This window comes from Cervus canadensis, chromosome 1 (assembly GCF_019320065.1).
Source record: "Cervus canadensis isolate Bull #8, Minnesota chromosome 1, ASM1932006v1, whole genome shotgun sequence".
Lineage (NCBI taxonomy): Eukaryota > Metazoa > Chordata > Mammalia > Artiodactyla > Cervidae > Cervus > Cervus canadensis.
In genome coordinates this window covers 17,247,251-17,354,632 of record NC_057386.1, presented here as the reverse complement: position 1 = coordinate 17,354,632, position 107,382 = coordinate 17,247,251, and the positions used below count along the sequence as shown (strand labels likewise).

General features: G+C 43.7%; 4 protein-coding genes and 1 non-coding gene across 8 annotated transcripts; 1 reads left to right on the top strand and 4 right to left on the bottom strand.

The window, feature by feature from the left end:
* Nucleotides 1-488: 488 nt before the first annotated feature.
* Nucleotides 489-46,242, bottom strand: LOC122439765 (leucine-rich repeat-containing protein 37A2-like). Its single transcript, XM_043465558.1, has 18 exons — nt 45,169-46,242; nt 43,552-43,620; nt 42,124-43,344; nt 41,366-42,030; nt 38,923-38,994; nt 31,653-31,724; nt 28,004-28,075; nt 27,315-27,395; nt 18,203-18,274; nt 17,603-17,677; nt 11,768-11,886; nt 9,437-9,566; nt 7,759-8,086; nt 7,240-7,344; nt 2,577-2,620; nt 1,152-1,206; nt 928-1,070; nt 489-818 (listed from the first exon to the last, which is right to left on the bottom strand). The coding sequence occupies exons 1-18, from the start codon at nt 46,162-46,164 to the stop codon at nt 713-715; spliced, it is 4,425 nt and encodes a 1,474-aa protein (XP_043321493.1). The 5' UTR covers nt 46,165-46,242; the 3' UTR covers nt 489-712.
* Nucleotides 46,243-46,324: 82 nt separating this feature from the next.
* Nucleotides 46,325-55,186, bottom strand: RDM1 (RAD52 motif containing 1). Of its 2 annotated transcripts, XM_043466102.1 has the most exons (7): nt 55,058-55,186; nt 54,495-54,674; nt 51,686-51,808; nt 51,145-51,316; nt 50,175-50,270; nt 48,185-48,270; nt 46,325-46,730 (listed from the first exon to the last, which is right to left on the bottom strand). In XM_043466102.1, the coding sequence occupies exons 1-7, from the start codon at nt 55,151-55,153 to the stop codon at nt 46,629-46,631; spliced, it is 855 nt and encodes a 284-aa protein (XP_043322037.1). In that variant the 5' UTR covers nt 55,154-55,186; the 3' UTR covers nt 46,325-46,628. The 2 variants fall into 2 exon arrangements, with proteins under 2 accessions (XP_043322037.1, XP_043322046.1); XM_043466111.1 differs by lacking the exons at nt 46,325-46,730; nt 48,185-48,270; nt 50,175-50,270 and having other exon boundaries at nt 51,209-51,356.
* Nucleotides 55,187-56,314: 1,128 nt separating this feature from the next.
* On the bottom strand, nt 56,315-85,549 carry LYZL6 (lysozyme like 6). 3 transcript variants are annotated; one of them, XM_043466056.1, is made up of 8 exons: nt 85,527-85,549; nt 85,334-85,442; nt 84,730-84,802; nt 73,556-73,752; nt 60,356-60,589; nt 59,255-59,413; nt 58,268-58,346; nt 56,315-56,667 (listed from the first exon to the last, which is right to left on the bottom strand). In XM_043466056.1, the coding sequence occupies exons 5-8, from the start codon at nt 60,492-60,494 to the stop codon at nt 56,598-56,600; spliced, it is 447 nt and encodes a 148-aa protein (XP_043321991.1). In that variant the 5' UTR covers nt 60,495-60,589; nt 73,556-73,752; nt 84,730-84,802; nt 85,334-85,442; nt 85,527-85,549; the 3' UTR covers nt 56,315-56,597. The 3 variants fall into 3 exon arrangements, with proteins under 3 accessions (XP_043321991.1, XP_043322010.1, XP_043322001.1); XM_043466075.1 differs by lacking the exons at nt 73,556-73,752; nt 84,730-84,802; nt 85,334-85,442; nt 85,527-85,549 and adding an exon at nt 65,600-65,635; XM_043466066.1 differs by lacking the exons at nt 73,556-73,752; nt 84,730-84,802; nt 85,334-85,442; nt 85,527-85,549 and adding an exon at nt 63,767-63,899.
* On the bottom strand, nt 69,511-69,583 carry TRNAG-CCC. Its single transcript has one exon. It is a non-coding gene; the product is annotated as a tRNA-Gly (tRNA).
* Nucleotides 85,173-86,805, top strand: RPRML (reprimo like). The gene has a single exon (XM_043466088.1). The coding sequence runs from the start codon at nt 85,932-85,934 to the stop codon at nt 86,295-86,297; it is 366 nt and encodes a 121-aa protein (XP_043322023.1). The 5' UTR covers nt 85,173-85,931; the 3' UTR covers nt 86,298-86,805.
* Nucleotides 86,806-107,382: the final 20,577 nt, after the last annotated feature.

Genomic DNA, 107,382 nt, shown 5'->3' with positions numbered 1-107,382 from the left:
CTAGCTATTCAAAGACTCAGATTTTTTTTTTTTTTTTTTTGCTTTTTAAAGAAAAAATACAACCCAATGTGCATTTTCCACCAGCTTGAAGGGGTGGAGAACCCCCTACCGAGACAGGGAACATGTGTTCCAGTACATGAGTTTGAGAGCTTGGGAGAAAGTCAGGCCTAGGTCCTGTGGTGGAGGGTGGCCCAGTGATCCAAATATTCTGTCAGCCCCAGCGAGTGACGAGAGAGAGGCTGGAAGTGGATGATCCTCCGTGAGCAGGAGGTCAAGTGTGTTGTAAATAACTTGTACTTGATGAACCAGAAGAGAGAGCACCAGAGAAAACTGTTATTTGATTTAATGATCTATGCCCCCTGAGGATGACCTGTTTTCCAGTTCCCAGGGGCTGGTTATACTGGGGAAACAAGGGATGGAAGCCCCGCTCCATCCTTGTATTTATCCTCTTCTGCCCGCGTTTCCTCTGATGGAAGTTCTGGCCGCCCTGAGGGATTCTAGTTTCAAAAAAAAGAGCTCTGCTTTTTTCTTGCAGGCCCTTGATAGTGGTACATAAATACTCAACTATTGACATTTTAATTCCTTACCACATGGTTAGAATTGGTTATGGATTTATACATTTTAATATGAGAAAAATAAGTATTTTACAAGTGATGCTGAGAAGCCAGTACTAGAAAATAAAATCTGCAGGTGGCCTGTGGCGGGACGGGGCTCACTCTGTGGCGGTGTCGGCGGCTGCCTCACTCTCCTCACCCTCTGGCTCTTCAGCAGCCGAATCTGTAGCCGGAGGCTCCTCTGTCGGTGCTTCAGTGGTCCCCCTGGGATGAGAAAAAGAGTGCCAAGGTGTTTAGTCTCGAAAGGGGCAATCACACTTTTCATTATTTCCTCATCTGAGGCGAGAAGTGTAAATCGTCCCCTATTGTTTACCCCGCATCCTTATTGAAAATCTCATCCTCTTCCGAAGATTCCTTGTCATGCAGCTTCTGCGCCATGTTTTTCTTGCGCGTGGCGTTGAGAGGCCTGTACATGTCCCGAAGCCAAAGTGGCCGCCGCCTCCAGAAAAAGCCCTCCTGGGACACAGAGAGCGACGTGTTAGTTCTGCTTCTCCCCTGCTTCCTCTGGCTACAGCACTTCATCCTTCCCAAACCCACCTGACTCTCACTTGTCCCTGAGCTCCTCTTACGCAGCAGAAATCCGAAAAAGCCCCTTGGAGGAAAGCATACACGGTTAGTGTCAGGTGCCACTTTCCATCTCTCACAGTGTATTTGCTCTGGTCTTACCAGGACTAAATGGGACTTCAGTCAGCAATCACAATAAGCAAAGTCACCACAGACCTGGGGTCTTGAGAATCACTCCATGCTGGCCTTCCAGAAGCTCTCCAGGTCTGTCCAAAATGGCCCCTGGCCCGCTCTCTCGGGAGGCCTGTGCATGTGGCCTAGCATGGCCTACAGGCCCGACTGCAGCCCCACTCACGTTTCTCGGCCCTCAGCCAACTGCCCTCGTGCAGTGAAGACACTGCGCAACCGTGCCGGGCAGATGCACACTCCTTCCAGAAGCATTCCACACTACCCACTTTGGACTTAGTCTCATGTGCGGCATTTGCTGGGGTGGGGGTGGGGGAGGGGAGGAGGTGCTTCTGCTTTCTTAGCTGCTCTATCCGATAAACTGCATCACAGCAGGTAAACCCTTAGGTCCAACTAGCAAAGTTACCTAGCACTCTGACTTGCATACGGCAGGTTGTCACTGAGGTGTGAGTGAATTGTGAAATCAGTTTAAAGGTTATGACCAGCAGGAAAACTCAAAAGTATTCTTTTTGAAAACAAACAGAATTGAAAAAGAAAAAGAAAAAAAAACAACGGCGTGCACACTGAGTTTGTATCAGAAACCACTTCTGTCCATAAAGTATGTGTGTGCTAAGCTGTGACATAAAATGCAGCTCGCAGCCCAAGAACAGTGTGATCACAAGGGGCCCTCGGTGGAAAGGCACCACCTTCTTTTTGATAATCACTAGCAGCATGACCATGGGGCCAGATGTTTTCTCTTTCTCCATTTTTTTTTTTTTTTTTTTTATTATAAAAGGAAAAGACAAACTACTGTCTAAAGTTTCTTCCAGTTAAAACTTTATGAGGTTTGGATAAAGGGAATATGGAGTGGGGGCTGAAAACCAGGAGGATGAGAAGGGGAGCTTTCCTGCCCCTTTACAGAAAGAACATATAATTTGTTCTACTTTTCATCAGCTTTGAGTAAGGCTAGCCCCCAAATCTCTAACTTCTTACCCCAGAGCCTCCAAGAACACCTCTGACCTGGCCTGATGCCTACCACTGGCAGGAACAGGTACAACCAAAACCTCTCCCCGCCCACCCTCTTTCCTTAAAGAACAAGTGAAACCAGATGAATCTGTCCCAGTCCTGTGCTAGGCCCAATTTGGTTGGGGAGCTAGTTCTGCTGATAAATAAATTAGTGTAAAGCATTAGGGTAAACAAAGCTTCTTCCTGCCTTTGGTGAGGAGACTAAAATAGATGAGTTCTCAGCTCTCCTCTAGTTCTAAAATTCTGCTTTAAAAGACCAATATTTACCTTCTGCTTCCTTCTTCCTCTGATGCCGTTCTATGAGAATAAATCTATTTTAAAAGAAAACATGATCACGATCATGACAGCCACTTCCAAATCTTTATTCATTACTTTTTATTTTCAGTTTTATCTACCCAGTGAGTTGATAACATTTTTAAGGACAGGAATTCTATCCTGTTTAAGAATCCTTTGACTCTCCCACAGTACCTAACCTTGGGTGTTGCATGCAGCTGGCGATACATTTTATGGACCATTTTAGATCATGTTCAACAGATAATTCCTAACAAAAAACTTTCAGAAGTAGGGAAAGAAAATAAAAGTATTGACCAGAAACCTAAGCACTGTTTAAAATCAAGAACAGGAGGCAGATGCCTGTCATTACTATTACTATTGATCACTGTGGAGGAGGGGGGTCCTAATCAGTACAGTAAGAAGAAGGGAGAATTGGAAAGGAAGAGATAAACATATCTGCATATGAATGATGGACTTTAGAAGACCAAAGGAATCAACCAAAATTTTAAGTACTGTAAGTAATATGAGAATTCAGTAAGACAGCTTACATACAAAGTCAAGAGATCAACATATAAGCTTTAATAGCTTTCTTATATAGCACAAATAACTAGCTAATAGAAAAAAAGATCCCATTTATAATATCAATAAGAATGCATAAAGTAACTAGGAATAAACTCAACCAAAAATGTGTAAGACTTATGTGATGAGAATATTAAAACATTCCTGAAGGACATTGAGAAGAAATACATACATGGCATGGGATTCTATCTTCCGAGAATACTGTAAGGAGGTCAATTCTCCTCAAATTAACCTACAAATTCGATGCAACCCTATTTATATCCAAGGAAGTTTTTAAACAAAACCTGGTGCGCTGACATTTGGTAGAGAATATATGCAAAAACACTTATGAAATGTATGAAAAAGAAGATCAAAGATCAGGGCCTTACCCTAACAGATATAAAATTACATGTTATAGAGTACCTGGAGTTAAGCAGTGTGATACTGAAAAGATAACAGGAAAAGATAACTGGATCAACAGAATAGAATCCAAGTAAAGACAGTATTTTAGACAGGGGAGAAAGAATGAACCATTCAGTGAAAGATTTGAAAACAAGTGGATCTTCACGTACTGGGGAAAAGGTTAGATCCCTTACCTCAACTACACTAAAAATCAAATACAGCAAGTTCTAGACAGATTATAAAAGTACTTGAAGATGATGATTAGAGATGATTTTTATGTCATGAGGTGACAAAGGCTTGGCTAACAAAACCTGCTGCACATGAGCCATGAGGAGATGATGGCCCATTGTGGTGGTAGACTGTCAACGCCTCTCCTACTCTTCTCAGCCCTCACCCCCTTCGCCTCTGGATTGTCTGTCTTCTTCCTGTTGATTTATAAAACCCCTGGGAGTTCCCTAGTGGTCCAGTGGTTAGGACTCTGCTATTTCACTGTGGTGGCCTGGATTTGATCCCTGGTCGGGAACAAAGATCCTGCAAGCACAGCACGGCCAAACAAACAAAAACAACCCCCCACCACAAACCTCTTTATGATAAATAAATATTGGCTTTCTTTGAATTTCAGCATTTCAAAACCTTCCATTGTTTCTGTCTCTAAGGTGACAAGACAAAAGAGCAGAGTAGGGAGCACAGGCTTTGCAGTCGGGTGATACTGGCTCCTGCTTTTGGTTTGACCACTGGAGCCTCATGCTGATTTCCTTCCTCTATGAGAGAGGGACAGTAATACCATCCTCACAGGATTGTGGCGATTCAGTCAGACAATACACAGAAAATTCTTCATCTTCCACTTGGCATGAAGCAGTGCTAAGTTGGTGTCACAGACCAGGTGGTCAGATCCATCAAAGACTCTGCTCGTGGTACCAGGCCCTGAAGCTGCTTTCCTGACACAGGATTATTAAAATACTGCTTTTCTTCTAATACTTTTATGCAGTATTTTTTCACATTTATGGAAACATGTTTATTTAAGGTGAGAAATGGGGATCTGCTATTATTCTTCCCCCTCCCTACAAATAGTCAGGCAGCTTATTTGATTATCATTTATTCATTTTCTTCCACTGATTAGAATATCAAAACATGACAAATATCTTAAGAACACATGGGTCTATTTCTGGACTCTCTACGCTACTTCAAATAAATATTCCTTTGCATTATTCTTCACTGTGGAACTGATAAAATGCCTCATCTCTGTTCTGTCAAACACCATTAGTGTCTATCATGGGAAAAACATTGCACAGTCCCTGTCCTCAAAAACCTTGTAAGTGGGGAGAGGAAACAATGAAACGGTATAGATACAAATGAAGGCTAAACTACATGGAAATTAAAAACAGCATAAAGAGGATGTTATAGGACTTCCCGGATGGCACTAGTGGTAAAGAACCTGCCCGCCAATGCACAAGACATAAGAGATGCGGATTTGATTCCTGGGTTAGGAAGATCTCCTGGAAGAGGGCATGACAACCCACTCCAGTATTCTTGCTTGGAGAATCCCAAGGACAGAGGAGCCTGAAAGAGCTACAGTCCATGGGGTCACAAAGAGTCAGACACGACTGGTGACTTAGCTCGCACATGCAGATATACTAGACAAGCAAAGGCCGTATGCCACCTGGAGATGCAGAGGGTACAGTCTGGGCAATGGCCAACTACTAGCAAGCTGACCCCATGCTAAGTCCCCAGACCCCATGTTAAGTCCCCAACCTCCTAGGCTCAGAAATTACTCTTCCCCTCCAAGAGAGAACTTACATCTTCCTCTTGTGGCAGTTTCACCTTATCAATAATATCACAGGAATGATCAAAAATCAGAATGCCAAATTCTTACTTGACAACGAGAAATACATCTGTTCTACAGACAGGGCACCTGTGTCTACACAACCAGAGAATTAAACTTCTGTAAAGACAGGCCTCCAAGGCACGCCAAAGCACAACCACACACTCAAAAGGCCACTTGGTGAGAAGAGAAAAGGAATCAGCTGAATCCCACATTAAATGGAAAGGCCTGTAGTAGCCAGATGCTCTCAACAGGTGCAGCCTGGCGATGGGCCTGACTCTTCAGTGATGCTGCCTCAGGTGCCATCTCTACTCTTGGACAAGGTGAGGCTGGGCACGGCCCATGCTGCTCCCTCTTCACCGTTTCTGTACTTTCACTACTGACCAGCCCTCCTACAGACCGACACATTTCTCTTTAGCGGACACATCATGTCAGGTTTTATTCAAGTCTGACAGACCAGGAAGCCATTGGTCCTTACACTGCTCTGCTCCCCTTCATGAGGCTCTTAGGGAGCCACCTTCTAAAGAACTGTTTACCACTTTTGTAAGTTCTGAGGTTGAGGGGACTGCTTTGCTGGGGCCCCTAAGAACTGGTGACAGGCCTCACGAGACTAGGGTCAGGAGGGCTGGATGATTCAGGGAAGTCTATTTGAAGACAGATGAACTTGAGTTGGCTTTGGAGAGTCACAGGACTCCCACAGGCAAAGTAAAATAAAGGAATTTATTTTGTCTGCGCAAACGCGCAGGTAAAAGCAGGAATGGGTACGGTGTAACGAGCACATGTTGAGGGGCTGCTTTGGCTGGAATAGAGGGCTGCCAGGACAGGAGAAGAGATAAAGTAGATTGTCTTGGTAGAGTAGAATCAAGATGGTCAGCTCACTAAAATTGCTCTTTTGGACTTCCCTGGTGGTGCTGTGGATAGGAGTCCGCCTGCCAATGCAGGAGACATGGGTTTGATCCTGGTCCAGGAAGACCCCACATGCCACAGAGCAAACTAAGCCTGTATGCTGCAACTACTCAGCTCCCACACATAGAGCCTGCCCTGCAACAAGAGAAGCCACCACAATGAGAAGCCTGTGCACAGTTAGGAAGAGTAGCCCCACCACTTGTCTCGACCAGAGAAAGCCCACACAAAGCAACAAAGACCCAGGGCAGCAAGAATAAATCAATGAGATTATAAAAAATAAAATAAACATGTTAAAAAAAACCCCAAATCTTCCTCTTAATGTTAGCAACTGCCTGTTGGGGAAAGTAATAAACCATTATGTAACTGAATGAAAGGTAAAGAGGCTAGTTCCAGGAAGATGCTGCTCCAGACATGACATACTTCAGGGTGGCCTGATGCGGGATTCTTACTTGTAGCGCTCTAATGGAACCTATTTACACAATGCCTAACACACCGGAGAAGACAGCTGCTGAGGAGATCTAAGGGACTGATAAGATCACGCTTCTATCTATTAGCCGGTCCTTTTAGCCCTCCTAGGGTGACCGATAGCTATGTGAGGGTGGAAATGATGTATCTCTCATCACTGCAGCCAACAAGGAGAGAAATCAAGGTAGCATGAGAGTGGCTGTGAGTACATCAAATCCACATGGTGTTCTGAGTCGAAGAAATGTTACTATCGTGTCAACTCTGGCTTCTTACAAACTTAACTGGTCAGAATAGTCTAATGGCTTATTATCTTGGATTCAGTTCCACAGATATCTCCTGGGAGTGGAGCTCCTGTGAAAACCCTGGGAACACACTCGTCAATAAAAGAACAAAGTATATCTCAGTCCTCGTGACTGAAGAGGAGTATCAAGTACTAGTAGGTGGAAAGGTGGCTTTGATTTTTTGGGTTGGGGGTTCTGAATCTGAATTAATAATCATCCTTACCTCAATGAGACAGAACATTATAATCAAAAACATCACTACTACAGTCACAGATATTGCCAAGATGAGTTTGTTGTTATAGCCGTAACCTGGGACTTCTTTTGTGAGCTAAAAATAAAGAAATAAATAACAAGTTGTTAAAAACAGGGAGCTGGAAAGGATGAAAGCTGAGTATTCTTAAACCTATTCTAAACAATAGCTAGCTATTCTTAAACTACTAGAAGACTCCATCCTTTTCAGGTGGATAGATTTTATAAGAAGAAACCAAATTTAAAGTTATTGATCTCATTGTTAGCATTTTCTTCTACAATGTATTTATCTTGTGTGTTATGTCCTCTTCTCATCTACCCTAGGAATAAGGGCACATTCTCTGAATGAGCAGAGAGGGAGGTCACTGTCTTAGCCAGCTTGATCGAGACAAGATACAGGCCAGGAGCCCCAGGTCTTCCTGCTTGGGCACTTTAATGGCATGTCCTGAACTGAGTGGAAGCCCAGGTCCCATGTTTCAGGCATGATCCTCACCTCACTGGACTCCTGTTCTTTCTGTTCACTCTGGGCTTCTGTGCTCTCATTGATGTAGTTCTCAGTTTTCCACTGGTCTGTATCCCATTCTGCCTTGGACACCTTTATTTCTTGCTGCTCGCTGAGAAGCTTCATCAAGAGGCCTGTTCTGGAGATGAGTTTGGCGCAGGCCAGCTGCACGTGGGTCTCAGAGCAGTCCATTTTCAAAGTCCTGATGACGTGAGCAATGAGCTTTCTCACGTCGTTGTTGGGGATGAGAGATCGTAGCTGCTGGTTAAGCTGACTTTCAAACTGATCTCCTGGGGATGCGAGCACTGGGAAACTGTCACTTGGGGGCTTAGAGCCGAGCTCAGTGCCCACGTTGTGGTACTCCCACTGTGTTTCGTTCGTGTGTTGAACAGGTGGCATCAAGGCTGCAGCAACAGTAGAGTGTGCGCTGGAGACGTTATTACGGGCAGCAATTCCAGGTCTTGTTTCTTTTGGCCGAGTAATGTTTCCCAAAGAGACAACTGCTCCAAAAACATGTGGAGTATTGTTCACTGAACTAGAGTTGTCTTTAGGAGGGTCTGAAAGAGAATATAATTCCGAAAAACGATTTTCCTGAGGATCCAGTAATCCTGAAGATGAAAACCCCTCTCGTGGAGGGGAATTGATGAGACTCCTCACTGCAGAGAACAGAGGCCTTCTGGCCAGCATCATTCTACTGAGTGAGCCTTTCTTTCTCAGCTTTCGGCTTATTTTGGCCTTCGGTGTTCTGTGGGCCACCCGAGAGCGAGTTTTATGGAAGAGGTATTTTTTTCTGGAATGTGAGACTGGTTTGGAAGACTTCATGTTTCTCACTCTAGCATCAGCATCTTCTAAAACAAAAATGGTGTAGGATAAGTCTTTTGATTTGTTTTTAACCTCAGGTTGGGGTTTTGGAGGGAGGGGGTCAGAAGGCCTGCCCCGAGAGTACTGTTTCAGGAAAGAAGAGACTGCTGCCTTGTGTTCCTTTATGAACGAAGGCTCTGTGTTGAAGGAGTTCCCCACTAACTTCCTGGGTCTTTGCACCATGTCCAGTTCGTCCAGCTCCCTTGGGGACGGCCTCCTGAGCCTTCTTTCTTTGGCAGTGTTCTCCACAAATGGCTGGGCAATCTGTTTCTTCTCGCTGCTCTCATCTCCCGCATCTCTGAAGTGCCTTTTCTGTAGGCCCCTTGGGCGCTTGAGGACCCTGTCCACTCTCAGCAGCCTTTGCCCTGGGCTCTCAATCTCAGCTAGGCTGTCTTCCTGTGGTTGGGCTGTTTCCAGTTTCTTCAGAAAGATCTGGCGTTTAAATTTGGGGCCCAAAAGGTTGGCACGGATAAGCATGGCCGTTTTTTCTTTCTTTTTAACCTCATCAATTTTTTCTTGAATTTCTGCATCTAACAAGTTTTCCAGAAAATAGAGTTTCCTCAATTTATTTTTATAAGTCGAATTGTTGTATATAGGCTTAACAGAAGGGTTCTTTGTATTGTTTTTGAAATGGCCCAGGGGCCTAGCTCCCTCATGGGCATTTGTAAAAAGAAGTTGAATGAAGGGCAATAATGTTGATTCAACATCTTCTAGATTTCCCTCTGAGAAATAAGGCAGTATGTAATTCAGCGCGCTGATCACATCGCTTTCGTCATTAAAGTCCAGCTGCTCATTCATGAAGGCTGACAGACTGACAGCACTTAGGTCTGAGGACGCCCTCTCGGGTTCAACAGTCAGTTCCGTGCTGGTGTTCTTCTTCCGGGCTTGCAACACCTTCATGAACGATCCTTCTGCATTCCCTATAGATGTATTTTCATCTGTCAAAAGAGAAGAGACTGTTTTTGATAACTGAAGACTGATGGGAGAGCTTTTTGTCAGTCCACAGTCATGTATCCCAGACAAATAAATTAGGCATCAGCAAATGTTTGACTGCTGCTTGGAGGGGAGAGAAAGAAAGCCAAACATAAGTCAATGATTGACAACAATAAAAGGTGAAAAAAGATAGCTTTTGAAAAAGTGACCATCTGCTCAGAAGATTCTGTGGCATGAAATATAGTAATTATATTTAGGATCACTCGACTGGCTCCCAAGGGACTGGCAGTTAGACAAAGATTCCTCTACCCAGATCTACTGTGACTCCTCACGGTCACATACCCCATCCTGTCCTGCCTCAGAGGCAGAGGAGCGTGAGGTCTCCTCTCTCCACCTCTTCAGTGCACTTGCATTCTTACTATTATCACAGATGACCATGACCACAACTGCTGCCAGCAGGTCATCATCCGAACGTGTCCTCCACCCAACCATTGAGTCCTTTGCTCAGTCCCTGCCTCCATATATTCCAGCCCCTAGAACAGAGGGCTCTATGTCCAAAACTCTTATGTCACCCTGGTTTTTTGCTGAAATTTAGGCAGGGATCCATTAGCTAACAGATTTGTCAGCCTATATGCCAGTGTGGAATGTTCAACAGATCAATAGAATAATACTTGAAGTATTATAATGCAGAAGGGAAAAGCAACTTCTGTCAGTTGCCTACTTTGCTTTCATTTCTTTTCACTTCTAATATTTCCAGTGTTTTGGGAAACCATCCAAAGCTTCTGACTGTACAAAGGTAATATGTACCATTGTGTAGCTGGGCTTCTCTTCCAAAAGGATTAAAAATTTTAGTGGTGGTGGCAAGGGTCAAAGGAGGACATAAGGGTCATGAGAGAGGAGGGCATGGGTGTGCAGAGAGCCTAAAATTGGAGACAGGACACCTGGGTACTAGGCCATTGCACTTAATACCTCGGATCTTGCTTTTCCTCATCTGCAAAAGGAGATTAAAAATGCCTTTTCTGACCCACTTCTGGGGGAGAAGGGAGTAATAAAATTGGTAAAAACAATTGTTTTGAGGAGTTCCCTAATGGTATAATGGTTAGGATTCACTATTTTCATTGCTATGGCCCAGGTTCTATCCCTGGTCAGGGAACTGAGTGGCCAAAATAAAAAATTTTTTTGAAAATTAAGCAAAAATTGTCTTTATATAAGTAACAAAGTGTCATTATTTATGATGTGTTCTAGACCACTGATAGACACCTGTATTCAAGCTATCTGGGCATCAAAGCACATTTTGGAGGTTATCAAGTTAGTGCCAACAAATCTAATATATAGAAAAATAGTCAGAAGCACCTGAGTGTTTTGTGGATAGAAAAGTTTGAGATTCAGAACAAGTTCAGAGCTGGACAGTCTAAGAATAAAATTGCTCTTCCCCGGTAGCGCTAGTGGTAAAGAACCTACTTGCCAATGCAAGAGACGTAAGAGACTTAGGTTCGATCCCTGGGTTTGGAAGAACCCCTGGAGGAGGTATGATAAAACACTTCAGTATTCTTACCTGGAGAATCTCATGGACAGAGGAGTCTGGTGGGCAACAGTCCATAGAATCTCAAAGAGTCAGACATGACTGAAGCAACTTAGCACACACACAGTGCACCCATCCTTTAGAAGAGCTAGCTAGCAGCTTCTGGTGGTGGAACCAGAAACTCTCAGGCTCCAAGTAGGCCATAAGACAGCATCACTTGTACTCTTTTATAATATTATAAAAATAGACAAAATATCAAAAATATGTTTACATTTATCCTATAAGACAAAGGATACTTGAGACCTAATGTATATAGAATCAGTTTACAAACTGATGCACTGTAGAATAAGTTCTCATTTGCAAAACAGCACAGAATACAGTATGTGGCCATTCGTGTTAATGTCCTTCCTCCTTCCATTCCTTTCTCTTGTTCTTTTATGTATGTATATCAGTTACATTATTAAGTTAACAATGTAACTAAGCTATTATTAGCTTAATAATGTAACCAAGAATCTGATTTTTAGTAAGGGAGTAGTTCTTAGAAATTTAGGGATGTGGAACTCTGAATGAATAAAAAGAATGCAATTACATTTTTAATTTTAAAATTTATCATCACTGGTTAAAAATAAAAATTAAAGAATTAGAAGAAAATTTAAAAATTATCATCAGGCAATTCAGACTCACCACAAAATGTGACGTTTGTCAGGCAATCACTGTCACAATGCAGCTTGACTGTCTTGCAGACAACCTCAATAGTATCTTTAAATTGGCAGAGGCAGCAGGCCATACGGATAGGTAAGATCCTATAAATGGAAACGCAGAGATTCAAATTTGTGGTAAAGCAGTTATTCGAGTAGGTAGAAGAGGCAGGCCGAGGCCACCACAGGCCAGTGCATAAAGGAGTTAGTTCTTGGGGCATATGGACTGGAGAACTGGATACAGATCAGTTGGCCAGTTGCTGCTCTTGACTCTTGAAAATAAATATAGAGGCCAGAGGTGCCCAAAAGAAGGATTAGGGTAGCAGTGGGGATGGTATGCCTAGAAAAAAGGGAATAGGGACTAGAACTGGGTGACATTGATCTGTAGTTTAATTCAGAAATATCTTCTTCCAACCCAAAAACTTCATTTTGGGTTGACAATACACAGAAGTAGGCAGACTTCTAAGAAGGATCTGAATAAGTCCCCAACTTCCGGAGTCTCTTTCTCAATTCCTATTTATGAGTAATTAATACATTAGCAATTACTCTAGGAATAAAAAAACATTGTGTGGTTAAACAATAACAGAGATCTCATTGACCAAATCTGGACAACCTGAACATTCAAAAGAAAAACATTATCATTATAACAAGTTATAATTAAAGAAGAGTACATGAGTTCATAATGATATTCAAAAAGAAAAGTGAGGGAGCTCTACTTTATAGAATAATAACAGGTAGTAAATGCGAAAGGAATGATAAAATTAGAAAAGTGTCATTTTACAACTATCAATGTAATAGTTGATTCAGACAAGGATTATCATTGATGCATAGCTGGATGAAGAGTTGTCTGGAAGTAGGATCTTCACCGATCCCAAAGTTCAGCCCACATATTATTTATCAATTACCAAGGGGGAAAATAACTTTACAATGGAGACATATGTAAGATATCACCTTAATCAAGTGATCAGACTTAGCATTGGGCCACTTGAAGTGATGAAGTAGGAAGGATACATCACTTACATAGTATTCTTCTCCAAAATGTTTACTTTGAATCTAACGAGGAAACAGACAAATCCAGATTGTGGGGCAAATTACAAAACAACTGGCTTAGACTCTTCAGAAATGCCAATGTCATAAGAGACCCCCCCCCCCTCAAAAAATAGCAGGGAAACATTCTACATTAAAGGAAACAAAGACATGCCATGCAGTGCTAGTCTTTGATTGGACTCCACATCAAAACAAAACAGACTGAAAGAATATTATTGGCTTCAAGTCAAGATGAAGTAGCAAGGACCAATTTAAGCTTTTACCTGAAACAATGAAAAAATCAAACAAAACATACGAAAAACAATTTTCAAGAAACTGGACCTCAGGCAATCAAGTTCCGTGATCCCCAAGAGATGGGAGATAAATGAAGTGACCCTTACGATTGCCCTAGCTTACTTCTTTAAGAGAATTTCCAGGTCAGGGTACAGGGTAGAGAAACCCTGGCACAGACTGGCAGACTCCCCAGCTAAAGAAATGGAGCCGAGAATCTGGGAAAACCAAGGTGATGGGAGTTCACAAAGCAGAGGACTAGAGGGTAAAGAAGTACACAGACAAAGAACTCTGGAGATATGCAGAGGGAGCTCTTAAGTATTCAACAAAGTATTGGTCAGTGCATTTGTGTGAGGAATTAACTGATGCCAGGAAAAGAACCACATGAAAGGATTAATAATAAGAATAACTGCAAAATTCTGGAAAGCAATTATCCTTCCATAAAAAATAAATTTAAAAAAATGAATCAGTTTTAAGTAAAAAAAAAAAAAAGAGAGAGAGATTAACTGGATATTACACAGGGTTGGGAATAGCATCTGTTCTTAAAGCCAGAAGGGAAAACCTCATGATACACAGAAAGGACTTGTCTCAGTAGTTGCAAATAATGAATTCTAGACTAAAGGTTACTTGAAGTGCTACCTAATGAATCTTAAAAGTTAGACCTAAAAGAATAAAATTGTTTTGAGTAACTTAACTTTACCCAAAACAAAGCCCAAGCATTTTATAAAAATATATAGCACACAATAAGCTAAAAATTCACAATGTCTAGAATCACATGAAAAATTACCAGGCATGCAAATAAGCAGGAAAATGTGACCTATATTGGGGAAAAAAGCAATCAATCAAAACTAACTCATTATCTATACAGATATTAGAATTAGTAGAAAAGGACATTTAAAAAATTATAATATATGAAAAAGCTGGCTGACTGGTTGACTGCTGGCTGGCTTAAAACTTAACATTCAAAAAACTAAGATCATGGCATGTGGCCCCATTACTTCATGGCAAATAGAAGGGGAATAAGTGGTAGCAGTGACACATGTTCTTTTCTTGGACTCCAAAATCACTGCAGATGGTGACTGCAGCCATGAAATTAAAAGACACTTGCTCTTTGGAAGAAAAACTATGACAAACCTGGACAGCATATTAAAAAGCAGACACACCACTTTGCCAACAAAGGTCTATATAGTCAAAGCTATGATTTTTCCATTAGTCATGTATGGATGTGAGAGGTGGACCATAAGGAAGGCTGAGAATTGAAGGATTGATGCTTTTGAATTGTGGTGCTGGAGAAGACTCTTGAGAGACCCTTGGACAGCAAGGAGATCAAACCAGCCAATCCTAAAGGAAAGCAACCCTGAATAGTCATTGGAAGGACTGATGCTGAAGTTGAAGCTCTAATACTTTGACCACCTAATGTAGACAGCCAACTCATTGGAAAAGAAGGATTGAAGGCAAAAGAAGAGGGTGACAGAGGATGAGATGGTTAGATTGCCTCACTGACTCAATGGGCATGAATTTGGGCAAACTGGGGGGGTTGGTGAAGGACAGGGAAGCCTGGCAGGCTGCAGTCCATGGGGTCACAAAGAGTCAGATACAACTTAGCGACTGAACAACAGCAACAACAACATACATGAAAAAAGTTACAACAACTGTATTTCATTTGTTACAAAACCCAGACTAAAGACTGAAAATGTTAAGTAGAGGCATGGAAGATGTAAAACCAATCCAAATTGAATCTATTTTTTTAAAAGAAAATATTATAGTGTGCTGTTTATTACATAAGTAAAATATATGAAAACAATACCACAAAGGCCAGGAGGGAAGAAATGGAAGTACCCTATTGTAAGATTCCTATACTGTTAATGAAATTGTGTAATACCATTTGAAGATAGACTGTGATAAGTTAAAGATGCATACTGTAAACTATAAAGCAATCATTAAAATAACAAAACCTGAGTTATAATGAATTAGCCAACAAAGGAAATAAAATAATAAAATGTACTCAGGCTGAAAGTAGGAAGAAAAAGGGAAAAGAAAAAAGAAAGTACAGATGGGACAAATAGAAAGCAAATGGCAAGACAGTAGATTTGAATGTACTAATATCAATAATTACATTAAATGTAAATGCTCTAATCACCCTAATTAAAAGAACCACACTAGACAAAAAAGCAAAAGCCAACTATATACAAGAACTATCTTCAATAGAAAATAAAAGATTAAAAGGATAGAAAAAATTATTCTATGCTAACACTAATGAAAAGAAAACTGGAGTGGATGTATCACTTTAAGACAAAGTCAGTGTCAAAGCAAGAATATTATCAGGGATAGAGAATGTTACTTCATCATGATAGAAAGGTCAATTAATGAATAAGAAATTACCTAAAAAAATATCCATTCAGTAACAGCTTCAAAATATATGAATGGAAAATGAGAGTGGCAAGGAGAAACAAAAAAAATCTACAATTACAGTTAGGGATTTCAACATTCCTCTCTCAATAATTAACAGAACAAGTAGATAAAAAATCAGAAAGGACTAGAAGACATGAACAACACTATCAACCTACTTGACCTAATTGACATTTATAGAACACTCCACCCAAATAAAGGAAATCAGTCCTGAATATTCATTGGAAGGACTGACGCTGAAGCTGAAACTCCAGTACTTTGGCCACTTGATACGAAGAACTGACACATTGGAAAAGACCCTGATGCTGGGAAAGATTGAAGGCAGGAGGAGAACGGGACCAGAGGATGAGATGATTGGATGGCATCACCAACTCTACGGACATGAGTTTGAGTAAGCTCTGGGAGTTGCTGATGGACAGGGAAGCCTGGCATACTGCAGTCCATGAGGTTGCAAAGAGTCAGACATGACTGAGCGACTGAACTGAACTGAAGGTGTGTAATAAACTGTCACAATAAGGACCTACAGAAATAGTTTTTTAAACTACAAAAAATTAAAACCTGACCCCTTCCCTCACACTATACATGAAAATTAAATGGATCATAGACCTAAATGTAACTATACAACTTCTGGAAGAAAACACAGGAGAAAATCTTTGTGATTTTGGATTAGGCAATTGGATCTCAGAAGAAGATTTAGGTAAGACACAAAAAAGCACAAACCATACAAGAAAAATTGCTAGAGTTCTTCAAAATTTTAAAACTTCTGGTCTTCAGAGACACTTTAATAGAATGAAGGAAAGTCACAATCTGAGAGAAGATATTTACTAAACACATATCTAAGAGAAAGGACTTATTTTTCAGTGCTCCATAAAGTATTCTTAAAACTCAATATAAATATCCAATTAAAATGGATTTGAACAGACACTTCATTTTAAAAGATACCTGCACATGAGTAGACACTCAACAGCATCAGCTATTAGAGAAATGCAAATTAAAGCACAATGAGATTTAACCATACACCTACTGCTGCTGCTGCTGCTAAGTCGCTTCAGTTGTGTCCGACTCTGTGCAACCCCATAGACGGCAGCCCACCAAGCTCCCCCGTCCCTGGGATTCTCAAGGCAAGAACACTGGAGTGGGTTGCCATTTCCTTCTCCAATGCATGAAAGTGAAAAGTGAAAGTGAAGTCGCTCAGTCATGTCTGACTCTTAGCGAGCCCATGGACTGCAGCCCACCAGGCTCCTCTGTCCACGAGATTTTCCAGGCAAGAGTACTGGAGTGGGGTGCCATTGCCTTCTCCGACACACCTACTAGGAAGGCTTAAATTTTTTAAAACAAATATAAGGATCAGGTGAAGATGTGAAGCAATTCCAACTCTCAGACGTTGCCAGTGGGAATGCAAAATGGAACAGCCATTTTAGAAAACAGTTCAGCAGTTTCTTTAAAAGTTAAATATGCACTTAGCATATGATATAGCAATCCCACCCTTAGGTATTTTACCCCAAAGAAGTGAAAATATACATTTGCACAAAACATATGCTCACACATGCATGTGAATATTTTTAGAGGTTTTGTTCATAACAGCTGAAAAATGAAACAACTCAGCTGATGTTCATCAACTGATAAATGCATAAACAAACTATATACCCACACAACAGGAATACTACTCAGCATTATTGCTGAGGAATGAACTACCAATAGGTGCAACTGCATCAATAAATCTCCAAGGAGACTGGCTAAGTGAACGGAGTCAAAAACAAAAAGGCTACATACCACATAATTTCATGTATAAGATACTATGGAAAAGGCAAAATTATAAAGACAAAAATCAGATTGGTGGTTGCCAGGGGCTGGTAGTGGGAGGAGGAGACTGACTACAAAGGGACATGAAGGGTCTTTGGGGGGGTGCATAAGTTTTCTATATCTCAAATGTAATGGTGGCTACAGAACTATAAGTCTGTCAAAACACATCAAACTGTATATTTTTAAACAGTGAATTTTATTAAATGAAAATTATACATCAATAAACTTAAAAAAATAATAAACCTAAAAATACACAATCGAGTGAAAATAAATATAATAAAAATCAACTTACAGTTTTTCCAATTCAAGGGTCATCATGAGAATGCTTTCAATTGTTGTAAGTGACACTTGTGTTGTTCCCATGTCTCTGAAGGAGAAGCCCAAACATGTAAGATATAAACATATAATATAAACACAAATTCTAAACTTAAAATTTTTAACATGTGATTACTTCAATTCTGACTTCTTATATGCCCTAGATAATTCCAGGGAACTCTTACTGGAGAAATTTGAATTTGCATCATCAAATTAATGACCCTGGTGCTGAACAGTAAAATCTTTTTTTATTATCCTGACTTCTCATTTTCAATTGCATCTACCTCTCTTGATAAAATAATGTACCCCGTATTCCTTTTTGCTTTCTGGGATAAATAATATTCCTACATGCATCTACATGTTCCATATCTATGTGTGTTCTTCAACACTGCTCTCTTCCTCTGCTGGCTGTCTTACTCATATACATTCTTTAACTTTTTTCTTTGCCAACGACTCTTGTATCAATAACCTAGTTAAAATTTAAATTATGACTTTTTAGCCAAAATACTCAACCTGTGACAAAAGTAAGAAAGAGCAGAAATCATCTCAAGGGCCATGAAAATGCTGCAATACTCACAAATATTTTAATGCTGGCAATTTAAAAAGATATGAATCTTCCACTGCTGTCAAAGGATTACGATTGAGAATTCTGAAAAACGGAATGGAGTTAAAATTGTCCACATTTTCAATGATGTCCAAGAAAGTTTACACTCATTTTTGGGGCATACGGAACTTGGCAAAAAAAAAATAATCTTTTTCTGTCTTTACCTATAAATCACCCTTAGAATCCATAAAGTACTATTCCTTTGGGAATTACCCAAGTCTCTAGATGATAAGAAGGAGAAGAGAAAGGAAAAAAACAGAAAAATAGTGGATAGCCAAGAAAAAAATACGCTAAAGAACTTTTCAGATCAAAAACCCTAGAAGAGACTATGCTGGTAAGAAGCCCTTGCTCCATAAGAAATACTATTTCTAAAGGCCTCCATAATTCAAGGTGTTTTTCTTTCATTTCTAGAAAATTTTTAAAATTTCATAGTTTAAACTACCCAATTAAAGACAAAAATAGGACAGTTCCTTGATTTTGGAGCCAAAGAAGAAGAGATAAATACAAGAGGAACTGGTGAAAGTCATATTCCCATCACGTGGTTCCATGTGTATCCTAGGATCATAGCCTTTGCTACAGCATATGTAATCACCTGTTTGCTTGTCAGTCTCGTAGGTTGTCAACAACTTGAAAGCAGTGACCACACTATATTGTCATTGTTATCCCTATGCCTGACAGAGTGCCTAATATTTACTAGGTATTTAATAAATATTTGTTGAATAAATAAATAACATTTTATTTATATATCAAAAAAATGAAAAAATTAATTTTTTTGGAACAAAGTTTTATTCCAAAATACTGGAATAGATTTTCCTCTTAGTTCTTTAAAACAGATAGGGAAAAGGAAAACCAAGAAGAAACAGGAAGAAAGGAAAGAAAATCTGTCTTTAGGGTAACTCCAGCCAAGAATCACTGGCATATTTTTGCAGAATATTATAAAGCTAATTATCACAACTAACATCTGTTGGGTTGCTAGGCATCTGTGATTGGCATTTAACATTTAATCCTCATAGTAACCTTATGTGATCAACTTATTACCCCATTTTACAAATGAGGAAACTGAGGCACAGAGAAGTTATATAACTTGTTCTAAGTCATCAAACTAGTAAGAAGTAGAACTGGAATTTGTACTCAGTTCTGACTCCAAAGCCTGTGTTTAACCTGTATGGGAAAAAAAAATGAGGGATTAAAAATATGTTATGTTAACCTTAATTGTGAGAGCACTAAATATAGAAATACCTTTTCAAATTTCATCTATCCATCTGGGAAACCCTCTATGAGAATTGTACTTTCTCTTTTTCTTTCTTTTCCCTAATCATCTCCCATGATCAAATATTTAATTAGCCTATGGTCACTGAGATTTTAAACAATGGTGCAGGCAAATCAGAAAAACTGATGGAGTAAGGACATCTGAAAATTCATCCCTCCATAAAAGCAATGACAACAAAACTGACCAAAAAATGGTCACAATCAACTTTTCCTGAACTCTGGAAATTTAACCAACAGGCCTGCAGCAAGCCAGGGAACCATTTATTTAAGGAAAATAAATTAATTTCTGTAAGAACAATGAGATATGTGTTGCCCCATTTTACAAATGAGGAAACTTTGTTCTCTTGTTTCAGACCTTTGCTCTCCATGCCTTGAAAAATAGCCCACATCTCTGGTACCAGAGGAAGCAGAATGGACTGGGAGGGCCTTCAAAGCCTCACTTCCAAAGCACTATCATTATTTTACATGTTTGGTAGTTCCCTGGAAGACCTTACTTGAAAGGCTTGCCTTTGACCTGACTGGAAGCTACTTAATGTAAAAAGCCTCTTTTCAAGTGGTATTTTTGGAAAATATTTTCAGGTAAATATTTTAACAAGACAGTTGTATGAGGCCGTGGATAACAGTTTGAGGCAGAAAAAACAGCCTAACCAAAAAGCTTAAAAAGAAAAGCTGAGGGGTTTCCCTGGTGGCTCATTGGTAAAGAATCCACCTACCAAAGCAGGAGACACGGGTTCGATCCTGGTCCAGGAAGATCCCACGTGCCGTGCGGCAACTAAGCCCCCGTGCCACAACTATTCAGCCTGTGCTCTAGAACCTGGGAGCTGCAACTACTGAGCCCATGTGCTGCAACTACTGAAGCCCTTGCACCCTAGAGCCAGCGCTCTGCAACAAGAGAACCCACTGCAATGAGAAACCTGCACACCACAACTAGAGAGAAGCTCCTTTTCTCTGCAACTAAAGAAAAGCCTTCACAGCAAAGAAGACCCACAGCCAAAAATAAAGAAAGAAAGAAAAGCTGAGGAATGAGATGCACACAGAGACTTTATAATGTTCCAACACATTCCTGGGAAACTAGAAGACCACAAGACATATTCTTGGGAATCTAAAAATAACTATTAGCCTTAATTAAAGAGTTCAGCAAAGTTACAGGATGTAAGATAAATATACAAAAATTAGTTATATTTCTACACAACAGCACTACAAATATGAAATTAAGAAAACAATTCCATAAATAACAGCATCAAAACAAATAAAATACTTGGGAAAAATTTTAACCAAAGAAGCGCAAGATTCACACTGCAAAGTATGAAACATTGTTGAAAGAAATTAAAGAAGGTCTAAACAAAATGTAAAGACATGCTGTGTTCAAGGATAGGAAAGAAACATTATTAAAATTTCACCACATCCCAAATTGACCTATGGTTTCAGGGCAATGTCTATCAAAATTCCAGCTGACTTCTTTCCAGAAATTGCCAACCTAATTCTAAAATTCACATGGTGATTCAAGAAAAAAGAAAAACTGAAACAATGTTGGTGGTTTCAAAACCCAGCTTAAGGCTACTGCAATCACAGTGTGGGGCTGGCATAAGAATAGATATTTTAGATCAATGGAACAGAATAGACAGTACAGAAATAAAGCCTTATAGTTATGGTCTATTGATTTTCAACATGGGTGCCAAAGCAACTCAATGTGGAAAGAGCAGTCTTTTCAAATGGTGCTGGGACAACTGTACATCCACACACAAAAAAATGAAGCTGGACTCTTACACGTCACACCATATAAGAAAATTAACTCCAAATGGGTCAAATATCCAAAAGAGCTAAAGCTATAAAACTCTTGGAAAAGAACAAAGGAGTAAATTTTTATGACCTTGCATTGTGTATGCACTGTGTTCAGTTACTCAGTCAGGTCTGATTCTTTTTGGACCCCATGGACTGTAGCCCACCAGGCTCCTCTGTCCATGGAATTTTCCAGGCAAGAATAATAGAGTGGGTTGCCACTTCCTACTCCAGGGGATCTTCCTGATCCAGGGATCAAACCCACATCTCTTGCATCTCCTGCATTGGTAGGCAGATTCTTTACCGCTACACTACCTGATACCCAAAGCATAAACAATCAGAGGAAAAATAGATGAACTGGACTTTATAAAAATTTAAAATGTTTGTGCTTCAGAAGACACTATCAAGAAAGTGAAAAAAAAATAGGACTTCCCTGGAGGTTCAGTGGTTAAGACTCCACACTTCCAATGCAGGAGACACAGGTTCAATCCGTGGTCCAGGAAGATTCCACATGCCCCTGTGGGCAACTAAGCCCCTCTGCCACAACTACTGAGCCCATGCTCTAGAGCCACAACTACTGAAGCCTGCATGTTCTAGGGCCCTCGAGCCACAACTACTGAAACCTTTGCGCCCTAGAGCCTATGTTCCATGAGAAAAGCCTCTGCAATGAGAAGCCTGTGCACTGCAACTAGAGAGTAGCCAGTCACTGCAACTAGAGATAGTCTGTGTGCCGCAACGAAGACCCAGCATAGCCAAAAATATAATAAATAAATAGAGCAGTGTGTACCCGTCAAAAAAAGAAAAAATGTGAGTGTCACAGGTTTGGTTAAGCACAGTTCCTCAAACTTTGAGAAGCTGAAAAACAAACTTTTGGCATTAAAACCTATCAGATTACTGATGGGCTCCTGTGACAGTGAATTCCTTCACTTTTGCTTCTTCTCCTGTCCCCTTTTCCCTAGTCATCATGAATGACTATATATATGAAAATAGAATGATTGTAAAGAAATAGGTAGCCAAAACAATTTGGCAAAGTTTGTTATCTTTCTCCAGAATCATCTCAATTCTCCAACCCTTCGCTTTTTCCTAATAGCTTGCCCATGGTCTCGGTTCCAGGAGCTCACTGTTTTTTCTTAACCAAGCAGTCCTTCTCTGAGATTAATATCCTTGAGTTCATCCCTAGTGAAATAAAAGCGTGCAGCCACTCTAGGCTAACCTGTTTCCGCCTCCTGTCTTTAAGGGAGCCTTCTATTCACTAAGCTTGTGTCTGGGCAAAGGGAAGAATGAGTGAGAACGAGTCAACAACTCAACGTGGCGGCTCCCACAGCACCTACTTTCCCACAAACCAAAGGACAAATGGTTTTGGATTCTCAGCAGACATTACTACAGATCATTTCCATCTTGGCCCGATTCCCTCATTTTACACATAAAAGGTATGCCGACTTCTAGTCTATTACCTTTTTGATTCATGAGCTTATCTTTATGGAACAAAACATGGGAACAATTTTTTTTTTTGCAACTTTAAAAAATAAGTTTTATTTGAATAATTTCAAACTTATAAAATGTTAAAAAAACAAACAGATCAAGGAATATGTATATATTTTTACCCAGATTCCCCTAGGCAACAGTTTTTATTAGCCTCAAAGAGCATCTCAGAGTCAAAGTTTAAGGAATGCTGTCCTAAATGGTTTTGAAAAATATATCTTATTTGAAGAATAAAGCTCAAATGTTTCCCCATCAGCCTTCTGCTGTAGAACACAAAATAAGGGAACATTTCTTACCTCTTATTTTTTTCTCCAAATTCTTCTATACAGGTCCAGACAGATGGGCTACGTTTCCTTTCTATTAACTGAGGAGACAGAGAAGAATTGAGGACTGAAGCTTGTCATCACTGTCCTGAGTGTACTGAAATCCTAACAGCTTTAGCTGAAAAAATGTCCAAAGCAGGCAGTGAAAACAAATTTCAAATAGGACAAACTCCACAACTGTCTATGCTAGAATCCCAAGGCAGGCAGGGCAAACTGGTTCCTTGGAGGAAGGCAGTCAGAGAAATGAGCAGAGTGACCTGGACCCTGTTCCAATATATTTGAAGTGCTTGGGGATGGGCTGACCCCCTTTCCTTTATTCATCTACATAGGTCCATGAGCCATGAGAACATGACTCCCCACGTGAGGCTCCTCAATACAAGACCTCCAGCTGCACCACATAAACCCTTTCTTGGGGTGGGGTGGGGGCAGCCTAAAGAATTTGAAGCAGTGAATCTGTCTTTCCATCCAAGTTCTGAGAATAGCCTTGAAGGAGAGTCCCTGGCAGTGAGGAACAGAGAAAGAAACAAGGGAACCAGGCAGACCTGAGTTTGAATTCTGATTGTTACTTTCTGGTACAGTGACTTGAATAATGAACATCTCTGTCTTACTTAGTACCATTTACCTCGTAAGGCAGGTAAGGATTAAGTGAAAGAGCATATGCAAAGCACCCAGCATAGCGTGGGCAGAGAGTAGGTGCTCAGAAGTGATGATGTCATATTTGCACTGGCCAGAAACCCTGGGGATGCCCAGAGGTGGCCTGGCCAAGAGCTCCAGAAGTGTGGAATTATCACAGGGAAACCAGAGCTCTCTGCTCTAAAGGCACTATTCAAGTTAGAAGCCAACTTCAAGATGCAAGGTACAAAAAGCCAAATTGTCATCATTTAGTTCTTACTACAAGGAAATGAAGAGCTGTGTAGAAAATTACTTGCAAAGCTCATAAGTGGTTTTGCCTCTTATTAACAGTGTGAATCTAGCTAGGCAAGTTATCCAATGTCTCTGAGTTTTAATTTCCTCATCCCCAAAATGGGGATAATAAGAGTTGTTGGGAGAATAAAAGTGTGAAGTAATATGTATTCAGTATTTACCATGTATCAAGCAATATGGTAAAAGCTTTAGGCACACTATCTTACTTTTACACTAAGTATAGTGCCTGGAACATAATAAGTATCTAAGAGATGTAGGTATTAAAGAAATGTTATAGGGCAGAGGAAGAATTACTATGCTATTGACAGAGAGAAGAAACATTGTAATATAGGTAGGTGGTAAGAATAAGATGCAGTTGGGAGAAGAAAAGTAGAGTAGTTGCTAGGTGTGACATTCTCAAATTTTTGAACTATTAAAAAAAAACAAAACCAAAAAAACCAGCCACCCTAAATCATCCCAGAAGACAGACCCGAGTGAGTTCTTTTTCATTTTTAATGTTGATGCCTTTCTGAATCTGAGAAGCTGCCAGGATTCCAGTACATACCAAAAAGTGATGACAACACCCTCAAGTGTGCTAACTTTTGTGTGTACACAGCTATCTAAAGAAAACCAAGGCCAGCTGACTGGGAGGCTTGGTGACCACAGCTCAATTTGCCTTCATGGTATGACCACATCCATCTCATCAATATTCTCAACAGTGAGGTAAATAATTCAATAGGGATGAGGCTTTGGTTTTCCTCTAATTCTCTCATAATCCTTATGTTCTTGGTACAATATTGATGTACCACAGACAAGCCAGCATGTGAACATGCTCTGTCTGGATAATTATATAGCCTTTCTACATTGTACAGTCCTTCAGTTTCTAAAATCACGGAGCTTGTATTGTTAAAAACAATGAAGTGACTAAAAGAATTTTTAAAAAAAATAAGCCATCAGTCTGGACCTGTGTAGGTGAATGAAGGAGAATCACTTTAAAGTCAGAAAAAAAAAAGTATACTTAACATTTAGGATTATCAACCACTGCTGGTTTTCCATAATACACTTCATTCCTGATTTCATCTGAAAGAGATATGATTATCATTGCCATTCACAAACTTGTATTTAGTTTAAAAGCCCTTGGTTCAACTTTGAGGTGGATTTCAGGTTCAGAATAGACTACCACACTGCTAACCTGTTTATCTGGTGTTTGTCAATAACATACAGGCTTCATTTAAGAAACCTACTGTTATAATTACCTGAAAGCCAGTGATGGATCAAGTTTTGTAGGGCCTGAACCTTATCTACTTTGGGAAATTCTAATAAAAGCACACAAAGATAAGAATACAAAAATTGCTAGGACCACTCCCAAGACCTTGAGAGGGAGTTATGCAAGTAAGGAGACCTGAAGCTTAAGCTTCATTTAATTCATGATAAATCCACCTCAACTGGGGCCCTTTACCAAACTTACTTAATGCAAGGGAAAATATCATTTCAACTTATAACCACCCTAGTCATTATAGGTAATAAAATGACTTAACTCGAGGGGTAGCATCTTTTCTTGGCATTTTGTCTTTGGAAAGAGATGCAATAAAGTTTATATCTCACCATGGCAAATGTTGCCTGAAGCAAATTAGCTTTGTCTAGTAGAAAGACTTGGCCCAAAACAAAGAGCCCTACCCCCAACACACACTTACTATATTGTGACAATCTTTTGATGGTAAAACTTTGAGTTTTAGGAGTACAGTATTAATTTATTTCCAACAGCAGATAGCTCAGATTCTTTCATTACCTTTTCCTGTCATTTATGATAAACACAGAAATTCAAAAGGAACAAGTTGGTATCTCTTCCCTTAAGAATCTTTTCTGACCCACCACCCATTTTCTACTTTGTTGCCCCTGCCCACCTTGTTACCCTGCTACATAGATGCTAGCATGGCTCTCATATATTTTCCCATCAACATCCATCTTCCTCTTTCCAGTGTGAAAGCTTCCTGGGGACAAAGTCCTTGTCCTATTCTTCTTTGTGTCCCCAGCACAGCACTTACAATAGTGCTGACACACAGTGGGCAGGGCACTCTGTGAATGTTTTTGGATGAATTCATTAATTTTTGTCAACTGTGATTCCACAATTTATTTTCCTGTTGCCTGCATAACCACAGTGAAACTCTGATTCTTATTAGGGACTATTGGCATTATAAATGTTTAGAAAAGGTGGTGAGTTTAAGACATTGTATTGACACTACTGAAACCTCCTGGTGGAGGGCCCTTAGGAGCCTGCTCTCTGGCACTCTGGCCAAAGAAAAACTGACCCTGGATGCTCTTTCCCCAAAGTAGGCATCAGGAAACTCATGAGGGGTGGGGGTGGGGTGTGGGAGGCCACGCCAGATAGGGATCTGTAGCTCTGGACACACCCTCAACACCTTCATTAACTGGAAAGGAACTGTGTGAAACTGGATTTCTGAGCCACAAGACAGTAAGAGAGTCTTTACCAAAGCCAGGCATGGATAGACAAGGCTCTTTACCTTGACTCGGAAATTCCCTTCCAGCCATGGAATGTACTCACTATGATTTGCTTGTGTCACACAGAAATCACAGAATTTTTGAGCAGAAGGGGTGTAAAACCCACATTTGTTATTGATGAGTAGTCAGGAAAAGTCTATAGAATTAGGCTACAGCAATGTATTTTCTTTATATTTTTCACTCTACAGCTGAACAAAAACACCATCTTTTTCCATAACTGAAAGGTTCCTAATGGCCACAGATAATTCACTTCAGAGGCATACTTCTTGAAGAACAAGGATCTGGGTGATTGGGGAGAGCCCTGTGGTGGATGTTCAGGAATTCGTTTTCCTTTACCATTTAAAAGAAGCTAATGGTTGAGGAAGCATCCACATCTTTTGTTCCATGAAGAATTTTGTGTTAAACTTAGATCTTTGCAGCTCTGCATTGCATAGATTTTAAGCAGTTAGGAACTTTGTACATGAGCAGGAATCAAAGTTAAATTCAAAAATGGAACTTCATGAACCCTTCCCATATTGGAGCAGCATCAGTGGGATTCCATGACAATGCTAATTTGAATGTTTTTGCTTGGTGCCTTTTATTGCCTGTGCCAAAGATCAGTACTATGGAAACCAGACCGTTTCATACATAGGCATTAGATGAGTCTCTTGGCCTCTTTGTACCTTAGTTTCCTCATTTGAGAAAAAAAAAAGGGGGATCTCAAGACATACTTCTCAGGATTCATACTAGGCTTACACCCAGGTAACCAATAACTGTATGATGTTTTTACACACAGTTTTATACATGTATTCATCTGCTATTTCACTTACAACTTGTGTAAAAACTGCATTCCATGCCAGGCCTGAAATGTTCCAAAGCTCAGTTCTGTGAGTAAATTGCAACCAAGATTTCTACAAAAAAAGACACAAGCAAAAGAAGAAGAAAAAAATATATTCTTTCAAAACACTTACCCTTTGGCAGTAAATCTAATTTATATATGATGAAAATAACATCAGTACTCCCTCCATACACTAAAGAAATCTCACTGTGGAAGATAATATGATTTACACTCTAATGATTATATATGTGGCGCATTTAGCAAATGCTCAATAAATGCTTATGTTAAGTGATCTTTACTTCTCCAGGAAAGCAGCACTATTGACATTTGAGACTGGATAATTCTATCTTGTGCTGGGGCTCTCCTGTACACTGTTGAATGTTTAGTTGCATCTCTGGCCTCTGTCCACTAGATGTCAGTAGTACATACAGTTCTAACAACCAAAAATGTCTCCAGACGTTGCCAAATGTTGCTGCATGCAAAATCACCCTGGCGGGGAACCACTGTTCTAGAACGATTCACGCTGAGCTGTGTAATAATTTTCACACTCATCTTTGCCAGAGAAAAAAAAGGACTTGTTATATAATTTTAATAATATTTCAAAATGAGTAACAAGTTAATTTGATAAAAGTTAAGTTTTCTAAAAATTCCAAATATAATGAAGTTATATTTGTAACTTACATAAACTGCAAAAAAGGAAGTGGTTCAAATGAACGTCTTTCAATAGACTGTATTTTATTGCAGGATAAATCTCTAGGAAAAGTAAAAGGAAAATATTGCCTCAATTAGCTATTAGATATCTATTTAATAGGAATAACTAGTAGAGGTTAGAATGATTAAAACAAATAAGTAGCTTTGGTCTAAACTCCAAACCTTAGGAATTGTTATTTGAACCTTCCAGAGTCCCTAACCCTGCCTTCACCTCTCTCAAGAAATCTCTATAAATAAAATATATAACTACAGAACTTTTTTAAAGTTTATATCATAATCACCTGGAAGGCAGCTATCACTATGGACTGTGTTAGTCGCTTGGTTGTGTCCAACTCTTTGCGACCCCATGGACTGTAGCCCGCCAGGCTTCTCTGTCCATGGAGTTCTCCAGGCAAGAATACTGGAGTGGATTGCCACTCCCTTCGCCAGAGGAACTTCCGAACCCAGGGATCGAACCCTGGCCTCCTGCCTCGCAGTCAGATTCTTTACCGTTTGAGCTACAACTATAGATCTTGATAAATTTTGGAGGTAATCTTTCCTCACAGCAGAATTGATTAGATTCCCACCTTTTGTAGTCTCTTCAAATTCTAGATTATGAGCTCAAAGTTTTTATTCTCCAATTATAATTCCTAACATTAAAAGGAATTTTCTTATATTTACACACCTCCCAATTTAGTTCTGTTTTTCTAGACCAATTCAGTACTAGCACAAATAAAAGATATCCTTTCATACAACCTGAAAGGAAGTTACTCCCCTCATTGATATGTAACTTTACCTAATTCAGTATTATACTTTCTGTCATATTGATTTTTATTTGAAAATACCCACTCGACTATAGCTGACTATCCTGTTTCCATTGACATCAGCTTGTGTCTCATTTCACCTGGATGGGTATAACTGTCTTCTGACTGGTGTTTCTATCTCTGCTCTCTCCATTCCTAAGCCAGCCTCTACATGATCATTAGTTTAACTCTCCAGAAAGTGAAAGTTGCTCAGTCGTGTCCGACTCTTTGCGAACCCATGGACCGTAGCCTGCCAGGCTCCTCGGGCCATAGCATTCTCTAGGCCAGAATACTGGAGTGAGTAGCCATTCCCTTCTCCAGGGGCTCTTCCTAACCCAGGTATCGAACCAAGGTCTCCCACATTGCAGGCGGATTCTTTACCATCTGAGCCAATTTCCAGAAGTAGTCTTAAATACCAGCACCATTTGTGAACTTACTGAAGCTACAAATACTCAGCCCTACTCTGGACTGATTGAATCATTAACTACAGAGGTGGAGCTTGTGTTTCAACAAGCCCTCCAAGTGACTGATTCTGCTGCAGGCTCAAGTCTGTCCTAGAGCACTGCTGTGGTAACATGATCGCTTGGCATGATATTCCGGGCTTGTCCCCCAATGCCCTTGATAACCTGGCTCTCATCTCCTATTCTCCACACTGGAACTCTATGGGTACTCAAAGTGTTTTTCCTGTGTTTTGTCTTTCTCCCAGTTTTCTTTTGCAAGCTTATTCTTCCCAAGATGTCTATCGGATGATACCAATGGCCCTTTAAGGTTCCGTTTGAACAGCATTGCTTTAGCAACATCTTCCCTGATCCAGTTAGAAGTCTTTTTTTCCCTCTTCTATGCTCCAACACCAACTTACAGCTCTCATTGCCCTTATTCATTTCTTTTCTAAAAAAAGAAAGCTATTTTTGCATCCCATTTTCTCTCAGCATAAAACTCCTTGAATGCATGGGTTAGATCCTGTTTATGCACATTGTCTATCATGTTTGCAGCCAATGCACGGACATAAAGCAAAGTCAAATATTTATAAAGTCAACAAATAGGGAGTGAATAAGAAGAAAATGACTGTTTTAAAAGAAATGGAGCTTTACCACTTCACGGCTCCCTCTTCTGTGCCTCTACTGCACTTTGTTGTTATGGTTTGAGTTTCTATGTTTATTTTCTCTGTGACATCATGAATTGCTAGAAGGAATTCTATCTTAACCACCTTTGTGTTTCCAACACTAGGCTTAGTTCTTAGCATATTCCTTTTTAGCTTTTTTATTGATTGGCATTTTTAAAACAGAATGAGCATATGGATGTTAACATGAAATAATCAGCTTATAAAGTATTTCATAGAAGTAAGGAAGGGCCTAATCCACTGAGTAGTTATCTTTGTTTTTCTCCAAACTGTGTTTGTAAGGTTTGGCGCCCAGACGGAAGAAAAGAAAATGGTTGCCCCTAAGGCTTTGAAGGTTTGATAATTAAAGAACTATTGTTAGGGTGAGGTGAGATTCTTTATATGCTCATCTCCTTTAACTCTTTTATATTTGCAAAAATAATCTACTTGTTAAACAGCATCCTAAATTGGCTTAATAAGGGTTAATAACATACATATCTTGGATGCCATGGACAAAGGACAAAAATTGAGCTTTTAAAGCAAAGAACACGGTATCTCCTTATCCCTAAATAAACAGAAACATTATGCAAGCAGTTCTTCTTGGATAAAGAAGCTAGAGAGGGCATTCCCTGTAGGTCCAGTGGTTAGGACTCAGCACTTCACTGCCAGGGGCCTGGATTCAATCCCTGGTGGAGGAACTAAGATCCTGCAAGCCACACTGTGGCCAGAAAACAGAGGCTGGAGAGATTTTTGTTTTGTACCTAGTGAAGTTAGGGGCATTTCTGATATGTTCATTTAGTGTAAACATTTCTAAATATACCGCTTATACGTCATCTTTAACATTTTTAATTTCATGCAATTCTTGCATGAAATCCTTAACAACAGTCTGTTCTCTTGATAACTTAATGTGTTCTTGACAAAGTACTGTTTACATAGTTCATCTGCTTAAATATTTAACATTTTAGTGTTAAATATTAAATATTTAACGTTTTCTTGTATTTTATCTCTCACTTTCCTTTTGCAAGCTTATTCTTACCAAGATGTCTATGTGATGATACCAATGGCCCTTCAAGGTTCCGTTTAAATAGCATTGCTTTAATAGCATCTGATCCAGTTTAGCTTAGATTACATTATCAAAATTATGAGTTAATGGCATTCACACTAATGTAAGTGCTCTATATTTTCTTTCCTGTGGGTGACAATTTGAAGTTAACTTTAATTCCTCTCATTTTACTAAAACAAGTTTTTCAAACCTTTTCCAAAAAGGCCAGGGAGTAAATATTTTAGGCTTTGCAGGCCACACAGTCTCTGTCACATATTTTTCTTTGTTTCTCTCTTTTTTTTTTTCATTTACAACACTTTAAAAATCATTCTTAACTTATGGGCTGTATGAAAATGGACTATGGGTCAGATTTGAGTCAAGAACAAAATATAAGCAGATAGTATATGAACATTTATACATAATGTTATAGACATGGGAGTCTATAATCGCTCAGATCCTATTACCACTTTTCCTCTACAACTAAAGGGTATTTTCCCATCTATATCTTGTCTAAATAATTAAATTAAAAAATGAATAGGAGGTATTTAATGGTAGAGATGGGCTAGGGCCCTACATAGACTTACAAAATTGTAGAATTGTATGGGTGGAAGAAATTGAAGAGATTATCTAATTTGAACCTGTAGTTACTTTATAGATAAGAGCTCATAAATAAATATGATTTACTAATTAACTTACAAATATTGGAGGGATAGCAAGCCTTCAAATGAGTCCTTGTGTAATTCAGTCAAAGAATTTTCACTGAGAATTCTGAAAAATGAAAATGTTATTTCTCAATCAAAATGCAAAATAACTACAACCATTTACTACATAGTACTCCTGAAAGTGGAGGAAGCTAAGTAATGGTGCCATCTAAACACCCTAATTCTTATTTAATTTAGGATGGTGATTTCTGTTCTGTTTTCATTTAAACCTTTCTCCTCACATCCTTTGTTGTGTCCATCTCTCTCCGTCACACATACATACACACACACACACTCTCCATCCACTCTTCCCACCAAATCATACAGATAATACAGTTAATGCCTACTCTCTAGATCACAGGATTTCTGTTAGAATCCAACTCTGGCAGCACCAACAATGCAGAGGTCCTTCCTCTTCTCTTTTCCCAAACCTTATTGGGAAGTTCCACACAGAACTGTATCAGGGCTGAAAATGAAGCCATTTGATTTTTTTCCTCTAGTAAAACTTTTTTGAAAATTATTCACATATTTTAAAAATATGCATAAAATATACACAATTGTTCAGTTTAATAATGATGAAACAAATCCCTGTGTGACACCACTCATGTCAGAAAAGAATTCTGTCAGCATCTGAGGAGTCCCTGGGCAGAACTTTCCAATCACAGCTCTCTCTCTGACTTCAGTACAGAAGAAACTCTATAAAGATATCAGAGGTCAGTTTCTCTTGCCTGCAAGAATCCCCTTCCTTGCAATATTAACAGTGGCACATCCTTCAGGAGTCTTGGGGATCTGAGCACATGCTATGTTGCCTTGTGAATATTTTCACTGAGTTCTGCATTTAAAAGATTGTTTTTCCTTACAGTGTATCTTGGTCACATATTTATATTAATTCCACCTCATATCTTGATTCCATCTCATAAATTAATCCTTTACTCATAGTTTACGAGAATTAAAGTATTACTACCTGGAAACTCTGCAACTCAGTTATAAGGTAGTTCATACTATATAGAATACAGGCATATACATTTTTAAAGGATCACTAAAACAAAAACACAGAAGACTTTATTCCCACAGAATTCCCACAAAGAACTCTTGGAGTCCTAAAAATGCTTCAAAGATCCTGACCTCAATTTGAAATTCACCATGTTAGAAAGAACAGCAGTGATGGACAGGTGAAGGGGGAATGGTCAACAGATGGTGCTAAGACTGATTCTTTCCTCACCTCTGCTAAGTAGTGGTTTCATATTTCCACGGAAATGATCCAAAAAGAAAAAAACAAATCAATATGTCCAACAACATTTATAGTAACCCTTTTCATAACTTCGAAAGTTGGAAAGAACTCTACCTCCCCATATCACATAACAAAACTGTGTACACCATAGGTGATATACAAAAGTCACAGGAAATAATGATATATGAAAAAGGTCAAGACAGAAGCAACTCCGCAGACTGTAGCCCGCCAGGTTCCTCTATCCATGGGATTTCCCAGGCAAGAATACTGGAGTGAGTTGCCATTTTCTCCTCCAGGGGATCTTCCCAATCCAGGGATCGAACCTGCATCTCTTATGTCTCCTGCATTGGTAGGTGGGTTCTTTACTACTAGCTCCACCTGGGAAGCTCAAATCAATATGCCCAACAACGTTTATAGTAACCCCTTTCATAACTTGGAAAGTTGGAAAGAACTCTACCTCCACACATTGTGTAACAAAACTGTATACACCATAGGTGATTTACAAAAGGCACAGGAAATAATGATATATGAAAAAGGTCAAGACAGAAGTGAAACTTGTATGCACTAGTTATAAGTCTGAACACTGACAAGGACTCAATCAGGACAGTGAAGAGATGGGGCTGATCATCAGCTCTTCACGGCACTGTCTTCTTTGATTGGCTGATGCCCATATCAGACTAGTTGGGCGTTTGAATATCGTGGGAGGACAGAGAGTATTTTAAATTAATGGGGTTTCTTTTTGTGGACTTGTTTGGATGGCAGGATATTAAAATTTTTTAAAATAACAGTAATAAATTCAACCTAGAAATAAAGTTTAGACTGAGAATGTCAGTCACCAAAAAGTACCCCCAAAAGGAGCTTCAAATAAGCAACTAACTGAAATAAAGTCTACTGATCTGTAGAACTCCAAATATTCATTCTGAGGCAAGAAATTTAAAACTATGGGGAATCAAGCATTAAAGCTGGATCGAAAACTTTCTCACATCATGAAAATATCAAAACCAGGCATGAAGTAACGTTTAAGAAACATCCATGTTTTACTTCTGACCAGGGTTCTTATCCAAGGCAATCTTCTAAGTTTCACATTCATTCTTGATTCTATATTTAAAGACAATTATCCTTCTCTCCATTCTGCAACTTCTAGAAAGCTGAGAGGGCTCAGTTGTTTCTTTGACTCAACTATACATATAATGAAAATAGTAGGCCATTCTAGAAGTGATTTACTCAACTTTCTCTGCTTTCTTTCTCTCCAAAGTACTCATCAATACTTAAAATTATATCTATTTATCCATTATACTTACTTATTTTTATATATTTGTAACCCCCCTGAGAACTGGAATACTTGGTCTTTTTTGTTTTGGGGCCTGTCTCCCTAGCATGTAAAACAGTTCCTGGCACATAGGAGACACAAAAAAATATTTATTGAATGAATTAAAAAAGTGATGGGTTATCAACTATCTGATACTTTTATTTAAAACAAATCATCTATATACCATCATTCATGAGGATAAGTACAAGAAAAGAAATGTCTTCACCCCTACATTTGTGACTAAATCTTTTTGAGATAAGAATCCGTTGAGAACTTCACAAAAACAGTGTCCTTTTCCCTAGAAAACTGCACTGTCTCGAACACATGTAAAAGTATATGTGCAATTTCCATTTGTGGACCATCCTTTTAGGGCACAGGTCTATGAACAGAGTAGACTGAATTCAGAGGGCTAAACTTGGATGGCAAACAAAATTACATCTCAGTTTTCACAATCTCTCAATAAAATCAGCATTTCCTTCCACTATGAACATCGGCAACAAATCACAGTGGATCAGCAGTAGTCAACTTGGTACCCAACAGAAATCACAGATCATTTCATATCACATGTACGTTGCAGATATCTCAAAATATCATTTATTCACATCACTACCCTGAGTAATAATATTTATTGACCTACCACTATCTTGTTATTTAATGTGCTAAGAGAAGCATATTTATTACTATATCACTAATTTTTGAACTATTCTGAAAACTAGACAGTGTTTCAATATAGTTGGTTTCCTTTGTTTTTCTATATATTTTAACCTATTATACACTTGAAAACATTATCACAAGAACATAAGCTTCTGTAGATTATACGCCAAAGAGACATACGTGAGGGATCAGGAGGGAGATTAAAAAATTCTGCCCTGGGGAGCCACTGACACCAAGTTAGGGACCTCTGCTTATAAGGTTTAAACCTCAAGCTGACTTAGAAATCTTCAAATCTTACCAGATTCATGTTACACTATATCACTTCCCACACACAGGCTTTTTAACAGTTAACTTTTTAGTTTCAATTTATTTTTTTTTTACAAAATACGTAATATATATTCACATAGTTCAAAATCCCAAAGATACATAGTACACAATCCAAACTTTTTCTCTTACCTCTGTCCCTTAATCTACCATTCCCCTCTACTCCTCAGAGGAAACTAATGTTAATCTATTTCTTGTGCCACATGACTTTCATTCTTCTTACAAGTTTGGGAAATAAAATCTCCAAGTTAGATACTATCATGGGAAATATAAACTACATTTTGTAGTTACGAAATCTGTAAATTTTAAAAAATTGCCTGGTTCTAGCATTTTTTCCTTACCAATAAGATAGTCAAACTAAGGGAACATGTCTCTAAGGGTGGTCATAATCCCTATTTTCAGATTGACTGTTATGTCTTTTATTATTAATTCAGAATTCATTTATGACTGGTCTATTCAAGTTGAATGAATGATATGACCACAAACGGTCATGAAAAATACTAGTTAATTACTTTAAATATTTTTTCCCAAAATCACTTATGTATCTAAGCAGATTTTTTCTACAAATCAATAAAAAATAACAGTAACAGAAAAATGGACTAAGGACAGACAATTTAGAAAGACAAATGTTCAGTAAACACGTACAGACATTTAAATTCATAAGTGATCAGAAAAATTCAAATTCAGATCAGACCTCTTTGATTCACCCATCACATCAGCCAAAAAAAGAGCAGGGGAGGGGGTGGAGAATATCCAATGGTAGAAGGAATGTGAGGGAAAGGAATGTCATCATGGCATGTTGATGGGAGTAGAACATGGTCAACACCAAAATCAGACTGATTATATTCTTTGCAGCCAAAGATGGAGAAGCTCTATACAGTGAGCAAAAACAAGACCGGGAGCTGACTGTGGCTCAGATCATGAGCTCCTTGTTGCCAAATTCAGACTTAAATGGAAGAAAGTGGGGAAAACCACTAGACCATTCAGGTATGACCTAAATCAAGCCCCTTTTGACTATACAGTGGAAGTGAGAAATAGATTTAAGGGACTAGATCTGATAGAGTGCCTGATGAACTATGGACGGAGGTTCGTGACATTGTACAGGAGACAGGGATCAAGACCATAACCAAGAAAAAGAAATGCAAAAAAGCAAACTGGCTGTCTGAGGAGGCCTTACAAATAGCCGTGAAAAGAAGAGAAGCAAAAAGCAAAGGAGAAAAGGAAAGATATACCCATTTTACTGCAGAGTTCCAAAGAATAGCAAGGAGAGATAAGAAAGCCTTCCTCAGTGATCAATGCAAAGAAATAGAGGCAAACAATAGAATGGGAAAGACTAGAGATAGCTTCAAGAAAATTAGAGATACCAAGGGAACATTTCATGCAAAGATGGGCTTGATAAAGGACAGAAATGGTATGGACCTAACAGAAGCAGAAGATATTAAGAACAGGTGGCAAGAATACACAGAAGAACTGTACGAAAAAGATCTTCACGACCCAGATAATCACGATGGCGTGATCACTCACCTAGAGGCAGACATCCTGGAATGTGAAGTCAGGTGGGCCTTAGAAAGCATCACTACAAACAAAGCTAGTGGAGGTGATGGAATTCCAGTTGAGCTATTTCAAATCCTGAAAGATGATGCTGTGAAATCGCTGCACTCAGTATGCCAGCAAATTTGGAAAACTCAGCAGTGGCCACAGGACTGGGAAAGGTCAGTTTTCATTCCAATCCCAAAGAAAGGCAATGCCAAAGAATGCTCAAACTACCACACAATTGCACTCACACACTAGTAAAGTAATGTTCAAAATTCTCCAAGCCAGGCTTCAGCACTACGTGAACCATGGACTTCCAGATGTTCAAGCTGGATTTAGACAAGGCAGAGGAACCAGAGATCAAACTGCCAACATTCGTTGGATCATCGAAAAAGCAAGAGAGTTTCAGAAAAACATCTACTTCTGCTTTACTGACTATGCCAAAGCCTTTGACTGTGTGGATCACAATAAACTGTGGAAAATTCTGAAAGAAATGGGAATACCAGACCACCTGACCTGCCTCTTGAGAGACCTGTATGCAGGTCAGGAAGCAACAGTTGGAACTGGACATGGAACAACAGACTGGTTCCAAATAGGAAAAGGAGTACGTCAAGGCTGTACACTGTCACCCTGCTTATTTAACTTATATGCAGAGTACATCATGAGAAACGCTGGGCTGGATAAAGCACAAGCTGGAATCAAGACTGCCGGGAGAAATATCAATGACCGCAGATATGCAGATGACACTGCCCTTATGGCAGAAAGTGAAGAACTAAAGAGCCTCTTGATGAAAGTGAAAGAGGAGAGTGAAAAAGTTGGCTTAAAGCTCAACATTCAGTCAACTAAGATCATGGCATCTGGTCCCATCACTTCATGGCAAACAGATGGGGAAACAGTGGACACAGTGGCTGACTTTGTTTTTTTGGGCTCCAAAATCACTGCAGATGGTGATTACAGTCATGAAATTAAAAGACGTTTACTCCTTGGAAGGAAAGTTATGACCAACCTAGACAGCATATTAAAAAGCAGAGACATTACTTTTGTCAACAAAGGTCCGTCTAGTCAAGGCTATGGTTTTTCCAATAGTCATGTATGGATGTGAGAGTTGGACTATGAAGAACACTTAGCGCCAAAGAATTGATGCTTCTGAACTGTGGTGTTGGAGAAGACTCTTGAGAGTCCCTTGGACTGCAAGGAGATCCAACCAGTCCATCCTAAAGGAAATCAGTCCTGGGTGTTCATTGGAAAGACTTATGTTGAAGCTGAAACTCCAATATTTTGGCCACCTGATGCAAAGAGCTGACTCATTTGAAAAGACCCTGATGCTGGGAAAGATTGAGGGCAGGAAGAGAAGGGGACAACAGAGGATGAGATGAATGGATGGCATCACCAACTCAATGGACATGAGTTTGGGTAAACTCCGGGAGTTGGTGATGGACAGGGAGGCCTGGCGTGCTGCGGTTCATGGGGTCGCAGAGTCGGACACGACTGAATGACTGAACTGAACTGAAAAATTTGTATCTACATAGTCTTCGCCCCAACAATCCCATTTCTAGATATCTAGTCTACAGAAATACCTAACCAGATTCACACAGGTGCCTGTATGAGGATACTCATTGCAGCAATGCATGCAACAAGAAAACTGGACATACAGACGTCCTTCAACAGGGGCATTATTAAACTGTGATACATTTATACTATGGAATATTACACAGGAGTTGAAATGAATGGGGTAACCCTCTATGTACTAGGAATGAAAGAAATCTAAGACATCATGAAATGAAAGAGTCAAGTTGCAGGATGTTTCATTTATGTAAAAAAGATAAGAAAATCATAAAACAAACCTATTTGGTTATCTGGAAATATATATGTATTCAAATGTATAGGAAAGAGTCTGGAAGGATATATACTAAACTCAAAGCAGCTTGAATGGGGTTTAGGGAGCAAGGAGGGTTTTCACTATACCTGTTATTTTTACATAGTGAGAATATAATCATACAATACTCATATAATGGAAAATAAATGACTGATTTTAAAGAGGGCCTGCCAAATTTAATTTTCAAAATAAACACAGAATTTCAATCAATAGGTTGCTTTGGGAGATGAAAGGGGAAATACCTTTTCTGACAGCTATTGACCTCAAAATTCTGGACCAAGAAGGATCTTACAAAACAGTGAGCAGTTTGTATTCACATTTGGAGAGAATATACTCACAGTTTCTCAGCCCAACGGTATGCCTTCCATATATTTTCATCAATGTAAGAAATATAGTTTCCTTGGAAATTTCTGTGAAGAAACATAGGTCATATCCTTGAATAGGCAGGAAAAGAATGAAGAGAATATGTAAAAGAACCATGGCCACCTTATGGGGAATATTCAAACGCAGAAAAAAAAAAACAAAACAGATTTTTAATTCCCACAGCTTCCCAGTGTGTGTGCTTAGTCCAACTCTTTGTGACCCTCTGCACTATAGCCTGCCAGGCTCCTCTGTTCATGAGATTCTCCAGGCAAGAATACTGGAGTGAGTAGCCATTCCGTTTTCTGGGGGATCTTCCCAACCCAGGGATCAAACCTTAAATGTTTAAAATGGAACTCATCTTCCTCAAACTAGCTCTCCTTCCCAACTGCTGTATTTCCACCTGTTATACCAGCATCATTCTCCCCATCATGCACGCATGCTAAATCGCTTCAGTCATGTCCAACTCTTTGCAACTCCATGGACTGTAATCTGCCAGGCTCCTCTGTCCATGGAATTCTCCAGGCAAGAATACTGGAGTAGGGTGCCATTTCCTTCTCCAGGGGATCTTCCCAACCCAGGGAATCAACCCATGTCTCTTATGTCTCCTGCTTTGGCAGGCGGGTTCTTTACCACTAGCACCACATGGGAAGCCCCATCAACATATGCGATTTTTCTCTTTCCCATATACCCAAGTCCCCCAGCGCTAGTCAATGACAACATCTAGTCAGTTTTGCCTTTGTCATGCTCTCATGATTTTCTTTCTACTCCTCTCACTACTCTAATTCAGCCCTGTCTTACTCTACCCCTAGATTTTGCTAGACCATTCTATTTGGTCTCCCTGAATCAAGCTTTCCTCTCAAGATCAGTCTACATATGGAATCTAAAATAATTGTTTTAATCATTTGTCTCTCTTGCTTGAAAACTTTCAGTGGCTCCGCATATCTTACATCATCACTTTCAAATCTCCATTAGGATAGCCAAGGTTTTTCATAATTGTAGCTTTCATTGTTCTCTAACCCAATTCTTTTGGGCTTCCCTGGTGGCTCAGCGATAAGGAATTCACTTGCCAATGCAGATGTGGTTTTGATCCCTGGGTCAGATCCCTTGGAGAAGGAAATGGCAATCCATTCCAGAATTCTTGCCTGGGAAATCCCATGGGTGGAGGTGCCTGGTGGGCTACAGTCCACAGGGTCAAAAAGAGTCAGATATGACTTAGCTACTAAACCACCACCACCAACCCACTTCTTTTTACAGCCAGACTAATCTGTGAAATCCTGATCATCCTCGCAGGCACACATTTGCCTAGACCGTGCTCCCTGTTTTTTCTCTAACAAATCACAGCCAATGTTTTAAGTCCCAGCTGAAGTTTTAACTTATCCATGTAGCTTTCCCTGACCTCCACACCCTAATGATTACAGGTTCTGGTGAACTACAGCAGATATCTGTATCTCTTTTAATGCTTAACTGCATATTATCTCCCCTTTAAAGCACATCCCCTTTCTTCTCACCTATCACTGTCATGTTCTGCAGACAATGTCATACTTCTGTGGTGCCCACAGTACTTAGCCCTGTGTTGGGCACAAAATGGGTGTTATACATAGAAAGTCAGGGGACAAAGATGCATTCTAGATATAACTGAGGAACTGAATATAATAATAGCTAACACTAACATATATGCTAGGCACTGATGTAAGAGTTTTACATATATTATGTGTGTTAGTCGCTCAGTTGGTTCTGACTCTTTGAGACCCCATGGAACCTGTCAGGCTCCTCTGTCCATGGAATTCTCTAGGCAAGAATACTGGAAATGGCAATTTCCTTCTCCAGGGGATCTTCCTGACCCAGGGATCAAACCTGGGTCTCCCGCATTGCAGGCAGATTCTTAACCGTTTGAGGCACCAGGAAAGCCCATATATGTTAGGCACTGATGTAAGAGCTTTACATGTATTAACTCATCTAAATCTCACAACAATCCTATGAGATGACTATCATCATTCCCACTTTACAGATGAGGAAATTGAGTCACAAAGCTAACAAATAACAGACGTGGGTTCAAACCCAGGCAGTTCAGCTCAGAAATCTCTACTCTTAACCATTTGTTGTTTCACCACCAATGAGGCGGGGAGAGGGACATGTTGCTGTAAAGAGGATGGAGCAAAGATGGGAGAAGAGTAGATGTTAAGGAATTAAATAATGGGGTAAAAAATAGAGAAGGAAAAAAGATTAGGGGTGATTATAAGTAAAAGACTGGAGAAGAAGGAACAATAGTAAGGAGGAGAATGAAGAACAAATAAAAGGTTAAAAATAGCAAGTCAGTCAATGTGGGTTGGGGAGATGAGAAAGACCCGGGAAAACCTGGAGGAGGGGCTGCCATGTTAGGCAGGACGCAGAGAACAAATAAAGAAAGGCCATTCTTACAAGATGGTGAAGGTGCCATTATAGGAGTTGGGCCCTGGCTCAGGCACTCTGTGGAGCTTCTGCTTTGCGCTCAGACCAACACACGACAGCGTCTCATCTTTGCAGGTACAGAGCTTACATACGTTGATGGTTGTGGTGGCATTCTGTATTGGTTGCTTCTTTCCTGGTATATGTTTTATAACAGGGGGACTTTTGGGTTCTGAAAATGGAGTCAAAGGAAAATGAACCATCTCAGATGGCCTTGACTGCTGAGATATGCTAACTCCCAGGTCCACAGTTGGGACTGTGGCTTGAGTCAGGTTTGGTGGTGGAAGTGTCACCTCTGGGAGAGCCGTGGTCTGCTGCAGGGCAGTAGAATATTCAGACCCCATAGCAGGTTGCGAGGTTATGGTGAGCTCCAGGTTCGCAGGATAAGTTGTGATGCTGGGTGATGTTGGAGGCTGACTTTGATCCTTACTTGGGGTCTCCTGCAGGGTTGGAGGAGGCTCAGTCTCTGTATTATTCACTGCGGTAACGTTAACTTCCACGTCCATAGGTTGAAGCGTGACTTCAGTCAGGTTTGCATGGGCAAGTGTCCCCTCAGGCTGTTCTGGAGGAGGAGCTGTGGTCTGCGGCAGAGCAGCAGAATGTTCGGACACCGTAGCAGGTTCTGGAGTTATGGTAAGCTCCAGGTTCACGTGATAAGCGGTGACGCCAGGCGACGCTGCCTCGAGTGCTGGACCTGTCACCTCGGAATACAATGGAGGCTGAGCTACAACTTCCTTAATGGGTTTTGGAGGCTGAGCTTGGGTCTGCTGCATGGTTGGAGAAGGTTCGGCCTCCACAGTAGATTGCGGAGTTAGTGTGAGTTCCAGGTCCAAAGATTGAAAGGTGACCTCGCTCAAGGTTGGGCGCTGAGACTGAACTGGCTTTGGATGTGGCACTGTTAACTCGGGGTATGGTGGAATAGCTGCAGTCTGCTGCAGGCCTGTGGAATATTCAGCCTCTGTCACAGGTTCTGGAGTTGTGTTAGGCCTCTGGCCCGATGGGTGAACTGTGACACTGGGCAGCAGTTGGCTCTGAGCTGGCACTGGAACAGTCACCTCTTGCTGCACTGGATGCTGACCTGGGGTCTCCTGCATGGCTGGAGAAGACACAGCCTCATTCGTGGATTCTGGAGTTATGGTAAGTTCCAGGTCCAAAGGTTGAACTGTGAACTCCGACAATTGAGACTGAACTTGCTCTGGATTTGGAAGCGTCACCTCAGGGGGTTTGGGGTGAAGAGCTGTAGAAGATTCAGCTTCTACAGTAGGCTTTGGAGTTACAGTAGGCTCCGGGTTGAGAGGCTGAACTGGGGCACTGGGCAGTGTTGGATTCTGAGCTTGATACTGGCCTGGAGTTGAATCAGCCACAACCTCCTTAGGTGGCTCCACAGGCTGAGGTGGTAGCTCCTGCATGGTTGGAGAAGGTTCTTCCTCCTTGGTGGGCTCTGGCTTTATGGTAAGTTCAAGGTCCAAAGGTTGAACTGTGACCTCAGTCAAGGTTGGATGCTGCACTTGAACCTGCTCTGGATTAGGAAGTGTCGCCTCCAGGGGTGTAGAAGGTTCTGGAGTTACAACAGGCTTCTGGGCCAAAGGTTTGACTGTGGCACTGGTTAAGTTTGAATGATGAGTCTGATCCTGTTCTGGTGTTGAAAATGTCACCTCATAAAGCACTAGAGTTTGTGCTACAACCTCTGTAGGTGGCACTGGAGGCTGAGATGGGCCGCCCTGCTGGGCTGGAGAAGGTTCTGTCTCTTTAAGGGGTGGGGCTGGGAACTCCTCTTGGTTTGGAGAAGATCCTACATTCTGAGGGGGCCGTAGAAGCTGAGGAAGGGTCCCCTGAGGGACTGGAAGTGGTTCCACCTTTTCAGGGGGTTCTGATGTCTGAGTCTCAAGCACCTGCTGTGTGGGAGAAGACACCACCTCCTTGGGGGGCTTGAGAGATACAGTTGAGCTCCCCTGGGGAACCGGAGACTGAGCTGGGCGTCCCCCCTGGGCTAAAGAAAGCTCAACCCCCCCAGGGGGATCTGGAGTATGAGCAGCATTCTCCAGCTTCACTGGAGAATGTAAAAGGTCTTTAGTTGAGCCTGGAGTTAGGACAACCGCCAGATCCACGGATTTAGCAGTGATATGAGGCAACACTGGACCCAGAGGTGAGACTGTTACCTCATTCTCTCCTAAAGGTTGAGTAGCAGCATCGTTGGTGTCCTCTGGAGGCTGAGCTGGTTGCTCATGCTGGACCAAAAAAAGTTCATTTTCAGAGGCAGTCAGTGGCTGATTTGAAACCTCTTGCTGGACTGACAAAGGTTTTAACTGCCCAGGGGACACTGTAGACTGAGCTGAGGTTTCCTTTTGGGGTGGAGACGTTTTAACCTTATTAGTGAATGCTGGAGTGATGGTGAGTGCAAGATCCACAGGGTTGACAGTGGCGCTGGGCCGCTGCAGAAGTTGACCTAGAGAGGAAACTGTTGTCACATGATGTTCTGGAGAGATAACTATAATTTCATTAGAGAGCTCGGGACGCTGAGCTGTGGCCTCCTGCTGGGGTGGAGAAGGTATAATCTCATGAGCCTGTGGATTCTGAGCTGGCGTCTCCTGTTGTTCTGAAGGTGTAATCTGGGTAACAGCCTCTGGAGATGGGACTGGAGCTGGCACTTGAACTGGCAAAGGTTCGACTTCCTCAGGCAACTGTGAAAGCAGCGTGGGGGCCTCCGGCGGGGATGCAGAAAATTCTGCATTAGTAAGGGGCGCTGAGGACTGAGCCAAAGGCATATGCTGACTTGGAGAAAGTCCTGCCACCGGAGTGGGTTCTGTGGTTATGGTAAGCTCAAGATCTGCAGGTTTGACAGTGACATTGGATATGCTTGAATGTTGAGTCGGTTGCTCCAGCAGTGTTGCAGCAGATTCTGTCTCCACTGGAGACAGACCTTGGGTCTCCTGCTGGGTGGGAAAAGATTCGGCCTCATTAGGGGACTCTGGAGACAGAGCAGCCTCTTCCTCCTGGACTGGAGAAGGTCCAGCTACTCCAAGAGAGTCTGACAGCTGAGTCAGGGTCTCCTGCTGGGTGAGAGAGGGTTCAACTTCCCCAGTAGGCTCAGAAGGCTGAGTTAGTTGTTCTTGTTCACTTGAAGAAGGCTCAGCTTCCTCAGGCGCCTGGCCTGTGGTCTCCTGCTGGGTTGGAAAAGCTTCATCTTCCCCAGTAAGCTCAGAAGGCTGAGCCGGTTGCTCCTGCTCACTTGAAAGTTCAGCCTCCCCCAGGGTCTCTGGAGGCTTCTGCTGAGTTGCAGGAAATTTAGTTTTCTTAATGAGCGTAGGAGTGATGGTAAGTCCCAAATCATGAGGTTGAAATGCAACACTGTGCAGTTTTGAATGAACCTGATGCTGAATGCCAGGTCGAACTACTACTTCATCGCTCATTGGAACTTGGAATACATACTCAGTAGGGAACCCTGGAGCTTGAGTTGGGGTCTCTTGATGGAGCAGAGGAGATGCAACTGTCTCAGGGTGCTTTGGAGGTTGAGACAGGGCCTCCGGCTGGACTGGAAGAGTTTCAACCACATCTTGTAGCTCTGGAAACTCAGATGGGGCCTCCTGTTGGGCTGGAAAAGGTTCAACCTCCTCAAAGTGCTCTGGAGGTTGAGACAGGACCCCCAGCTGGACTGGAGAAGGTTCCACCTCTTTAGTCACTTCTGGAGTCACGGTAAGCACTAGATCCAGAGGTTTAACAGTGACATTGTGCAAGTGTGACTGCTGAACTTTATGATGCGCTGCTGGTCGAGCTACAGTCTCCTTAGGTGCCTCCAGAGGCTGAGACAGAGCCTCCTGCTGAAGTAGAGGTAGTTCTACCTCGTTGGTGTGCTCCAGATGCTGAGCCTGGGCCTCTTCCTCGGATGAAAAAGATTCAGCCTCCTCAGGCGTCTCTTGTCGGGATGAAGATTCGTACAGCTCGGTGGGCAACGGTCGGGAAGTGTGGTACTCCTGCTGAGATGAAGAAATTTCAGCCTCAGGGGGCTCTGGAGTTTCATCTGGGCTCCCCAGAAAATCCATAGGTAGGCTCTCCTCAGGATAAAAGGCATCCATATTGGAATCTAAATAATCATCCTGCAGTTCTTCTAGACCCTGATTTTTTTTTCCAAGTTGTCTTGTAGTTCCAACAACAACTTTGGCAAGCGGTCGATGCTTAACGAGATCTTTCTTCAGGTTTGAGGGTGAAACAATAAACTTCGTTGGTTTTGAGCTCTTACTACCTAGAGGTGGAATAAGTATTTCAAATGATTGGTGATTTTCAGCCTGATCTAGACCTATAGTTTTAGCCTTACTTTTGTGTTGAGGAGGCAGAACCAAGGCTTGATTCTGATCCCAATCTAGCACTGGAACCGCTTCTGGGAGCTTTTGATGCTGGGTTAGCTTGTCATCCAGATCCTCGTGTAGAATAGCAAACTTATCTGGCTCTGCCAACAGCTCTCCAGCTGAATCCGAGTCCAGGTATGGAACCAGAGTCTCACTCAAATCCTCATGAGGCAGGGCCAACATGTGGTCTGGAGAGGAGAAAGTCAAGTAATTAAAGCCCCCCGGCTCTGCCAGGGGTGTGAGTGCATGGGGCAATTTGGGCGGGAGGTCAGAGGAGTGTGAAGACCAGGGCTCAGTCAGCCCTGGGGGGTCGGAGGTCAACTGGCCAGGGCCCTGGGCCCACTCCAGAGGCTGAGCTGCCTGAACCAAAAGCCACAACGGTTGCCAGGTAAGGAGGAGCCGTGGGGACCAGAGGCGCAGCCGGGACATGACATGCGGAGGCTCCCGGGCGCAGCGACCCAGGCCAGTGGGGCGCCGGCGCCGCCCCTGAGCGGGAGCCGAACCGTTATGTGAGCCCGCAACGCGCGCGCACCCTTAGCAACCGCGCGCCCCTCCCCCGCCCCGCGTCCAGCCCTTTATTTACGACACCTTTAGTTACGCCACCTTTATTAGGTTCGAACCAATCTGCGCCATCTGAGTGCGCCTTTTCCCCAGAGTCACCAGGGCGCAAACCAAGCCATCCTTCCTCTCGCACAGGTGACAGTGACCTCCGGCCGGGCCCTCTCCCCAGCCTCCCCCAGCCCCTCCTGGCTCCGTGCAACCAGGCAGGATTTGGGCTGCAGACCTAAATGGCCCTGGACGCTGGCAGCCCAGGGGTTGGGGGAGGAGTGGAAGGGGATGCAGAGCTTCCCAAGGAAGCTCCAGAGCCAAGTATTCCAGGAAATTCATTAGTGCTAGTCCAGTTCTGGCACTGTGAACTCTTCCTCCTCAAAGCTGAAGTCTGAGAGGCATTCTTCCTCCCCTTGGCCACACGGCTTCCAGGAAAAGCAGCTGACCTGCAAAATGAGCAGCACTAGTTAGGGTGGCGGGAGGGGAACACACCTTACAATTTTAAAGTTATTCAAAAATGTTGCTCTTTCCTCTAAACTCTCAGTACCCAAGTCTGGTCATTAATTCACCACTCTGCTATTAGGGGTTACCACCAAATCAGTGATGACTTCAAAATTTCTGTAGGAGAGGCTTTGGGCAAGTGAGCAAGTCATTCTGGCAAAGAATGTCCAACCAAGTGAATGGCCCTTTACATTACCATGGGAAAACTTGCCCCATCCCACCTTGTTTCAACAGAGCCATTAATCTAGAAAAAATTGCAGTGTCACTTTACAGAGCCCTACTCTGTGTACACGCCTGGAGAAAACACTTAAGATGTTAAAAGTCAGCATGTTAAATAATTTTCTTGAAATACTGTAACTAAGCATGCAGTTTACTTTCTTCACAGTCCTTTTAAGTAATCTAGTCCTTTTTCTTTGGCACGACCTCTAACATCTAAACTCCAAGAGAAAGGGAGCTTCATCTTATCCCCACTGTCTAACCTAACGGTTTTTTAAATGGAACTGATTCGAAGACTGGCCTCATTTAGGAACGGATTTGTTTTTATAATCAGGTTTCCAAAATCTTTAGCATCAATACCGAATCCTTTCCTCTCTCATTTCACAGGAGGCTAGCCTTCTAAAAGCCCAAACTTGGACATGTTTGAAGTTTCCATGACTTATTTGATTTAAATTGAATTAAAATAATTATTTTGTGAATGAAAAGCTTTCAAAATTTTTGTTTTTAAGGACATAACCACCTTTTCTGTCTCTACTTTCTTCTCTTCAAAACAAACTTTGCAACATTGGGGTGGGTTAAATAATCAGAAATCTAGCCCCAAATTAAGTTCTCAATGACATGAAACACATTTTTTGCTCTTTTTTTTTTTTTTTAATCCTATATGGTACATGAATGTTTTCTTTTAAAAATTACTTTGACAACTTAATCCCTGATTTGAGGCATTCATATAATTGGTTTACAAAAAGGTCCTTCAGCAAAATATTTCACACAAAATACATATGAGATCTGGGTAAAACACATTATTTGAAAGGCATTAATACATTAATACAGTTTCCACACACTGTAGCATAATCACAACAAATTAAAGCCATAATTACTTTGTTTCCAAATGCCCGCAATTCTGTTTGAGGGGAGTTCTAAGAGGCCTGTGTCTTCTCCTGTGTCCACAACTGTTCAAGTACCTCATGGTCCTCAACTCTGCTCTCCAAATTTCAAATAAGGGGTCAGAGAGAAGGCTCAGACATCAGGAAAAGTCCTAGAAACTTCCTACTTCAAAAGCAGTTTCAGAGTTTCACATTTCCCTAAGGAGGATGGAGCTGAGCAGACATGCCAAGAATCTTCTGGTTGTTTTGAATTACGGCTACCCTGGCTTTGTATCCCTTGAGTCTTTCTCTCCACATACTTGAATTAAATCCTGTAGTTCCTCTTCAGTTCTAGCATCTGTGACTTCTTCACAGGATCTATACGCCACAGCTATTTTACCACTTTCTGAAATAGAGTTAACAAATATCAATTCAGAAATTTTGTTCCAAAACTTCCTGTGCACAATGGTAGCATCCAATAATTAGACACTCTTTTTATTTCTAAAAGCAGAAAACAAGAGCATTTTCCTAGCAGTTCCCACATCCAACACATATCATTACTATTTGTGATACCACTGGACTATACAGGAAATGTCATATTAGAAGTGAGGCAAATGTCTACTACTTGGGACCAAAATTCTACCAGATGCAATGAACAAAGCTTTGGAGAGAGAATTTTACTGGCCTATGTACCTTTTGGACTACACAGCTTCCCTCAAGGCAAACTACAGCCACCAGGCTTTTCGGTTTAAGGAATTTTGAGTGCATATAAGGAACACCATTTGCATATTGCTGCTGCTGCTGCTAAGTTGCTTCAGTTGTGTCCAACTCTGTGCAACCCCATAGAGGGCAGCCCACCAGGCTTCCCCCGTCCCTGGGATTCTCCAGGCAAGAACACTGGAGTGGGTTGCGATTTCCTTCAACGCATGAAAGTGAAAAGTGAAAGTGAAGTCGCTCAGTCACGTCTAACCCTTCGCGACCCCATGGACTGCAGCCCACCAGGCTCCTCTGTCCACGGGACCCTCCAGGCAAGAGCACTGGAGTGGGCTGCCATTGCCTTCTCCGATTTGCATATTAGGGATAGGCAAACAACCTAGACAGTTAGTTTGGTTCTCAAAGGTTGTTACTGGAATTGACAGCTCATGGACATTCTGCCTGGTGACCAGAGAAGTCAAACTTCACTGGAACGACTGTCCAGGCTGGAAGGCTGACACCAGTCCAAGGTCAATTCTGACAAGCAAATAAGGTCTCTGACAACTTAGCTGGCATTTCTCAGTCCCTAAGCCTGCAGGGCTGTGAAACAGGGGAGCAATTCTGTTCCAGGGATCTACCAACCATGAAGTTTCCATTGGGCACAGCCTGTGACATTTTCACCCTATATAACTCAATAGGATACATAATCAAGCTATTCAATAGCATGATCACATTCAAGGCTCACAAAAATGTGTATAAGAATCGTATTCACCCAATATATCAGAAATGAAAACTGAAATTGATTCCAAAACATAATCTAATCAATTCTTCAAGAAAACAACGATAATAATCATCATTGAAATATTTTGTCTGCTTACTATGTTCCAGGCATGGTTCTAAGACTTTTACATTCATTACCTTATTTACTCTTACAATATCCCCCACAAGGTAAGCTGAATTACTAACCCTATTTATAGATAAAGAAACTGTAGCTTAGGGATATTTAATACCTTCAAATCTCTCTGGCTAGAAAACCTAAAATTGCAACAACAACAAAAATCTAAGAGACAAAGTCAGGACTCAAACACAGGTGTCCAAGGCTTATAGTCACCATACTATTCCGTATGATAAGTCAGCAATCGAGAAACAAGAAAGGGATCAAACACCTTCTGTATGAACTGAGGCAAGTCAGTCTACATCTAAACAGTGGGGACAATAATATTTGTGTCATTTTTCTCATAAATGCCACAAAGAACAAATTTGAGACTGTTGCTGTGCAAACATTTAGTAACTGAAAGAATATGTAGTGTTTTATTTATTTTTAAACATTTTTTTTTTTTTACTTTTTATTTATCTATTTACTTGGCTGTGCCAGGTCTTAGTTGTGGCATGCAGGATCTTTAGTTGTGGCATGTGGGAGCCACATGCTACTTCCCTGATGAGGGATCAAACCCAGGCCCCCTATATTGGGAGCACAGAGTCTTGGCCACTAGACCACCAGGGAAATCCCTATGTAGTGTTTTAGATAACCATTATTTTCATCCAGTTAACTTTTCAAATAAGTTTAATTGCTCATTGAAACTGAAGTACTATAAGGACAATCAAAAAAAGTCTTACCTAAAACCACAATCTGCAGTTTCTGGAATGCATCTGTCATAGCCTTCTGAATAGCAAGCTTCTGGGTTTTCTTCCTTTTCATAAGGAGTGATAATCCTAGTGATAAATCCAACCAAAACAAGTGAATTTAAAATGCTTATCTGGATAACTGATTTCTAGGTTATATGTTTAAAAATTTAAAAATGCACCTGTGATTCTTAGATCATTATCTTAGTGACTAAGGGTGAACACAACACTAGGGTATGGTTGAATGGCTATGATGTAGTTATATTCCGGCACGGCACGTTTTTCCTGCTCACATCTATTCTTGAAGTTCCTGGAATACTAGATGGGAGATGAAAGCCAAGAACATGACACAAATCTCTCATTACTCACAGATTCCACATGGACAAGCTACAGCCACGCTCCTGCAGACTCATGCATTGAGAGGGCTGGATTCACACAGTGAGACAGATGATCTGGTCTCTCCCCAGGCATCACTCACTCAGGTGGATGGTGGGGCCTCCTCCACTCCCTTTGCTAACAGCCCTGCTTCTGACTGAAGCCCAAGTGCCATGGGAATCCATACCAATGGGAATCCCCTTTCCAGGGATCTACATTTGACTTTCTCCACTCAAGCCCTTCCATAGGAGGCAAAGGACTGAACCTTTACACAAGAGTTGATTTAAATCTTTAGAGAATGATTTTGTTGGGATAACTGAAGGCCATAAGAGATCTGTATTTGAAGGACTATTTTAGCAGAAAACAAATTATTAACCAAAAATGGAAAAAAAAAACCAAAAACCTTAATTTTCCCTCCTCCTTGGCAGGCAGTCAGTTCTAACACTCTAAAGTTCATGGTCCTGTCAGGTTTTGCCTAAGTTAAAAACCTGTGTGGCAAAGGAGAAAAACTCTGCCCTGGACTTCAGCTGCTTGGCAAAGGTGATGATGTATCTGAAAAGGCGAGTTTCAGAAAGAAAGGAAAACAGACCTTCTTCCAAGTTATCCAAAGGTTCCTCAGCCATGCCAACTCCTAGACTTCTGCACTCGTAGGATGGCAACACCACCTCTAAAGCACAGAAGAACTTCAGGCTTTGCTTCTGAAGAGGTGCCATAATATCTTCATTTTCCCTTTCTTCTTCAGGGTCAGAAAGATCCTGAAGCTGTTAGGATTTTGAATTAAAGGTTATACTTCAAAATATTCTGTTTTGAAAAATAAAAAACTCCATCAATCCCAGTTAATAGTTGAGGTGTCCTATAGCTTCAAAATCAAGTGAGATTTGCAAATGAATTACTAGGTACAGAGAACTATTTTTTATTATATATCACAAATACTGGAGAAAATTATGGACACCACCATTTAAGTCACTGAGATGATCATGAATTCTAGGTGGCATGTCCATGCTCAGATACTTCCATGGGGAAGTCTTTCCCATCTCCTCCCTGTAGCCCATTTCTAGTTTTCTTTCTAAAGTCTAGGAGTTCAATGTTGAAAGGGGCCTGGTTGGTCAAAGAAAAACTACAGAGTTTACCTTGATGATCCTTTTTGACCATCCATTGAAACCAAAGTAGTAATTTGCCAATTCCTGACATCTGGAGCTGTTTAGGGCAAGGGCATTGTGTTGAACCGCCTTATGTTGGGTGCCAAGACGAATCTAAAGACATAAGAAACCTAAAAATATCACAATCTGACATAGACTTATTTTGGATATACCTGTTTGTCAATACCAGTTTCATGTTGTGTTGTTTAGTTGCTGAGTTGTGTCCGACTCTTTTGTGACCCCACAGACTGTAGCCTTCCAGGTTCCTCTGTCCATAGGATTTCCCAGGCAAGAATATTGGAGTGGGTTGCCATTTCCTCCTCTGGGGGATCTTCCCACCCAGGGAGTGAACCCGCGTCTCCTGAACTGCAGGCAGATTCTTTATCACTGAGCCACCTGGGAAACCCCAATCAATTTGAGTGGCTGTAAAGATTATATACGACATTTTAAACAATGAGTTCACAGTGAGCCCTAAATAAGTGTTCTTTATTATTTTTAATAAGTCAGTACTTTTCTGCATCATTTCCAGAACCCGATTCATCGGAAGGTTTCCCTAACCTCTGGTGGTGAAGGTGATGATGAACGCAACCAAGGAAGCCCAGCAGAAGCCTATTATAGGGCTGTGGGTAAGCAAAGGAAGAAAACTTTTAGTCATCTTATCCCCATCTTATCCTGCTTGAGAATATGACCTGAAGGGGAGATAAGATGGACCTGCCACTGAAGTAGGACCTTAATCTGTAGCACCCCCTCCCCAAGTTACTAACCCCTGTTAGAAGAGGGAATACACATATCTCTATAAATTTTATAAGTAACCAAAAGAATTAGAGGTTCATCTACATTAACAAGCTTCTTTGAGAGTAGAAGTATTTCCGGCATTATTTCTCCAAATAACTTACACAGTATCACTTTACTGTGGATTTTTTACATCACTAGCACTTTGTTAAATGTCTATTTCCATTTTAAACAGTATGTAGCATATAAATATATTAATAAAAATTCAAATAAAGTCAAAGCATTATTAATTCTTTATTTCTCTGTTTGTGCATCTTCCTCTATCACTAGTTTATGAACTTCTTAAGTGCTGGAAGGAACCATATCTTGTTACCAGGAACAAGCATAATTCTTGGCATATAATAGAGGACTGAGGGTCTGTTGACTCAGTGAATGAATGAAAGAATGAGTAAATAAGAAAGTGAAATTACCTTCTCCAACAGAAGCTGCCTGCTGGGAAGGAGAAATGAAGACTAATTTTTAAATGTTGAGTGTCTTGTAGGAGGCTAGGCCCTGTATGGTGAGTCATAATTCAGCTGTCCTGGACAATGAGGAAGCTTCAGAAGAGCTCTGAGCGTAGTAGAGACAGTCTACATCTGGGATAACCTTGCCACAGTTCTTGCTAGCAAACAACATATAATTAAACTAGGAAACAATTGGGAGGGGGGGTAAAAACTCAAGGTTCTGCATTACATAAAGAAATCTAATATGAATGCCCTTTCCTCTCAACTATATAGTGACTTACAGAATATTTCCTTCATTTCTCTATCAGTGATGGGTTTTATGGTGTGCAAATCTCAAAACCTAAGCTTACGGAATGGTCTTAATGTTCAGTATAAGAAAAAGAACTCATTACTCACAACTGATACCAAGTCATTATTTCATAATCTTTTCAGTAATATATAAGTGGGTACATGAAATGGTCACAGCCAGTAGCAGGCGGATTTTGGTCTCCAAATTAAAGAATGTTTGACATTCTTTATGAATGTCATTTCAATCATAGGGAGGAGAGCCCAGATTGAAGAAGGTGTGAAACAGGGTACAAAAGTGGGAAGTAGTGTACCTAGAGTCACGTCTGAGGACAGTTCTCAGATTCAATCAAGGTTAAACCAGTGAGGAAAGAAATATGAGTAAGAATAGGCAGCAAGGTCAGTGGGAAGTAGCCAGATCAAAAAACCAACCAGAGGGACTTCCCTGGTGATCCAGTGGTTAAGACTCCACCGTGCAAAGCAGGGGACGTGGGTTCAATCCTTGGTCAGCGAATTAAGATCCCACACGCCCCGGCGCCACAACTAAGATTCGACCCAGCGAAATAAATAAATAAATATTTAAAAAAAGAAGAAGCCAACCAGAGGAGACATTCAGTTATAAAGTGAAAGGCTTGGGAAATCTAAGCCTTACTCAGCTATTCAGAGGAATTGAAAAAATCCTTGGAAAAGGAATGGTGGCTGAATGGAGGCATATAATGAAATGTTCATTCTGGGGCTCTGGGGAAGTAAAACTGGCTAGCATGTTACTATGGAGCCATATTATTAGAATAATCATACACTAAAGAATATTTTAACCATTTTCTGGAAACCGAAGGGAGTTCTGAATAAGCAGTTTGAGAATGATGATGATGATGATAAAGCATCCTTTATGTTACAATGGACTAAAAACTTTGTCAAGCTCACACATTTAAAATTCATATAAAAATAACTATAAAGAACTCTTGTGAAGATTTCCTAAATTAAGGGGCAGCATAAAATGACATGGGGTTTAACATCAATAAGTTTGGGGTTGACCTCTAGTTTCCATATTTATTGTCATGAACCTTAAGTAAGTCAGTTAACCATCCTGAGCTCGAGTTTCTTTAAAAAAGAAAAGAAAGGGGGGTGGAGGGAAGAAATGGGGAGCTGTGGGGGGCAGTAAATGGAGCAATGCATCTGAAAGCATTCTGTAAACCAGAGCGCTTTACAAACGTTGGCCTATTCGTTTTAAATTCAGCACTTCATCCCAGCGGAGCGAGGAATTCCACATTTGGACCCACCTTCACTGGAGATTTCTGGAAAAGCTGCTTCTGGTTGCATGCCTTTTGGGCTCTGTGAGCATCCCTCGCTGAATAAAACTTGATGATGGCATAGAATCCAGGACCGGCCACTGCTGCGTTTGGGAAGACTCGGACCGAATACAGAAGGCCGAACTGGGAGAAGACTGTGAACAGAGAATGCTGTAGGGTGGTCCTACTTTAAGTAAGAGCAGGAAATTTCAAGCCCAGGAAACCAAATTGACCGTTCCCTTATATTCCCCCCAGCCCTTCGCCACAGGCAACGGTGGTGAGCCTGCAACTCCAAACACTTCTCATTTCACAAACAAATTTCCCTCTGAACTCCTAAGCTTCGAGAAGCACTAGGAGGCATTGTGAGGCCTGCTGGGAGCTATCTCCGAAAAATCTTTAAGGGCGAGTTGACCGCTCCAGTCGGCTCTAGAACTAAGATTCTTCTCAGCGAAGACCACAGGCGGGCGAGGTGCTGAAGCAGGGCCCCGGGGCTCCCAATTACTAGGGCGCTAGGCGGCTTTCTCCATCCCTCCCTCCACCCCGGCCTGGCTCACTTGCAAGGCCTCGGCCGTGGGTCCAGAGCTCAGTTCCCACACAAGCAAGGTTTTGTCACTCCCTGTGGGAACCGCAAAAGGTACCAACTCCGCCATCCTACCGTCACCGCGCGTGCGCGGCTCGAGAGCAGGCCGCACTGCGCCTGCGCACGGCGCGCCCGCGCTTTTTTAAAAGGAGCGCGTGAGGGGGTGTGGCCAAGGGAGTGAGACGAGGGCGGGGCTCGTACCTCCCCTTCGCCCCGCCCACTCCTGGTGGGTCTCCGCCTCTAGTTCCCCTTCCGCAGCTCCGTCGCCGGGGGGACTTTGGAGTTTAGTGATTTTACACAAGTGTATTTTGTGGATTGAGTCCAAAGGGTTAGTTTATTGGATCGGAGGGTGCGGACTTTGTAGCAGCTGGCTTCATCTTCAGACTCCCAGGGAAGACTAGAGTACTAAGTAGTTAGCAGTAAATACCCACTGAACTTTAAAATTTTAGATGTCCCGACTCTGTGAGAAATGACCACCAAAGATGCAACACTTGGACTTAAGAGTGTTTGTTTTCATGAGTTTTAAATATGCAAATCAAGGTATAACTTATTAAAGCCATCAACAGTCTAGTTTGAAATCCTTAAAAAGCTGGTTTCTAGCCCTTTTTCCTAAAGTACCCCCAAATCACCTGCCATATTTCTGCACCCCTACCACGACTTTCTCCACTTCAATATATCAGAACTTTAGCCTCACTCATTACCTACTTCTGAGCTCTTTTACTTCAAAAACAGTTGACTTTAGAGGAATAACATGGATCTTGACACTGTTTCAAACCAATAACTACAGATTTTATTATCCATTTCATTATTCTTGCATTCATTGTATGTGTCCATTTATTCATTGTATCCATTGTTCACAGATGTCCCTGCTTCTCCAGCTGGATTATGACCACATGAACAACAGTTACCATTTATCATCCTTCTTCTAGTACCTGGGCTTCCCTGGTGGCTCAGAGGTTAAAGCGTCTATCTGCAATGCGGGAGACCTGGGTTCGATCCCTGGGTCGGGAAGATCCCCTGGAGAAGGAAATGGCAACCCACTACAGTATTCTTGCCTGCAGAATCCCATGGACGGAGGAGCCTGGTGGACTACATTAGTCCATGGGGTCGCAAAGAGTCAGACACGATTGAGTGACTTCACTCACTTCACTTTCTAGTACCTAGCACACACTCATAATCTATTAGGTACTCAAATATAGGTGGAATTAATCATGAATAAATTAACACATCCTTTGCACAAGGAATGGTTTAATAATTCCAAAAAATAGAGAAGCTTCTTTCATCGTGGTCTTCTTGGTTTGCAAATGACAGTCAGGAACCAGGGACCTGGGCCTGGATGGGAACAAGGAGGAAGCCCTAGAAAACCATTTATTCCTGGGGCTCTGGTCAGTTTTATTTGTAAATGGGAAGGGAAGAAAATAACATGAAGTGGAGGCAAGAGGAAGAAGGATTGAAGAATTCCCGAGTGAGGAGAGGAGTTCTGGAATGACTCCACCACAGGCCTGCTCCCTGCCTCACGCCAGGTGACAGCCTGTCATCCAGTAGGAGAGGGGCCTGCCGGCGCAGTGCAGCCTCCACTTCACCCTGCGGGGAGAGAGAAGAGTGTTCTTGCTTCCTGCTTAGCAGCAGCTTCTTTACACATGACCCAGCTTTCCGTGAGTATTCCATACCAAGCAATGCCCAGAAACCCCTTCATTCCCAGCTCTCTACTGGGTCCTCCTGTGGCCCCTCTGATTCTTCCTTTAATTTCTGTCATCCATAGTGTTTGCTCTTTCCCCCTACTTAGAACACTTCCACATTTTCAAATCTTCAACTCCTTCTGAAGGGGGAGAGCACTTTTTTACAGGGCTGAGGGTTACTTGAAAAAAAAAAAATCCCAGGTGTGACTATTGACTTTCCCTCCAGAAAGGGTCAGCCCTAACAGTCATCAATGCCCCCTCCTCTCTCTCTCTCTCTCTCTTTTTTTGATAAAGTTGCTATGTGCATTCATTAAAAAAAAATTATTTATTTGGCTCTTCCGGGTCTTAGTTGCGGCATGTGGGATCTAGTTCCCTGACCAGGGATTGAACCTGGGCCCCCTGCTTTGGGAGTGTGAAGTCTTAGCCACTGAACTACGAGGGAAGCCCCAGTGCCCCTTATTTAACATGGTGTTTTTGGAGCATGCGGGCTTCCCTGGTGGCTCAGATGATAAGGAATCTGCCTGCAATGCAGGAGACCCAGGTTCAATCCCTGGGTAGGGAGGATCCCCTGGAGAAGGGAATGGCAAACCACTCTGGTGTTCTTGCTTTGGGAATTCCATGGACAGAGGAGCCTGGCGGGCTATAGCGCGTGGGGTTGCAAAGAGTCGGACATGACTAACACTTCACTTTGGAGCATGCAAGGTACTTAACTCTTTCTGTTATCAGTTTCTGGTAGAGGCAGCCATTTACATTGTTTATATATCCAGTTTGAGGCTTAGAAATGTTAAATAATCAACTCAACGTCCACCATAGTTAAGCTGGATCTGCAACACTCATCCTGCTGACGAACAACACTCTTTTTTATAGAAATGCTGCTGCCGGTTATGGAGAGAGGGTCCCATGGCAGCCGTGTTTATGTTGCTTAATTGCTTCCATCCCCACAGCTGAATGGAGCCAGGTCACCAGGTCCAAGCTGAACCCAACAGATCCTCTATCTGGACTAGGACTGAGCCTCACGGGTCTCCACGGTCGTTTAGGACATTAGCCCATAGATCCAGGGCAGACAGTCTGTCTGGTGGACTGTAGATTAGAGAAAGCCAGTCTGCAGAGGGAGTAGTGAGGCCAAGGCACCGAGAGAAGCAGAAACTTGCCAGGGAAGCCCCCAGCCCTGCTTCCATCCCTCTCCTGAAGCCTAACTGCACCCCTCGTGTGGGCCCAGCAAGACACCTTGTCCTCTCAGCATAAATCCACCCCTTCCCCCACCCCCCACCACACCCCCCTACTCCCGGCTAGCTAAAGTCATTCTGTTACTGCAGCCAAAAGAGTTTTGCTCAATACAGCATCAGAGAAAGAGCTAGATCCCAGATGCTGCAAAGTCAGAGTTCCTGCCACAGCCCCCATTTTTCTAGACTGTACAGAAACTCCTGACCTACTGTCCCTTTCTCTGTCACCACATCTTTCTTAAGGCTCTGCCCACTAACTTCATCCCAAAGTGACCTCCTCACCAGTTCTTCATTCCCCCCGCTCCGGATACAATCTTTTTTGCACAGTTGATAATTGCGAGAAGATTGGGGCTCAGCAGTTCTGAAAGAAAGGGAGAAAGAGAATACCCATGAAAGTGCTGGGGACAGTCCCAAAGACTGGCTCTCCCTGCAAGGCACCTCCCACCTAGAGGGTGAGAACTTCCAGTCGAGGCATGGCCTCCCTCTCAGAGGCCCATCTGGACATCCATACAATGGCTGGTGGACGTTGGGGGTGGCTGGGGAGTAGGGGCAGGAGGGTCAGGAGGACAGAGATTTGGGTCTGTTTACTGCCATCCTCCCTAGTGGATGGTGGTTCATCCCAAGTGTGGAGGTTTCTAGGGAAAGGAAAAGCCAAAACAGGCTGCACAGTGACCAAGGTGAATCCTGCCTAGGGAGCGAGGCTCTTCAGGTGAAGAGCTGAGGGCCATTCATCAGAGTTCAAAGGAGGAGATGAGGTCTCCTCCTCGTCAGAGGGTCATGGACCTGTGGAATCTTCTGGACTAGCCCTGAGGTGGGGACTTAGCACTTGATCTTCAGTCAAACCATTAGCCAAAGACAGCACTACTTGCTGGCAAGAGCTGAGCCATCAGGGCCGCCTGAGTGGCATTGGGTACTGGTTCTCTGAGCCTCAGTTTGCCCATCTGTAAAGTGGGGATCATATTAGTTTCTATCACATAGCAAGTTGGGTAAAATGAGCCATGTGTGCAAAGTACTGAGTGTGTAATACACTCAGTAAATGTTGGCGGCTGCACTGCTCCGCTCTACTGGCTGTGCAGAGCCTTTCTGGATCCTGAGAGCAGCCTGCAGAAGCTCCTGTGGGCATCCAGGGACACAGTCAAACCCCCTGCTCAGTAGAGGAATCCCCTAACTCCACGAGCCATCCCTCTGGGGGCTCTGCCAGGCTGTGCATCCCGTGAGTAGAGCCTGGTCATCTCTCTCACCTCTCCCACCCTGGGACCTGTGCCAGACCTTGACAGTCCACTTGGCAATTGTTTTCCGTGTGACTCTGGTAATCGTTGCACCAGTAGTGGCTGTTGATCTGGAAGATGCCATAGTCAAAGCTGCCATCTGTGTTTTCATTCACCTTTGTTATGTTGAAATCACTCTCTACGAAAGCCAGGCACAGCCCTTAGAACAGGGAGAAGAGGGTTTTCAGAGGGGGTGGCCAAGCTGAGGGAGAAGGAAGATGGAGGAGAAAGGGATGAGGAATCAGAAGAAAGGAACAAGGGCTGAGACGCTGGATGGGGCTGGCAGGCCAGAAACATCCATCAGCTTCTCCTCTCATTTTTCAGTCCATTCACCAGCCACCCATCAGTACAACCACTCATGCATCCATCTGTCCATCCATCCTTTCTGCACTTAATGATCACCGACTGTGTGCCAGAAACTGTGCAAAGCCCCGAGAGGGACATTTAGCTGGGTCAAATGCAGATGCTGCCTTCAAGGAGCCTATAGAGTAAGAATGAAACTATGGACCTAAAAAACCCACAAGGCAAAATAAAAGGAGACAGTGTTGTAAGGTAGATATGCACAAATTCTGGGCCAAAAGGAGCTATCTCTACTGTGGAGCGGGATAAAGCCTTTACACTGGCTGTTCGCACTGCCTGGAATGCTCTTCCCCCAGACGTTTGGGGGACTGGATCCTTTTTTCTATTCAGCACTTCTCAAAGTCACCTCCTCAGAGAGGCCTTCCTTGACTTCCCCTTCTAAAACAGTGTCACCCATCACTCCCCCTGACTTATCCTTCTGCAGAGCATTTATCACCACCAGGAAGCACTTCATATATCTGTGTGTGTGTTTCTTGCTGCCTCTTCCCCTAGGATGTCAATACTGTAAGAGGAGGAGCTATGTTGAAGTCTGCACCCCCAGCACCTACAGTCATTCCTGGGACATAGTAAGTGCTCAGTTAATAGTGGTTGAACAAATATGGAATGTTGGGAAAGCCTTCTTGGAGAGGGCTGCTTTGTTCATTTGACTTTGAAAAAACAAATAAGAGAAGAAAGAAAGATGGCCACTGAGGGCACGACCGTGGGAGGAGGAAGGAGCAGGGTGTGAGGAAATGTCACTCACAGTCAGTCAGGGAGTAGCCCTCAAACCCATCCAAGTCCTCCTGGTGCAGCACCTTGGCCAAGTCACAGCGGCCGATGAGGCTGGCTTGATTCACAGCAACGAGGCAGCTGACCAAGGAGATGAGCAGTGGGCTTGTCATCCTTGGAGGGGAGGAGGCACAGTGGAGGGTGAGCAGCAGAGGGCCTGCGGGGCCTGGAGTCTCCCAGACTGTCTCCTGGTCTTCTCCCGGGGAATCTGGAGAGGGCAGCCAAATGTCCTCACTCACTCACTGCTCCCCTCCTGGCTATTTCTCTTTCCTCTCATGTATTATTCTATAAATACTTTTTTTTTTTTTTGGTCTCCTGTTTGGTTTTTTATTCCCAATTTAAAATTAACAATGCTGGGGCATGTCAAATAGACATGTAAGCTGGCCTAAAGGGGTACCCACTAGCCAAATCTGGAATAATATTTTTGAGGTAACAACTTTACTGAGATATAATTGACAATATATAATTCATACACTATACACTTAATTCAGTTAAAGTGTGTAATTCAATCATTTTCAGATTGCAGTACTATGTGACTATCACCACAATCAACTTTATACTGTTTTCATCAACCCAAAAAGAACCCTCATATCTATTAGTTGTCACTCCCTGTTTCACTTCCCTATAGACTCTGGCAACCACTAACCTCCTTTCTGGGCTTCTCAGGTGGAGCTAGTGGTAAAGAACCTGCCTGCCAATGCAGGAGACATAAAAGATGCAAGTTCAATCCCTGGGTGGGGAAGATCCCCTGGAGGAGGGCATGGCAACGCACTCTAGTACTCTTTGCCTGGAGAATCTCATGGACAGAGGAGCTTGATGGGCTACATCTCAAAGAGATGGACACAACTGAAGTGACTTAGCATGCACACATGCAATCTGCTTTTTATTTCTATAGATTTGCCTGTTCTGAGCATTTCACATAAATGAAGTCATACAATATCTGGTCTTTTGCATTTGACATCTTTCACTTAACATAATGTTTTCAAGGTTCATCCATGTCATAGCACGTACCAGTATTTATTCCTTTTTCATGGCTGAATACCCTGGAGAAGGAAATGGTGGTCCACTCCAGTATTCTTGCCTAGAGAATCCCATGGACGGAGGAGCCTGGCCAGCCTACCGTCAGTCGTTGGGGTCACAAGAGTTGGGCACGACTGAGTGACTAAACCACGGCTGAATAATATTACATTGTATGGATATATCACAATTTGTTTATGTATTCATCAGTTTGTGGACACTTGAGTTGTTTCTACTTTTTGGTTGTTAGGAATAATGCTTCTATGAACATTCATGTACAAGTTTTTGTGTGGACAAATATTTCCATTCCTATGGATATATTCCAAACAGTGGAATTGCTGGGTCACATGGTGACTTAAAGTTTAAACTTTTGAGGAATTGCTAAACTTCCAAAGTGGCTGTACCAATTTACATTCCAATCAACCATGTATGAAGATTCCAACTTCTCCACATCCTCACCAATACAGTTATTAACTGTCTTTTTGATCAAAGCTATCCTAATGGGTGTGAAGTGGTCACACTGTGGTTTTGATTTGCCTTTGCCTGATCGCCCATAATGTTGATTGTCTTTTCACATGCTCATTGGCCATTTGTATGACTTTGGCAAAATGTCTTTTCATATCCTTTGCCCATTTTTTCAGTTGGGGCTTTTGTCTTTTCATTATTGAGTTGTAAGTGTTCTTTCTATATTCTGAACCTTATCAGATACATAATTTGCAAATATTTCCTCACATTCTGTGGGTCACTTTTCACTCTCTTGATGATGTTTCTTTGAAACACGAAAGTTTTAAATTTTGATGGAAGACCGATTTATGTATTTTTTTCTTTTGTTGCATGTGCTTTGGTATCATATCTGTGAAACCAATGAATGACGGTTTCCAAGATAATCTAGAACAATTTGGCCATCACAATAAATAATGATAGTTATTATCTGTGATAACTTTCACTCTATCAAATGATGATAACCCATTGAGTGAGATAGGAATCCATGAGTTCATAACAGTAATAGATAGTCAAATAGGTACATAATAGGGATGGGGTGGCTCTTTCTGACATGAAAATGCTGACGAATAAATGTGGAGGTAGGCATGAAGTTGAAAAATCACCATCCTGAAACCATCATAGATTGATCTGAGCAAGAAAGAATCAACAGTGGGTGCTAAATCAGAGGGAGTGGGAAGCTTAGTGAACTGAGTTTGTTCATGGCCCTAAAGTGTCTCCCCACAGATTGCATCTTAGTTGCATGAGAAAAACAGTAACAATACAGTGGAAAAACCAGACAGCATTTTGACTTCAGTCATATCGAGTGAAGTAAGTCAGACAGAGAAGGAGAAATATCTGATGATATCTGTTATATGCAGAGTCTAAAAAGAAATGATAAAAATGAACTTATTTACAAAACAGATACAGACTCACAGACTTAGAGAAAGAACTTATGGTTATCAGGGGGGAAGGATGGGGGGTTGCGGAAAGGGATAGTTAGGGAATTTGAGATGAACATATACATACACACTGCTATATTTAAAACGGATAACCAACAAAGACCTACTGTATAGCACAGGGAACTCTGCTCAATGTAATATGGACAAGAGGGGAATTTGGGGGAGAGTGGATACATGTCCCTTTGCTGGAAATGGAGAAGGAGGAAGGGAGACCATCTTGCCCTGTGCTTATACTGCTGCTGTCTTGTTTAGACCCTAAGTCGTGTTCAACTCTTTGCAACCCCATGGACTTAGCCCATCAGGCTTCTTCATCCATGGGATTTCCCAGGCAAGAATCCCTGAGTAGCTTGTCCTTTTATCCTCCAGGGGATCTTCCTGACTCAGGAATAGAACCCATGTCTCCTGCATTGGCAGGTGGATTCTTGACTACTATACCACCTAGGAAGCCTCGTGTGTGTGGGTTTCCTTAACTAGGTGTATGTTCCTGAAGGTTCCTCCGTCCACTGGCTTCATGAGTCTGGCAGTTTCTTGGACAAGATGGCTACCCTGACAGTCTGTCTCCTCACAAATGTTTTATTCTGTCTTCTGAGACTCACTCCTTAGCAGCTTGAGCTTGCGACCATTCTTTTGCTTCTCTCTCCCACCCTACAGTTGCCAGATTTAGTAAATAAAATCACAGCATGTCCTGTTACGTTAGAATTTCAGACAAACAATGGTTATTTTTTTAGTATAAGTGTGTCTCATACAACCCTACTTGGCCCTGACTCAGTGGGATCCTTCAGAGACAGGATCCTTCAGATCCTTCCAAGGATCCTGCCTTGGAAAGCAGGGAGCTCCATCTCTGCCCCTGAAAGCCCCTCTTGGGGTTCTCCAGGGAAGACGGTGGTTCGGGCAGGTGCACCCCAACCTCCCCTCCCGAAGCTTACCTCTCTCCTATCCCTCGCTGACCCCAGGTCCCAGCCTGCCCAGGGCTTTCCGTGAGAATCTATAGAACAAAGCCTTTTGGGTGGGAGCCTCCTCTTCCTCATGGACTATCCTTTAGCCCCGCCCAGCTCACTGCTCTCCATGTTCTAAAGAAGATGGGAGCACTCAGTCACCCCCACCTTCTGGAACCCCAGTTCTGTGATGTCATCACCCTCCTGGAAATACTCTGGTCTTAACCATGCAAACTGGCTCAGTCTTGAGGCCAAACTTGAGGCAGAAGCGGCAGATGGGCCTGGAGGGATTGGTGACAACTGTGACGAAGACCACTGGTGGGACAGAGCACATTGTTCTGTCTGACCACCTCCCTTCCCTTCTGGGCACAGTAACAGCTTTGAGGGAACTCCTTCCCCCATGGCTTTTAGGTGGTCTGCCGGTCACAGGGCCCTGCCCTCCAGGTGAGAGGGTTTGTTCGTGCCCCAACGCTTGTATCTTAAACTGAAACTGAGTGGCGAGGCTCAGCTTCTCACAGGAAGTCTTCAGGTCTGGGGCCTGAGACTGCTTGGAATCTCATGGGTACAGCCCATCTGAGAGAATAAGCCTCCTTGAACAGGGAGCAGAGTCCAGACAGGACTCTTGTCCCAGCATCCACCACTTCTGCAGCCTAAGCTCACCTTTGCCCTTACTGCAACCCTGTGATTCAATAAACGTCCTTTCTTGTATAAACACATTTGAGTTGAGTTTCTGTCACCCGTATGACCAAAAGAGACCTGCTTAGTACAGGTAGGATGGAGTTAACCATCCATGGAGTGGTGACCTGGCAACCTGTCACCTCCCCATGAAGGACACACATCTTAATGTCATTTGTCACCAAGGAAGTCTAGGAGACATTTCCACCAACTATAGCAAAAAGGAAGGGCTTCCCAGGTGGCGCTAATGGTTTAAAAAAACAAACTCTTGCCTGCTAATACAGGAAACATAAAAGACACAGGCTCGATCCTTGGGTTGGGAAGATCCCCTGGAGGAGGGCATGGCAATCCACTCCAGTATTCTTGCCTGGAGAATCCCATGGACAGAGTAGCCTGGCAGGCTACGGTCCATGGGGTTGCAAAGAGTCAGACATGACTGAACCAACTTAGCAGCAGAAGCATATCAAAAAGGAGGCAAAAGAAAGTTTTGCTACTGATGCTCCCTTCACCCTTGAGACAAAGTGATAGAGTCTACCAGAAAGGAAGTAGGAGGAGTTTTCTAAGTGGGCAGTGATGCCCTGTACCCTCCGCCTCTGGACTTGCCCCCCTAGCGGGGTAGCAGAGCATTGCGTCTTGGGATGTAAAGACAGCAGAAGCTCTGCCGTTCTTCAGTCACTCAGTCGTGTCCGGCTCTTTTCCACCCCATGGACTGCAGCACGCCGGGCTTCCCTGTCCTTCACCATCTCCTGGAGCTTGCTCAAACTCATGTACATTGAGTCGGTGATGCCATCCAACCATCTCATCCTCTGTCATCCCCTTCTCCTCCTGCCTTCAATCTTTCCCAGCATCAGGGTCTTTTCTAATGAGTCGGCTCTTTGCATCAGGTGGCCAAAGTATTGGAGCTTCAGCATCAGTCCTTCCAATGAATATTCAGGACTGACTTTCTTTAGGATTGACTGATTTGATATCCTTGCAGTCCAAAGGACTCTCAAGAATCTTCTCCAGCATCACATTTTGAAAACATCAATTCTGAAGCTCTGGTGGAGGTTGAACCCTGGGAGGAGGACATTCTCTGGGTATCACTTTATGCAGTACCATTTGTGGCCAAAACAAATGACCCAGATAACTTCAGATGATCCGGAACCTCACCTGTGCAGAATTAGAGCCCTGGGTGACAGGAAAGGCTTCCATAGTCCAGGACCACATGCTGGAAATTGGGCCTGCAGGAGAGAGTCTCCTTGCAGCATGAAGTCTTAGAGGAAATGATGGCAACACTCAGAAGGGGACCATAGGGACCCTCCAGCCCCCACTCACCCCCAACTGTGGCACACATGAGCCCTGGATGGATTCCTACCCATTCAAGGAACTGGCACATCCAACCTGGGACCCACGAATAAAGTCTGGATGTTGTAGCCTGGGGCAAGAAGACATGGACTCCACATATCACTTGTCTAAATAAACATTGTCAAGTTATAAATCAAGCTAACAAGCCATTAAATAAAATATTTTCTGTCCTCATATTCTGACAAACATTCCTTTAAAAGAATAAAATTTTAAAATGTGTATAAAGCTATGTGTGTGTGTGTGCTCAGTTGGGTCTGAGTCTGCGGATCCAGGGGACTGTAGCCCGCCAGGCTCCTCTGTCCATGGAATTTTCCAGGCAAGAATGCTGGAGTGGATTGCTGTTTCCTACTCCAGAGGATCTTCCTGACCCAGGGCTCGAACCATGTCTCTTGCCTTTCATGCATTAGAAGCCGAATTCTTCACCACTAACGCTGCCTGGGAAGCCCATATGAAGCTACGGTTTATATTAATATATGACAGAAAGTTAGCAGAATGTCAAAGATCAATGAACTTAATTTTTATTCCACATGTCTGGATGCTCTGTTAATGGATTAATAATGTTGGGATGAGTAATAAGTGTATACATAATTCATAAAGGATTAAAACTTTTCCATGAAATTTATTTTCCTATCTTCCTTTCAGCACCAACACTAGTTATATTACTATTATCAAGACTTTTAAATATATTTAAGAATTAAAACCATAATTATATTCAAAGCACATAATTTTAAATATATTTTCATCAAAAATGTAAATTTATGTTAAAAATGTACTAATTTTTACTGTTTTCCAAAAAGTTAGTTTCTTTAAAATATTGAAAAGTATCTAATAATTTGAAAGTCAAGGGTTTTCCTGCTGGCTCTGTGGTAGAGACTCCACCTGCCGATGCAGGAGACATGGGTTTGATCCCTGGTCCGGGAAGATCCCACATGCTATGGAGCAACCAAGCCTGTGCACCACAGCTACTGGGCCTGTGCTCTAGAGCCCAGGAGCTGCAACTACGGAGCCCACCGGCTGCAAATACTGAACCCCCAACACCCTAGAGCCTTGCTCCCCAACAAGAGGAGCTGCCGCAATGAGAAGTCTGTGCACTGCACCTAGAGAGCAGCCCGCACTTGCCGAGACGACAGAAAAGCCCGCACAGTAACAAAGACCCAGCACGGTCAAAAATAAGTAAATAAATAAAGTTATTTTCTTAAAAGTCAAAATACAAATTAGAATGAATGTGTACTACATTTTTATATCAAAATTACAGAGATCCATTTTATTTTACTCTTTGAAAGTTTAACTACACTTTACTAAGCAACTTTGAATTTTAAAATTTAAATTTTATTTAAATTATAAATTTAATTTAAAACTTTAAGTAACTTTTCAAATTAAAATGTCAAAATTCATCATAAGTCTAGCATTTAATGTCCATCTTGTTGCCAATGTAAGGAATTAGTATTATATTATGTCTAAAGTCTAGATATATAAAAAAGTTTTTTTTAAAAAAGTCTAGATATATATGAAAATGTAACAGTAATGTGTAATGTGAGTTTTGCAATCTTACAAACATTTCCTCAGCTTTTTACAGCTGAGGTAAATATTGTACTATTTCATGGATACTTCCAGAACCAAGAATAGGAACACAAAAATAAGAAACTGTACACTCAGCACTACTAGCAACTCATTGTGTTCATACCTATTGCCTTCAGGCTACCTGAGAGGAAAGCTCTGAAGAGTTAATTAATTAGTCTTTTCTCTTACCTAAATACTTTTCTGCCCAAAGCCTCTCTGGACTTCAAAATAGTGCCTAGCAAGAACCATTAAGCTTTCACCAAAACATAAAACAGGAGCTATATTGTAACATTCAAGAAAGCTTTAAAAATGGTCCATATAAAAATATATAAAAAAAAAAAGAAAGGCTGTTGTCACACACTTGGAAGTCCTCCAAATCCTGAGCAGAGAGGCATGTGGAAAATGACGAGACCAAAAAGGATGGATGTGGATGACAAAGATCAGAGACTTAAATTGAGACGAAGACAACAGAGCTGAAAAAGGTGAGTTTGCAGATCTGACATGAAGACAGTCACCAATGAGACATATTCAAACCATATGTTCATAAGATTGAATTTTAAAAATTACTTATGGATTTATTTTTGTTTGTGCTAGGTCTTCACTGTGTGGGGGCCTTTCTCTAGTCACAGCGAGTTGGGGCTACTCTTTAGTTGCGGTCTGCGGGTTTCTCATGGAGGTGGCATCTCTTGTTGTGGAGCACAAGCTTTAGGTGCATGGGCTTCAGTAGTTGCTCTGTGGCATGTGGAATCTTCCCAGACAAGGGATCAAACCTGTGTACCCTGCATTGGCAGACAGATTCTTATCCACTGGACCACCAGGGAAGTCCAAGACTGAGTTTTTTTTTTTTTTAGGCTGTACTTTACTCCACAGAAAGTATACCTTCTCAAATACTTCAGGAATAGTTACAAAACTGATTATAAACTAGGCTAAAACTATTACCTCAAATTGTCCTGAAAGGAGGAATTATATCAGCTCCATACTCTGGCTACAGTTTAAAAACCTCAATTTCTTATAACTTTAAAAGAAACACAGACACACATACACTTCTTCTCCCCTGAATAATTATTGGGTCATTGGCAAATTATTAATAAAATCTGGAGTAACAACTTTCTAAAATGAAAATGACATTAATATATCGTGTCTGAAATTTATTTAGAAGTAATTCATAGTCTTAACTGCTTTCATTCAAGTAAAACAAATTGAATGTTTGACTTAAGAAATTAGAAAAATTAGGAGAAAAACTTTCCCAAGGAAGACAGAAGGAAGCAAAGCATAAGAATAAAAGCATAATATATTTAATTGGGGGTTCCCTGGTGGCTCAGATGGTAAAGAATCTGTCTGCAATGCAGTAGTCCCAGGTTTGATCCCTGGGTGGGGAAGATCCCCTGGAGAAGGGAATGGCTACTCACTCCAGTATTCTTGCCTGGAGAATTCCATGGACAGAGGAGCCTGGAGGGCTACAGTTCATGGGGTCACAAAGAGTCGGACACAACTGAGTGACTAACACTTTCACACTTTCATATTTAATCGGATTCAGGGGAAATGTTGGGTGACAAGTTAAAAATGGGGTTAAGAAGCAGCAACGAGAGAACCTGCATATTGTGTGTCCCGCTTTGGACTCTGGATTCTTCTCTGTGGCACTAGTGCAGTGTAAGCTAAATTCTTCAAAGTTTCTGGCATAAATTCCTTGCAAGGACAGGTCACTCTGAAGCTACAGGTCACCACAAAACTCAGTAGGTTGATTATCCAAGAAGGTAGAGTAACTGAAGGTTCTAAAGCTTTGTTACTTCAAAATCATTGCCAAACATTTTCTCTCATAAAATCATGTTCTGACTCAAGAAGGCCTCCAGTGGGACAGAGAGGTACCATTGCCGGCTGCTGGCCTCGAGAGCATGGGCCACGGAAGGAGACTTCTGTTTCTGCTGAGGAAAGTGCAATGGAAGCTTCTAGATTGCACTGTGAAACACAAGATGCAAACATGCCTTAAAAAAATCAAGTACGGACCTCAGTGAGCTCATAAGCCTGAGTAATTAACATTTCTTTATTTACTTGGCTGCACCGGGTCTTAGTTGTGGTACGATGGATCTTTGATCTTTTCAGCATGTGGGTTCTTTTAGTTGTGGCATGCAAACTTAGCTGCAGCTTGTGGAATCTAGTTCCCTGACCAGGGATTGAACCTGGGCCACCTACATTGGGAGTGTGGCATCTTAGCCACTGGACCACCAGGGAGATCCCTGAGTAATTAACAGACTGGAGAAAACGCCACAGTGGTCCACACCGAACACACCACTCACATAATTCAAAAAGTAACATGCCGCCCCAATCATCAGTCCTCTGAGAAGTGAATCCACTGAACTAAAATCTGCCTGTTTCCACCTTATCTGCTCAATCTCAGCACCCATGTGTGATCCACACAGCATGTACCCTCCTGCATGGAGTGGCCTTTGGAGCCAAACCAGCCAAACTTTCTGGCAAAGAACTGGGCTCATGTAACTTCATGTATAGGTAAAGCCTGTGACCACATCATTGTATGTTTTACTGTTCTCATGCATGAGCATCTACTGGGGATTTATCTATTATTTTATTACTTTCCTTCTGTTTCTTTTCTATATGATAGTTAGGGCATAATGCTGCTTTTTAAATTTACCATCACTCTGAATGGATAAACATGTCAATGAAAAGAGAAGAACTATTGGTTAATTTGTTGAATGGATAAATTTCAAAATAATTATACTGAGTAAAAGAAGTCAGACCAAAAAAAAAGTATATACTGATTTCATTTATAGAAAACTCTCAAAAATGTGGACTAATCTATAATTTTTTTTTTAAATTACAGAAAGCATGGGGGGAATTCCCTGGTGGTTCAGTGTTTAGGGCTCCATGCTTCCACTGCAGGGAGCAAGGGTTTGATCTGTGGTCAGGGAACTAAGATCCCACATGCCTTGTGGCATGGTCAAAAAGATAAATAAATAAAAATGTTTTTAAATTATAGAAAGCAGAAAGCAATCATTAGTTGCTTGAGGACAAGGGGTAGAAAGGGGGACAAGGAAATTTGGGAGGAGTGATGGAGATGTTTACCATCTTGACTGTGATGATGGGCATGGATATTCACATAAATCAAAACTTATCAAATTGCACCCTACAAATTTGTCATTTATTGGATAGCGTCACCGACGTGGCAGGCTACAGTCCATGGGGTCGCAGAGTCGGACACGACTGAGCGACTAAGCACAGCACACACATCACTGACTCAATGGACATGAATCTGAGCAAACTCTGGGAGAGGGTGAAGGACAGGAAGGCCTAGCGTGCTGCAGTCCACGGGGTCACAAAGAATCGGATGTGACTTAGCGACTGAACAACAACCTCAATAAAGTGCTTAAAATCTTTAAAAACTATTATCATTACACAAAACATATTTTATGACGAAGGAGTTATGGGTCTGTCATGGTTGAAACCCCCAGCATCCGGAGAATTCAGAAATGGGGGAAAATTTTTCCCACACTCCGATTCTCAGGCCAACTCTCTGTGCAATTTACCCAGTGGCCACTAGGGGCCAGCAACGGCCCACGTACAGAAAGTGGGGCTGAGGGGTGCCAATAATTAATCGATTGATTCATTAATCAGTCCACGGGGTCCTAAAGAGTCTGACATGACTGAGAGACTGAACAACAACAATAAATTATTTATTAGCTGTATTTTTTCTTTTGCATTAGCTGCCTGTTTCCAATACATCTCAGGAACTGGCTGTTGTCTGCCCCCTGGGGAAGGTACAGCAGGCATTGGTCCCGTTGTAGATATCCAGAGAGTGGCCAGCCTGTCAGGCACATGGCAGGAGCCACAGGTAAGAGGATGAGAGGGAAGAGGAGAGTGGCAGGGCTCCCTCTAGGAAAGCAATTGGAGCAGCAGGCTGTATGCCACTCTGGCCAACACAATCCTGCAGGCAGCATGGATGCGGAGCACCGGGAGGTTGCAGGGTTCAACCACTCAGGTGGGACCGGGGCAGAACTCCAGTGCCCAGGGGAGAAAGGCAGGATCCTCATCCTCATATTGCGCAGGTAAACAAGGTTAGAACTCAGGCCAAAGATCAAAAGCAGAAGCCCTGAGACTTACCTGGTGGTTCAGTGGCTAAGACTCTGGGCGCCCAATGCAGGGGGCCCAGGTTCGATCCCTGGTCAAGGAATTAAAACCCACATAAGGTTTTATATAAAACCTTTTTATATAAAACCTGCAAATAAGGCCTGGCACAGCCAAGTAAATCAATAACAAATATATATATTTGTTTAATCAGAAGCACTGGATGTTAGCTAGGCTTAAATTGGGGTTGAGAGGAATGGAAAACCCCAAATATCACTGGCTCAAACAGAGTAGAAGCTCCTTTCTCTCTCATGTTAAGACACCCCGAGGGAGTCAGTCTCCTACCAACAGGGTGCCCCACAGTGCAAAGGATATGAAAGAGACAGAGGATCCAGTTTCCCCTGTCTTGTTCTCCTATCTTTAGTCATGACTTTGCTCTTTGGCCCAAAATGGCTGCTAGGACTCAGCCTTTCCTTGCCATATTCCAGGTAACAAGAAAGAAGTACAGTCTCCTTTTTGGGGGCATTTTCTAGAATTGTGCAGACTACTTCACTTACATTCTATTGGCTAGAACCAGACCTAGCTGCAAATGACAATGGGAAATACAGTCCTAGTTTCACACATTCACGGATGGGCCCAACTAAAAATCAGAGAGTCTATAAGTAAAAACCAGAGAACATGTGTCCAGGGACTCAAATTATGACATAAGGCAGAAGTGAGCAGGGGGCTCACACTTAGACCCAGGTGCTGGAGTGTAGCTGTTTCCATCTCTGCTGCCCTAGGTCCCAGGGCTTGGGAGGAATGGGGTCACATGAATTCAGTTGTGGGGAGGAGGGAGGTGTTGAACCTAGTCATAGGGCCTGACTGTCCCTGAGTACCTACCACTGCAGCAACGGTGGGCCTTTTACAGCTAAGTGCAGCAACAGCCCTGGAAGAACTCTCTGCTCATTGTCAAGGACAGGCACAGACTCAAAGGCCAACAACTGCTTGATGCTGTGAAAGGAATTCTCAAGATGAGTCCAAGGGTCACAGACTGCCTTCTCCCAGGAGGCAGCGATGTGGTTGAGGACAACTGCCTTTTTTTTCCTTTACTTAAAAAATAATTTTAAAAAATTTACTATGGAATAACACGTACAAAGAAAAGTACACGAGTCATAAGTGATCTTCACACACACACGCAATGAACACACCTAAGCACCCAGCATCCAGATCAAGAAGTAGAACCTTACCACAAGCACAGAAGACCTGAAGGGTCCCTTGCAGTGACTCCCCGTTCACCCTCCTCCCACCTCCACCAGTCCCACCCCACACCCTTCAGTGTCCACCCTTATCATTAGCATTTAAAAATCTCTCTGGGCAATTCCATAGTCAATGTTGAGAATCATTGCTTTTGTAAAAACAGTTCTCTAACTTGGCTGTCCATTAGAATCCACTGGGATAGAAAAGGGAACAGAGACAGCTGCTAGAAGGCAGTGTGGTGCAGGGGGGAAACCTGGGGACCAGACAGACCTGCCAGTTATCAGCTGTGTGACCTTGACTGAGTCCCTCCACCTCTCTGAGCCTCACCTGTGAAATGGGATAGCATCATCCCAGGCCCAACAGAGCTGAGGCTGAGAGATAGAGGATGTAAGCCTGGGCAGATGTAGGGTCCAAATACGGCAGCTACAATTGTCATTTTTATTAAAGATGAGCAGCCCCAGGAAAATTGAAAGCCCTTCTTTCTGTATGCAGATGGGACCCCATCTGGGGATGGTGGAGTTAGGCTACGCTGATAAGAGGGTCAACAGGTTGGTAAGAAGCCCGGGCCTTTCTAGGGAGTCCAGGAAAATTCCACAGGCAGCAGAGATTCCAAGCTAAAGCCAGTGATAGGTGGCCCCTGGTCAGCACAACTGCAACAGCACTGGGGACCAGCAACTGTAGATGAACTTGGGCTAAACTAACCCTTCTCCTTCAGCAAGATGAGCAAGGAGCTGACTGGCTGCAGGCTCTCTGAGAGCTGCTTATGGAGAAAAATGCAATGTTGTTGAGCACCTGCTTTGCGCCAGACGTTGCACATAAATGTCTTTAATCTCATGAGGTGGACAAACTCATCCCATTCATCTTTTTTTTTTTCTTAAGATTTACCTGTTTATGGCTGCACTGGGTCTTCATTGCTGAGTGAGGGCTTTCTCTAGTCACGGTGAGCGGGGACTACTCTGTTGCAGTGCTTCTCATTGCTGTGATTTCTCTTGTTGCAGAGCATGGGCACTAAGGCTCACTAGTTGCGGTGCACAGGCGTGGCATGTGGAATTCTCCAGGACCAGGGATGGGACCCATGTCTCCTGCATGGGCAGACGAATTCTTAACCCCTGGACCACCAGGGAAGCCTGCATCCCATTAATCTTGAGGGCCCTGGGGCTTAGAGGCAGCAGCGACTGCCTAATTCACAGAACCCAGCTGTCACCAAGAGGCTGGGAGCTGCCTCTCCACTGGGCTGCAGTGGCATCACCCCTATGGGTGTGGTGTGTACACAAACGACCTGTGAATACCTTGATTAGATGCTCATTTCTCTTTTTTTCCTGAAATGAAAAGTATACGACTTTTTCAGCTGATGACTTTATCTTTTTTTGGTACTTGTTACAAGATACAATATTCACTTTAGAACATATAGGAAATACAGATAAAAGAAAAATATTAAAGTATCTCACACAGAGATGAGCACATCTATGTTTCACACCTGTTGTTCATCTGTGTGAGTCTGTGTGCATGTGTGTGTGTGTGTGTGTAGGCAGAAATTTACCAAAAAGAAGTCATGAGGTATACTCTGTTAGATAATTTGCTTCTCTTCACTTAACAATACAGTTGACCTTAAACAGCACAGGTTTCAACTATGCGAGTCCACTTATTGCAGATTTTTTTCAAAACAAGGTAGGTTCCATATCTGTGGATATGGAGGATTGGTTATGGGACTTTAACACCTGGGGATTTTCGTATCTGAAGCAGGTTCTGGAACCAATTCCCTGCGGAAATGGAGGGACTGCAAACAGTGGTCGTATTTCTATGTCATCAAATATTTTTCTCCAACAGTGGCTCTTGTTAGAAGCCCCAAGGAAAGCTTAACAAATATTCATGTCTGGGTTCCACTCTCAGGCAGATTTAACTGACCCTGGATGGAGTTGGTCCATGGGACTTTTAAGACTCCCCAGGGGGTTCCAATGTGCAGTCAAGCTGGAGCGCTCCTTGCCACAGCCTCACTTTCCCAAGGTGGGCTTGCATTTTCTTTACTGAAGGGATATGCTGTAATTTGACCAACTCCCTTCCTTGGACATTCAATTTGGTTCCATTTTTTTCAATATTAGAAACCAGGAGTCAGCAAACCTTTTCTGTAAAGGGCTGAATAATATGTTTTAGCCTTTATAGGCTATAAGGAGTCTGTTTAACCCTGCCTTTGTAGCACCAAAGCAGCCACAGACAATGCATAAAAGAAGAAGTGTGATTGTGTTCCAATAAAACTTTATTTACAAAAAACAAGCAGTGGCCAATTTAGCCTCTGAGCCATAATTTGCTGGCTCCTACTCTAAGCAGTGCTATAGTGAATATCTCTGAAGCTACACCTTCTAGCATAAAATGACTATTTTCTTGGAATGGTGATACCGTTTACTTTTAGAAGTAAGACCCCTTCCAAATAAAACTTGAACTAGAATTCATAAAAACAACAGGTAAGAGGGGCATCTTGTTAGTTACATATATTTTATAAATTCAAATGTACATTTTCTTTTTAAAAAGTCAGGGGTTGTAGATCATAGTTATTTTTGGTTTTGTTTCTTTTTTTTTTTTTCTGGTTTTGTTTCTGATCAGCCTCAGCACCTGTGGCATTCAAGTGAAAGTTTTATAGAACCAACCAAATGTCTCTATGAAACCCTAGTGCTCCACAAGGAATACAGTTTGAAACCATTGCAATGTGATAAACTCTTGGAAATATAGCTGGTGGAAGGCCTGAACCATTTCAAAGCAGCTTATGGATACTTCCCTGGCGGTTCATTGTCTTCCAATGCTGGGGGTGCAGGTTCCACCCTGGTCAGGGAGCTGAGATCCCACATACCTTGCAGTCAAAAAACCAAAACATAAAACAGAATAAATATTGTAACAAATTCAATAAAGACTTTTAAAATGGTCCACATTTAAAAAAAATCTTAAAAAAAAAAAGCAGCTTGAATATGTCATTTCAGCTGTCAAATGACGCTGAAGAAAGAGGGGAAAAAAGACATGTTTCTAATATTCAAATAGGTGTGAACAGCTTCCTGTTGTCCAATTGGCTTTGTGGGGGTGAACGTTTTAGACACTGGTTCCTAGTGTGGTGTGAACCACTTCCTTCCCTTGTCTCATCCCTTTCAATGATTTGTAGAAGGTTCTTCAAGGTTCTCCCATTGCACATGCTCATTATGGCTTCCAGAAACATCAATAAAATGATCATCTTATTCTCTTTTTTCTTCTAGTCTTACTGAGATATAATCGACATACAGCACTGCGTAAGTTTAAGGTGTACAGCATAATGATTTGACTTACATACATCATGAAATGATTATCACAGTAAGTTTAGTGAACATTCATCATCTTATATAGATACAAAAGAAAAAAAGAAAAAAAAACTTTCCTTGTGATGAGAACTCTTAGAATTTATCCTCTTAACAACTTTCATATATAACATTCAGCAGTGTTAATTATATTTATAATGTTGTACACTAAATCTTTAGTACTTCATTATCTTTTTTTAAATAGTTGTTTTTAAATATTTTTTTAATATTGTGTTTTTTTTTCCTTTAATATTTGCCAGGTCTTAGCTGTGGCATGTAGGATCTATTTTCTGACCAGAGATTGAACTCAGGCCCCCAACATTAGAAATGTGGATTCTTAACCACTGGACTACCAGGCAAGGCTCCTCCCTGCCCACTCTTCAGCCTTCTCTCTAGACACTCCGCAGCACTGCAGCCTCACCCCTGGGTCCCTGTGACCACAGCCCTGAGCTCCCTCAGGTTTCAGAGCCACAGCAGATGCTGCTTCCCCTGCAGATTGCTCTTCCTGCCCCCTTTTGTCTGAATTTTCCTATGTACCTTTTCTGACTCCTGTCACTGTTCCCCTAGCACATCATACAGAACTGTAAGTGGCCAAGATCACTGTGCCCGGACAGTGGGAAGGGGTGGCTGACTCATGTGGGATGCTGTGGGGTTCTTCCACTTGACCTCAAAGCAGCCCTAGTCCTCCCCCTCTCCTCTCCACAGTCTGCAATATTCCCCACAGCATCTGAGCTAAACAGGGAACCACCGACTCCCCAGAGCCTTGTCATTAGGAACTGGCATTTTGCTGCATCCCCCCTGTTGTGACGACTGGCATTGAAGCTGGTGCCAAATGGGCAACCCAGAAGGATCTTTCTCTTCCTTTTTTCCTTCCTCCAGGCTTGTTCTTTAGGCTTGAGAAGCCAGATGCTTTGGGGTTTAATTACACGCTGCAGTTAGAAGCACAGAATGTCAGAGCTGGAAAGGAAGAACCTTATTATAAATAATTGCTGCCAGCATTTATTGAACACTTACTCTGTGCCAGGCCCTGTGCCAGGCCTGCTTCCAGGCATTACCTCGCTTACCCTTCCCAACAATTCCAGGAGGCAGGAATCATCATCATCCCTATTCTGCAGGGAAGGAAACAAAAGGTTTTCGGGAAATTACAGGGCATTTCCCAAACTGTGCTGAGTGGCACACAGTGGCAAAAAAAAAAAAAAAGTTTATTAGGGTTTTTCCACAAGATGGTATGGAAAAGTCCAAATGAACTATTTGGCCAACCCATATTAGTTGCTGGTGAGGAAAAAAGCATCCCTTTGTTACACAGAACACCCTGCATCACCCTGGGAAAGTCACAATGCCATCAGTAGTCTAAAGGCTCTGAGAAGTCCTGTAGTGGAGAAACCTGTTGGGGTCAGTGTCACTTCTGTGGGTACCTCACTGGGACTGCTGATCCAGAATACAGTTTGGGGAATGCAGATATTACCCATGCTTCTCATCTTACAAATGGGGTAAGAAAGGCCTAAGATGATGGCATCTGGTCCCATCACTTCATGGCAAATAGGTAGGGAAACAATGGAAACAGTGACAGACTTTATTTTCTTGGGCTCCAAAATCCCTGCAGATGGTGACTGCAGCCATGAAATTAAAAGACACTTGCTCCTTGGAAGAAAAGCTATGACTAACCTAGACAGCATATTAAAAAGCAGAGACATTACTTTGCTGACAAAGGTCCATCTAGTCAAAGCTATGGTTTTTCCAGTAGTCATGGATGGATGTGAGAGTTGGACTATAAAGAAAGATGAGTGCCAAAGAAGTGATGCTTTTGAACTGTGGTGTTGGAGAAGACTTGAGAATCCCTTGGACAGCAAGATAAAACCAGTCCAAACTGTGCTGAGTGGTACACAGTAGTAAAAAAAAAAAAAAAAGTTTGTTTGGTTTTTTGTTAGTATCGATTGCCAGGTGGGCCTATCCGAACTAAAATGTTTAAATCCAAAGGTATTTCACATTATCAACCTTTCCAAAAAGGTTAATAAACTGCTTCCTGCATTTTATCAATTCTATCAAAAATATCAATCCAATTATCAAATTATCAAAACTATCAGTCCTAAAGGAAATCAATCCTGAATATTCATTGGAAGGACTGAGGCTGAAGCTAAAACTCCAACACTTTGGCCACCTGATGTGAAGAGCCAGACTCATTAGAAAAGGCCCTGATGCTGGGAAAGATTGAAGGCAGGAGGAGAAGGGGACAACAGAGGGTGAGATGGTTGGATGGCATCACTGACTCAATGGACATGAGTGTGAGCAAGTTCCAGGAGTTGGTGAAGAACAGAGAAGCCTGGCATGCTGCAGTCCATGGGGTCCCAAAGAGTCAGACATGACTGAGTGACTGAATGATATCAATAAGAAAGGCCCAGGTAATGCTTGAGGTACAGACCAGGCACAGATCTTGGGCCCCATGCTCTCTGCACATCCACACCACCCCTTCCAGGAAAGAGAGAGTGGAGAAAGGCAAACCATGACCCATCTGGCCCCACTTCCTGTTTTTATAAATAAAGTTTTATTGAAAATGATCAGATTCTGCTCCCTTGATTTACAGATGAGCCAATCAAAGTCCAGAGAGGATAACTGACTTGTCAAAGGTCACGCAGACAATTAGGGGCAGAAATAGATTCTAGATCTCCAAAAACCAGGTATTCTCTGAAACACAAATCAGACAGGCGGCAGGAGGTGACGTGTGAAGTTCCTGATACCTGTGACATCTGCTCACAAGGTCTCCACTGCATAGTACTTAAACAAATACTTCCCACTTTCTGCTACGGCAAGAACACCCCTCAAGGCATTTCTCTCGCTGCTTTGGGCAAAGCCACCTTTGCATGAACAGCCAGGCTCCTCTGTCTTCCACTCTGTGTGCATGAACAGAGCAGGGGCCAACCTCGAAATCTCCGGAGGGGCAAAGGCTAAACAGGGCAGTCTGTATTTATTTAAATTCTGTACCAGATGCAGGAAATCATTATTAACTTCCCCTCTGCCAATGTGAAACGTGAGATCATTTGGACAGGACCTGGGCATAAAGCAACCTTTGCCCGCTCCAGGAAGAGTTTGCCAAATGAATGACTAGCATAAACAGGAGCCCCAGGGCAGCTGTTTGAAACCACTTCAGAAAATAAATTCCTTTCAAGGGTTCTTCGGCCTCCCTGAAACAAGCTATGGTACAAGGGTCACCTATTGATATTTTGTGCGTGTGTAATCATGTATGGATGTGAGAGGTGGAGTATAAAGAAGGCTAAGCACCAAAGAATTGATGCTTTTGAACTGTGGTGCTGGAGAAGACTCTTGAGAGTCCCTTGGACAGCAAGGAGATCAAACTAGTCAGTATAAAGGAAATCAACCCCGGATGTTCATTGGAAGGACTGATGCTGAAGCTGAAGCTCCAATACTTTGGTTACCAGATGCAAAGAGCCAACTCACTGGAAAAGACCCTGATGCTAGGAAAGATGGAAGGCAGGAGGAGAAGGAGATGACAAAGGATGAGATGGTTGGATGGCATCACCGACTCAATGGACATAGTTTGAGCAAACTCCAGAAAGCACTGAAGGACTGGGAAGCCTGGTGTGCTGCAGTCCACAGGATTGCAAAGAGTCAGACATGACTGAGCAACTGAACAACAACATGTTCAGTGTACAGTTGAATATGCAAATAAAATCATCCTGAGCTCTTCATTAAAATGCAGGGAGCACTTTATTAACCTTTTTGGAAAGGTTGACAATGTAAAATGCCTTTGGATTTAAACATTTTAGTTTGGATAGGTCCACCTAGCAAGTGATACTAATTGGGGAGGTTTGATTAATCTCTGAATCTAGGGGAGGTGTCTTACTGATCCTGGATGGCCAAGGCAGGCCTGAGAGCTAAAGGTTCATCTAGAAACAGCTGTGGGGACAACAGTGGCCTCTGGGTGGAGGTTCTTCCTGGGGCAGCCAGACTGCCCAGATGGCCTTTCCAGATCTGGGAGAGGCAGGCTTGTCACTGAGGTGGAGGGTAAAAATAGTGCTGTGTGGGAGGCAGCTGGGCCCAGAGGCACTGGCTTCCTGGTTCTAGGGCGGCAGACAGCCCGCAGACAGGCACCTTCTTGGGCTCCTGAGGCCCCTCCCAAGTCCTGGGGCTTGGATGGGGGGGGGTGCTTTTCTCTAATATCAAAGCACACTCCTATATTCACCATTCATCCCCCCACCCTCCTTACCCCCATGAGCAAACAACTTGCTGGAACTGGAATGAGCTTGGGCTGGGTTATAAGGTAGCTAAGGGCTGAAATTCTGGCTGTGCCAGTTACTAGCTCTGTGACCTCAGGCAAGAATTTCCTCCTTTCTGAGCTTCCATTTTCTCATCTATCCAAAGAGGCTTGCGGTCTTTCTCGGTAAGGCTTGCTGTGAAGATTAAACAACAATTTCTACCCTGCAGCCTCATTCTTCTGCCTCTCTCCCTTCCACCAGTTGCTCACCTTCCTGCACATGCTTTTTTTTTTTCTTTTTGACCCCACCTTGTGGCATGTAGGATCCTAGTTTCCCGACCAGGGATGGAATCCACACCCCCGTGCATTGGAAGCGTGGAGTCCTGACCACTAGAACACAAGGGAAGTCCCTCCAGCAACTTCTTCAAGAGTGGCTCTGAGGCAAGCCAACTGCATGTCATGAGGACACTCAGGCAGCCCCTCAGGAAGGTCTACACAGCCGGGAACTGAGCCTTCGAGACAACAGCTGTGTTGAGGAATCACGTTAGAAGTCAATCCTATACCCCCCACCATGGAGCTTTTATGTGACTGTGACCCCAACTAACCCCTTGACTACAACCTCATGAGAGACCCCAACCCAGAACCACTCAGCTACGCGGCTTCTGGTTTCCTGGCCCTCAGAAACTATTGCGAGATAATAAATAATTGTTAAATTTGAGGGTGATCTGTGATGCAGAGATAAATAAGTAATGCACTTACCTTTCAGGGTTATTGTATGAATTAAGAGTTAATGCAGGACTGCCCTAGTGAGTGGCTCACTAGGGTAAAGAATCCGCCTGCCAATGCAGGATCCCTGATCTGGGGAGATCCCACATGCCACGGAGCAGCAAGGCCCGAGCCCCACAACTGCTGAAGCCCATGCACCTAGAGCCTATGCTCTGCAACAAGGGAAGCCACTGCAATGAGAAGCCCATGTCCCACAGCTGGAGAGTAGGCCCCGCTCACTGCAACAAGAGGAAGAAAGCCCGTGCAGCAATGAAGACCCAGCACAGCCAAAAATTAATTAATCAATAATAAAAAGAATCGAGGGCTCCAAAGAGCTTAAAAAAAAAAAAACACACCAAAAACAGTTAATGCAAGGAGTTCCCTGGTGGTCCAGTGGTTAGAACTCTGAACTCTCACTGCAAGGGCACAGGTTCAGTCCCTGGTCAGGGAACTAACATCCCACAAGCTGCATGGTGTGACTTGAAAAAAAAAAAAAAAAAGGCCAATCAAATGGCAACCAGACTTTCGGGGGCCAGTGCCTCCAGAAAGGGCAGAAGGAAGAAGCAGAAGGAGGGAGTACCTGGCTGGGTCCAGGCTAGGTAGGTCCCCACTCCTACTCTGGGGAGGAGTCTGAGACACTGAATATACAGACAATGGCCAGACCGTATATAAAAACCTCGCTCTGACTCACAACCTATAGCAATAGCCCAGGAAGCCAAACCACAACCCTTGCAGCAACCAGCCCCAAACGGCCAGACATTGATCAATGACAAGCTTCTCTAATTTTGCCCCCACTTTCAACATAGTACAAATTGGGGAAAGTTAAATATGCTCCCCTAACCAATCACACGGGAAGCCCCCCATCTAGTTTGCCCACCTACACTTTTTCCAAGGCAGCAGTCTCCAGTCAGGGCATATATGAAGCCTATCATTCCCCACCCCCCAGTATAAAGCTTTCTGCCTGCCTTTGTGTGTCTGTCAAACTCAAGTAAATATGGCTAACTCCCTTGCTATAGCAAACTCTGGAAAAATAGACTTTGCTCATTCTCCTCTGGGTGATCTTTGCTTATTTCCACAAGACCAAGTTCTCTCTCTCCCGTCCTTCTCCCAGGTCATAGACAACATCTTTCTCTCCCACCAGGTGTCCAGAGAAAGCTGCTCAGGGATGATGGGGGACAGTTACAATCGAGTGTAGCTTTGGATGTGGTATAGAAACACAATGGAATATTACTCAGCCATCAAAAAGAATGAAATAATTCCATTTGCAGCAACATAGATTGATCTAGAGATGATGATATGATATCTATCACATCCCTTATATGTGGAATATAAAAAGAAAGGATACAAATGAACTTACAGACAAAAAAGAAACAGACTCACAGACTTGGTGAAGGAGCTTACGATTGCAGAGTGGGAGAAAGATGGGGGGAAAGGATAGTAGGGAGTTTGGGATGGACACGTACATGCCGCTATATTTAAAATGGATAACCAACAAGGACCTACTGTGTAGCACATGGAACTCTTCTCAATGTTATGTGACAGACCGAATGGGAGGGGAGTTTAGAGGAGAATGGATACGTGTAAATGTATGGCTGAGTCCCTTCGCCGTTCACCTGAAACTATCACATTATTAGTCAGCTATACCTCGATACAAAATAAAAAGTTAAAAAAAATATGATATAACATACACGTGGAATCTAAAATAGATGATACAAACCAATATATCTACAAAACAGAAACAGACTCACAGATGTAGAGGCCAGACTTGGGGGGTAGAGGAGGGAAGGAATGGGAGTTTGGGATTAGCAGGTGCAAACTATTATATAGAGGATGGATGAACAAAAAGATCCTACTGTATAGCACAGGGAACTATATTCAATATTCTGTGACAAACCATAATGTAAATGAATATGAAAAACTATATATTATATATATGTACAATATATATTATATATTATATATATATGAGTCACTTTGCTGTACAGAAGAAATTAACACAACATTGTAAATCAACTAATTTCAATAAAATTAAAAAAAGGAGAGCGTAGCTTTGGAACAGGATAGATCTAGGCTCAAACTGTGGCTCTGATGCTTACCGAGCTGTGTGGGCTTAAGTAAGTCAACCAGTCTGAGCCTCTGTTTCCTCACGTCAAGGATACATTCCCTGTAAGAACTCAGTGAGGGACTCCCTGGAGGTCCAGTGGTTAAGGCTCTACACTTCCATTGCATGGGGCATGGGTTTGATCCCTGGTTGGGGAACTAAGATCCCACATGCATGCTGAACGGTGTGGTCCAAAAAAAAAAAAAAACATTCATTGAGATAATATATTTGATGCACTGAGCATACAATAGGTGCTTAATAAAGGAAAGGTCGGACTTCATAGATGGCACAAGTGGTAAAGAATCTGCCTGTCAATACAGGAGACATAAGAGACACAGGTTCGATCCCTGGGTCAGGAAGATCCCCTGGAGAAGGAAATGGCAACCCACTCCAGTATTTCTCACCTGGAAAATTCCATGGACAGAGGAGCCTGATGGGCTACAGTCCATGGGGTTGCAAAGAGTTGGACACGACTGAGGACACACATCAGCCTCCTCAAAGCCTCTTCCTGAAGTGGCAGGACCCTGTAGCCCAGCTTTCCTTACCCTCTGCCACCTTTCTGCACATTTGGCAGCTTGACTGACTTCAGCTGGATGGAGTCAGTCATGGGCTAAGTCCAGGGTACATCAGAGGTCAGGGGTTTGTCTCAGAAGAAGGATGGACAAAGGGCATAAGAGTATTTCTCTAAAGAAATCCAACTGGTCAAAAGCAGAAGAGAAAGTGTCCAGGCCAGATACCATTCTCATTCTGTTCTGTCCTGGCCCTGAGGGGTAGTCAGGGTAGGGAGACTCCTGCCCAGAAAACTCTGAGTGCCCTTGTGCCAGGCTGTGTTCCTAGGACTGAGGAGGTGATCTGGGTCTTTCTCTATTCTCCTCTGTGTGTGTGTGTGTCTATGCATATGTGTCAGTTTCATCTTTAAAATGAAAAATTCAATAGCTTCCCAGGACACAGACACACAAATTAGTGTTCTGCTAATAGTGAGGGGGTGACTTTGAGATGCTCACCTGCTGGAGACAGCCTGAATCCCCTCCCTCCAATTTGCCAGGCTCTTTCTTTCCATCCACGGTTTCTCTCCTTCTACTGCCATCCCTGGAATCCAAGCCTCCAGCCAGCCATCTTTTGCCTAGACTGTTGCAACAAGTCCTAAATGCTTTCCGTTTTTTCCTTTGATTCAACAACCAAAGAATACGAGGGTGAGAAATTATCCCCTATCCCCTGAATTCACACAATGATTTTTAAAATATTGACAATGACCAGGACTGGGAGCAATGCACTCTTTTTTCCCAGTGGAAGGCTGGAGTGGAAACTGGTACATTTCTGGAGGGCAATTTAGTCAGATCTAATTTACTGATTCTGCAGGTCCATTTTTCAAAATATGATAGAAATAAAAAATTACAGGTCCTGTACAAAGATTTCTTACCAAGTTCTTTATGGTAAATATTGTTTCTGATGAAAGAGAAAGAAAAAAGAAAGAGGGAGGGAAAAAAGTAAAGAAGGAAGAGAAACAAATCAAATATCCAAAAATAGAGACTTTGGTTCAATAAATTGTAAAGTATAACAGTCTCTACTTTGAAACACAATTCCTTCTCTGAAAAGGATGTCGCAGGCCAATAATTCTCAAAGTCCAGGAAGAGCAGAAAGAGCATTTGTTTGAAAGGTAGAGATTTACCGATTCAGAAACTCTGGGCTGGGCTCAGGAATCTGGGTTTTAACAAGCTCCTGTTGTAGATGAATATTTATCACTACAAAAGAAGAAACTGGTAAATGACAAAGGATTACACAACAGCATGTACAAAACAGTATTATGAACAGCGCATCCTTATTCTAAATACATATATAGAAACACATAGAAAAAGGCCAGGAAGATTTTGAAGCAAGGCGGTAACATGGACACTCTCTGGGTAGTAGGATTATGAGTTTTTAGATTTTTTTCGTTTTCCGAATGTGTACTTTCTAACTAGTTTACAGTAATGTGGCTTTGTAAAAAGGAATAAAGGAAAAACGCAATAACCTATTTTTAAGTTAAGAAAACCACGTGGGGAGGGGTGGGGACGAGGTGGGAAGGAGACCGAGAGCACTCCTCATATTCATGGTGGGGCGAGGCTGGGACGACCTTAGTCGGGGCGGTGGGGTTCGGCGGCCACCCACGGCCACGGCCCAGTGAGGTGGGGAGGGGGGATTCGGCGCAGAGGAAAGGAAAGGCCGCGCTGCGGGGAGAGGATGCGAGGGGTGGGGGTTTCTCGGCAACTCCTCTGACATCTGGGAAGGCTTACCATGACCTCAGTCAAGAGCGGAGAAGAGATTTAGGGCAGACTTCAGGAAGAACTTAACTGCAGAGAGCATCAAATCCCAGAAGGGGCTCCTTGGGGCGATTTTTCCCGGCTGGAACAGACCAAGGATGCCTTGAGGGTGTCGAGCTTCGCCGACTGAGGGCGGGGCTGCCCTGATCTCCCGACCCGTTCCAACCTTGGGACACAGGCGGAGATGCGATCGCTGCGGGATCTCCCACCTCCCCATGGATGCGGCCGGGCCTGGGGGAGCTGCGGGGGGAAGGAAGGAAGGAGAGGGGGCGGGGCCGTTGCTAGGGGAGGGGCGGCTGGGCGGGCGCCGAGCGCAGTCGGTGCCTAGAGGCGCGCTGGGCTCTGCGGCTCCAGCTCGCGCGAAGCCTGTTGCTCGACTCTCCGGGCCGCCGCTTCCCGCCAGGTGCCCCGGGGCCGGCGGCCGGAGGGGGTGAGGCGCGCCGGCAGCCCCCCGCCCTCTCCCTCTCCCCGCGCACAGGTGGACCCGGGCTTCTCCCAGAGCGCCGACGCCGGAGAGCCTTCCCGTGCGCCCCGGACCGCGCGCCGAGACCCCCCCGGGCGCCGAGCGGCGATGAACGCGACCTTCCTGAACCACAGCGGCCTGGAGACAGCGGGTGGCTTGGGCGGCGGCGGCGGCGGGGCTGCGCTGGGGAACCGCAGCCACGGGCTGGGCACGTGGCTGGGCTGCTGCCCCGGGGGCGCGCCGCTGTCCGCCAGCGACGGGGTCCCCGCGGGGCTGGCGCCGGACGAGCGCAGCCTGTGGGTGTCGCGCGTGGCGCAGATCGCCGTGCTCTGCGTGCTGTCGCTCACAGTGGTCTTCGGCGTCTTCTTCCTGGGCTGCAACCTGCTCATCAAGTCCGAAAGCATGATTAACTTTCTGATGCAGGAGCGCCGGCCTTCCAAGGACGTGGGCGCTGCCATCCTGGGGCTGTACTGAGCGCCGCCTCTGCCCGCCCTCGTCAGCGCGGCTGGAAGAAGACCGAGGAGAGCCCAGGACCCTAGATCCGCCTTCCCGAGCTCTGCCGCCGCCTCCGGGAGGGCAGCTCGAGGGCCTCCCCCCACCCGCAAAGCGCCACGGGGCGCCCGCCCCCAGGACACTGCAGGACTCCAGGCGGCGGCGCGGGAAGGAACTTCCACACCAGACTGCGTTTGGTCCAGCCTTGGTGGGCGGGATGGGGGTTCTTAAACTGGTTTTTGGTTTTTGTTTTTAAAGTTCTGGGCAGGGTGGTGGGAGAGGCTGTAGGAAGCATCTTGGGGCTGAGGTCACTCGCGTGGGAATTTTGTGTGTTTGTAGGTGGGGTGGAGTGGGGACCAGTTCCGAGCAGCATGGCGAGGTGGGGGGGAGTGCAGTTGTGGATGAATCTGAGTCACTGAGCTTGTTGGGCTTGTTGGCCTGATTTCGCATTTGAGAAGAGATCTTTTAATAAAGCCACAGCCGTCGGGGGCTTCCTCTGTGGGGTGTTGTGTGTATGCTGAGGCGTTTGTTGGCGGCGGGGGCGGTGTGTAACCTAGGAGCCAGCACGTTAAGCAGGTCGCAGGACGCCTGACCGCCGGGCTGGGCAGCTATGGGGGATGGTCGGGGTCTCCTGAGACCCCACTCCAAAGCCGGGAAGGGGGGGAGGGGGACGTGCCCGTTTTCTACTGCTGCCAGCTCGGGCAGGCAGGTCCTGCAAGGACGGCTGGACAGCTGGTGAGGTAAATTAAATCATTGGGAAATTTGAATCTATTCTGTGAGATGGAAAAAAAATAAATCAGCGACTTGAATTCAAAAGGGAGAAAATAGCAAAAACAATACATCAGGAGAGTGGACAAATGAAATGTAATTGGTGTGTGGGGAGAGGTCTAGATGGAGGTAGAATTTTCATGATAGGGCCAAAAGCCCCAGCTCAGGGCTTATTTGACTTACCCTTGTAGAGGGTAGGTGAGCAGATTCTGAAGATTTGCCTTTGCAGTGTGGGGAGGGAGGGTGTGGGGGAAGGGGGATGTGAGCTTGGGAGAGGGTGTTGTGGTTTGAAGGACCCAGGATGTTTATTTATTTATTAAAAAATATTTTTGGCTGCAGCCCTTGGCATGGGGTGGGACCATAATTCCCCCCGCCAGGGACTGAACCCACACCCCCAGAACTGGAAGGTGGAGTCTTAACCACTGGACCACCGGTGAGGTCCACACCCAGGACGTGTAAAGTGGAGCAAATGGCCTCCAATGCAGCTGTGCTCGGGGAATTTGGAACCTGCCATTATGAGATTTCGCCTGCTGCCCAGAACCCTGGCATCTCTTATAGGTGCAGAATTTCCATAAAGCCTTGTTAAGCAGTTAGAACCTTGGCACTCACCGGCCAAGGGGGAATGAGTGGCTCTACTGTCTGCAAGTGTCTGGTCTGGGGGAGAACTGAGCCTGGGGTCAGGGGACAGAAGGAGAGAAAGCTGGGCTTTGTGGCCCATGTATCCTCCCCCCCCCCCCCGAACCCTAGTGCCAGCCTGACTCCGGCACCCTGGTGCTTGGAAGATTTGAGGGGAGGGCTCTAGTTGATTTCTCTCTCTCTTCTCCCTTTCACCATGTGTGGAAGTAAAGATGAGTGAGATAGAAGGGGACTGAAGCCTTACTTGGCTTTGGGAAGAGATGTATAGGGCACGACCGAAACAACTTAGCACACACACGTATAGGGCCCACAACCTCATGTCTTCAATACTAGTTCCACACAAGGTTGGGGGAGGGCAGGGTAGCTCAACAAAAGTGTAGATGCTCACTGACTATGAAGGACCCAGAGTCTTCCTGGCTCCTGAGCCCTCCCGTGTAACCATAGTCATCACCATCAGGATGTGTCACCTTCCCACCCACCCCCACCCCACCATCCCAGTCTCAGACCTGGGACAGTTCAAGTTCATCCAATGAGGCCAGTCCAGTAGAGGCCAGGGGCCAGAAACTATTTATAAAGGATAGTTTATAAATAGTTTTGATCCATACTTTTGGATGGATCAAATTTGGGTGGCTCCATTTGATCCACAATGTGGAGAATGTTCTGTGGATGGCTTGGGGTGACTTGCAGGCCTGATCTGGGGAGAGCGGCCTTGAGTGATGGGGGCAACCTGACTATGTAGCTTTGTGCAGCACAGATGCCTGGAGCCCAGGGTGACGAGATGGCCTGGAGAACGTGGTTCTGAGAGCTGCAGGCATTCACGGAAAACCCCAATGACTGGAAAACGGTAGTTTCAGGGGGGGACACTGAAACTTAGTTTTCTGGCTGACCAAGCTGGAGCGAACAATTATGAGAACGTCCCTCTAATGAAACGGATCTACGACTGGGGCAAGAGGAGGGGATTTAAGAGTTAAGTTTCCTGAATTTGCTGAAAAAGGAAAGCCTTAGTGGGGAAGCTTTGCAGGATTTTCTCACTGTAAAGAAGAAAAAGGACCACGAAGACATGCCTACCAACATGCCTGTCTGTGCCCTCCATGACCGGCACGCCCCCGTGCACAAGTAAGGACACACAAAGCCAGGCTCCAGCCCCAAAGAGGAAAACAGCAAGTGTGAGTGGGGTCCTGGGAAGGAGTGGAGGGTAAGATCTCATTTTTTGTCCATCTCAGTTCTCCCGAAGCCCTGATGTCCTGCAGTGTGTTTACCAGAGTTCTCTTATATAAACCTTGGGGGCGGGCACACTTAGTTACGTAAGAGGAAGCATCATGCTCTGGGGGAAAAGCAGGACTAGATCAGAATCCTGAGGCTGGGGCGTGGGGTGCTGGATTGAGAAGGGGTCTAGTTCTCCAATGCCCTCCCCCTACTCCCCATCGCTGGGCAGGGAAAGATCTTCCAACAAAGGCTGCCCAAGTTTGAGGGGCCAGGTCTCTGGGGATCCTGGGTTCAGAAAAGAAGTCCTGAACTGGTCTTTGAAATCCTAGTCACCCTGCTTCCTAGCCCTGTGACTCTGGGGAAGTAACTCAACCTCTGTGCCTTAGTTTTCCTTAGTTTCCTCTGTGCCTTAGTTTCCATTTGTAAAGTGGAAGCCAGGGACTTCCCTGGTGGTACAGTGGTTAAGAGTCTGCTTGCCAATGCACAGGGACACATGTTCCATCCCTGGTCTGGGAAGATTCCATATGCCTCAGGGTAGTTCAGCCCGTTTGCTCCAACTACTGAAGCCCACATGCCCTAGAGCCCATGCTTTGCAACAAGAGAAGCCTCTGCAGTGAGAAGCCTGCACACCGCAACTGGAGAGTAGCCTCTGCTCGGTGCAACTAGAGAAAGCCCACGGGCAGCAATGAAGACCCAGTGCAGCCAAAAATAAATAAATAAATAAATAAACATAAAATGGAAGCCATAGAACCATAGCTCCCACGAGATGATGAGTTTAGGTAGCCAACATAGTGCCTAGCATGGAATAAACAGCAAATAAAGATAATTACTGTGACTGTTGTGATTTTTGTTTAGGGTATGAACACTTCCCCAGCAAGATATATTTGGTTCTCTGAAAAGGGATCCTGGACAGAAATCCAGTAACTTATATCTGCAATATAATTTGTTGTTTTCAAAGCACTCTCATAAGCAGGATAAAAACAATGTATCACATGTCTAGCCTGCAGAGTGAGCACTGAGCGCCTACCCCACAGAGGACGACTTCATCACTGCTCCCATTTTGCATGCTCTTGTTTGCTGTCCACAATAGCGTGGTGAGTAAGAGCAGACACTCTCCCGTGTGCCAGTTTAAGGAGAGGAAACTAAGGGTCTGTTTAAGGGACTTGCCCCAGTTCATCCTTTGTACCCATGTCTACTGGGAATCTCCGGGTCCAGGTACTGTGCGGGCACCAGGGTGAGCAAGGGGATGGCAGAGCTGGAGTCGTGCCTGGCCTGCAGCCCCGGAAGCCCCAGATTCTCGCCGCGCTCCTCAGGGCCACTAGCCCTTGGGTACTAAGCTGAGATTCTCGGGGATGAGGTCAAACCACTCACTTTCCTCCTTCCTTTGAGTCAGAGCTGGAATATTTGGGGTCAGTTATGCCCTCACTAGTAAGAGAGGTCCCCTGGAGTGGGAGACAGTAGGAAAGGCTTACATCACAGCATCCACTTATCTTCCCACTTGTTTGTCTGAATCGCATTCACACAGAGCCAGGCTGGGCTGGCTTCCAGGAGTTGCCCTGCCTGATCTCTCCCGAGACACCCACTCGGCAGCAGACCAAGAGCAATCTGGAGTGTTAGGGAGGTTTAGAAGGGAGAGGGAAACGTGAGAAGTGGTGGACACAGACAAAAATGGCCACAGCCAGCATTCCAGTGTTGGGGGAAAAGGGGTGTGTGTGTAGCTTATATTGGATTGGCCAAACATTTCGTTTGGGTTTTCCATGAGATTGTATGAAAAACCTGAGCTAACTTTTTGGTCAACTCAATGCAAAGGAATTTAGTAGGATCTCTGAGTAGCATCCCTTGAGTGCAACTCACAGTCCTCTCTTGTCAATCAAGATCTGACCAGGTACATGGGATGTCCAGAACCCAGAACTCCAGCTCAGGCCACACCAAACAAGTGTTCAGGACTCTGAGAGCAGCCGAAAGGTGAGGGGGTTTTCCTGAGGCAGTGCCAGCTTACCCCTGCAGCTCCACGGTGTGACAGAACTCCATCACTACGCTAGCCTTGAGGATCACAACTGTCTTCTCTGTGTATGTGTTTTCTGTGGCTGCAAGCACGATGCTTTATTTTGTTTAGAGACATCACAAAACTGGGTTGAACTGAAGACACAGCCTCTGCTTTCAAAGAGTGTCATGGCTCATATGGATCAAAGACATGTAATCAAATAAACAAAACACAAGGCGGGTGAGCGCTCACTTCAGTCAGATGCAAATGAAATTTCACAATAATGATTCCCCTTTTAGGTGCTAATATTGCCATTTAGTGAAGATCTTTCACATGCCAGGAATAGTGTGGAGTACTTTTCATATTTGATCTCATAATCCTTTCTGATTTTTTCATAACCCAGATCTAATCATTCCTGCAAGGCAGAGATTGCTGTCATCTCTGCTTAAAAGAACAAGGCTCAAATTGTTTAGGTCATTTCTCTGAAACCACAGTTAAGAATCCATAGAACCAGAGACTTTCCTGGTGGTCCAGTGGCCAAGACTCTGAGCTCCCAATGCACAGGCCCTGAGTTTAGTCCCTCGTCAGGGAGCTAGATCCCACATGCCATACAACTCAGAGTTTGCATGCTACAACTAAGACCCAGCACCTCTATATAAATTTAAAAAAGAATCCATAGAACCAGAGTCCAAATTCAAATCTGGTGGTGGTGGTTTAGTCGCTAAGTCATGTCCAACTCTTGTGACCCCACAGACTGTAGTCCACCAGACTCCTCTGTCCATGGGATTTCCAAAGCAATAATAAAGAAATGGGTTGCCAGTTCCTTCTGCAGGGGATTTTCCTGACCCAGGGATCGAATCCAGGTCTCCTCCATGGCAGGTGGATTCTTTACTGACTGAGCCACCAGGGAAGCCTTAAATTCAAGTCTATCTGAGGTCAAAAGATATTTGACAGGTGAAAGGATAGTTTGGGAGTTTGGAAAAGACATGGACGCACTGCTATATTTAAAATGGAAAACCAACAAGGACCTACTGTGTGGCACATGGAACTCTGCCCAGTGTTCTGTGGCAGCCTGGATGGGAGGGGATTTTGGGGGAGAATGGATACTTGTATATGTATGGCTGAGTCCCTTCGCTGTTTATCTGAAATTACCACAACATTGTTAATTAGCTATACCCCAATACAAAATAAAAAAGTTTAAAAGAAAGATATTTGGAAGGTGAAGAACTGACATATTTCAAGATTTTGATTAAAATTCTGAAATTAAACCATGCCTTGATTTTTCTGTTTCACTGTTCAGGATATGGGGATTTTCGTGAGCACTTGTTACTTTTCTTTGTTGCAGAATGTGATGATGACTCCTTAGTCAAGAAATAGTATTGCTACTGATGATGAAAATGATGAGGAAGTAATGAATGACTCACAACCATCATTAAACAGACTTTAAGTTGCCAAGGAAAGCTACGCAAAACACTAAAAGTAGAGAGAGAAAGAGGGTTAGGTCTTAATGGTGCCCTAGATACTCACTCCAGCCAACTCTGTCATCATAAACATAAGGATAGTAAAGAAAATCCATAGCATTGCTGGGAAACAGAAGGGGTGTCCTCATGGACTAGAAACCACAAAGATCTCCTGGGAGATAGGTGGCAGATTAGGTCATGTTGAAAGGAGTGCCCACAACACACAGATCACGCAAGTAAGGTCTGCCACCAAAGAGGGGAACAGCTCTGGGGGTGCCCCAAACTGAGCTGCACAGGCAAGGGAAACAGGAGGAGTCACTCTTGGGGTACTGCAGAGGGTGTAGTCAGAAGAATCAGCGCCACCCCCCCCGCCCCGTCCCAGCACTTCTTGCAACCAGAGGCAAGTCTGAGGCTTTGTCATTCGCAGGACACTAGGGACGATACAGAAAAGGAGACATTTTTAATGGTCATGGTGAGCGTAAGATATACTGGTCTGTAAAGTTTAGAAGAGGTTTGCAATGACAGTCAGAGGGCATATCTGCCCCAAAGACTGCTCTGGGTCCTTGATGTCGTGGCCCATCTATGCTGGAATCTGCCTTGTTATACTCCTGACTGCAGACTCGGAATATGAGATGCTTCTAAAAATGTGGTTTTACATTAATTTTTCTGCAATGTATGTATCAGCAGTCACACGTGTACTTTCCCAGAAGAGTGATCTGTAAAGTGATCCAATGAATTGCCATGGAAATGAAACCTGGAATGAGGTTGCCATGGTAACAAAACTGTTTCTAAAAGGCCACATCACCTTGGGGAAGTAGTGAGCTCCCATCAAAGACTTGAAGTTTAGAGGCCAAATCACAAACCTTACCATCAGGGCCGGGTGCTCTTTCAGTTTCTTTTTGCCGCTCCCTTTTTCCTTTTCTTATCATCCCCAAAGACAATGGACTTAAATTTTGAAGACTTGGATTCAAGCTCTGGCTGTGTCATTAGTAAGTCATGAGAATCAGAATATCAGAATCAGGTATCTGAGGGCCCTGAAGAGCTATGAGGAAGTAGGCTGCTGGCCCTCCTTTCTATTGACCTGTCAGGTGACCTTGAACAAGTCATTCTATCTGTTCCTGGGTTTTCTCCTATGCAAAGTGAGTGGCTGAACTCTAAGATCATTCTAATTCTTTTCTCTCTCTCCCATGACTCTCTGCCTTGAGGGGCAACTGGTCTCTCAAGGAAATTACTCAATAGGTCAGAGGAGCTGTCTGTGGTGCTGAACATCTGTCCGTTGAGCTCCTGGGTCACATCTTGTTTTCAATAAAGTGAAGTCACTCTGTCGTGTCCAACTCTGTGTGACCCCATGGACTGTAGCCTACCAGGATCCTCTGTCCATACGATTTTCCAGGCAAGAGTACTGGAGTGGGTTGCCATTAGATCTTGGTTATTCTCAGCACTTCTAGGGTCTGGTGGACTCAGGAGACCTCTATCAGGAGTCGGGAGACCTGCTTGCAGCTGGAGAGAGACTCCAGAGAGTCTTGGAGTTCAGAGAGCACTGGAAGAGGAATCTGGAGAGGGTCCTAGCCTGATTCTGATATTTGCTGTCAGTGGGTTTTTGATGAAGTCACGCCTTCTCTGTGGACCTTCGTTTTCTCATCAATGAAGCTAAGATGGGGACTAAGATGATCCCTAACACATGATGGTCCCAGAAGACTCCTGGAAGCTTGCCTGGGCTACAGGGGAGAGGACAGCCCATAAAGATTCAACCCTTCCCATCTGTCCCAAGGCTTGGGCTTCTCTAGTGGGGCTGAGGATGAGGAACAGAGCACAGTCTCTTGTTAGGAACGTATGTTCTTTCGTCTGGAAGGAAAGACAGGCAGTGAGCAGATGTAGCATTTACATTTTCTCAAGTGACAACTGAACACTGAGGATGATTAGTGCTTGTTAGGTGTCAAAACTATAATAAAATCTCCAACTTATATCCTCTGCCTACTTATCTGATCATCTTTCCAGAGTCTGCTTCACTCTACAGTAGCAGAGGATGCAAAAGACAAAGAAAGGAAAGCTCAAAGGGAGCTCACCCTCTAAGGGACACAGACACCACAATTCGATCTGAAACATCTTGTGTTTTTCACTCTTCAACGCCCCCACTTGTCAACACAAAGGGATGGTTGGGAGTGTGGAGTCCATAATCAAGAAGGGCCCTTGATACAAGCCCTGCTTCTGCTCCTTATTAGCTATAAGACATACTTTCCAAGCTTCTGTTTCTTCATTGGTAAAATGGGGGTTAATGCCACAAACCTCTAAGTGTTGTTGAAGGCATTAAACAACATCATTTATGAAAATGATTAGCAAGCACAGTGTCAGCATACATTGAAAGTTACTGTTTTGATTATTTATAGCACATAAAAAACGACACCCCAAACTTTATGATTTAAAATGACCTCTGTTTTGGGACTTCCCTGATGGTCCAGTGGTTAGGAATACATCTTGCAATGCAGCGGACAGGGGTTCTACCCCTGGGCAGGGAACTAAAATCCCACATACCATGTGGCAACTAAACCCACACTACTGAACCCACATGCTCTGGAGCCCAAGTGCCACAACGGAAGAGTCTGTGCCACAACGTGAGATCCCACATGACACAACTAAGATCCAGTGCAGCTCAATAAAGAAATACTAAAAATAAAATAATTGTATTATCTTTCATGGTTCCGTGGGTTGACTGGGCATCCATGGGTCAGCTGGGAAGTTCCTCAACTGCAGTGTGACGTCAGCAGGAGCTGCAGCCATCTAGGGGTCATCTGGCTAGAGCGTCCAAGTCTGGTGCCTCGGTGGGGACAGATGGAAGTCCGGGCTCAGCTGGGATGGCTGAGATGGGGTGGGACTTCTCTTCTTTCCTAATAGTCTCATGGCATCTCCTTTTGCATGTGGTTTCTCCACATGGTCTCTACCGCAGGATGGCTGTAATTATTATTGATACATATCAGCTTTCTTCCCAAGAATGTAGAAGCAGAAGATTTCAAGCCCTCATAAACCTTAGGCTCAGAATTGGCATATTTTATGCCACATCCTACTTATCACTATGAGTTCCAGGGCCAGTCCAGATCCATTGTGGGAGAAGAGACTATATAAGAGCATCAATACTGGGAGGCATGGCTCATTGATGGATGTTTTTGGAAACCAACTACTACATTTACATTGATCAATAAATTATTTTTATTATTGAAATTCCAAGTATGCCACTACCTTATCTCGTGGTCAGACATATCACCTCTTACGGGTTTGCACAGAGTTATTGAACAGGTATTTGTTAACCACATAATCTAGAGTCATGTGGTTACCACCCTAACTAGTTCCCTAGGACTAGTTACATGTCACATTTCTGTTTCTCACGTATCACCCCACAGGCCTAGGACAGGGCTCTGTAGTCACAGCAGGTATTAAATAAAGGCTTCACACTTTGTTGGATATTAATATTTTCTTTATCAACTCTATTTTGGTTAATATTTTCTTTGTGTATCTTTTCTTCAATCCTTTCTTTGCAGGTTTCTCCAGCAATATATTTTAGGTTCATAAAATACAGCTGGATTAAAACATATATGATCTTTTTACTGGTGTGTTTTCTCTGGTTTCATTTCTTGTGATAACCAATCTATTTGGATTTATTTCTGTCATCTTATTTAGTGTTCTGTTTTTATTACTCTTTTTATTTGCTTCCTTTCCCCCCTTTCTTTCATGCCTTCTACTGGTTTGGAAGTTGTGCATTTTATTTCTGTTCTTATAGAAGTTACCTTCAATTTTTAATAGCATCTTTGATGAAAGAGTCTGAAATTAATCAATATCTCTGTCTTCATCCTGGACAAAACAGACTTCAAATGTTTGAACCCTGATTACCTCACACATCTACCAAGTTTTCTTCTCTAGTATTTTATTTCCACCCTGTTTTTTAATTCTCCCCAAAGTAGTCATAAATATGTCTCTTTTTTGGCCATACTATATAGCTTGTAGGATCAGAGTTCCCTGACCAGGGATTGAATCAGTGCCCTTGGCAGTGAAAAAGCACAGAGTCCTAACCACTGGACTGCCAAGGAATCCCCACAAATATGCCTTTTTATTTTTAAAACTACATACAGTGAAATTTGTTTTTTTTTTTTTGGTGTATAGTACTATGAGTTTTGACAAATGATTCAAGTTGTGCAATCACCAACACAACCAAGATACAGAACAGTTGTACCAAACACACATACTTCCTCAAGTTGCCTCCTTGTAGTCAAACCCTCCCTTCCTCCCTCAACACCTGACAATCACTGATTTATTCCCTGTCCCTACGGTTTTTCTTTCCCAGAATGTCAAATCAATGGAATCATATGATATGTGACCTTTTCAGTCTGGCTACTTACACTTAGCTTAATGCATCCACATTGCTCTGTGCATCAGTAGTTCATTCATTTTTATTGTTGAGTAGTATTCCACTACATGAATTTATCACAGATTTTTTTCAATTAAATTTTGATTTTTATCTGTCTTCAGTTGAAGTACATTTGGGGTATCAGTACATTTGGGTATCAGTATTTGGTGATTATGAATAAATTCAACATAAACAATCATGTACAGTTTCTGGATGTATGGATGAGTGAAGCTTTCTTTTCCCTTCTCAGTACCTAGGAGTGTTGGGTCATATAGATTGTTGGGTCATAAATATTTTAAACTCTACAAGAAGCTGCCCAACTGTTTCTCACAGTGTGTCACATTCTGCATTCCCATCAGGAATGTGTGAGTGTTCTGTCTGCTCTTCATTCTCACAGCACTTGGTAATGTCAGCGTTTTATTTGTTGCTTGTTTTTGTATTTTGTTTCTTTGTATGTGTGTTCTTTCTAGTATGTAGGTTGAGATATCTCATTGTGAGTTAAATTAGTATTTTATAAGGAAGGAGGGTGTTGAAAATCTTGTCATGGGGTCGTTTACCATCTGAATATCTTCTTTAGAGAAGCATGTCTTGCTCATTTTTTAACTTTTGAGAGTTCATGGCAGATGTGTGATTTGTGAATATTTTCTCCCAGCCTAGGCCTTGTCTTTTCATTAAGAGAGTCTCTCACAGAGTTCTACACCTCTCCCGTCCATTGCCCACTCTCACTGCTACTGTGTCCCCAGTACCTAGCTAGCGCCTGTGTAGTAGGAACACCACAAGTATCTGTTGAGTGGATGATGCAATGAGTGAATGGGGGAGCTGAGCCTTCTGGTTACTGAGAAGGTGACTCACTCTGGACTGGGTTTACATTCCTTAGGTCTATTGCATTTTTTAAAAATAGAATTTCCTTAAAATTAATTTTTATTGACGTATAGAAGACTCTTGAGAATCCCTTGGACAGCAAGGAGATCAATCAACCTTATGTATTCATTGGCAGGACTGATGCTGAAGCTGAAGCTCCAATACTTTGGCTACCTGATGTGAAGAGCTGACTCATTAGAAAAGACTCTGATGCTGGGAAAGATTGAGAGCAGGAGGAGAAGGGGGCAAGAGAGGATGAGATGGTTGGATGGCATCACTGACGCAGTGGACATGAGTCTGAGCAAACTCCAGGAGATGGTGAAGGGCAGAGAAGCCTGGCGTGCTGCAGTCCATGGGGTCACAGAGTGTCAGACACAACTGAGCAGCTGAACAATGGTCACTTCACAGCGTTAGGGAGTTTCTGCTGTATAGCAAAGTGAATTCGCTCCACGTGTACATGGATCCCTCTGGTTTTGATTTCCCTCCTATTGCCTTCTTGCTCTGGTTCTCTGTTCTACAAGTGGCTTCCTGACCTTTATTTTGGTTTCCCTGATCTCTTGACTCCAAGAAAGGGAGCTACTAGAGCATGAGTAGTCCAGTGACTGAAAAGGCAGCCTCCATCCCTTCCATCCTGAGTTTAGGAAGTGGCGTTCTGGTTGCTCTTCATTGAGTTCAGTCAGTCCTGAGAGACTGGCCACTTTTGAGTGTCCTGGTCAAACTTCTGGACCCTACTGAAGCCTGGACCTTCAGAGGTGTGTGTGTGTGTGTTCAGAGGTGTGTGTGTGTGTGTGTCCCAGAGTGGAAAGATTGGCTTCTGGGGACCTCCAGGGATGAAAGGACTTTCCATAGGTAGGGAGATAAAAAGGAAGAGAAAAATTTTGCAGGTGGAGAGTGGGATGGCAAAGGAAAGAGCTGGAACCAAACAAGGGCTCAGGAAATACTCTGGCTTAATCCCTTCTCACCATAATTCAGTGTAAGAGAACTGCTACCCATGGGGGCTGGTAGACAAGTCCAAATGCAGCAGAGCCTTCTTGGCTCTAGAGATAGAGTCAATTTGTCTCTTTTCTTTGTTCCCAAAAGAAAGATGAAGAACCTCTCCTTTCTCCAGGGTTTTTAGTGCAGCCTGATCTACAGGATCTGAAAAATAGTCAATGGCTCTTGAGCACTACCAGACAAGGGAAATAACCTTAGAAGTAGGGGTGGGTGTGGGGTGGTACTGGTGGATTTAGTTTTTTTCCAAAAAGAAAGCAGAATACTTTTCCTTTTGATCCAAACCTCTTCTTAAAAATTTAAAGATTAGAGGTCACGCACTTTGTTGCCTGCCCTCAGTCCATCTGTCCACCTGTCTACTGGTAGGAAGCAGATGATGCTTCTGTTGCTAAGATACCCTATGCTCTCATCTTCCCACCAGCTCCTGATGCTGCTCTCTGACCACACTTAGGTGCCTCCCTTGCATTCCTAATACTGACTCCCTTGTCCTAGGATGCTCTGCCTGTGGAGGAGAGCCTCAGTCTGATTTTGTTAAGCTGTTCTGCATGGATACATGGAGACCTCTTGTCTCTGCACTGGACTTGACTTTGGTAAAGCATTTCCCATCTCACTTGACTCACTCAGCCTTGTACTGGTTCTTCAAGGTAGATTGTATGTTCACTTCTGGGGAAACAAATAAGGAGGGGTGGAGTGAGCTAGATCCCAATCATGTGTGGAGTTTTCATGGATTTGGACTCAGTCTTCAGGCAGGCTCAAACTCCCCGGAGACCCTCATTTCCCAGGAAGCTGGGCCCACCCCTTGTCCCCACCCCACGATCTCCAGGAGGCAGGGAGAACCCTGGTCCACTGGAAGCGGGTGGCGGGAGGGGCGATGCACTGATGGCTTAGCCCTCACCCCTGAGCTGACACACCCCCTGCAGGACACTGATGGTCTTCTGCAGCCAGGCTCATGTTTAAGGCTCCTTCCAGCTCCCCCTTCCAAGTGCTCTTGGCTGAGTCAAGCTCTGAGATGCCTTGGTTTCTGCCGTCAGCATCTCCTTCAGTTCAAGAATAAAAGGAAGCCATCCTCTGAGTCCCCACGCCTGTCTCCCACCCCCAGAGTCTTCTTTGCTAGTTCCTGCTGTTGCGACTGTCAGGAGTGGATTTTTGGGTAATTGTTGCCATGGAGACCCTGTCTTGAGTTATTGGGCAAATGTATCCCATCTTTATCCTTATTTGGTATGTGATAGAAATGTGGGTAAAACGGTGAGGCTGAAGGTGCTTCACCTCTCTCCTCTGCCATATAAGTTCACTTACCTGGGCCCAAACTTCTTGGTAGCCTGTACCCCATCCCTGCCTTCTTCAAGGTCCCTCCTGGCCAGTTGCTGCCAATGGAAAGAAAGTCCTGGACAGCTGAGGACAAGGAGACCTGCTCTCCATGGGTTGAATGGGATGGTCCAGATCTGGTGAGCTCTGACGGCAACTGATCTCCAAAGCAGTGGCCCAGATTCCTGGAGCCATCATCCCCTTGGGGAATTAAACCTGACTGCCTAGCACCTTCGTCCAAGAGATGAAGCCTGTCTACAAGTTGAGGAGTCACTCACCTTGACCCCAGCTCCAACCCACTTCCATAATCCCCGCCACGCACACCTATCAGGCTGCAGCACCCAGGCTTAGCGCCTCGCCTCCATTTCCCTAAGCGCTCAGCCTCCCACATGCAGATGACTGGATCACCAGCACTATTTTTATCATGTCTCTTTCCTATTCAAGATCTGGCCTCGTCTCCTCATTGCCTTTTCTACCCAATACTGACTCGACTTGCATTGAAGGGCTTTCATCAATTCCCTCCTCTCCCACCAAACTAATCAGTCATTCATGTCCATCACACCTTCATGTCCTCTCTGCCTCACCCCTCCTCACCTTGGCTCCCTGCTCTCTATAGCTCCAAGTCAGTTCTCAGAGGGCAGCCTCATCCACGCCCTGCCCGCCGCACCCCCCCACACACACTGCCTTTTCTCAGGTTCTGTCCTCCCCCAGTGACTTTCTGTGACTCTCACTGGGAACCCATCACCTTCTTCAGGACCCTACCTTCGCATCCCTCCTCCACCATGGTCCATTGCACAGCTGCTGCTAACCAGGCTTGAGTGCTGGGATGGGGGCAGGGGGTACCAAGACAGAGGGGCGTGTTGAAGAGAGCAGGAGGGTGGTACCGCGTCCCACCAGCGCTGTCAGCTACACAGGCTACTCCAGGGCTGCGGTCCAACAGGAGCCACGAGACGGAAAACATATGGCCGCCCCCTCAGTGTCTACGCAGATTTGACAAACTTCCCAATGAAGGCTTCATTGTTACCCAACAGTCAAGGAACAAGGGAAGCAAGAACGCCTGTAAGGCAGAATTCTGGCCTCGTGTGGGGAGACTAATGTTTACGTTGCTACACAGGAGGGAACAGGATCTGAGTTAGAATACAGCAGGAGCTGGTGAACAGCAGATTCTGCTCTGGGACTAATCTTGTGGGCTGTTCTTCAGTTTTCCCATGAAGGTGAAGGTGGATCCTCCTGTGAATGAGGAGGGTCACTCTTAGTCATCTTCCTCCCACTCTCCATTTATAATGTGATTCAGACCAGATTCTTCTTGCCTCGCTGATGAGGTTCATGAGGCATGGAGAGATGATTCTAAATTCTGCAGTGCCTCGTCTGCTGTGAGAAGCAGCATCTGGGTTCCCAGACTAGCAGGGGAGTCCTGCCCCCCTACTAACCCCTGCCCCCAGAAGATTCCTAGTCGGAGGGCAGAGACACAGTCCCTGTCCTGAAAAGCTCTGAGTCAGCTGGAACGGGTGGGGTGGGAGGGATCTCACACACACACACACACACACAGCTACACTTAAATGATATATCTACCCAAGAACAGCTGGATGAAAATGTTAGTAAAAGCAAGGAATCGCAAAGGTAGGCAGGATGATGAAATTAAGATCTGGTTTGGAAGGCTTCCTGGAGGAAGTGAGTGCTGAAGGAATGGTTTAATGAAGAGAAGGGATTCCAAGAGAAGAATGCAGGCAAGCATGGCCTGAGACATCTACAGAGGATAGACGGATGTATGTCTTTTAATGAGTTTGGTTCAGAAATCAAGTCCTTCCAAGTTCTAATTTGACTCTTGATGACATAAGAAAATTGGGGTGGGGAGGCTCTAGGTCTACTTGAATTAATGTTTATTGTGTGCTAGCTTTGCATGTAGCATTTTATAATGTAAATATTAATAGCTTGGGAGGTGAGAACAGAGACAAAGGCATGGCTTTGGTCTTGTAGAGGATTTCCTTCTGAGCCTTCAGTGAGAAACCCAATGTAAACCTGCTTAAGTAGGAAATAGATTTCCTGGCTCCTGAAATTGGGAAGTTTTGAGGGCATGGCTCAATCCAGGGGCTAAACTGACATCGTCCTCCCTCCCTCCCCTCTCTCCATGTCTCTCTCTCAATCTCTCCCTCTCAGCTTTGCTTTCCTCTTGGAGGGCTTCATTCTCAGGCAGCCTCTCCGCATGGCTGGAATTCAAGCTCCAGGCTAAGATGCCTTGCTCCCACAGAGCCAGTGGTGAGTTAGAATTTGTGTTCAAGAGGCCATGCCAGTCCGAGTCTGTTCCTTCTGAAAGTCTTTCCGAGAAGTCCCTTCCAGCAACTTCTCCCCACCTCCTACTGACCAGAACGGGGTGACATGATTTACCCCTAGCTGCAAGAAAACCTGGAGACCACAGTATTTTCTACTGGGCTTCAACTAAAAGTAGGGTGTTGTTAGTGAGAATCAAGGGGAGAGAGGACATTGGTCAGGGACCCAGCACTGTCTCCAGGAATACCAAGGAAGATTCCAATTGGCTCTGTGTGGTCATGTGGTCATTTTTGAACCAACCACTAGGGCCCATGGTTGGAGTTCTCCAACTGGCTGGGTCTACTTCAAGTGCTTGCCCCCTGCTGGAGAAGGCAGTCCTGGCTGCATCCTATGGAACAGACTTTTCCATATGAAGGGGAGATATGTCACCAGCTGAAGGGGATACTGGCTTGTAGTCTGAAAAGGGGATGCTGGGTAGATCAACAACATATGCCCATGACAGGAATTCTCTAGTATAGAAAGTATACCAAAAAATAGCTTTAGAAAGAAAAAATAGCTTCAGGAATCTCCTTTCCCTGACATAATATATGCAGTTATACTGCAGGAACCAAATATAGCCATGCTGAGAAAAATGGTTTAGAAAGACATCCTGGTGCAAGTGAACTTGGAGTTGGGTTGTGAAGGAGCTGATGGCCAGAGAGGAAGAGCAGAGAGGTTAAAAACCCAGAAGGAGAAGTGCTACATAGAGGCCAGGAACAGAGCTGACTAGGAGACAGAGGGAAGGCGGGGTGGACAGCCCGCCTGCGTGTTCTCCCGCCCCGCGGCCATGGAGGCTGGCGTTCCTCCCTGCCGGTACCTGGGCCCCAGAAAACTGAAGGCTTCCCTTTCCCCCTGAGTCAGTGTCTGGCTTTCACGCAGCCCTAATGATTATGGCCTTGGCCTGGGAGGGTGGGCAGAGGGGAATGGGGAGACCCCTGATGCTAAGTTCCAGGGGAGAGGACAGAGGTGGCTGATAAGGGAGCAGGCGCCTAACACAGTTAAGAAGGGATCGTGGCGGATTTCCCTGATGAATCACTGCTGGTTCCATGGTTAAGAATCTGCCTGCCAGTGCAGGCGGCATGAGTTTGACCCCTGGTCCGGGAAGATACCACATGCCCCGGAACAAGTCCATGGGTCTGTGCTCTACAGCCCTGGAGCCACAACTATCGAAGTCTGCACGCCCTAGGGCCCATGCCCTGCAACAGGAGAAGCCACAGCAATGAGAAGCCTGCACACCACAACTTGAGAAAAAGCCTGTGCAGCAATGAAGACCAGCACAGCCAAAAATTAATAAATAAATAATTTTTTTAAAGTGATTATGCGACTTCCCTGGTGGTCCAGTGGCTGACTTTGCCTTTCAAGGCAGGAGGTATAGGTTCAGTCCCTTGTCAGGGAGCTAAGATTCCGCAGGCCTTATGGCCAAAAAACTAAAACACAAGCAATATTGTAACAAATTCAGTAAAGACTTTAAAAATGGTCCACATCAAAAATCGAAAAAAAAAAAAGAAGTGATTATACAGTCATATTCAAGGGCTATGCCAGTTACCAGACACATCCCAGGAGGCTTTGCTGGCAGCTCGACAATTCACCGTTAAACCTGGGACTGGGGCCGGCTGGTGCGGCAGCAGGGCGAGCCGCCCAGGCACAGACAGCTGGGGTGGGAAGCTTTAAGGATGAAAATGATGGGTAAGGAACTTGCCGTTTCCATGGAAACTGACTCTGGGAGGATGAGACATCGTCTAATGGGTAACCCGAGGGGAGAATGCCACCCACCACCAGGCTTTCACTGTGGGTGGCAAGCAGGCACCTCTGGAAGCCACCGTTTCAGCTGTGTTTGTGGGCTCTGTCCACCTCTGTCTGCATCCTTTTAGGGACATCACCATCTGGCAATGTGTGTGCCAGTTCACATCACTAACCAAAGGGCCTGGGGATACCCCCAATCAGAGACCTGACATGGCTTCTATCACCCTGAGTTAGCTGTGCCTGGCAAGAGTATGGCAGAACGCCGGGTCATGGGACCTAGCTGGGGTAAAGGCCACAGACTAGGGTTACGACAACAAGCTGGCAAGGTGAGAATGCCCATGGCGGGGGTGAAATGGCACGAGCACTCGACTGGGAGCAGGGCACCTCCACTCTGGTTTCAGATCTGTTATATTCCCCACTGGCTGAGTGACCCCCTTGCACACCACTCTCCCCCAGAAGGTCCCCAAGACCCCACTCAGCTCCACGTTTCCTCTGTTCTGGGATTTGGAACCTGACAGTTTGGATCTCATCAGCCCCTCATCTCAGCACCACCCACCACAGCACAGGGTGTCCCCCCCAGAGACCAGCCCAGGCTCTTCTGAGGCTGTCACACAGGTCCTGAGACAGGCAAGACGTTGCGGTGGCCCCCAAGCCATCAACCTTTGCTGCATGAGGCCACCTCGCCCCTGTGCTCGGGGTGTCTGAGCACGCAGACAGATGTTCCCATAGCTCCTGGCTGCCCCCGCATGCTCCCAGAAATGGGTTTCATAAGCTGCCTGTTGCAATTACTCTTCCATTTCCAATAGGTGCTATTTTAATTGGACCTTTCCCTGGGATGAGAGTGAAGGAAAAAGCAATTTGTGGTGCGGGACTTTGGCTCTGGCCCTGAACATACACTGAAGGATTCAATTTTCTCTCCCCTACCCCTCCTTCTCCTTTCGTTCCCCTCCTCTCCATCTCCTCCCTCCTGGCCCTTTCACACCTCCTCTGCCATCCCCATCCCCTCCTCTTCATCCATGAGGGGCATCAGTGTGATGGGAGTCTCGCGGGCAGGGAAGAGACCCCAAGAATCTTGCTGGCAGCAAGGGAAACAAAAGGGAAGTGGTTCAGGCACTGCTACCAGTTCCCGCAGGCTCTTTCAAAAACAATGAAAAATACTGGGAGGCTGGCAATTAAGGAAAAAGACCCCAAGTAAGCACTTCCTACAGTAAGACAGTGACTTCTGGCTTGTCTTTAGCCCATGCCTCCTCCAGAGGCCCCATCTTATGGCTCTGGGATATGGTTTCCTCTTGGACACATATTGTTCATTCTAATTTCAATCAATATTTATTAAGCGTGTACTGTGTGCTGACAGGCAGGGTATGAAGGAGGGCAGAGTCATGAGCCTGTTCTCTGGTACCACGTCTGGCTCCAGCAAACCCTCAACCTCAGGCCTGAGCCCCAGTCACAGAGATCCTCGTGCTCTTTTCAGGATATAATCCTTTCACACTATTCCTTCTGCTGAGACCTTCCTCCCAGGCCACATCTAGTCGAGTCATTCAGCTGAGATTCAGTTCCAAGGCCTCCTCCCGTGTCTCAGGCGAGCAGACACTACCTGGTGCCTGTGGTGATAGACTTTGTGTATTTTATTGTTGTGAGTTAGATGTGCATGTTATTGCAGAGGAGTTTGGCAGACTATGGGAGTAGTTAGGTGGCTCAGTGGTAAAGAATTCGCCTGCTGAGCAGGAGACGCAGGTTTGATCCCTGGGTCAGGAAGATCCCCTGGAGAAGGAAATGGCAACCCACTCCATTATTCTTGCCTGGAGAATCCTGTCATGGAGCCTGGCGGGCTACAGCCCATGGGGTCGCAAAGAGTCAGACACGACTGAGCAACTAACCAACAACAAAACAACATGGCAGACTGTACTATCCGAAGATGGCCACGCGTAGGGCTTGACCCCATCCTACCTGTTCTTCTTAACACTGTGACCAACACTTCTTCCCCTGAGAGGTAGTGGGGGCTTGTGCCTACCACTGCCCAAGGAGCATGGAAGAACTGACGGCGTGGGACTTCTGAGGCTCGGTCATAAGTAAGTACAGCTCCCACCAGGGTCTTTCCCTTGGGCTGCTCAATCTTGGAACCCAGTCACCACGCTGTGAGGAAGCCCTGGCCGCATGGAAAGGCCCCGAGAAGGCGTTCTAGTGGACAGCCTCAGCCAAGGAGTTCAGCGGACACCAAGTACCAGACCCGCAAGTGAATCTTTGGATGATTCCCTCCCCCACCCTGGAACCTGCCAGCTGAAGCCTCAGACATCACGGAGCATCCCAACCATGGCCTGTCCTAGTCTTTAGAAATGGTGAGATAAAACTACTGAGTGTTGTTAAGTCCCTAGGATTTTTTGTTTGTTCATTTTTTTTTTTCAAACTTTAAGCTTTTTATTTTGTATTGGAGTATAGCCGATTAACAAGGTTGTGTTAGCTTCACATGAAGAGCAAAGGGACTCAGCCATACATGTACATGTATCCATTCTCCCCCAACCCGTCTCCCATCCAGGCTGGCACGTAACACTGAGTTCCACGTGCTATACAAAAGTTCCTTGATGGTTATACATTTTGAATACAGCAGTGTTGTCTGTTCATGTTTAAATCTTTATGTATTTATTTGGCTGCGCCAGGTCTTAGTTGTGGCATGCAGGATCTTCAGAACTAGATGTGGGATCTAGCTCTCTGACCAGGGATCAAACCTGGGGCTCCCTTTATTGGGACCACAGAGTCTTAGCCACTAGACCACCGGGAAAGTCTCTAAGCCCCTGTGTTTTGTGGTGACACACTATTTGAAACTAATGCAGGTGGGACCTCATGAATCACATCTGTATTCCAAGGCCCAGCTCCATGACTGGGCACCTAGTGGGTGCCCAATGAGTACTTACTGAATGAATGAATCCATCAACTTCAGCAGGTGACAATTCCAGTCTAACCTTTCAACCATCACTCCCACCTCTCGTACATCCTCTCCCCAGAGTTCTGCTGTTCTTGGGGAACCTAGGCAGTCCCAAGCCTGCCCTGGATGACATCACTGAGCCCTGAATCGATAAACCCTGCAGCCCACTCCAGCTCCAGCAGTCCTTTAAGCTACTCGGAGTTGGAGTTGCTCATGATTGATCATTTTGTCCTCACCACAGTTCTAAGTAGTAGGTCATTATTACCATCCCCATTTGACACACAAGGACACTGAGGCTGAGAGAAAGAGAGCATAAGCAAGTGATGGGTGTGGTGTGATTAGTCGCTCAGTTGTGTCTGACTCTCTGCGACCCCATGGCTTGTAGCCCATCAGGCTTCTCTGTCCATGGGATTCTCCAGTCAAGAATACTGGAGTAGGTTGCCATTCCTTTCTCCATGGGATCTTCCCAACCCAGGAATTGAACCTGGGTC

Bases quoted from the DNA above. Each gene is read 5' to 3' on its own strand.
- LOC122439765 (XM_043465558.1), bottom strand. From the start codon at position 46,164: ATGTCCCGGCTGCGCCTCTGGTCCCCACGGCTCCTCCTTACCTGGCAA. The intron at 43,345-43,551 runs GTAACAGTCTCA...CCGGTTCCCCAG, and splicing joins AACCTTTAGGAGAGAATGAG to GGGAGCTCAACTGTATCTCT. The intron at 819-927 runs GTAAACAATAGG...TTCTCATCCCAG, and splicing joins ATTTTCAATAAGGATGCGGG to GGGGACCACTGAAGCACCGA.
- RDM1 (XM_043466102.1), bottom strand. From the start codon at position 55,153: ATGGCGGAGTTGGTACCTTTTGCGGTTCCCACAGGGAGTGACAAAACC. The intron at 50,271-51,144 runs GTCTGTTTTCCT...ATTTATCACTAG, and splicing joins TTTGGATAACTTGGAAGAAG to GATTATCACTCCTTATGAAA. The intron at 48,271-50,174 runs GTAAGACTTTTT...ACTCTATTTCAG, and splicing joins ACTGCAGATTGTGGTTTTAG to AAAGTGGTAAAATAGCTGTG.
- LYZL6 (XM_043466056.1), bottom strand. From the start codon at position 60,494: ATGACAAGCCCACTGCTCATCTCCTTGGTCAGCTGCCTCGTTGCTGTG. The intron at 59,414-60,355 runs GTGAGTGACATT...CCCTGTTCTAAG, and splicing joins GGGCTACTCCCTGACTGACT to GGCTGTGCCTGGCTTTCGTA. The intron at 58,347-59,254 runs GTCTGGCACAGG...CCTTTCTTTCAG, and splicing joins TTGCCAAGTGGACTGTCAAG to AACTGCTGAGCCCCAATCTT.
- RPRML (XM_043466088.1), top strand. From the start codon at position 85,932: ATGAACGCGACCTTCCTGAACCACAGCGGCCTGGAGACAGCGGGTGGC.